The following is a 107,434-nucleotide window of genomic DNA, read 5'->3' on the forward strand; positions in this document are numbered from 1 at the left end:
TGTAAAAAGTGATTATGGCAAAGGCTTAGAATTATTCTTATTTTTTAATTATTTTCTTATTATTGTTACCTGTGTTTTCCATAATAAACGTTCCTTCTCTATTTGCCAAAGAAGTCAAAGCCATTGTCTTGAACTGCCTCAAAGTCCTGTTGCCTCCTCTCCACCGCTTCCTTGTGTGGATACCCACCTCTGTGTCCACATTCATCCTTCCCTCCAAAACTAGAGACCAAGGTAGACTTTCTTTCTGTGTCCCGACTGCCTCTGCCTGTCTTCTTACTATGCCTAATATGTAAAACTGATCTATTAACACATTATAGAGGTGTTGTCAAGAATCATACTCCTGATAAATAAAAAGAGCTCTCTGGTGGTCCAGGGGTTAAGAATTCATCTGTCAATGCAGGGAACTCGAATTTAATCCCTAGTCTGGGAGGATTCCACGTGCCGAGGAGGAGTTAAGCCTGTGCATCACAGCTACGGAGCCCACATGCCCTAGAGCTGGTGCTCCACAACGAGAAGCCACCGCGAAGAGAAGCCCGCACACCGCAATTAGAGAATAGCCCCAACTGTCCACAATTAGAGAAAAAGGCCATGCAGCAACAAAGACCCAGTGCAGCCAATAAATTAAATAAGTAAGTATGAGCCCAATGAATGATAATGATGATCATTGTTTTGACTCAGTACCTCAGTTTACCTCATCTGTAAAAGGGGGTAGAGTGCTGACCTCATAGGTTTGTTGTAAGGATTAAAAGAGTTAAATATTTGTTTAGCACTTAGAAGAGCACTTGTACATAGTAAGGGCTCTGTTAGTGTGTGCTAGTAATAGTGTTACTAGTACTAATTAGCATTATGATTATTACTGCATTCCTTCATTTCTGCCAAAACCTTGACTCATTAGTTCTCTCTCCCTGTCTCCCATATTTTAAGACTCTCTCTGTCTTCAAATTTCCTCCCTTACTTTCTTCAGAGTCAACTATGTCTCACCCCCTAAATTTACACTGCAATATTACTGACCTATCTGTATCTACCCTTCAAGTCCAGGAATCTGAAAAAAGCAGGTTTGGAGATTCACTCTTCCACATGTGCTCGTATGCAGCTCACCATTGCCCATGACACAACACAATCTTCTTCTTCCTCACCTCTCCAATGAGACTCCTTCAGCGAAGACCATAAATAGCCTTCCTCTGCCAAACTCAAAGGACACTATTCAGTTTTTATCTTTCTGGACCTTTCTTCCTTATCTGACCTCACCAAACGGGACTCTTTCCTGAAACTTTATCTTGCTGCTCCTGCTTGCCTCCTCCTCCGGACTCGGACTCCTTGCCTGGGTTCTTCCTCTGCCCTCCTACCTTAAACGCTGATATTCCCCAGGGCAGGTCTGTAGCCACCCACCTCCCTGGAAAAGCTCATCACAGACTCGATACTCATATCCTTCTCCTGAGACAACCACGTCTACACTCCTAGCTCTGGCATTTCCCCTAAGCTCCAGACCACATGTCCTAGTACACACTGGAGACTTACACTTGGAGGGCTCACATCATTGTCTGAAATTAAACTCAGTGTCTCAGTGGTAAAGAATCCGCCTGCCAACGCAGGGGACATGGTTCAATCCCTGATCTGGGAAGATCCCATATGCCGAGGAGCAACTAAGCCCATGAGCCCCAACTACTGGGCTGTGCTCAAGAGCCCAGGAGCCACAGTGACTGAAGCCTTTGCACCCTGGAGCCCGCGCTCCACAACAAGAGAAACCACCACAATGAGAAACCCACACACCACAACCCAAGAGTAGCCCCTGCTCATCACAGTCAGAGAAAGCCCACGCAGCAACAAAGATTCAGCACAGTCAAAAATAAATAGATACATAAATAAGTTATAAATAAATAATTTTTAAAAGAACATATAACATTAAAAAAATTAAACTCACTGTCTTCTTCGACCTACATGCCCTTCAGTGTTCTTACCTAAAGAGATAAAATGTCAGGTGGCAACGCCACCATCACCATCGCCCAGTGAGAGGCTCAGCGAACCTCCTAGGCGTCTCCTCCCTCTAATCACACCTCTGCCAACAGAGCTCACCTCTCTAGCTTTGCTCAAGCCCATCTACTCTCTCCACAGTCCCTGTCAGAGGCAGACACTGAAAGCCTGTCTCAGTCTCTCCTTCCTCCTCATAACCTTGCTCCTTTCACATTCCCCTCTTTTTCTACTTAATCATTCAGTCAGTCAGTCAACCAACAAGGATGGGTTGAACACTCTGCCAAACTCTAGCAATGTGGCAAGCAAAAAGACCATGCTGCTGAGGGAGCTCAGGATTTACTGGGAAAGGCCACCATCAACCCCAGTGTCATGAAATATGGACACACAGGGATCTCAGGAGTCCTGTCTGAACTAACAGTTGTGTAGATGTGGGTTATAATGATTTTGACTACAACATTTCAAACAAACAAGCAAAGATGCTCACTACCTTACATCTAAATACACAACACCCTGCTCTGGGGATTCTGGTATTTATCTTTTCCCTGTCTGTTTACACTGTATCCTACATACATATATATATGTAACTATATATAATACTCATGTTTTCAAATTTCATGTAAAATGTATCACACTCTACATGTCATTTCACAAAGTGATTTTTTTCTCAACATTATGCTTTTGAGATTTATCCATGTTTATATGTATGCACATTTTCACTGCTTTGTAGTATTCTATTTATTTATTCATTCTCTTGTTGGTGAATATGTGGATGGTTTCCAGTTTTCCCCTATTTTAAGCAATGTTATATTGGACTCTTTTTTTTATGATTGTCACAGGACTTTATTCATTGCTTAATTTTCTGGTAGCAGGACTGCTTTCAAGTGGAATCTGATGACGTGTACCATCTCCTAGTGCTCCTGCAAGGATTTCTCCAGAAGTCAATTGCAGAGTTGAAGGACATGCACATCTGAGGTTTATCAGACCTTGCCAGATTGCTCTTCAAAGTGATTGTACCAATTTATTTTCCCACCAGCTGCCTATGAAAGTTTCTGTTTGTCTACTCTACATCCTTATAAATACTTGGCAGTAGCCCTTTTTAATTATTTCACCAATATGATGGATGTGAAATGGTATCTCATGTAGTCTACATTTTTTTCCTTGATTATTAAAGTAGTTGCTCTTTCAGATTTCTTTTTGTCTTAATCACCCTTTCATATTTTTCTATTGCATTATTTATCTTTCCTATTTCACTTGTAGAATTTTTTTTTTTTACAAATTGTGATATTAATCTTTCGTCAGTTCTCTAAGTAGCAAATACCTTCTCCTAGTCTGAGTTTCATCTTCAGGTTTCTTTAAGATGTCTTTTTTGAACAGAAGCTTTTCATTTAAAACAAGTACGATGTCATTCATTCCTTTTATGATCTATTTTTGTGTTCTGTTTAAGAAATCATTACTTGCCCAAAAGTCTTCTCTGTATATTTATTCTTAAAGCTTTAAAGATTAGCTTTTTAGTTCTTTATTTTGGAGTATGGAACTAGCAGCCTAATTTGATATTCTTCCATGTGGATAACCAATTTTTCAAGCATCATTTATTTTTAAAAGTAATTTGTTTCCCTTACTGATTTGAAATATCAGCTGTTGTGTATCTTTTCCATATGTGCGTGGGTCTCTTCCTGGGCTCTCTGTTCTGTATCACTACCCTACTCTCTAATTACTATTCCTTTGCAACACCACTAAGTCTTCTTATCTTGTAGGTTAAGTCTTCATTCCATCCTACCTCCTTGTGTTCTTTTCCAAAATTGTCTAGCTCTTGCTCTTCCCTATGAATTTTTAAATCATTTTGCCAAATTCCATCAAAAAAACTTCATTGGAATTTTCATTGAAGTTTAATTAAATTTATAGATTATTTGGGAGAAATTGGCATGAACATTGAGTCTTTTGATCCATGAACATATGTCTCTTCATTCATTTTCAAATACTTTTTTGTGTTCTTCTCATAATGCTTTGTCATCTTCTCCATTAAAATTTTTCCTATCTTCTGTTAGATTAATCACTGGGCACTTCACACTTTATCTTGCCATTATGAATGAGATCTTTATTTTTCCTATTACAGTTCCTAACTGGTCATGATTGATGAGTAGGAAGACTAGTAATTTTTTCTGTGTTGACCTTGTGTCCTAAAATATAGCTGAATTGAATTAAATGCTTTAATAGTTTATCTGTAAATTCTTTTTTTGTTTTTGTTTGGTTTGTTTGTTTTTTAATAAATCAGGCTTTTATTGTTCACAAGATTATTTGGGAGTTGCAAAATTTTTTCCCTATATTCCCCCATTCAATCTGGGCTGCCACAATCAGACAGACTGAAAACACAAGGACACATTTTTCTTGCATCTGTAGTGGAAACCTTAGCAGACAGCAAGAGCTCCAGGCCTGTCAGATAGATGCATTTTATGTATAAATTCTTTCGAATACCTATATAACAAGTATAATATGCAAGAAGAACACCTGCATTTCTTCCTTTCCAATTCTCATAACCCTTATTTTCCCTGGTGTTGTTGCATTGGCAAGGTTCTCCAGTGGGGAAAATAAGTCATGATAGCAGGCATTCTTGTCTTACTCCTAAGTTTAAAAGAAATGCTGCTGAAATTGGGCTATGTGAGTATGCTTGCTGTGGATTATTGATGGATAACCTTCGTCATGTTCGAAAAGTTTCCTTCCAACCCCAAACTGGTAAGGTTTATCATGAATGAATTTAAAATTTCATCAAATGCTTTCTCTGAATCTGTTAAATGAACATACATTTTCTCCTTTGATCTTTTGACATGGTGAATCACATTAATAAATTTTTCTAAGCTAAACATTTTTGCACTCTGGGGCAAACTCTAATTATACACCACTTTTTTCATTTTGCTAATATTTTTGTTTATAACTTTTGCGTCTAGAAGCTCAAGTGTGTGTATCAGTTCTCTACTGCAATAATAACAATTGTCCTAAACTTATTGATTAAAACAATAGGACTTCCCTGTGGCTCAGTGGTAAAGAATTCACCTGCCAATGCAAGAGACACGGGTTTGATGCCTGATCCAGGAAGATTCCACATGCCGTGGAACAAATAAGCCTGTGTGCCACAACTATTGAGCCTGTGCTCTAGAGCCTGGGAAGTGCAAATACTGAGCCCACGTGCTGCACATACTGAAGCCACACCCTGGAGCTTGTGATCTGCAACAAGAGGAGCCTCCCGAATGAGAAGCCCTTGGATCACAACTAGAGAGTAGCCCTCACTCTCCACCAACTAGAGAAAAGCCCACATAGCATCAAAGACCCAGCATAGCCAAAAATAAATAAGTAAATAAAAACAGCAAAAAGCATCTGTTCTATCTTAGTTTCTGTGGGTCAGGAATATGTGAGGAACGCAGCTGGGTGGTTTTGTCTTAGGGTCTCTCATTAGATGGCCAATAGAACAGCCAACCAAAGGGTCAACTATGACTGGAGGAAACACATCTAAGGTGACCCACTCATATGACTGGCAAACTAGTGCTCCCTATTGGCAGAAGGCTCAGTTCCTCATCACATGAGTCTCTCTACAGGGATGCTTGAGTGCATTTAAAACATAGCAACTCAACTCCAGAAAAATAAATGACCCAATCAAAAAATGGGCCAAAGAACTAAACAGACATTTCTCCAAGGAAGACATACAGATGGCACAAAAACACATGAAAAGATGCTCAACATCACTCATTATCAGAGAAATGCAAATCAAAACCACAATGAGGTACCATTACACGCCAGTCAGGATGGCTGCTATCCAAAAGTCTACAAGCAATAAATGCTGGAGAGGGTGTGGAGAAAAGGGAACCCTCTTACACTGTTGGTGGGAAAGCATATTAGTACAGCCACTATGGAAAACAGTGTGGAGATTTCTTAAACAGCTGGAAATAGAACTGCCATATGACCCAGCAATCCCACTTCTGGGCATACACACCGAGGAAACCAGATCTGAAAGAGACACGTGCACCCCAATGTTCATCGCAGCACTGTTTATAATAGCCAGGACATGGAAGCAACCTAGATGCCCATCAGCAGACGAATGGATGAGGAAGCTGTGATACATATACACCATGGAATATTACTCAGCCATTAAAAAGAATTCATTTGAATCAGTTCTAATGAGATGGATGAAACTGGAGCCCATTATACAGAGTGAAGTAAGCCAGAAAGATAAAGACCATTACAGTATACTAACACATATATATGGGATTTAGAAAGATGGTAATGATAACCCTATATGCAAAACAGAAAAAGAGACTCAGATGTATAGAACAGACTTGTGGACTCTGGGAGAAGGTGAGGGTGGGATGTTTCAAGAGAACAGCATCGAAACATGTATATTATCTAGGGTGAAACAGATCACCAGCCCAGGCTGGGTGCATGAGACAAGTGCTCGGGCCTGGTGCACTGGGAAGACCCAGAGGGATCGGGTGGAGAGGGAGGTGGGAGGGGGGACCGGGATGGGGAATACATATAAATCCATGGTTAATTCATTTCAATGTATGACAAAAACCACTGCAATGATGTAAAGTAATTAGCCTCCAACTAATAAAAATAAATGGAAAAAAAAGAAAAAAAAGAAAAATTAAAAATTAAAAAATAAAATAGCAACTGGCTTCCTCTAGAGAGAGCTGTCCATAGGGTAAGGCAGAAAAGCTGTAGTGGCTTTTATGGATTAGCCTCCACAGATGTATGCTGTTACTTCTGCAGCACTCTAGTGAACACACAGACAAGCCACAATTCACTGTGTGAATATACATAAGGATGTGAATATCAGGAGATGAGGGTCACTAGGGGCCATCTTAGAGGATGGCTACCAGTGAGATTGGTTTATAATTTTCTTTTCTTGAGCCAATCTTGTTTGGCTTGTATCAAGAATATACCAACCTCAAAAATTAAGTTACCTGGTTCAATTCTATGAAGTAGTTCTTTGAAGGTTCAATAAAGCCTTCCTCTTAAAACTCACATATTTTGAAGAGAGATATTTGATTCATTGTACAATTATTAACAACTAATCAAAAATTTCTATACTTTCTTGGTTCATCTGATTATTCATATTTTTAGAAAAATATTTTCTGTTTTTAATTTCACTGACTATAAATTGCTCTATCATTTTCTTACTATATTGTTTTAAATTTCTACTTTTTTTCTAGTTATGTCTATTTTTTGCTTCTAATATTACTTATTCAAGACTTTTTTTTTCTTGATGAATCTTGCTGAAAGTTTGTGTGTTATGGACTTCCCTGGTGGTCCAGTGGTTAAGAATCCACTTGCCAATGCAGGAGACACAGGTTCAAACCCTGACCTGGATTCCACATGCCTTGAGGCAACTAAGCCCCTGTGCCATAACTACTGGAGCCCATGAGCTGCAGCTACTGAAGTCTGAGTACCCTTGAGCCTGTGTTCCACAAGAGATGCCACCTCAATGAGAAGCCCACACACCACAACTAGAGAATAGCCCCCACTTGCCACAGCTAGATAAAGGCCATGCACAATAACAAAGAATCAGCACAACTGTAAATAAATAAATAATTTTTTTAAATAAATAAAAAATAAAAGCTTGTGTGTTGTGTTTTTTCACTAAACTGCTTTTGTATTTTGTTTCTTTGTGTCCTACTTTGCTAACCTCACTATATTTACTAATCTCCTCCCCTACTTACTTTATATGCAGAGTACATCATGCAAAATGCCAGGCTGGATGAATCACAAGCTGTAGTCAAGATTGTTGGGAGAAATATCAACAACCTCAGATATGCAGATGATACCACCCTAACGGCTGAAAGCAAAGTGGAGCTAAATAACATCTAGATGAAAAGGCTGGCTTAAAATTCAGCATTCGAAAAACTAAGATCATGGCATCCTGTCCCATCACTACATGACAAACAGAGGGGAAAAGTGGAAGCAGTGACAGATTTTCTTTCCTTGGGCTCCAAAATCACTGCAAATGATGAGTGCAGCCATGAAATTAAAAGACACTTGCTCCTTGGAAGAAAAGCTATGACAAACCTAGACAGTATATTAAAAAGCAGAGACCTCACTTTGCCAGCTTCCCTTGTGGATCAGCTGGTAAAGAATCCACCCGCAATGAGGGAGACCTGGGTTCAATCCCTGGGTTGGGAAGATCCTCTGGAGAAGGGGAAGTCTACCCATTCCAGTATTCTGGCCTGGAGAATTCCATGGACTCTATAGTTCATGGGGTTGCAAGCAGTTGGACATGACTGGGTGACTTTCACTTTCATTTTGCCATCAAAGTTCTGTATAGTCAAAGCTATGGTTTTTCCAGTAGTCATGTACAGATGTGAGAGTTGGACCATAAAGAAGACTGAGTGTCAAAGAATTGATGCTTTCGAACTGTGGTGCTAGAGAAGACTCTTCAGAGTCCCTTGAACAGCAAGGAGATCAAAACAGTCAGTCCTAAAGGAAATCAACCCTGAATATTCATTGGAAGGACTGATGTTGAAACTGAAGCTCCAATAATTTGGGGTATCTGATGCAAAGGGTTTACTTATTGGAAAAGACCCTTATGCTGGGAAAGATTAAAGGCAAAAGGAGAAGGGAATGGTGGAGGATGAGATGGTTAGATAGCATACCGACACAATGGACATGAATTTGAGCAAACTCTGGGAGATAGTGAAGGACAGGGAAGGCTGGCATGGTGCAGTCCATGGCGCCATAAAGAGCTGGACATAACTTAGCAGCTGAACAGTAACAACAACACTTTACTTGGGTTTACTCTGTTATACTTTTTCTAGTTCTTTGTATTGATTGCTTAATTAATTTTAATCCTATCTTGTTTGTAATCAGTTCAGTTGAGTTCAGTCACTCAGTCGTGTCCGACTCTTTGCGACCCCATGAATTGCAGCATGCCAGGCCTCCCTGTCCATCACCAACTCCCGGAGTTTACTCAAACTCAAGTCCATTGAGTCAGTGATGCCATCCAACCATCTCATCCTCTGTCGTCCTCTTCTCCTCCTGCCCCCAATCCCTCCCAGCATCAGAGTCTTTTCCAATGAGTCAACCCTTCGCATGAGGTGGCCAAAGTACTGGAGCTTCAGCTTCAGCATCAGTCCTTCCAATGAACACCCAGGACAGATCTCCTTCAGGATGGACTGGTTGGATCTCTTTGTAGTCCAAGGGACTCTCAAGAGTCTTCTCCAACACCATAGTTCAAAAGTATCAATTCTTCTGCGCTCAGCTTTCTTCACAGTCCAACTCTCACATTCATACATGACCACTGGAAAAACCATAGCCTTGACTAGACGGACCTTTGCTGGCAAAGGAATGTCTCTGCTTTTTAGTATGCTATCTAGGTTGGTCATAACTATCCTTCCAAGGAGTAAGCATCTTTTAATTTCATGGCTGCAATCACCATCTGCAGTGATTTTGGAGCCCAAAAAAATAGTCTGACACTGTTTCCACTGTCTCCCCATCTATTTCCCATGAAGTGATGGGACCAGATGCCATGATCTTAGTTTTCTGAATGTTGAGTTTTAAGCCAACTTTTTCACTCTCCTCTTTCACTTTCATCAAGGGGTTTTTTAGGTCCTCTTCACTTTCTGCCATAAGGGTGGTGTCATCTGCATATCTGAGGTTATTGATATTTCTCCTGGCAATCTTGATTCCAGCTTGTTTGTAATAAATGCCAAAAAAATCAGATTTGTTTTGGCTTCATCCTACAAGTTGTGATATATGGTATTTTTGTTATCATTCAGTTCTAAATAGTTGGTAATTTCCACTGTGATATCTTTTGTAGCTTGTTTATTTAGGAGTGACTCCTTACAATTCTAAACATGTGGAAGATTTAGTGTGATTTTTATTGTTAATTTTCAATTTATGTGTTTGTGGTCAGAGAATACAATTTGCATGGTGTTGACTGACATCCTTTTTCATCTAATATGCAATTAATATTTCATAACTGTTCCCTGTGTTTATATTCTTTTGTTCATTCTAAGTCTCAGAAATCCTATTTCTGAACCCATGAGAAAATGGTCATCTAGACAGTTCAATAGTGAAATCTACCTTGGACAAACTCCACTGATGTACACAGAGCTGACAGACAGCTTTTTATATTTTATCCTAAATATTAAAAAACAAACATCATCAATCACTTGAATTTCCTGTGTGGAGAAACAAAAATAAACAAGTAAATAAGAAGGAATTTTTAGGAAGTAAAGACAATTTGAGAACAGGAAAAAAAAAATTGGTTTAAAAATTTGTAATTAGTATCCTCAGAGAGATAAGTAGAAATATGTGGATAATAAAAATATGAGTAGAGAAAGTGGAATTTTAGAATAAGGTTTAGAAATAAAACCAAGGAATCTGAACGTGAGAGAGATTAAAAATATCAGAGAGAAGTAAGACCTTTAAGTGATCAACCCAGAAAGACCAACATTCAAATAGTAAAAAAAACCTACAAAGAGAAAACAGAGCGAGAAAAGTATCAAAAAATAATTTAAGAAAGACTTCTAATAAAGGACATGAGTTTCGTAGAGTAAGAGAATCTCCACATTCTCAGGACAATAATTTTAAAAAGATCCCAGCAAAACATACAATCATTAAATATCAGAACAATAAAGATAAAAGATGCTAAGATTTTTCCAGGAGAAGAAAGAATGCTTATATAGGATCTGAATTCAAAACATCAATGCACTTCTGAAGAGTAACACTGGAAGCTAAACTATAAGAGAGTGGTGTCTTCAAATTCTGAGGGAAAATTATTTCTCACTCAGAATTACATGTACAGCCTAACCATCATTCAAATGTGATGGTAGAATATACATTTTCAAAAAAAAAGAATATACATTTTCAGGGGTGAAAACGCCAAAAAAAAAAATGAACCTAGGTCTTACACACCCTTGCATAGGAAGCTGCTGGAGAGTATACTCCATCGAATGAAGGAATAAATCAAGAAAGAGGAAGATATAAGACACAGGCTATAGGCAAGGGGAATCCCCAGGGTGATAGAAAAAGAATGTCCCAGGAAGACAGCTGAACAGCAGGCCTAGATGCAGCCACCCTGTTCAGAAAGAGAAGTACTAAGGGTTCTAGGAAGCAATGTTCCCAAGAAAAATATGAAATTAATAGATTACCTAACACACTCAGACATATCGAGAGTGAGTCACTCCTAGGAATGGAAATCTAATCAAACAAAAAAAGATAGACTATTTTTATCACCAAAGAAAACAGAAAGTGATAGAAGAAAGGAAATGTAGTCATCTCACAATTCAAAGTTTGCTGTGAATAGTACCGATGTGATAATACTGATATTAGCATTGAATAACTAGAAAATATGATATAATTACTTTGAAAGGGAAGTGCTGGAGAATTTGGGAAGGAGAAAAATAGCATCATCTTCCAAAATAGGAAATCAATATATAATACTTAATGAAAAATAAGAAAAATATAAACAAGGCATGTAAAACAAGAACATACTAGCTAAAAGGAGTTGAAAGTATTTGCTTTTAGTGGATGGGAACTGGGATGGAGTAAGAGGGAACAAGGGGCTGCAAATTTTCATTTAAATTATATAGGTGTACCTTGGAGATAGTGCAGGTTTGGTTCCAGACTACCTCAGTAGTACAAATATTGCAATAAAGCAAGTCACATGAATTTCTGGTTTCCTAGTTCACATAAAAGTTATGCTTACACTATACTGTAGTCTATTAAGCATGCAATAGCACTGTATATTTTAAAATGTACATAATTTAAAATATTTGATCACAAAAAATATCACCATCTGAAACTTCAAGGAGTTGTAATTTTTTGCAATAGTAACACCAAAGATCACTGATCACAGATCACCATGACAAATACCTTAATGATGAAAAAAATTTAAAATATTGCTAGAATAACCAAAATGTGACAGAGAGACACAAAATGCTGCTGGGAAAATGGCGCTGATAGACTTTTCAATGCAGGATTGCCACAAACCTTTGATTTGTAAAAAACAAAAACAAAAAAACACAGTATCCGTGAAGCACAATAAAGCAAAATGCAATCAAATGAGGTATACCTGTATTAACTATCTATTGTATAACAAATCACCCAAAACTAACCAATTTAAAATAGCAATAAATGTTTGTTGCTTCATTTAGTATCCGTGAGTCAGAAATTTAGGAGTTTAGCTAGGTGGAGCTGAGAGAATTTCTCTTGAGATCATGGTCAAGAGCCCAGCCAGAGCCATAGTCATCTGAAGGCTTGACTAAGACTGAAGGACCCCTTTCCAAAGTAATCTACTGGCATATCTGGCAATCAGTGCTGATCATTAGCACAAAGCCTCAGTTCCTTGCCACACAGACCTTTCCTTGGGTCCACTTGAGTGTCTTCACCACATGGCAGTTTCCTTCCCCCAGAAGAAGGAAACCTAGAGAAAACCAGGTGGAAGCTGGAATGACTTTCATCATGTAACCCCAAATGTCATACACCATTACGTTCTGCAACATCCTACTGGTCGCACAAGTCAGCTCTATTCAGTTGGGGGGGGGGGGGGTACAACACAAGTGTATGACTAAAAGGCAAGGATCTTTGGGGACCAACTTTAGAACCTTTGAGAATTAAGTGACTTTTAAAAATATGTATATGTGTACTTTTAACAAAAATAAGGATTCTTAAATTTTGTTTATAGTCAATGCTCATTTAGATTTATCAACGTATCTTTATCACTTTCTGTGGTTAACATTGTTTCTTGTATCCTTCCGTTTCTTTCTGGGTTCATCTTTTCTTCTCAAAGTACATCCTATAATAATTCTTTCAGTGAGAGTATATATGGAAATGCCTCTTTTTCTTTTCATTTTAACTGCAAGTTAACTTGGTATAAAAAGTCCAGTTGGACTTTGAAGCTTCTACTCCACCATCTCTGGTCTTGGCTTCTGCTGAGGCCAGAAGTTTCTTTGTAAATAAGAAACTTCTTTGTATCTCTTTTTGGGTGTATTATAAGGTCTTTTTCTCTTTGCATCTGATGGTCTGCAATTTCTCCCCAAATATTCTCTGCTACTACTCCCTCATTTGTTACTTCACTGTGGCTCCATTCACTTTTTTCTTCCAAAACTCCTATTGGACATACATTGTCCTTCATACAATCTATCCTTCATATCTCATAACTGCTCTCACAGTTTTTAATCTTTGTCACTATGTACTATATTAGTATTAATTCATAAGTAATGTCTTCTAATTCACCAATTCTCTGTTTGTATCTAGTCTACATTTATTCTGTCTACTACATTTTTTAATGATCAAAGGTTTTTGATTCCAAGAGCTCTAATTAATTCTTTTTGTATCTCCCTGTTCGCATTTTATTTCTATCTGCCTCCAATCATTTCTTGTTAATGTTAAACTTTCATTTGCCTCTTTAGGCATTCAAAACACTATTTTTAATTCTTTACAAGATTTTCACAAAATTATATTAATCTGGAATAAATTCAAATTCCAAGTATTGATTCTGTTACTGTTTTTCTTACCATTAAGTATTTTTCTTGTATTTTGATTTGAATCTCAGTGAGTTGGGGAATTTTTAAAATTTTGTTTTAATATCTATTTTTCACTTTGTCTCTGTCCTGAGCTGGGACCCCAGACCCAGTTGAAAACCAGGTTCTAGAATAGCACTTTAGGGCTCCGACTCGGCTGCGGTATGAGGATATCACAGACCCAGGCTTGTAGCCAGAGGGTGGCTTGGCTCAGCTCCTAGTCAAGAGTCTGTCTTCATCTTTCCACATTTTAAGCCCCAGGCTGTACATGGACAATTGGCTTTATATTTTTTCCTTGACTCTGTTCACAAGCAGAGGGAGCCTCACCCCACCCCTGGCTTCAAGGAGCCTGGCTGTTGTCCCCTGTCCTACACAGATCTTGTAACCAGGAGCTAAGCCTCTGGCAGCTACTGCTGCTTTTAGACCCCGAGGCCACCAGGCCCTCAGCTCCACTCATCACATTGCATTTCTGGTACACAAAGATATCTATCTTGGTTTAAGGCCCAACTATGTCCTTTTGTTTATGATTTTCTCTATTTTATTTATTATTGCTCTCTATTTGGAACAGAGGGCGTAGGCCACAGCATGAACTCACTATGCCATCTCAGCTAGAAGTTGGGAACAGAATCGTGTGGTTGCCATACCTATAGAGAAGACCCAGGTTTCCTTTTATTAAATGTAAAAGGGGATCATTTTCTAAAAATTCAGCAGGCTTTTATACATGGGTTTTGCTAGGAATATTGTGAGCTGTTCTTTGAAAGGGGAGGCCAGAGAGTGCAGAAAAGGCCTTAGTAGCACCTAATCCTCTCTCAGAATAGAACAAGCCCTGAGCCTAACAACAGGGAGGGCCTCTGGGACCCTAGTGGCCACAAGAGGAAGCTGCAGCACCCACAGACAAGGAAATGCCCACCAGAGTTAAGGTTTTGTCGCAGAATTGGACACAACTGAGCGATTTTCATTTTCACTTTCATGCACATCCAATCCTGGCTGACCGAGGGCCTGTGGAGATGGCACAGGCAGCCTGAAGTTCTCACCAGGCCTCAGGATGGAGTCCTCTCTGCTGTCTCTTCTGCTTTGCCAGACCTAGTCCACCCTACCTGTACCAGTTCTGCAAAGGCAATAACTTCCTGCCTGGTACTTCTGAGCATCAGAACCTTGATTCTAGGGACTTCTTGGTCTAGAGAGCTATTTGAATGGGTTCCTTAATTCAAATGTCCAGAGGACCCCCACCTTCATTGAGACCACACAAAGGACTGTGGGAAGACAGCCTATGCAGGCGTCCAGAACATGGGTTTGGAGATTAGACAGCCATGAGTCTGAATCCCACCTCTGTCACTCACTAGTTGTGTGTCTCTGGGTAGGTTACTAAACCTCTGTGCCACTGCTTCTTCATCTACAAATAATGGTAAAACTTTCTTACTTTAATGAGTTGCTATGATAATAGATTCTTTACCACTAGTCCCACCTTGTTCAAAATTGGGAAAGGAGTACGAGAAGGCTGAACATTGTCACCCTGCTAAATAAGCAGAGTACATCATGTGAAATGCCAAGCTGGGTGAATTATAGGCTGGAATCAAGATTGGTGGGAGAAATATCAACAATCTCAGATATGCAGTTGATACCACTCTAAAGACAGAAAGTGAAGAGAAACTAAAAAGCCTCTTGATGAGGGTAAAAGAGAGTGGAAAAAGCTTAAAACTCAACATTCAAAAAATGAAGATCAAGCATCTGGTCCCATCACTTCATGGCAAATAGATGGGGAAAAAGTGGAAACAATGACAGATTTTCTTCTCTTGGGCTCCAAAATCACAGCAGACAGTGACTGCAGCCATGAAATTAAAAGACACTTGCTCCTTGGAAGAAAACTTATGACCAACCCAGGCAATGTACTAAAAAGCAGAGACATCACTTTGCCAACAGTGACCCATATAATCAAAGTATGGATGTGAGAGCTGGACCAAAAAAAGGCTGAAGCCAAATAATTGATGCTTTCACACTGTGGTGCTGGAGAAAGCTTTTGAAAGTCCCTTGAACTTCAAGGAGATCAAGCCAGTCAATCCTAAAGGAAATCAACCCTGAATATTCATTGAAAGGACTGATGCTGAAGCTGAAGTTCCAATACTTTGGCCACTTGATGCGAAGAGCCAGCTCATTAGAAAAGACTCTGATGCTGGGAAAGATGGAAGGCAAAAGGAGAAAGGGGCAGCAGAGGATGAGATAGTTAGATAACATCACCAGCTCAATGGACATGAGTTTGAGCAAACTCCAGGAGATAGTGAAGGACAGGGAAGCCTGGAGTGCCGTAGTTCTTGGTGTCTCAGAGTCAGACATGACTTAGAAACTGAACAACAACAAACGAGAATAGAACCAGATAATCATAATTCCATCTCCCGTGTACATGATCCCTGTTTTAGACGTGACTAGGCTCTTAAAGCTACTTCCTATCCTGTTCCTGGGACCTATAGGCTTCAGTCGGCCTCTTCTGGGCCTTGGGTAGCCTAGATGGGAGGATTTTTTTGAGAAAGAACCAGACCCAGCAGATGTAGTTGGGTCATGTAACCAGATGGAGTTACAGCAGAGACCCCACATGAGGGCCGAAGTCTTTCAGTCTAAAGCTGTTCTGGAGAATCACAAATTCACAAACACACCCTCTGGCTGCTGGTGCCCAGGTGGCTCCTATTTAACTATTTCCCATCCAATGTCAGAACACACACTGCCAGAGTGTGCAACTCACGCCTTCAATGCAAGTGCAGTCAACCTGGGCTTTCAGCTGGTCAGTCAGTGACTCATGAGGCACCTGCTCTGTGCCTGCACTGAGGTCCTAAGGGAAAGGCAACCCCTGCCCTCAAGGAGTTCACAGCAGGGTGGGAAGCCTGACAGCAGACCCTCTTGGCTGGACTCAGATGACTGATATAAGGAGAGGTGCAGTGCACAGGAGAGGCTCAGATGAGGGCCAGCCTGGGACCACCAGGTACACTTTCCAGAACAGAGGCTCCTTGAACGTGGAGTAAGAATGCGCCAAGGACAAACTTCATCCATTTGTTCAACAAATATTTTTTCATCGTCTGCCACCCTCTCCTCCACCATCTCCTGTATGCTGGGGATTCCATAATGCTAAAGAGAATAGCAATTACAGCCGTCCAGGTCTTGGTCCAGCATTCACAGCTGGACTCTGGCACTCTCCTGCGGAATATAAACAATTCCACAGAACATCAACCTCAGACAAGGCCACTCTGTGACCAAGATGGATCTAGATAGAAACGAGCCCCAACCCTGGAAGGCCTTTCTGATGCCCCCTCCCAATACTGAGATCTGGCAGCTCCCCATGGCGTGTGTTCTCCTCTACTGCAATGAGCAATAAACCTAACTGACTCCACTGCAGGTGGGTTCTTGGTGGTCTTTGGGTGGAGGGTGTTACAGTGATGACCAAGAGGTAGGATTTTAGTGGAGACAATGAAATGATGGGCAAGCCACATGGAGAAATGCAGGAGGAACAATCCAGGCAAATAGAATAGCCAGTGCCAAGGTTCTGAGGTGAGATGACAGGAGTGTTAGAAAGCAACAAGTAGGCCAACCTAGCAGGAATAGAAAAAAATCAGAGTAGGTATTCCAGACAGAGGGGAAAAGACTGAACAAGACCTCATGTAAAATAAAGTAGAACCTGATGAACTAACCTATTTGCAGGGCAGTAATAGAGATGCAGAGAACAGACTTGTAGACACAGCAGGGAAGGAGAGGTTAGGACAAATTGAGAGAGTAAGATTGACAAAAATACACCACATGTGTAAAATAGCTGGTGGGAAGATGCTGTATAGCACAGGGAACTCAACTCAGTGCTCTGTGATGACCTAGAGGTAAGAGATGAGGGGTGGGCGGTGGGAGCGAGGCTCAAGTGGGAGGGGATTTATGTATACATACAGCTGATTAATGTTGTACAGCAGAAACCAATATTGTAAGCAATTATACTCTAGTTTTTAAAACTAATAACTAAGTAATGAAAAAGAAAGTAGGCCCTTGCCTGGCAAGCATGGATAGTTCTATGTGGTTGAACAGGAAAGTCAATGTGTCTTTGTTGGGCTGCACTGCCAGGCCTATGAGCTCTGTGCTTGTCCAGTTTCAAGACCAAAGAAAGAGCCTGGAGTCAGAGACAGAAACATCAATGGTCTAGTGGATGGGGAGCTTACTTGTTTAAAGAAAGGTCTGGAGCGACACCCCGCCGTGTGCAGCTGATGGAAGGCTTGATATGGTGGCTTCACTCCCAAGGGCAGGCAAAGGTTACCAGTTATGGAGAAACTTATCATCAGGTTGACACATCAGTTACCAGGGAAACCAGGAGAAGGGCACACCTCTCACCACTCCTTTGATAAGCTGGTGGAGATGTTTTGATCATTCACTGGGGCAGGGGCAAGTATGCAGGATGCTCTGTGGTGTGAGTAAGGTGTTGGTGAAACAGGCCCTGATAAAGCAGAGATATACAGAGAGCAAGAGAATAGCCATCTTGGTTGGCCTGATCATGCAGCCTTGTATTGAGGAAGAGGGAGGAGAGTCTTTATTGCAGTCTTTATTGCCTTTTTATAGGGATGTTTACCAAAGTCACCATGAGGTCCTATACTCTCTTGAAGCCACATTTATGATGGTATTTTTCTTTGATAAGGTAATAGGTAAATAAATTGATACTGTCTTTGAGCACCAGCTTCCAAAGGGAGACTGCCATCTTTTAGATGATCCTGCCAACTCACCTGTGGAGTTATAACTCTCAAGCCATCTAGGGGAAAGTCTGGCCCTTTGGTGTAGGTCTAATAGGATAAGGTAGGCTCAGCATTTGTGTGGTCTGATGTGATTTAAGAGTGAGGTGGATTGAACAAATGTTATCACCAGCTGCAATTTATGCCCTGGAAAGAATACAAAAAAAAAGTTTGCCTTCTCATTGCTGGCAACATAAACCGGAAATTCCCCGCACCAACTCAGGGCTGCAGGCCGCAGGTGTGAACACACACACACACCACACCACACTCTACCATCACTGATCCCCAAGCCCAGTCAGCTCAGGACTCAGTACCACTCAGCAATTAAAGTCTCCCTGAGAAAAAGTTATGCAAGTAACAGCCAAGTGCTGTTTTAGCATTGGCATTGAACAGAGAACCAAAAGTGAACTTTTAACTCTTTCTTTCTCTATGTATCCTAAAATTTCTGTTTTATTAAAATTAATAGAATCAAGTACAGTTTGGTCCACGAAAGGAGTAAACCCTAACTTGGGGCAGAGCCTTAAAAACACCATGTACTCAATCTCTATTTCTTACCCTGCTGCCAATCAGGAGCCATGGAAGTGTTTTTGAACAGAAGGGAGATATCATCACATTTAGATGTTAGAAGAATCACTCTGGTAGCTTAATGGCAGTGGAGTGGGCCCACGCATTCATCTCCACTGCTTTCTGAAATTTTTTTTTAATGTTTTTAATATTAAAATCCATAAGGAAAGAGAGAACAGGAGACATGTCAAAAGCAACATTTTGGAATCTGGAAAGCAATTAGACAAATGGTAACCGATGAAGCAGAACCAAGCAAGTTCAGTCCTGAGCTGTGGGGCAGTAAAGAAAAAATCCTTTTTATACCCCAGAGCTGCCCAACGGGGACACCAGGTCCGTGTGAAAGTGGAGAGAGGGGAAGAATGCCAGTGAAGGTGGAGTTAAGAACAGGAGAACTGAAGATTGCTTCCTGCCGCCACCCCACCTCCTACTTCCCCCTATTCTAACAGACACCGGAGGCATTTTTTTTCTGAAAGTAAAATTGAGTGTCCCTGGACTGGCATGCCAGCAGAGTGAGAGCAGGGCTCCACACTGAAAATGGGTTCAAATGCAGGGTTACATACAGAATACTGAGCCATGACCCATCCACAGCCTCCTCATCTATCTGCTCCCCCAAAACTGGCAGCCAGGGTTCTCACACCCAGCCATGACACTGGAAGAGCCACCTGAAGGAGTCCAAGCGGCCCAAGAAGAAAACTCCAAAGATCCTGAGAGCCACAGTCCCTGTGAAGCAGCCCCACTCTGCCCAGCCCATCCTACCCCACAGCTTGGCAAACTGGCCGGACTCGGTGACCCCCACGGAGGGTGAGAGAGGGAGACATTCAGAGGTCTGGCTTCTGTTCATCTGGTCCCAAAAGAGACAGACCCATGTGCCTTCTGTCACGATCTTCCTCCTGCTGGTCTGTGACCTTCTCCTCCTCTGCTCCAGGTCTCTTATGCCATCATCACACATCTCTTGTCTCCTGGGTCCACCCAGTGCATAGGGCCAGGCAAGCTCTCAGGCTGGTGTGCAGGCCTTGGTCCCAAGAGAGGGGAGTGACCATTCCCTCAAGACCAGGAAGGATGGTGCTGTCCACAGGGGTGAGGGGTTGGGGCCTGAAATCTCTCGAGTGCTGCCCACGGCAGGGTCTCCCCTCAGAAATGCAGACCTCGGGCATATATTTTTGGTGGAGCCCCATCAACATCAACCATTTGATTTGATAATGTACTGCCAAAATTTATGGGCCCACAGGAGCCACACCGATGGATTGAGGAAATACTTCACTATTTCTTTATTGTCCAGTCAGAGCACTGAAGACTCTCCGTAATATACAGGGACCATCTCTTCACACCATTTATGGCCAAGGTTGTCATTCTTAGCTACCTTCATAAATTTCACAGGGAGGAAAGCATAGCAAGGCTGTTTTCACTCAGAATGCTGTGGCTTTTCAGAACCTGTTTATATTGAAACAATAGAGACTGCCCTGCCTCTCTGGTTCTCTAATATTATTTATTTAATGTCAGCTCCATCACTGCATCATCTGCTGTGCGGTCCTGAGTGCTGGCTTCCGGTGACTCTCTCAAAGGTTGTAAGGTGCTTCCTTGATAATGATCGCAAATGCAAGTCTTACTCAAAGTATTGAGGGGGAGGCGGGAAAGCAATTATTTATTTTCCTATTATGCTAAATTTGCCACTGGGGACTTTACAGTGTGAACACAGAACAGCTCATCTTCCAACCATGACCCCTCTAGAACGCTTTAGGCCATAATCATGGTATTTTTCGAATGTGACCTCTTTCCCTTTTGGCTACAGCCCTGCCTTCCACACTCCATGGAAGGAAAGGTGAGGATGCCCACGGCCAGAGCAAAAGGAACAGTCTCGTTTATGTCCCCCATCACCTCACGGCAAGTGTGGACCCCCCAGGGGAAAGGTCCCTTGTGGCTAAGCAGGTCTGAAAGCCCTGGGAGGAGATGGGTGGGCCGACACAGAGAATGCCCCACAGGTGTGTAGAGGCCCCCAGCAGGCTGGGGAGGGGGCACAGGGAACGCTTGCTGCCACCCCCGCCTGTCTTGGGCACTGTGGCCCCAGGGCAGCCCGTGGTTAGAGCCCCACCAGGCCAGAGCCGCACTGTGGACACACACAGGCAGGCCCCAGGGCTGGCAGCAGCCCAGCGCCTTGAGTCTGTCCTGAGTCCCGGGCGACTCAAACTCATGTGATCCCACACAAACACACAGTGCCGGCCAGCAGGAGCAATCCACTCACAGGCTGCCCTCCGCGAAGTGGGGTCTCAGCACAAGCCCCAGGACGGCAACGTTGGTAGGCGTTCCAGAACTCCTCAGGGAACCTGGTTCACCCGATGCCCAGAGCGGAGAGTCAGAGACACCGGAGGGGAGGGACAGGGCCCGGGGCCCGCGTGGGTCCTGGAACTGCCTACGGGCTCTGCCAGGAGGGTAGCCCGGCTCTCAGTTCATCCAAGTGGGACTTGGAAAATTTTGAGGAACAGCCTTCTAGAGATCATAACCCTCACAGGACCAGTTTAGGCTCTGGGCACCAGGCTCAGCTGGTGCTGCCAGTGCAGCCCAGTCTATCCCGGACATCCAAGTGGGTTTTCCGAATACTCACATGCAGGCGGTCGAAAGCACTGGGACCTCTGAGGCCCCGCCTGGGGCAGAGACCTGCTCGCCCACATCTAAGGACTATACTGGCCCAGGGATACAGTTTACCTCCAAGCCGTCCTCTCAACCCTGAACTTTGGGGGCCCTTGGCTGTTCAGTACAGATACATATGATATCCAAGACCTTCTCCAGGCTCTGTCCAACCTCATCCCCCCACACCTCATATTCCTTCTCCCATTCCACTGAACCCACACTCTCCCCTTGAAATCCCCCACCCTAGGACCTGGGGTCTTCCCTCCTAGGGCATCGTGTACATCTTAGGGATCCTCCACAGCCGGGTTCAAATGCCACCTCCTCTGTGAGGTCCACTCTGTCACCCCAGCTGGGAGCATGTCTGTCCCCAGGTCTCTGCTGGACTCAGGCATCGTTCTCATCACTCCCGGCTCAGAGTCACTGGAGATCATGCACGTCAGGTCTCCATACCAGACGGTGACCTGAAGGGCAAGGTCTCCACCAGGCAGGGCATTGATTAATTAGAGCAGAGGATGGGGAGGAGGAGCCAGGAGAGAAACTCGAGGGTCCAGAGGAGGAGACAGATGGGAGGAGCCCACAGTCAAAGGCGAGTCCTTGCGTTTGCAGCGCAACAGAAACCAAGTTCTCAGTAGCGCCAGTACCACTGCTGCCCACAAAAGAATGGATCATCACACAAGCATACTTTGGCCTCTAGGAAATGCCTCAGGGTGCCTGCCTGGCTCACAATGGTTCTGTCTGTCTGGGAATTCCTCAGTCCACCTACCTACCCACACCCCCACACGGGTGGGACCCAGGCAGTCACAGTTCTCCTGTGTGACTCCATTCTCTGGCCAAATTCCCTCTCCAAGGATGTGGGGCTCGATCACAGCCAGGGAATCTCTGAGCACAGCTGAGACTGAGGATATGTAATCCAAACCCCCAGCCCCAACAGTACAGGCCACTTTGTACTTGGAAAGGCAGCAAAGACCAGTGTCCAAAACAGGGAACTGCAGTGGCTGAGCCACGATCAGAGATACTGGTCAGTCTCATTCGGAAACGAGTGACAGAATCCCAGATCAAAGCAGCTTGAGCAAAGAGGGACGGCTCTGATCAACAGCTGCCAAGTGCAAGAGTGTCGCGTCCATGTGACAGAGCTTTGTCCTTCTCTGCACTTCTTGACTCAACTCGGATCTACTTCTTTCCTATCCTAGGTACAAAGACCTTTAGAAATGCTGGGAAAGAAATGAACGCAACATTAAAAATCAGCTATCCTTCGTTAAAAAAAATTTTTTTTAATGCCAGGGAAATAAGAATTTCTCCTCTCATGTTCACAGCTCTGCCCACAGAAGACTAACTGATCTTGAACCACACATCAGCCTTGAGGGAAGAAATGGCCTACAAAGGTGATGGACACTCTCCCTGAATGTCTGCATGCACCAGGGGTGAGGGCTGGGGGAGGAGGCCCCCAGAGCAAGCATGGTGAGCCATCCAGAAGTCCACTGACCACAGAGCTATTCAGAACAGAGAGCAGTGCCCGGCTCCAGCCTCAAAAGGCCATGCACCTCCAAACACATTTCTCCCTTTGTGGTTAGTCTTACTGAGGATGATTTCTGTTACATGTGACCAGAAGAGCAGAAGATGACCCCGATCATGTGTATCCATAAGCACAGGAAAAAGTCTCGGTGGTTGTACCAAAATCTTAATAGTAGGTATTTCTCGGTATTAAGGTAACAGATTATTTTAGTTTTGCTTTTTTATATGCTTTAAAATTTTTTTCCCATACTATATTAATTTTACTTTTATTATATAAGTACTAAATACCTGTTGGAGCAGAAATTGTAAAGAAAAATAAGTTTTTTTCAGTAAGAATCTTGACACTCAGGGATTGTCGTTATTGACCTTAGACACACACACACACATATTTTGGCCTGTCGAGTTGAATGACACCACCCTGCAGGTACACTTATGCCACTGAAGCTGTCACAAAACATTTGGAGACATTAAAGTAGTGTTTTGCACCGATGGAAAATAACTTGAACTCTAATCATGTTTAAGGTTCACACATGTACAGACAGAAGTAAAACCAGTTGGGTGGATGGTGAGAAAGTCCAAAGGAGGCTCATAACATGAGCGGCACCTGAAACCCAGAAAAGTAATAACCCTGAAAGAGGAAGTGGGCCAGACTCAACAAACACCATGGTGTGAGGGTCAGAGGCAGTAGTGAGATCAAGGTGCCTGGGAGGCAGCTCCTGAATACTCCAAAATCACCTCCTCCTAGAATGAAAAGATCTGAAGTTAAAGGGGCGGGAGAGTGGACACTTTCCAGGGATGCTGTGAAGGAGTGCTGCAGCTGCTGACCATTACATCCTAACCCCACTCCTTTCCTATGAAATGTAGCTCTAAGAACTCTAGCCCTAGTAAACCAGTTGCCTGGCTTGTTCCTTTTCAGAGTATTTTTTATTTATTTTTAATTGGATGATAAAGCTTTAAAATATTGTGCTGGTTTCTGCCATACAACATGAATCAGTCATAAGTATACATATGTCCCCTCCCTCTTGCACCTCTCTCCCATCTCCACTCCATCCCACCCCTCTAGGTTGTCACAGAGGACCAGGTTGAGATCCCTGTGTTATGTGGAACTTCCCACTAGTTATCTGTTTTACCTGAGTGCTCAGTCGCTCAGTGGTGTCCAACTCTTTGCAACCCCATGGACTGTAACCCACCAGGCTTCTTTGTATATGGGATTCTCCAGGCAAGAATACTGGAGTTGGTTGCCATTTCCTCCTCCAGGGGATCTTCCCAACCTAGGGATCAAACCCACATCTCTTACATCTCTTGCATTGGTAGTGCAGGTTCTTTACCACTAGTCCACTCCAGTATTCTTGCCTGGAGAATTCCATGGACAGAGGAGACACAGGGTCACAAAGAGTTGGACTCGACTGAAGCGACTTGGCACATGGCACAAAATCATCTCCATCATCTCTGTCTCACATATGGTAAAATATATGTCTCAATGCTACTCTCTCAAATCATCCCACCCTTCTCCTTCCCCTGTATGTCCAAAAGTCTGTTCTCTATGTCTGCATCTCTATTCCTGCCCTGCAAATTGGTTCATCAGTACCATTTTTCTAGATTCCATATATATCCTTTCAGATACACTATTTGTCAGAGTATATTTCTATTGAAGACATAGAATATGTGCCTCCTGATATGATCAAATGGGAAATATAAAGCACCTCTATGAAATGTTCCTATGGAAAATAAACCAGAATCTAATCAAGACTCTATATTTAACTTTCAGTTTACAGGAAATACAGGGATGGAGGAGCAAAATAACAGCACTGCAAAGACAGAATACATAAATCTAAAGTGTGAATCATTCTCTAAAGACAAGAAATCCAGTTGCTCCAACAACAACAACAACAACAAAAAAAGTCATGAAATAAAGAAGGGGAGGGGCTATAACAGAAAGAGAGGATTTGAGAAACAAAATAAGAACAAAGAGGCACTTAAAGTGGCATTCCAAAGTTAAATATTAGAATCATCATATAACCACCAAATCTGGCAATTCCATTTCTAGATAAATGCCCAAAGAATTGAAAGCAGGAACTCAGCCAGATACCTGTACACCAATGTTGATAGCAGCACAATCCACAATAGCCAAAAAGTAGAAACAACCCAAATATCCATCATCAGGTAAATGAATAAACAAAATGTAGACTATAACAATGCATACAATGGAAGATTAATCTTAAAAAGGAATTAAATTCTGATTCATGCTGCTACATGGATGAACCTTGAAAACATTATGCTAAGTGAAATAAGACTGACACAGAGGCAAATATTGTATGATTCCACGTCTATAATGTACCTAGAATAGACAAATTCATAGAGACAGAAAGCAAAATAAAGGCTACCAGGGGCTGGGGGGAGTCAGGAGTTTTTGTTTAATGGGAGTAGAGTTTCTGTTTGGGATCATGAAAAAGTTCTGTGATGATGGTTGCACAACACTGTGCATGTCCTTAATGCCATTGAATTGTATACCTAAAAATGGCTAAAATGGTAAAATTTATGTGATATGTGCATGCGTGCTAAGTCGCTTCAGTCACATCCGACTCTTTGAGACCCTATGGACTGTAGCCTGCCAGGCTCCTCTGGGATTTCCCAGGCAAGAATACTGGAATGGGTTGCCATTTCCTTCTCCAGGGAATCTTCCCAATCTAGGGATGATCCTGCATCCCCTGCATTGGCAGGTACATTCTTTACCACTAGCACCACCTGGGAAGTCCATGTTATATATATTTTACCACAAAAGAAGAATTCCATCTTTATTCCTATCTTGAAAAATATTAAAGGAAACCCATAAACAGCCCACAGCAACGTGTTAGAATCTCTTCACTCTGGTGACCACTTCCCTCTCACCCCACATACATTTCTGCACAATCTTCCATGCTCACCTTTATGCCTGCCCCGACTCTCTCACCACTTGATTAGGTAGATGGGCTTAGCCTCACTCCCACCAAGAAAGAATGCTTCCTCGGGGCTGGGAAAGAAAAGGGAGGATGAGGTTGGCTGTGAAGGACTCTGACAGCGGGAGGGCTGTGGTCACGTCCACAGTCATCATTTTCATCCCGTCACACAGTGGAGACGTGAGTGTTCAGTTTCCTCTACCAGAGCATAACCTCATCCTTTCACAGGCATGCCTAGCATTTTCCACCCCCTTAAAGACTCTCACACCCATCAGATCCAATTACAGTGAAGTCATTGAGTGCCAGCTCTGTGCCAAGCACCTTACAGACCTTTTCTATAGTCCTTATAACAATCATGCAGCTAACCATTATTTCACCATTTTGCAGGAAACTTAGGCTCAGATGTGTCAAGTGACTTGCCCAGGATCACATCATCAAAAAGCATCAGGCCTTGGATTCACACCACTACACTAAGCTGCTGCTAGTTCAATGCAGCTATACTGTGAAGTTTCCCAAAGCAAGTTGGTGATGGGGGTCAAGCGACCAGAAGGGTTACTAGCAAAGCAGGCTGTTCTGGCTCCCCACGTCCCTCCTTCCGCATCCCACCCCGCCCTCTCAACTGCCACTTTTCCTCACAAAATGTCACCTACTAAGCCCGAATCCACTCAGCTGAGTCTTCTTGGCAACCAAAATGCATACAAACGTTGCAAACTATTAAGGTGACCACAGTTATGCGGGGAGAGCTCAGTCAGTCCAACTTTGGAGCCGCCTTTGACTGACCCCGGGGAGCGGCCCCGTCCCGCCCGCCAGTGGCGCATCCCTGCCTCCCTCTCGCTCCCCTTTCCAGCGCCCTCGTGGCTCCTGCTGTCCCCGACTGTGCTCCAACTGTAAGCGTCCAAATGCATTCCTTCCTCATCCGAGGCGCCAAGTACCTGCCCGACCCGTTTTCTAGCTAAAGCCAGACCAGAGGACCGACTTTACCCCAAGGAGAAAGCATTCATATGAAAATCTTCGGGATTTTCATCTCGTCCCTTGGCCCCAGTCTCTGGCTGTACCCAGATATGGCAAAAACAGGCACTGGCTCTCTTCAAGCTCCCGACCATCCACGGCAAAAGCTCAGGAGATGTGTGACAACGGGGCCAAGTAAAGAAAAATGGGATATAATACTATAAACACAGGGTAAACTCAACAAAACCCACAGAAGGAAGCAAATACTTCAAAAAACTTTGTTTTCTCTGCAAAGAATTTATCCTGGGTTTTTTCTCTAACCAAATTTTCTACTTCAAGCAAATATTATTTTTGTAATTAAAAAAAAAAGATCATTCACTAGAAATACCATCTGAAGTGTTCAAGGAAATCATGGTCTATTCATGTGCAGGAAAAAAAAATTAAGGGAAAAAATCAAAGATAAATGAGGATTTTTTCTGAGTTGACATTTTTATTTTATTAAGTAATTATCATTGAATTTCCTTCATTTTATACTGTCCTGTTTGCCAAAATAGAATGTTACATTTTGAAGAATGTAGTATCCCTCTTGAAGAATCATTACATCTATGATCAGACAAAAATAAAACCCTACTTCTTTCTGTTCCTGTCAGAAAGTCCTCTCATTCCTCTCTGCTTGAAAGAGAGGAGGGAGAATTTAAAAGCTACTTCTGAAGGTCTTCCCTGGTGCCATTTTCAGTGGTACCTCCATTGGAACCTATGAGAAAAAGTTCCTTCATAATGACATCAACCTTGCTTTAAAAAAAAAAAAAAAAAGAAAACCCTAAAACTTATGAAAAACACAGTTGATGTGAATCATATGTCTGAGTGGCCAAGTTCCCACTAAGCTGGGAGAACACACAGATGTGCAGGACAGAATTCCTCTCTACACAACGACAAATAGCCCAGCCCTTGTCAACGTCTCTGCCTGCATGGTGGGCCGCGAAAATCCCTATTTCCTTACCTCCTCCCTTTCAGTCTACCTTTTTTCTAACCCTTTCCTGTCAGAAAGTAACAGGATATGACGCTAACCATTTACATTTGTTGACTGGTAGTTCTACTTTAGCAGGTGACCTAATATCTCAACCAGTCATTTGCATTTTAAAACTCCCGTCTTCCAGTTGTGGAAGGGAAAACATCTGCTAAAGGAATTTCAGGCATCAGCCAGCAGGTGCAGTTATGTTTGTCTTGGGGGAGGGGGTGAGCCCTGGAAATAAATGGGATTTAGACCTCCTGGGACCTAGTGGGGTGGTCAGAAGGAGAGGTGCCAGGCCTCCTCGCGCCCCCCACCCCCCGCCCAAGGCAGGCTCCCCACTCCTCTGGAAGACAAGCTGAAGCTGGTCTGATTCCAGCTGCATGGGAAGAATGAGGCATCTTTGGTCCTCCAGTCTCTGGAACCCACCCTTCCGGGATGAGTCGACCAGGTACTACCCCCACTATCCTCCCTCTGCTCCCTCCTCTTCTTTCTCTTTAACTCCTTTCCTCGGAGTTCTCTTGCATGGTGCTTCTTTAGGTGGCATTCGGTGAGATTTCAAATGACAGCCTTCCTTGGCTGCCAACCTGAAAACTTCTTCGTTTCATGTGGCATTTTTGGCCTCTAGTGTTTCCAACCACAAAGTATGTACTTAAACTGCAACCTCTTCCTGGTAGAGATTTTGCCGTAAGGTTCCTTCACTGTTGTGAGTTAGAACTTCTTTCCTTCTTCATTTTTCAGACTCAGAAATGCCTACATGGGTCGTATCTTGTAAGCAAACCTTACAGACAGAACTGACACAGTAAGGCATATGACCTAATTGTACTGAGTGATAGATATTTCTTTAACTCTTTCTCTAGTCATCCTTCGTCTTTATGTAGTATATAATTCAACTGTTAGAAGACGAGATTTCATACAATTGAATCAAGACCTCATCTTCTGTTCTTATGGAGATCCACTTCTCTTCCTAATATACCAACGGGCTCTTTTTCTCAGAATCTGCTCTCTTGAGTTTACTTATCTACTGACATATTGATTTCACATGTATCTCAGATTATGGCAGTTCTCTTCCCTTCTCTCCTGATAAGGAACTTAAGCCCACTCACAATTTTTGTAAATCATTATCTATGGCACTCCCACCCCTTCTTCAAGTCTTTATTCAAATGTCTCCTCACCAGAGCATTCTATGGTCATCCTCATTAAAACTACACTCAGATCCTCCTCCCCGAGAACCCACAGGTCCCTGTTTCTGCTCTATTTTTTCCATAGCTCCATCTTTTTCTGGCACACTATATACTCATTGTGTTTATTGTCTGTCCTCCTCCACTAGATTATAAACTCTACACAGACAGGACTTTCAGTCAGCTTAATTCACTGCTGAGTCCCCATAACCAAGAACGGTGCCTGGCACCCCAAAAAATGCTCAGTAAATATTAGTTGAGTGAATAAACTTAGAGTGGCATGGCACATTTGCTGAAAATGTGGCATGAGTGCGACTCACCCTGTGTTTCTGGGCCCACAGCATCACTTCACCAAGGAGCCTGTCAGCAGTGCAGACTCTCAGGCCGACCCTAGACCTTCTGAATCAGAGTCCACAGTTAAACAAGTCTCCCAGATAAGACATATGCAGATCAAAGTTTGAAAAGCACTGATCTATATAGCCGTGCAAACAACTTAAACTTGGACAACCCTGTTCTTAAAAGATTTTCTTATATGTAAGAAATAGGTAATAGAGGGTCTCTGGAGAGGGGACCTGGTTGGCCAAAGGGATAGAGATGGAAGAAAGAAACTATTCCCTAGGAATTATCTTGTCTTTTTTTTTTTTTTAATCTTGTGTCTTTTGCATGCAATTAATAGCTATCCTTGGTGGCTCAGAAGGTAAAAAAAATCTGCCTGTAATGCAGGAGACTGGGGTTCAATCCCTGGGTTGGGAAGATCCTCTGGAGAAGAGAATGGTTACCCACTCCAGTATTCTAGCCTGGAGAATTTCATGGACAGAGGAGCCTAATGGGCTCCAGTGCATGGGGTCACAAAGAGTCAGACACAATTGATTGACTAACACTTTCACTTTCACTGCTAGTGATAAAATTGATTACTTGTGAGATAAATAGTACGTAGTAAAAGGTCCTCTGCTGTGTCTCCATGGAATGTTTCTCTGGCCTTCTTCCTCTGTAGCCTCTTGTCTTGCTGCTTTTATCTGCCACCCCAAGTCTCCCTGCCAACCAGTATAAAGAATATGACTCCACTGCTACCCACTTAGATGGCAGAAAGGACTACAGAAGATTTGAGTTTTAAAAAACAATGTTCAGGACTTCCCTAGTATAGTGGTACAGTGGATAAGAATCCACCTGCCAATGCAGGGGACATGGGTTTGCTCCCTGGTCTGGGAAGATTCTACATGCCACAGAGCAACTAAGCCCATGCGCTTCAACAACTGAAGCCTGCACTCCCTGGGGCCCATGAGCCACAGCTGCTGAGCCTGAGCGCTGCAACTACTGAAGCTCGTGAGTCTACAGCCTGTGCTCCGCAACCAGAGAGGCCACCATGATGAGAAGCCTGCACACCACACCTGGAGAGTAACCCAGGCTCTTCACAACTGGAGAAAGCCCGAGTGCAGCAACAAAGACCCAGCTCTGCCAAAAAGAAAATTAAATAAATAAATCATTAAAGAATAAAGAGCAAGTTCATTGACTTTGTTTTTTAGATTCGTGTAAGGGAGAATGAGACAGAAATAAAGGAAACTGAAAACTTCACATTCTAACAAACTTGGATGTAAATAACAGATGCAGTGTGGATACTCCACTCTCTCTCACAGAACACACTTCAGAAGTGTGTGTGTGTGTGTGTGTGTGTGTGTGTGCAATACACAAACGCCAATGCTCCCAAAAATCACCTTAAGAAGACACAAGCTTGCCTCTGCTTTGCTTTCCTCTCGTCTTCCCTCATCTCCCTTCAGACTGGGGGCTGGTCAGGATCCCAGCACTCCATGTTAAGCACCAGGGCCACCAGGAGAGTGGCAGCAACAACAGGCAGGTCCATGAAGCCCACCAGCTCCATGGCAGAGCTGTCGCCCCAGTACCCAGTCAGCAGCCTCACTGCCCACTGCGTGAAGAACTCAGTGGGATCCTAGTCGCAACTCTCCTCTACTGGCCCCTACTACCTCCACCTGTCTGCACTCCTGTCCCCCCGCACAAATGGAGGGTAATGGAGAGTAAGGAGTCTCTGTCCCCACAGTAGGATCGGGGGCTCCGCTAGGCACGACAGACTACAGAAGATGAGGAAAACACCTGGCCTCTCACAAGGAGTCTGCATCTCAGCCCAGAATCCAGCGCAGTCGAGACAGGTGGACAAGAAGAGAGGTGAGTGACTCCTCCCAGGGGCAGCTTGGGTACTGGAGACAGCCCCACCAGCCGTCTGCTGTCCCCAAAGGATGGGACAGCTCAAGGCCTGTCCAACACCCATAAGTTGAGGAGCTGGAACCCCACTTGTGGGCTCCAGTCATCCCCTGGAAATCGAATCACTGAATGTCAACCGCCAAGTGCCCTGATTTGGTGAGGATTTTTTCACCATTTTTTCAAAATGTCTGGGATTTTTTGTCTCCTCTGCCACTTTAAATGCAGAGGATCAGATTTCCCTGAAATGCAGTCTCCTGCCTTGCTTATTTGTGCAGATTTATATGTGCTCCAGCCTCTGAGCTGATCATACAAATACCCTCAGCTGGGTCAAGGAAAGCATTTCAGCCACTCCACAAGTGGGAACAAAAGTACTACGGGGCAGGACCCCAAGTGGGGCTCTGGCCAGGCAAACAGAAACCTAGAAAAATACTCAGTGATTTCTTAATAGAGGTTATCTAGGGGTTGGGATTCTTTCTAACAGGTAAATTTTTATTTCTTTCTCATACATTTGTATATTACCACAATCATTCACAATGATTTGCCTTTATGATGAGGAGAAGTCATTCTGGCAGCCCCCTTTGTTCTTGAGATCATATCTCAAAGCCAAGCAATGTTATAAGGGGCAGCTCCATTCTCAGGGCACCATAATCATTTCAGGATCCCTGAGAGTCTTTCCCCTTTTGTCCTCTACAACAGTATATCTCCAGTATTCCAGATTGTGCTCTGTGTTTCTTTCCTTCACTCATCCTTCTTTGACTTCCTAAAATCTGGTGAGCTAAAATGTGCCCACTCCAGCATGCCTGGCAAACTCTCTCCTTATCCCAACTATGTCACTTCATGAAGCCACTTTTGTTGGGTCAGAAGTGTCACACTTTGTTTATTTCATAAAAGACTAAGGGTGAAATGCAACAAAATAATCCAGAAACTTTTTTGAAAGCAGCCAACTCTTGTTTAGAATGCAGGCTATCCTACAAGTTGAGCATCAGAGTGGTGGAACCCAGACTCCACACCCCCAGTAAGTGCCTGGGCTGCCTCTCCGGCTCTCACTTCTCCCTCTGTCCTGAGGAGGCGCCTTCTGAAGTCATACATTATTCAAATACCTGCACGACATTCAGTTCAGTTCAGCCACTCAGTCATGTCTAACGCTTTGCGACCCCATAGACTGTAGCACGCCAAGCTTCCCTGGTCATCACCAACTCCTGGAGCTTGCTCAAACCCATGTCCATTGAGTCGGTGATGCCATGCAACCATCTCATCTTCTGTTATCCCCTTCTCCTCCCACCTTCAATCGTTCCCAGCATCAGGGTCAATGAGTCAGTTCTCACATCAGGTGGCCAAAGTATTGGAGTTTCAGCTTCAGCATCAGTCCTTCCAATGAACACCCAGGACTGATCTCCTTTAGGATGGACTGGTTGGATTTCCTTGCAGTCCAAGGGACTCTCAAGAGTCTTCTCCAACACCACAGTTCAGAAGCAGTAATTCTTCGGCACTCAGCTTTCTTTATGGTCCAATTCTCACATCCATACATGACCACTGGAAAAACCATAGCTTTGACTAGATGGACATTTGTTGGCAAAGTAATGTCTCTGCTTTTTAATATGCTGTCTAGATTGGCCATAGCTTTTCTTCCAAGGAGCAAGCGTCTTTTAATTTCATGGCTTCAGTCACCATCTGCAGTGATTTTGAAGCCCAAAAAGATAAAGTCTCTTACTGTTTCCACTGTTTCCCCATCTATTTGCCATGAAGTGATGGGATTGAATGCCATGATCTTAGTTTTCTGAATGTTGAGTTTTAAGCCAACTTTTTCACTCTCATCTTTCACTTTCATCAACAGGCTCTTTAGTTCTTCTTCACTTTCTGCCATAAGGGTGGTATCATCTGCATATCTGAGATTATTGATATTTCTCCCAGAAATCTTGATTCCAGTTTGTGCTTCATCCAGCCAGGCATTTTGCATGATGTACTCTTCATATAAGTTAAATAAGCAGGGTAACAATATACAGCCTTGACATACTTCTTTTCTGATTTGGAACCAGTCTGCTGTTCCATGTCTGGTTCTAACTGTTGCTTCTTGACCTGCATACAGATTTCTCAGGAGGTGGTCTGGTATTCCCATCTCTTTAAGAATTTTCCACAGACACTGACTTGGCCCAAAGTGAACTGTTGGCTGCCAGCAGCGCCATCAAGTGATGGCTCTGAGTGGCTGTCCTTCCTCTGACAGATCCAAAATCTGATGTGGTATAAAAGATAGCCCAGGGGAGTCACTAGAAAATGTGGAAAGGTGATTCTCAAAGAGGAGGATTGTATGTGAAAGAGGTTTCTCTTCAAAAACCAGGTGTATCAGAACCACCCCAGTTTCTCCTCAGGTTAGGGTCCCTGTGTATTACCTTCTGTCTTTTTCTGCTGGAGAAGCTCAGAGGTTCAGTCAAACTTACTGCAAAGTAGAAGGCCTGACTGACCCCAGGGTAACAAATCAAATTGTAAATCCTGCCAGCACCTATTTTGAGACACTATGCGTGCGTCCATGCTAAGTTGCTTCAGTCGTATCTGACTGTTTGTGAACCCCTGGACTATGGCTGCCAGACTCTTCTGTCCATGGGATGCTCCAAGCAAAATACTGGAGTGGGTTGCCATGTCCTCCTCCAGGGTTGAGACACTATAATACTCAGCAAAAATGCCAGCCTGGGCAGGTCAGTGGAAACTAGCGTCCAAATACTGCTCTCAGTGGCCTGAGTTCTTAAAACTCTATTCCATCTCAAAGACGGCCCAGGCCCCTCTGCGGGATCTAGTCCTACCACCAGCTATTGTGTCATCTTGCCCCCTTCCCCGGGTCTTTTCCTGCTCCCCAAAGGTAGAGCAAAGCCCCTGGAGCCAGTGCCCCTCTCTCTCCCTACCGACCCTCAGACCCTTCTCCACTGGGGCCCACTTAGGCCCCTGGTCACAAAGAAACAACCATTAGCCCAAAGACTGGAAAAAAAAAAGTTTTAATAAATACAAAAATCTCCAATAATGACTCTGCTCAGCTCAGGGGCAGCAGGAGTGAAGTGGGGGGGACCCTTGGTGCTGAGTGAGGATAAATTAAAAATCCCAACAAGCCAGTGACAGTATGTACAGAAGGAAAGGGGTTGGGCTTCCAAGGCAGGAACCAGAGGGTGACAAGGCCAGAGCTGGAATGGACACGGCCTAGGTCTGCCCTGGCTGCCCCTCCCCCGTGTGGAGTTGTGGTTCCCAGAGGTAGTGGGGGAGGGAGAAGAGGCAGAAGAGAGGGGCCAAAGGCACTGGGTTTCCCGCAGGAGAACGCGGGGTCCTCGGTGCCCCTCCTTCCCTCGGCCCAGGCCCCATCCTCTTGGTCGTGCGGCCTTCTGGCTGCTCCCTAGGAGCCTTCATCTTCTTTCCCAAGCTCTGGGACTGTCCTGGTCTCTGGGGCTGCTGGAGACAGAAGGGAGTGAAGTTTGGAGGAGGAGCAAGGGGGTGGGAGGGACCCAGAGGACACAGTGGAGCTTCCCTGTTCTGATCTCAGAAAGGTCAGAATTCTTGAAGCAAGTCAGCACACACCAGCTGTGTGACTTTAGCCTAGTTGCCTGATCCCTTCAAGGGTCATCAAGTTCCTTGGTGAAGAAAAAGCAATGGAGACCAAGCCTACAAGGTTGCTGTGGGAGGGGACAGGACCACACTTGTGCAGCAGAGGGCGCTGCGCCCCACCCCCACCGCAGCACGTGGCAGGTGCTCCCTCCCCTCCCCAGGCATCCCAAAGCTGCTGCCCCAGACCCCTCACTTACACCGCCTCCGGGGTGTGCAGTGGGAGCAGCAGCGGCTCTCCTTCCCTGGGCCGCAGGACAGTGGCGGTGAACAGTCATCACGCTCACAGTGGGGCACCCCTGCCTGCTGCAGGACAGACCAGATCCTGAAGGTCCCCAGAGGCACAGGGGCAGTGGCCTTCAGCCTCCTAGGGGAAGCCCGCCCCCCAGGAGCCTGCCCTCCCTAGGAAGTTCCCCTCCCCCAGGCCAAGTCCCCAGTGCCTACCTCACACAAGCCCCCACTCACCCCACATCTGCAGGTAATACAGCTCATCTCCCCAAAGGGGGGCACCGAAGGGTGCCAGCTCTGGCTCTCTGGGAACCACTGCCCTGCGAAACGGCAGCCTCGGGGCCCATCAGCCTGCATGGGGTCCCCCAGTTGGGGGTGCGCCCCTGACCCCACTGTTGGCAGGGAGAGGAGGGAAGGAGAAATAGACCAGTAGATGTGAGCTCTGTGAGGGCCATCTAGGCCATATTTGTCACCTAGAAGTTTCTGGCACTTAGTAAGTGATAAATTTGGATGGATGGGTAGGTGAATGGATGGGTGGGACAGGAACTGGATCCTGTCACAGCCCACTAACACATGCACATTCTTGTGCTGCATGTAGATCCCTGGCTTCAGGCTAGGCACAGAGCAGTGCTGGCTAAATGCTGAATTAGCTAAGACATCCCTTCCATCCACCTTCAAAAGACATCCCTTTACCACACATCCCTCCCACCCAGGACAAGGCACTGAAGAGCCTCATCTGCCCCCCTAGAGGCCTCAGTGCCCATGTCCCCCTTACCTGGACACTGCTTGCAGCAGTCAGTGGGGTTGGCACGGACAGGCTGGGCACAGGCCAGCCGGGGACACTGCACCTTCTCACAGTGCACCTCTCCGGTGTCCCCCTGTAGGGATCCATCGAGTGAAGAGTGTCAGGAAAAAGGCAGAACACATAAGCCTTCTGCCTCCTCCTTTTCCTTTCCCATACCTCAGATGTATGACCTTTTTCACTCAGAGGTCTTGTAGTGAAAGTCACTCGGCTGTGTCCAACTCTTTGTGAGCCCATGGACTGTATAGTCCATGGAATTCTCCTGACCAGAATACTGGAATGGGTAGCCTTTCCCTTCTCCAGGGGATCTTTCCAACCCAGGGATCGAACCCAGGTCTCCCTCATTGTAGGTGGATTCTTTACCAGCTGAGCCACAGGGAGGCCCAAGAATACTGGAGTGGGTAGCCTGTCCCTTCTCCAGGGAATCTTCCCAACCCAGGAATCGAACCAGCATCTCCTGCATTGCAGGCAGATTCTTTACCAGCTGAGCTACCAGGGAAGCCCAGAGGGCTTGGACTGCAGCTTTATATGCATGCCAATTCGCTTCAGTCATGTCTGACTCTTTGCAACCCTATGGACTGCAGCCCTCCAGGTTCCTCTGTCCATGGGATTTTCCAGGCAAGAACACTGAAATAGGTTGCCATTTCCTGCTCCAAGGGATCTTCCCCACCCAGAGATCAAATCTGCATCTCTTGCATCTCCTGCACTGGCAGGCGGGTTCTTTACTACTAGCGCCATCTGGGAAGCCTGGGGCTTTGTATACCTGAACTCAAATCTTCATTGTAGCCCTGCAAGGTAGGTGCTACCATATCCGCTTCTGGGCAAGCAAAGTGAGACTCGGACATACAGAAAGTACCCGGGGTTACATGGAGCTAGTGAGCTGGGAGAGCCAGAATTCACCCAAATAAGCCCTTGCCCTTTTCCTACAGGAAGCCAACTCTCAAAGCCCAGAGACTGAGAGTTCCCTGTGGCCTAGTGGTTAAGGCTCTGCACTTTGCTGCCATGGGTCCAGGTTCGGCCTGGGGTCCTGCAAGTCACATGGTGTGTGTGCTGTCTATGCTTAGTTGCTCAGTCGTGTCCAACTCTTTGCGACCCCATGGACTGTAGCCTGCCAGGATCCTCTGTCCATGGGATTCTCCAGGCAAGAATACTGGAGTGAGCTACCATTCCCTCCTCCAGGGGATCTTCCTGACCCAGAGGTCGAACTCAGGTCTCCTGCATTGCAGGCGGATTCTTTACCATCTGAGCCACCAGGGAAGCCCAAGTCCCATGGTGTGGTCACCCCCCAGAATGACTGTCCAAAGGACTTCTCCTATTATTTTGATCACCAAGACTGGGCTTTCCTCTCCCAGAAGCCCCCTCTCCCACTCTGCAGATCTGAGGGGTTCCAGCATCAGAGAAAGCTGGGTTGCCATACCTTGCAGGTGCAGACGGCACACTTAATTAAGCCAAATGGGGGCACGACAGGGTGCCACCGGGTGCCTGCTGCCCGCCAGCTCCGGTCACCATCAAAATAGCAGCCTGGGGGGAGACAGTGTCCAGCGCCATTAGTGCTGAGTTCATTAGCTAGGCCCACAATGCAGGCTTGAGCCTCAGGCCAACCCCACAGTGGTCTAACCCCAGGGCCCACTTGTGGGGCAAGGATTCTAACGAAGCCTCTCAGGTGTCAGTTGTAACCTGTGCCCCTCAACCACCTCCATCCCAGTAAATACACTTCCCCTCCTACTCCCCCCCAGTCCTACCCAACAACTCCGCTGGACTCCCCATCCCTGCATTCACACACTTCCAGCTCACCCTCGCCAGGGTCCCTGTTCCTTGGCAGCCCAGGGAGGTCTTTGACATCTTGTTTCTCTGTGGATCCAAAGAAATAGTGAAGGCAGAGGATGGCCCCCTTCTTCCTTCCCTCCCCAGAGGCCTCACCGTTCTCCATGGTGGACCCTCCAAGAGCCTCTCCACTCCTGCAGGGCACTCACCCGGGCACACAGGGCAGCACTGGTCCGGTGCCTGCACCGGGCTTGGACAGCTGGGTGGCGGGCACACCACGGGATCACAAATCACCGTGCGTCTCTGCAGGGAGAGACTGAGGGTTGGTTCTGGGGCTCCAGAACCCAGGCCCCAGTGCGTCCCTCCAGGGCCTCCTACCTGGCAGGTGCAGAGCGAGCAGAGAGGGTCATAGTTAGGAGCCCAGCGAGCCCCATGGGGGCGCTGCTGCCCCTCGAAGAAGCAGGTGTTGGGGTCTCGAAGCCGACCGGGGCCACCTGGTTTGGCTGGCGCTGGGGTGTCTGGGCCCGGCACAGCGGGCAGTGGGGCCACCATGGCCGCCACTGCCTCCAGAGCCCCAGGCACCTGCACTTCTTTGTCCCCTGCTGCCGCCAGGCGCAGGCCACCCACCTCGCATTGGTTGGCAATGTGCACCTGAGAGGAGAGACAGGTTGAGGCAGCACCCAGGCTCCCTCTTGCATCTCCACCAGTGGCAGCCAAGACACCCAGAGCACCCACTGTGCCCCAGAAGGGTGCTCTTAGCCACAGCACTCATCCCAGCTGCCAAGGACAGGTGGTCAGCTTCTCGCCTCATTAAGTACCTAGTCTGGCTTCACCCTCTCAACGAGCCAGGGAGTGTGTGCAATTCTACCGCCCCCAGGTTTCAGAGAGGGCAAGTGGCTAACAAAGAGCACCGCAATGCTCACCCAACTCTGACCCATCCCAACCAGCCCGCACTGCCTCCCTACCTGCCCTCGCAGCTCCCCTTGAGGGCTCCCCTTGGTGGTGATCAGCAGGAAGGCAGAGCCCTGAGCCAGGTGCCGCAACAGCTCGGGCTCCAGGTCCTTCACCACACCCTGGGCCTGGCAGCAGACAGAAGAGGGGACAGAACAAGGCCCTCTCGGACTAAGCCTACCATTCCCAGTTCCTCAGGTAAGGAAACTAAGGCCCAGGGCAGTTAAGTAAGGTCTCCAGCGAAGTAAGCCCATCAGCAATGGTGTAGAGCTCAGAAGCCCCAGGTCCATGGCAACCCAGCCCATGTCAGGGGCTTGGTCCATCCCACCCACCCCTTGGAGGTCCAGGACATTACATACTATCCACGTGATCCCAGCAGAGTAGGATGCAGGTGTGTAAAAAGATACTAAAAGGCTCAATCAGATTCATACCCAGGTCTGTTTGACTCCCGAGGCTTGCCTGCTCTCTGTTTCCCCTGCCCAGGCCCACAGAGCCTTTCATGCTAAAAAGCAGGTATTTTCCAAACTGCCTCCCACCAACACCTCCTCACCTCCGGGCCATAGAATCCCTTCAGCAGCCGCCGGGGCCCCGGCATTCCAGGAGGCCCGAGGAGGTGGGCAGTGATGGTGCCCTGTTCTGAGCCACCAAGCCCTGCCAGCAGCACTTCATAGTGCAGGTGACAGTGGGTGTCCAGAGAGAGCCAGGCGTGCCCTGCTGCCTGGCTCTGCACTGGGGGCAACACCAGGGCTCCTGCCAGGGGCACAGGTAATGCTGGATCCAGACAGAGGAGAGATGACTGATGAGAAGGTGGCCGAGAGCAGCGACTTAACCCTAGCATTTCCCATCTCACAGAGTCTGGACTCACATCTCCCGGACTCACAGAGTCCACAAGCTAGCAGGCACCGTCCACAGGCCCAGGGCTGGGGAAGCAGCAAGGGAGAGGCCTGCATTGTGGTGAGAGGGACCATCTCCCGGCAGGGCCACCCTGAACATCCTCACCTTCTCCACATGCCAACCAGAGCTCAGGTGCAGAGAAAGAAGTGCCAGGCTCTGACCCTCTGGCACCATCCCTCACATGCTTGAGTCAGAGGACACCAAAGGTGGGGGCAGACCCCTGGAGCACTCACTGTCATGGCGGGTGCTGTGCCCACTGTAGGGCAGGGCAGCCACGTGGCCCCGCAGCTCTCCATCTGGGAAGTCCTTGGTGCCCACGTTCAGGAACAGCTCATTCTGCAGCAGCATATGAGCCCCCCGGGCACCCAGCCCAGGGCAGATACCCACGGCCTGAGGGGGCAGGGAAGAGTGAGCCCTAACTGCAGCCTGCCAGGCCCCGGATGAACCCTCCTCAGCTTTCACACAAGCCCAAGATTCTGAACCTTTTCCATGTTGCTGTGCATCCCCACTAAACCCACACACACTGCCATGCACCAGTAACACTGGCTAAGAACTGGGCAGGCCCAGGTTCAAGTCCCTTCCCTGCCACTTCCTACCTATGCAACCCATCTTGAGGAATTATTTAAGGTCTCTGATCCTTCTCTTCATCATCTATTAGATGTGAGGGCCAAAAATAATGTAAGCAAGGCAACCAAAATAATGTAAGCAAGGCAGCTAGTGCAGTTTGTGGCATATAGAAAGGCTCAATAAATGGCAGTCATTGCTATCATGTTTATTATTATATGATCTGCTGCACTGGCCTCCCTATGTAACTCCTTCCACTGGATACAAGCTTCCAAAAGACAGGGACCACATCTGATTTTCTTTGTACTGCAGTCCTTAGCCCAAGGCTCACTAAAAAATGAGTCCGGTGAATCAAGGAAGGCATCAGTGAGAGAGACTGCAAGTGAGTGAATGATACCAAACATCCCTGCTCATCCAACATGGCTTCCCACGGCCCCTCAACACTGTCAACTCTGTTGCCTGGGCCCTGTGGCCCTGGTCTTCCTAAAGTACTCACCCTGTGTCCTCCCGGCTGGAGTCCAACCATGTGGCATAGGACAGTGTGCTGGTTCCTCCGCTGAGGCTTGGTCTCCAGCGTCATGGCCACCACCTCACTGCCTGTACCTACCACCTGTACCTGGAGGGCAGGAGTGGGGAGGGCACACAAAGGGCTGGGCCCTGAACCTTTGTAGTCTAGAGGCCTGCCCTGCCCTGCTTCCTTTTCACCTCCCACACTGCCCCTGCCCCACCCCTGACTCTTACTTGGTAGATCAGGGAGCCGTTTCCTAGCAGTGTAAGGCTGGCTGAACCCGCAGCACCCGTCTGAACTGGGATCAGGGCATCCGCCCCGCAAAGGACACTTTGCAGGACTGCAAAGGGGGAGGGACAGGTGGACGCTGGCTTGCCCCATGGCCATTCACACCCCAGCCCCCAGGATCCCTCCTGTACCCACCCTGGCCCCTCTGGCACTTTGCTGTGCCTCTCATTGTGTGTGCCCGGGGTGCCCGGCTTCACCCTGCCTCACCATCGCAGCTCTGCCTGGCAGCAATATGTCCACTGATGCGTAGCCCTGGCCCACTTGCCCTCTCCAGGGCCATCTGCAGCTCCCCCAGCACCAGCCAGTCCATCTCCTGGGCTGTCAGGTTGGGCAGCACTTCAGCAAAGCCTGGTTCCTGGGGGCAGAGGGGGGTGCAGTAGGCACAGCAAGAGGCTAGAGCAGGCAGCAGTAAGAGCCAGACCCTCACTCACCTGGGCTGAGGCATTGGCTTGGAGCTCTCGCAGTAACTTCCCCTGGTGTAGAATCCGGAGACGCAGGGGAACCTGGGCTGGTCCTGCAACAGCCGCACACATGGAACCTCTGAAAGATGGGTGCTCTCCCTACCCTCCTTACGTGTCTGCCCCCATCCCGCTTACCCCCACTCCTAGACTCCAGGAGTCCACGGAAGAGCAGCAGGAAGTGCAAGGAGTCCTCTGTGTCACTGAGAGTGAGTAGGGCGATGCCTCCTATGCCAGGCTGTGGGGGGCCTTCCAGGGTCAGGATGGCACTGAAGGTCTCTGGAGAAGAAAGGACCATGAGAGCCCATCAGAAAGTGCCCCTCTCAGCCCACTCCATTTCTGGGGGCCAAGAAGACTCTGAACTTCATGTCCAGGAGCTGTTGGCTCCCCTCACCTGCAGCCAGGGCCCGGTGCCGAATGAGAGGTCCCCAGACCTCCCCTGAAGGGTGAGTGGGTGTCACAAGTGCCACATACAGCTGCTCTGCCCTAAGGAGTCGCAGGGACAACCGAGGCACTGCCCGCCACACCCCGCAGACCTGGAGCAGAGAGACAAGAAGGCCCTCTCAGTATACAGGACATGCCTGCTGAGAGGCCCACATCTGGTGAGGAAGGAATATGGGAAGCTGCCCCCAGGCTCTCCTAGGACGTGTAAGAAACGGCCCTGGAACCAGATTCCAGGGTCCAAATCCCAGATCCTCCACTAACGAGCTGTATGACCTTGAACAAATCACTTTCTGCTACTGAGCCTCAGTTCCCTCATCTGTAAAATGGGCATCATAATGTCAGTGGCTCCGTCCCACTGGGCTGCTGTGAGGACCCAAGGAGGCAATGTAGAGCATGCTCTCAGCATAGTGCCCAGATGGGAAAAGCACTCATAAATGGCATTGTCTCACCAGGCCGTCTTGGGTGGGGGCTGCAGGGTGTTCAAACAGGATGCTGCCAGTGGAATCAGAGAAGCGGATTCGGGTAGGACGGTCCAGCCTGGTAATGAGCATCCGTTGAACACCGGCTCTGAGCCTGGGCCAGAAGCGCTGCTCCAGCCTCTTCAAATTCTCCCTCCCTGGCCCCCGGCTGACCCCTCCTCCTTCCTTCCTCTTTCTCACCGCCGGTAGGAGATGGAGAACCGCAGACTGGAGCGCTGCAGCGACACTCGAGCCCGCGCCACCGCTTGCGACCTTGGCCCTGTCAGCAGCGCCACGAAGTCTGCGAGGGGAGGAAGATGTCCCTAGTGCCGACACCCGCTGCTGCGGCCCGGCGCCCGTCACAACCCCACCTCCTACCCAGCCCCTGCCTACCCGTGTGGCCGTCTCCACGCCCCCGATCCTCAGCTCCTGGCTCCCCGCGGTCGCTGTAGCTTCGGTGCTCTGGGTCGCGTGGATACTCGAAGGCCAGGCCCGTCGGCTGCTTTTCCGGACTGCTGTGCTCTGCACCGAGGGTGGGGGACACGGGTTTCAGGTGGACAAGGAGAGTGCCAGCTGACAGTTCCATTCCAGCCCAGCCACGCGACCCAGGACCAAGCATCTCGGCCCTGCCGTCCTCCCCTCTCCGCGGAGCCAGCCTTACCCTGGGGGCAGGTCTGGCAGCAGTGTCCAGGCAGCTGGCGCGGCTGCCCACAGGCCAGGGTTGGGCACTCGGGTTTGATGTTCTTGCAGCTGACCCTACCTGCACCCCTTGCGCGGCGACCCCATTGAGGCTGCTCACAGAGAAGACGGAAAACCGGGTGAGGGCAAGACATCAATTGTTGAGACTCAAAGGCAAGCTGGGAAGAGGCATCGGACAAGGGCAAGGTCGGCCCCCGGAGTCAAGAGTGCTTTGCTACCTACAAGCTGCGTGACTCTAGACGAGTTACTTAACCTCTCTGGGCGTGTGCGGTCCCTATCTGAAAAACGGGAGTAATGATAGCCTCTGTCTAACGCGGTTGTACTAGGAGTTAAGTGAGAGATGAAATGGAGCTGGCTAAGAGCCTGACACATAGTGGACGATCAATAATAGGCAACACCTGAGACTTGAAGGGGGCGCTTCCTCTCCTCTATCCTCCCTCGTGCCTCCTCCGTCAAAAAAATTATTCAAAATATCTGCAGATTGGCTTCTTTCTCTTCAGCAGCTCCGGGTCCATCCGACGTCCCAAGAGCTCAGGGCTCCCCGACCCACAGGGCCCCCGGCCACAGCCACTGGGTCCACTCACCGCCTCGCAGGCGCACAGCACGCAGCGCATCACCCCGAAGGGCTCCCCCAGGTCCGGGTGCCACGTCTCGTCCAAGGCATAGACCTTCCCGCCGAAGGAGCAGCCTGCGGGGACGGGCTTGGCTGGCGGCCGCTGTCCCGCTCCTGCCGTGTGCCCGCCCCGGGTGCTGCGGGCCGGGCCCCAGGTCCCTGGGCACCCCTCCGGGCCGCCCGCCGCGCCGAACCACCTGCGCCCTGCGCCCCCTCCGGGCGGGCGCAGACTTGCCCCGAGCCGGACTCCCCGCCCGCGCCTCCCCCGGGGCGCCCACCTACCTGCTGCTCCCCGAATGGGCAGCGGCTCCTTCTCGGGCCGGATAGGCAGCGCGGGGTGCTCGGGGCCGGCGCCGTGGGCCGGCCGGGAGCCGAGCAGCAGCAGCCCGAGGAGCAGCAGCGGGGCCGGCGGGGCCGGGAGGCTCGGCATGACGCGAACGGGACAGCTGGGGAGGCGGGAGGGAGGAGGGAGCAGCAGAGGGAGGAGGGAGACGCGAGGAGGGCCGGGCCGGGGGCGGTGCGGCGGGAGGGGGCCGGGGCCAGGGCCCGAGCAGTGCGGCGAGGGGCTCGTCGGGCGGCCGCGGAGTCGGCGCCGGGCCGGGCGGGGCGGGAGGAGCGGCCGGGAGGAGCGCGGGCGGGCGGGCGCTGACCCGGGCCGTACGCGGCTCTAGTGCCCCGGGCGCCGGCTCTGGCCCGTTTTATGCCCCTCGCCCGGCGCCCCGGCCGGGGGCCTCCTCCTCAGCAAACGGGGCGGCGGCGGCGGCTCGGCGAGGGGCCGGGCTGAGCCCGGGGGGTCCGGCCCAGCAGCAGCGGCCCGGATCGCGAGTGGGGGAGGGGAGGGAGGGGCTGGAACCGGGCAGGGGAGGAGGGAGGGGCTGTAGGGGAAGGGGGAGCGGAGGGGATAGGGGGAGGGGAGGGACCAGGGGGCGCAAAGCGGGGAGGAGAGGCGGATCTGGAGCCCCCACCCGCTGCCGGCGTCCACAGGGCAGCTGGACCAGGAGGTGCGTGTCCGGCCCGGGATGGGAGCCCCAGGCCACGGAGGGGCAGAGACAGCCTGAGGCCTGGGCCGGCCACTGCGCTCGGACTGGGTTCCTGCCGGAAGGATGAAGAATTGTCTTTAAGGATGACAACGGGCAGGACGGGCCCATCAACTCATCTTCGCCTGTCTCTGGGCCCACAGCACCTCTCAAACGCCACACCACTCTCATTGCCCAGCCTATGTCCCTACTTCCCTCTGAGATCTCTCCTCTTTCCTCTGCCCCTGGGATAGGAACTTAGCCAGAAACAGACTGCATCCCCTTTCTGTCTGCTGACAGCGTTTCTCTCCCTACTATTACCTGTGCTCAGGCCCATCCAACCATCTCCTCCCCAGCCTGACACACTTCCCCACCCTCTTCCTTCACCTGGGGGACCCTCTGCCTCTCCACCCTACCCACAACCTCTTTTGTCTTGCTTTCCTAGTCATGACAGCCTCCCTGCCACCTCCCACCCCCACACTCCCACCATCCTTCCAACCATCCCAGCACCCTCCTTCTTAATCTTGGTAGGCATCTGGTCTGGCTGAACTGGAGAATTCCGGGATCTAGGCCATACTCCTTAGCAGACAGCCCCATCCTTGGGAGGAGGAGCAGGAGAGAGCCTGAGGACGAAGTTGGGGTGGGAGGGGAGGAGGTGGGAATAAGGTCAAACCAGGAGGCCCCTGAAGACAGACCGTGGGGAGAGTGGGACTGAGGAGAAAGCAGAGGAACTAGAGCCAAGGCCAGTGGAAGAGGGGGGCCAGCAGGAGGTATTTGCGGGGGAGGTTCAGCAGCTGTCTTTCCTAAGACAGGGACACATGGGCCTGGTTATTCCTCTTGTCACATGTGGAGTCGTAGGAGATGGGAGAGGGAGAAAGACAGGGCAGGCAAAGAGGGCCCTGGCACAGAGATAAGTGGGCTTAGCCATCAGAGCCATGGGGCCCCAGCAGAGGGGCACCTGAACCCAGCTTAGTCCAGCACACGCATTCCCTCACCTTGAAGTCCTCTCAAACTGTCCAGACTGCTTCCTGGCAATGCTGACCCCTGGCAGGGTCTTCTCTTAGTACAGGCAGCACCCACATTCCCACTGGCGAAGGAGGAACAAGACATGCCCCCAGTGTGTTATTGGTGAGGAAAGCAGGAAAGCAAGAGCCTGAACAGATTTTAGCAGCAGGTGTGTTGTCCAGGGAAAAGAAATTTGGACAGCCAGGAACCAAGAGACCCACCAGTCTAAAACCAGACTTCTGTACCTCTTCCTGAGGGGTAAAAACGTCCTGCCAGATTCCTCCTAGAAAAAAAAGCTGTTTCCCTCCTGTCTTCTCCCCCAGCCAGTTCCCAGATTTCCCAGCTCCTAGGAAGAGACAGATCCCCCTATTCAAATCCTCCGTGCCGTATGCATGAGTGGGAGAGCTGGGCTCCATTAGTGAACCATGGTCCAGGCAGGGGCTCCAGGTCCTACGCAGGTGGGAGGAGAAAGCGTCACTTCCGGGGGTCATTGCCTGTGTCTAGTGGTTCCCTGCTCTCTGATTGGGCAGAATTGGCCTGGGCAGGCGTGTGACCCCAGTGCCCCAGAGGGGCTGTGCCCCAACAGCCACCTGTCTTCCTACCCATCTGCTCCCCAGAGTGCTGCCTGCTCTGGACCTGAGTCCTGGAGCCCTTCTCTACCCGGTGAGTGGCAAGCCAGGTTTGGAGTTAAGTGAGGGTAGGAAGGGCAGGAAAGAGGAATTGGGCTCTCTGCTGGGGGAGGGGTAAGCAAACTGGAACCTCCAGGCACTGACCTTTGTCAAGAAGAGTGTGGCCTTCCCAGAATGGGAGGAGCAGGACAGAGCAGGGGTAGGGGGTGGGGTGCTGGGTTCTGAGGGACAGAAAACAGACTTGGTGGAATACAGCACAGTCCTGGCTGGCCTTCAAGAAAGGGGACATGAGCCCAGGGAGAAAACAAGAAAGAAGGTGCTTTTTGGACTTAGGGAACATGGCACCGAGGTGGACACAGACTCAGCCCCCATTCATACCCAGTCATTCCTAATGAGCTTAAGAGGTTCTGAATCCTGGGGCTGGGGAAGCTAGGCCAGGCAAGCCAGGGCACAAGGAGAGGGTAATAGGAGGAGGGCTCATGAATGTTGACAGACCTACAGGAAATCCCAATATTGAATCAGGTGCAGGCCTCTTTGCACAACTTGTGAAAGAAGAAGGAAGCCATGTGGGGGGTCCTGCAAAGGAACCGGAAGGGGTCTGCAGAGGGGGCAGGGAGGAAGGTGAGGGCTATGGGAAGATATGGTGGGTGTCTAAGGTGAGGTAAGCCCTGTAAGGCAGGCATCAGCTCACCCAGCACGTGCTCATTTCTGGGCAACTTGCTTCAGGAAGGAAGTTCCAGAACTGTTAGCCCATCTCTTCTCCTTGAATAACCAAAGAAAAACCCCAAGAGGCTTTATGTGTTGGAGTAGATAGAAAAAGAATGAGAGGTTAATTTCTCCCACATCATCTTCTCAATCTTTTAATAACTAACTTTTATAGTTCAGTTTTATTTTGGTCCAATTCCCCTCCTCAACCCCACTCCCCAAGCTACCCCTGAGCACATTGTACATGTTTGCTAGCTCCTGGTCCTGGCCCTATGGCCATTTCCAATCTTTTCTCCAGGCTTGTGCCCCAGTGCTTCCATTCTCTATCCCCATTCCAGGTTTTCTCCAACCAAACGAGCAGAGTTACTCAGATTTTGAGGCAGTTAGATATGTGTGTACATATTCTGTCCTGCTGCTCTTGGCAGGGGGCTGGGGCACCAGAGCCACCTCAGAGGTACTGAGGAACTCTGACAAAGATGAGACACTGTATGGTACAATCACAAGATGACTGGAGCAGTTGGGGCTTTAGCAGTTCTAGGCTGGTCAGCATCTCACACCATCCCAACGTCTGTTCCCCCAGCCAGGCAGAGTTTCTTTTCCTTGAAACTCCATTAATTGTTCATCATTCCTGTCACTTGCAGGATAGGTTCTAGATCCTCCTCCTCCTTGGCCCACCTGTGCCCCACCTGTACCCCACCCCACTCTGCCCAGAAGTGCAAGAGCCCAAGCCGCCTCCATGGCCCCAGGACGGATTCAGGGGAGAGGCCCCATTCAGGGAGCCACTCCAAGCAGACAGCCTGGCCAGAATGGAGCTGACTGGTAAGAAAACTCTTGGAAGAATTAGGGCCAAATCAGAACCTGGTAGAGGGAAAAGAGAAAGGAAACGTGCTGTGGTGGTGGGTTGGGCGGGAGGCAGCCAGTCTCCCAGGAATAAGGCCTCTGAGCAGCAGATTCCCTGGATTTCAGGTCTGGGTCCTAAATAGGAATTTCTGGACCGCCAACCAACAATGATTTCTTCTTTATCCACCCCTTTCAACTTCACCTCTCCTCATCTAAGAATTGCTCCTCGTGGTCATCCTTCTCCTAACTGCAAGACTAACTCTGTCCAGCCCGGCTCCTCCTGCCTGTGACCCTCGACTCCTAAATAAACTGCTTCGTGACTCCCATGTCCTTCACAGCAGACTGGTGAGAATCCCCAAGCACTCTCCCTTCTGCCCACTTAACTGGAAAGATACCCTCACTCCCGCCACTCCCTCTCACTCCCCAATCCAATCACTACCCTTCCAATATTGTCTTAGTAAGACCACCACCACCACCCCCTGACCTGATTACTACCCCCTTACAAAGATTATGGTTTATAATCAAATGTTCTCTTAAAAGCTCTAGTCTGGTTATATTCCTCATGGAAGCCTATTCTGGTAATTGGACTACCATAACCCCCTCTATTTCGGTGCCCTCTCCACCACCCCACCAATCTTTTTCAACAGAGCCAGTGTCCAGACATTAACCCTTTGTCCACACCTGTCCTTCTGCCTGCTGTGGACTTCAGCTTGGGAGAATGGAAAACCCAGACGGTAAGAAAGCCATCCTTTCCCTTGGTTTCCCTAATCCTGTTTTCATCTGTTGCCTACTGATTCCCATGGATTTTTCAAAATTTCTGAGCTCTCTTCTAAAAAAGAGCTCCCCTTCAACTTGGCCACCCTAACCCAATATACATTCCACTATGGGGATATCTTCTGGACAAGATGATGGCTTGTGGCCCAGTATGTTAAATAGAGTCAAGGCTGACCATGAAAAGCTGGATAGAGGTCTCTCATGGCCATGCCTTTGACCTATTTCCATTCAACCGTTTTTCTTTTTTTAAGGCAAGAAACAGTAGTCAATTTATTTTGTAGCATACTATTAGCCTCATTGACCTTTAAATTCAGATTTTTCCATTTTTTCAGCTTTATTGAGATATCATGGGCGTATAACATTGTGTGAGTTTAAGGCAGTACACAATGTGTTGATGTACATATATTATGAAATGATTAACATTAGCTAATACCTGCATCACATCCTGTAATTAATATTTATTATTTATTTATTATTTTGGCTGCACTGGGTCATCTTTGCTGCCTGGGTTTTCTCTAGTTACAGAGAGCAGGGCCTGCTCTCTAGTTGCGGTACACAGACTTCTCATTGTGGTGACCTTTCTTGTTTTGGAACATAAGCTCTAGGGCATGCAGGCTTAGGTAGCTGCATCTCGAGGGCTCTAGAGCAGGAGCTCAGTAGTTGTGGCTCATGGGCTTCGTTGCCCCACAGCATGTAGGATCTGCCTGGACCAGGGATCGAACCCATGTCCCCTGCATTGGCAGATGGATTCTTAACCACTGGACTACCAGGGAAGCCCTAATATTTCTTTTTTGTGGTGAGAAAATTTTAAATCTATTCTCTTAGCACATTTCAAGTGTACACAATTCAGTATTATGAACTATAATCACTGTATATTAGACCCCCAAAATTTACTCATCTTAATCTGTTCAACCTTAAGTTGGTGTGAAGAAGCAAGACCGATCTATCATCCTCTGATGACACAAAACTGGGAGGCGCACACACACACAAAAAAAACCAACCTGGGAGGCACAGCTAAAACAAAAGACAGAATGAAGGTTCAAATTGCTAAAAGACTAGGTCAAAAACAAAGATGTATATAACAGATGTATATAAAACTCTGGATGTATGAAGTAACTGAATAAAATCCGCTTCTGTCTTTCAGGCCACAGTGCCCCTGCTTCCCTCACATAAATTTATAGCCCTAGTACTTACGATGAAAAAGACCTGGGAGGGTTGGAGTGCCTCAAACTTAGCATTGTAATATTACTGAAGCAGCAGCTATTTAAAAAGTTAGAGATCCTAGGTGGCTTTAGATGTTTAACATCCACTTTGTAGAAATATTTCTAAAAAGCTCTATTCTGAGTGGACTGCACATTTCACGAAATTTTTATTGGAGTATAGTTGCTTTACAGGGTTGTGTTAATTTCTGTTGTACAGCAAAGTTAATCAGCTATACGTATACATACCCCTGCTTTTTGGACTTCCTTCCCATTTAGGTCACCACAGATCATGGAATAGATCTCTGTGCTATACCGTAGGTTCTCAGTAGTTATCTATTTTACACATGGTATCAATCGTGTATATGTGTTAATCCCAATCTCTGAGTTCACCCCACCCATTTCCCCTTGGTATCCATAGGTTTGTTCTCTGTGTCTGTGGACTACACTTAAACTACTGCACTGAACACTAGCCATCCTCTTTTAGACGCATGCTAATTTACTCAGGGGACCATATTAAACTAGAATGTCTCCAAAAGGAGGAAGCAACCTGAACAGTGAGAGGTTAGAAAATATGTTATGTGAAGAATGGTTTAAAGAAATAATTAAGCTCATGTGATTGGGATGGAGAAGAGTGGCCATCTTATGGTAGAGCACAAAGTGCTTTAGTCTGAGACTGAAGAAACCTACTAGAAGGGAGTACTGCTGAGCAGGTAAGCTCCTCTGCCCTCAAGACACCTAGAATTCTCTTGTTTCCCTCAGGTCTTCTGGGGAACAGGCCAGGGAGGAAGGGCGATTGTTAGTGATCCCTTGTAGAGCCTGTTCTGCCATTTATCAGTAAGCCTCTTCCCTTCATCTTTATAATTTTTACTATGGTCCCATATCTACGTTAAGGTTTTAAAAATCGTATGATCCTAACATTCTGTAGAAGGAAGACTGGATTTGCAGCACTAGAACCAAGAGGTAAAAGCTATAATAAGGCAGATTACAGAATAATGTAAGAACGGGAAAAAAAAATAAAAATAAAAAGAGCTTTTCTTACTGAAATTACGTGTTAAGAGCCAGCTGGGTTACCGGACACTGGAGTTATTCAAGCAGAGGCTGATGACCAATTGTCGGGAGACTGAAGGAATTCCTGTGCTGGGTGGGACCTAGGTCCTGTCCAATTCTCAGCTCCTATGATTCATTCTGCTGGCTGCTCTTACAGACTCCCCACCCGCTATTCGAATACCCTTTGAAGCTGTCCGCTTCTCTCTTCCATCTCTTTCCCAGGAGCAGACCAAGGCACAGGACGTTCTGGGAACCACGACCCTTCTGCTGGAGGCAGTGATGGCAGCGCGGGGACAGCTGGGCCCCACTTGCCTCTCATCCCTCCTGGTGCAGCTTTCTGGGCAGGTCCGCCTCCTCCTTGGGGCCCTGCAGGGCCTCCTAGGAACCCAGGTAAGTCCCCAGTCAAGGGAATTAGAGAATATTCCTTTTCTGACTCAGTCCCCTTAGAAAATTCTGGAAATCCTGAGGGTGGAAGAGCTGACCTGCTAAGGAGTGCATCCTCCCAGTCACAAAGCCTGGGTTCTGGCACCTTATCTTCCCCATGTAGACAGGCAGGCATGATATCTGGCCCAGGTATCTGGCCTCAGGCCCACCCTCTGCCCTCAGCTTCCTCCACAGGGCAGGACCACAGCTCACAAGGATCCCAGTGCCATCTTCCTGAGCTTCCAACAGCTGCTCCGAGGAAAGGTGCGCTTCCTGCTGCTTGTAGTGGGGCCCACCCTCTGTGCCAAGTGGACCCCACCCGCCACAGCTGTCCCAGGCAGCATCTCTCCATTGCTCACACTGAACAAGCTCCCAAACAGGACTTCTGGATTGTTGGAGACCAACTCCAGTGTCTCAGCCAGAACTACTGGCTTTGGACTTCCGAACAGGCTGCAAGGATTCAGAGCCAAGATTCCTGGTCTGCTGAACCAAACCTCCAGGTCCTTAGACCAAATCCCTGGACACCTGAATGGGACACAAGGACCCTTAAGTGGAATTCACGGACTCTTTCCTGGGCCCTCACCCAGGACCTTAGGAACCCCGGATATTCCTCTGGGAACTTCAGACATGGGCTCCCTGCCACCCTACCTCCAGCCTGGAGATTCTCCTTCCCCAGCCCATCCTCCCCCTGGACAATACACACTCTTCTCTCCTTCGCCCACCTCACCCATCCCCATGGTTCAGCTCCAATCCCTGCTTCCTGACCCCTCAGCCATCACGCCCAACTCTTCTAGTTCTCTTCTAGTTGCAGCCCGCTCTCACTTCCAGAATCTGTCTCAGGAAGAGTAAGGTACTCAGGACTGCCAACATCAGCCTTCTTGTACAGTCCTCTTACTTGTAGGAGAGGCCCTGGGAGACAACTGCAGCTATACAGGCATACCTCATTTTATTGCTCTTTGTAGATACTGTATTTTTTACAGATTGGTTTGTGGCAACCCTGTGTTGTCAGATGATGGTTAGCATTTTTTAGAAATAAAGTATTTTTTAATGAAGGTATGTGCATTGCTTTTTTAGACTTGATGCTATTATACACTTAATAGACCACAGTATCATGGAAACATGACTTTTATATGCAGTAAGAAACCAAAAACAAATTGTGTGATTTGCCTCCTTGTGATATTCACTTTATCATAATGGTCTAGAACTGAATCCACAATATCCACAAGGTATGCCTTTATCAGATTTCCTGCTTTCACCTGAAACCCAAAGTCCTGGTGAAGGGGGACATGCAGGACAGAAAAAGTATAATTTTTTACTATATGCCAAAAAACTTCAAAAGCTATTTTTGAAAACCATCAATAATATTCACCAGAGCAGTTAGTTATCTCTGGTCTATTTTCTGCACAAATTTACAACTTACTAATTCTCTACATATTTTTCATGTGATAATTCTGCAAAGGCCTGACCTGGCCTGGCTTCTCAACAGAGGTAGAACTTATCTCAGAGGAAAAAAGCCTGTGTTTTCTGCTCAGAACTAAGGTTAGTCTCTCTACTCTCTTTACTATCATTTTTAATGGAGCTCTGATCCCCTTTTCTTAGGAGACCCTTACTCTTGAGAAATGAATGCGAGGTCTCTCAGAAAAGTTCCTCCATAACAGACAAAACTGAGAGGGATTAAGTAATGAAGAAACGAGCGGACCCAAAGCTACCTGAAAAGTGAAGGGAAGATGTTCTTCTTGTGGTCAACATATCCCTCCCTCCCCCCCACCCTGAGAGAAGCTAACAGGAAGCTCTGGAGAGCCTTACACCCCAGGTAAGGTTGTACAGATGCGGTCAGTCAAGACAAGATGAGACTTGGATGTGACAGCTGAGCAAACAGCCAGCGCTTCAGCAGCTCAGCAGGAAGCTTCGCCAGGCGCGGGTTCCTGCCTCCCTCCTGTGGAGGTCAGGGGGAAATGCAGGAAGTGGCTTGAGTTAGTCTCCTAGGGCTCACACAGCAGGAGGGGCAAGTACAAGTCAAGTGCAAGTTGAAGGCTTATTTCCCAATTCCCAGAAGTATATAGTATCTGAAAAGCAAACCTGTGTGACCACCATAAACTCTGCCTGGGGATGTCTAGAAAAGAAGGTAAGCTTATGGGGCTTTTTGAATAAATGTCACCTTAGTACTTAGGAAGAAGAGGTTTATATTGCCCCAAACACTCCATTGCAAAGGTCAACACTACCTCCAGAGGCTCCTGTAGGAAAGCTATTGGAAGCTTTTCCTCTCCCATTTCAACTCCCCAAAAGACAGCAAAAGCTACCATTAGGTAGAGGAGCAAGAAATCTAGGGTTCCAAACACCATCAAAACCCCAGGGTCATTAAAGGCATTCCAAAACAACAGAGTGAAAGCCATCATGTCAGGAACTTAATGCACATTACCTTTAACACTCACACATCCCTATAAGGTAGGTTATTAACATCTCTGCTTTACAGATGAGGAGCAAGTTCCCAGTGGTTTCATAGCCTGTTAACAGGAAAAGAAACACCCTACACTTAGTCTGGAGCCCAAATGCTCCCCAGTGTGGTGCACTGTCCAATGTATCAGTGTCTCTATTTATCAGAAGAAATTTCCAAGTCCCTAGAGAGTACACATCAACAGTTAAATGAGTTCTGAGTAGAAAACCAAAGCTCTTGGTGGGGTGACCAATTTAGGCATCCCCAGGTGTTCCCCCCGCCCCCCCACATCATGGACAGAATAGTTGCCATGGAGAAAAAAAATCAACAAACACACAAAGCTCAAAAGTGCTGTCCAAATCTCAGATGGTGACAATTTCTGCATAGAAGAGAATCAGTTTATCCACACTACAAATTCCAATGTGGAGTCAAGGGAATGGTAAGCGGAAATTTTGATTTACTGAAATATTAAAGGAGGTTAAATCTAACGATCAAATGAAACACTTTATGGTACATGAAAGCCAGCACCCAGTACGTGACACTCGAAAGGGACCGAAGACAAAGAAAAGTTTTCAGCACGGTCAGCTGAGAGACAAAAGATGGCAAGACTACAAAAAGTACACAGCCGGAAAGCTCCAGGCATCCAGGGCTGGCATCTGACTTACCCTGGGGCAAATGCAAACAACTCATGTGCTGCTCCAGTGTAAACTAACTTGCCTCTATTGAACATCTAACCCGTCATTCTATCTGGCTGATTCTGTCCCTTCCTCCTTTTACAGAAATGACAAAAAATTGTTACAACGAGGACACTCTTTATCTCTATTCAACTGTATACCAGCTCTCTCTCTTCTGCCACGCAGGGCAACTAGGACAGTCTGCTACCCAACAAACCATTATTGGTAATTAGGTTCCCTTTGTCACCTAAATCCATCCTGCTCCAATCCCTACAAAAACAAATTTGACTGCACAGAAAAGGTTCTAGGATTCCATAAAGATTCACCCCAACTCAAGTGAAGTCCTATTTCCCGCTCCCCTCACTCTCCCCCACCCCAGTAAAGCAAAAGAAACATCTTTTCTCCACCACCACCACCCTGCCCATCCCCCACCCCCCTTCGGAGGCCATACATTTTCAACCCATTTCTCTAAGTACTATTCCTAACACCTTCAGTAAAGACCTGAAAATGATGGGGAAGGAAATACCCCAGGCATCCCAGCGGGACGACCAGCTCCCATGGCAAAACTGGGCAATCAAAAGAGACAACAGCTTAATACACACAATCTTTCTGAATTGTTACCCTGAACTTCCCAGGGGAAATCAGGGTCCCAAGTACTTTCTGAACCACAAATGCCAGGCTGAAGACTGAGCTCGGATGCTGGAGTCCTTGCAAGCGTCACCACTGCCTCAACTTTGCTCTCCCCACTACTGTTAAATTAGTGACTGTAGTCAGGCTACTGTATTGTCCAGGGCACTGGCACTGAACTGCCAACCTAATTGGTATTGCTGCCCTGTCCATTTCACTGGTCTGTGTGGCAGCTTTCTGTCCAGTGTCACTGGTGAAAACTACTGCCCTTACCCTCCCTCCAGGTCACTGTTAGAATGTAGAGCATAGCTAGCTTATCGGCCTGCTTCCACACCCACCAGATCATTCCTCCTCCCCTCTTCAGAGTCCCCACGTTTGTGTCCAAAAGCCTCATCTCAAAGCTTCCATAAAAATGATGAATGCTTCCAGGCTATGCAGGCAACACAGTCAAGTCAACGTGATCTGACTTCCTGAGAGACTGAAAGTGTTGGAAGAACACAAGCAAGGCTCCTTGCCTATTCAAAGTTCTATGCCAAATGGGTGGTGCCCTCAGGAGCCAAAAGCACAACACTTTCTCTCCCATATAGAAAATCACCTTGGAGGGGAAATGTTGGGGATAATCCTGAACCCAGATACTGAAAGGTTGGGATAGATCCTATATTGACACGTGATCATCTGGCTGTGGGCTATAAACATAATGCAGCACAAGCAAGTTGAAAAAATATGATTTAAAAATGGGAAAACCTTTTTTAAAAAGGAAGGAAAAAGAGTCTGAAAAAGTAAAGTTTAATTTAAAAAATCATGTACATAAAACAGCTATTGATTCATCTTAAGCTCTCCCAATGGGTCTTTCACAGGCAAGTCAGTTTCCCAGAGTCCAGACCTCTTAAAGATGCACCCACAGTGGACAGAGAGCCAGCCCCGTGTGAACAAGTGAACAACAGCAACTGCTATTCGGGCTTGAACTAACATCCAAGACCTGAGTGACTAAGCAGCAAGGCTAGCTTCCTGGGTGATTCAGAAGGCCAGTTTCTTCATGAGCAGATACACTCTGGAGTCCACTTCAAATCCATGCAGGTTGTTGGCATCACCCTGCAGCCTCATGAGCAGGCCCCCATAGGACACGTAGGCAGAGCTGAAACAGAAGACCCAGTCCCGTGAGTCTGACTGCCAGAGCTAAAACTGCTACTCAGCTGCTCTCCATGCCAGCCTAAGAAAAAAAGGCACCCTTCTAGGGTTCTGTCATTAGGAACCAAATTGCACAGATATGTACAAGGCAGTGTTTTTTATATCAGAAAGGTGGAAAATACTCCATGCCCAGAATAAGGGGAATGGTCAAATCAATTAAGATACATCCATTTACTGGAATGTTACACAGCTATAAAAATGTTCAGGAATTAAAAAAAAAAAATGTTTAGGAAAAGCTTTAAACTGACATGAAGAAACATGTTTTACATAACATTAAGTAAATGAAACAGAACAAAACATTGTAATAAACAACATGATCTCAAAGAAAAAAGTACATAGGAAAAAAAAACCTAGAATATTCAAGAATGTTTATGTAGAAGATTCCCTCTGGTTATAGAATTATAGGTGACTTTTTTCCTTCTTCATATTACTTTTCTGCTTTTCAAATTTCTTGCAAAGGGCACATATTGTTTTAATAAGGTTTTAAAGAAAAGGAAAAAATAGTTGGGCAGAGAAACCAAAGAAGTAGGGATTGGATTGCAGAGTAGCAAAATACACACACACACAAACAAAAAAGCCTAGCAGTTTAATCACTTAGGCTGCATTTAGTTCTTGGAGAAGTAACTTTCCTTGGCATTTCACTCAGCAAAATTAACAGTTTCTCATTTAGATCACAGGCCTTAAGATCCTGACAGAGGGCAAACTGAGCAGCCTACATTTGAGACCAAAACTGTTCCCAAAACAGTTCCTTTCTGGGTCCCGCTTGGTCTGAGGTGCTTGAAGAAAGAAATCCAGGGAGGCTGAGGATGGTCCAGATTTTCAAAGCATAGCCCAAATCCTCACAAAATGAGGAGGGAAAGAGCTCTCACGAGACCACGGAACTTACAGGCGTGTTGCTGCTTCAGTAGAAGTTTCGTCTCCCTCAATCCTGTACACCTTCCCATACATGACATACTCAAATTGGTCAGCCCTGTGGAACAATAGGGGCAGTTATCCTTAAATACAGTTAACAAAAGTAATTGGCCCTTTAAAAAAATGGTGACTGGTAACTACCTGCCAGCATCATAACCCCACGCACTTTCTAAACGTGATGTCATTCAATCCTCACAGCAACCCTGTGAGCTAGGTATGACCATCAATATGTTACTGATGAGAAAAAACTAAGGTTGAAGGAGGTTAAGGTTACTCAACAAATAAGTGGTAGAGCTGAGATGTGAACTGAGTGGGCATCCAAAGCCTTTCCATCACACTAAACTCCCTCCCAAGACACAAGGCCTGCAGAGCCTAGGTCATTCAGTGCTCATTTCCTCCACTATCAAAAAAACGACAACTCACACTATAATCACTACTTTGGAAAAACACCTGGATGTCTGGATTCTTAAGTGCTGCAGTTTCCTTAAGCTAACACAGAGTCTGCTGATGATCATTTATTTCATGAATTAAGTAAGGGTCTTTCTATACACCTATCTACTTAGTCCTCAGGCACATTTCAGGTGCTCCCTTTTCCACCACCTCACCTGGAAGGCCTATCATCTGTGGGGTTGTATTCACCATCATCCAGAGTACCATCTTCATATAAGGTACTGGCTATGACCAACCGGAACTTGTCACCTGAAAATAACAGCGATATCAGAGGCTGAAGAACAGCTGAGATGACAAAAAGCCTCCTGCTGTTTGTGTTCAATACTTACCCAGGTCTACAGGGTAAATCTGAATGTTTACATCAAGGATGAGGTCCATCTTGAAAGATTCACTCTCACAATGCAGCCGAGACACTGGAGGGGAAGAGTGGCAGAAGTTAATTGCCTGTGGCCCAGGGCAGACCCTACAGGGCAGGGCAGACAGGTACTTCAGGGCACTGGATGCAATACAACACTCAGTCTAATGCAGTCTGTATCCACTGGCCTCTCGTCTGTTCTCACAGAAGTGCAGGCTCGATCAGAATCACACATGCAAGAAGGAAAGGGGAGACAACCTGTGGCCAGTGGACAGAATCCACAGAAAAGAATCAAAGATCCTCTGGCAATAAATAATATTCAGGTTCTAGGCCAACCTAGGTGATTAAGAAACAACCTGATTTGGGGCAAGGTATTCATTCATCCTAAGGTTTCCTCTTCCTGTGTCAGGGGCTGTGCTAAGGGGATTGATTATCAAGATGTGTAAAAACTGGTGTTTGTCCCAAAGAACATATCAGTGTCCAGGCAAAGGAAGAGACACCCAGGAGAATTACTGATAAACGACAGAATAAAGAGGTGTATACCAAGCAGTCAACTCTTAAACTCCCAGAGGATTTTACAAAGAGCTAAAGCCTCTGAGGAATGGGATGTGAAGTCAGATAATTCACTGTACAACCTTGGGTGGGCTGCTTAGCCTCTCAGAGCAAAACGGGTAAGACACCACCTACTCTTGGAATAGAAGAAGTGAGACAAAGTATGTATAAAGTTTACAGTACAGAGCCTAGTCCAGAGTGGGGAGCGATTAGAAAAGATGCCTGGAGTCCACCAGCACCAGGAGAAAAGGCCACCCAGGCACCGAGCACAGCTTGTGTGAAACCAGGGAGGGCTCGGGAAGCTCCGTTTTCTTACCTATACAATTATCTCTCGAGAGAGGTCCCCACACCAGGACCCGCCGGTAGGGAAAGGCCACGCGAAAGTGGGTGGACAAGCGGCCTGGGGGCGTGTACCCGAGGTGATTAGCCCCTTCCCCCAAACCGCCCCTCCAAACCTTGCTTACCTCGGTCAAACTTTTTGCCTTCCGGGTCAATGTCTTTTACATCAAAAATATCCTCAAACAGGATGCCCGCCATGGTGAGGGGGCAACGAGAGTAGCAGAGGGACTGAGCGCGCGACCACGACAACTAGGGGTAGCGCACCCCCTCGCGTGAAGGAAAAGAGGCGCTAAGAAGACGCAGCGCTGGGACCGCCGCAGCAAAGGAATAGAATAACGCATGCGCACAGAGGAGCTGTAAGGCGGCCACTTCCGCTGCCTAGCTCTCGGGGCTTCTTAACTTCCGCCCCGAACGTTGGGGAATTGAGGTTTCAGAATTGAGGGCTGATTTCGGGTCTAGAAAACCCCGCCCGGGGCGGCGACACGATAGGTCCCACCTCCGACCGAGGTGGCGTCGCGTCCGGCTCTCTCCCGAGGCTCTACTGCGCCCTCTTCAGAAGCCGGGTCTGGAAGACTGGAATGCTCAAGGGGCCTGCCCCAGCCAGGGACCTTGATCCTTGGCCCAGAGAAGCCTGGCCCGAGCCCTACCCTGCCCGTCCGCGAGCCCGCCGAGGGCACAGTCCGCACGGAGGGCGAGGGGAGCAGCACCCCGCCCCCAGGGCGCTGACCCGGCTGGGCGCAAAACCCAGCCCTTCCAGCTGGCACCCAGGCCGGCCCGGGCCGGTTCGTCCCAGCTGGATGTCACCTGAGCCGGGTCCCTCCAGTTTGGGAATTTGCCATGATGTCACCATGGGGAAGAAGGAAGCCTGCAACGTCCCCTTCCCTGCTCTCTTCCCTCACACCGCCCCTTCAGCAGGGCATTAACCCCAAACCCACTGCCCTCTTCGAGCCCTGCCCCTTAAGCTCTGTTCTCCCCTTTCCCCTACCACGGTCCTCTCCTTCTAGACAAGCTCTCCTGCGTGCCTCTTCATCCCGGCACTGCCCTGTCCTACAGATACCACGTCTTTCTTTACATTGCCCCTTCCTTTAGGGTTCCGGCTCTCACACCGGCACCTCCTGGGCACTGCTCCCTCACCCGGGAGCCCCCTGCGACCTCCCGCGCGCCCCTTCACCCCGGCGCTGCCTCCTCCTGCACACTGCCTGTTTTCTGGGCACTGGCCTCTCCTGACCCTCTCCCTGAGGCTGCTCATACACCAGTGCTCACCCTCTCTGCTCTGTCCTCCGGACCCTCATAGAGAACGCAGAGCCCCAAGCAGGCCGTGTTCCCCCATGGCGGCTGGACGTCAGCACCGACTCCGGTTTCTCTTTGGGCCCTGACAGGGAGAAGCGACCTCTGTCCCCCCCACACCCGCCTCCCAGGCACCTAGACCTCCCTTCCCTCTGACCTCACCCATTCCCGTTCCCTCCCCACCCCCGCACTAGCCGAAGGCCAGGTGGCTCCAAGTGCACCTCCCTGGGGGTGCTCCTGGGGGACCCGCAAAAAAAGGAAGGACAAAGGAGGGGGATGACAGAGAACGAGGGTCCTAGTTCCAAGCAACCCCCGCTTCTGGGCCTTGCGACCCCCTCCGAGTTCCCGCCGGCTTTGTTTTTCATCCGCCAGCAGAGCACAGGGACCTTGCCGGGCCAGTCAGCCGTTGGCCCCTCCGGAGAAGCAAGAGAGGGGACCGCCCCTGAGGGATTCGGCCCGAAATCTGATTTAGACGGCTCGGCCGCCCCCTTCCCTAGGCCCTACCGAGCCCTGGCGTGTCCAGCCCCTCCCGACCCGGCGCGCAGAGCCGCAGCCGCGGTCCGGCCCCTCCACGTGCCAGCGGACCCGCCCCCGCCCTGGCCCGGAACGCCCCTCTCAGCCACCGGCCTCCACCGAGTGGGGTCGCGGGCTCGCGCGTTGCCCGCGCCCCCTGCCCCCTCTTCCGAGCCCGGGAGGCGGCCCCTACGCGGACCCCGGCCGGGCAGGGCCGGCTCCCTCGGAGGGGCCGGCGGGCGGAGCAGCGCCGAGGGCACCGCCCTCGGCCCGCCCGCCTAGGAGGGGACGCGAGCGGGAGGCTGTGCCAGCGGCGCCCGCCCGGGGCCCGCCGCACTCTGCACTCGGCCGCCCCGGCTGCGGGGACGGGACGGCTGTGGGCGCGGGCTCCGCGGGCCGGGAATCGAGCCGGGCCGGAGCCCGAGCCGCGGCGGGAGGCCAGAGGGCTGTGAGCGGAGATGGCGGCGGCTGCGGCGGAGGCGGCGGCGGAGGAAGGGATGGAGCCGCGGGCGCTGCAGTACGAGCAGACCCTGGTAAGTGAAGCCAGCAGAGCCGTGGGGAATGTGCTCCCGGACCGCTGCTCCCAGTTACCTGCGGAAGCTACGAGGTCCGGAGGGGCTAACCTAACCTCATCCAGCCCTCTGACCTGGGGAAGCTGAGAGCCTGAAGGGCTAAAGGTGGAAAGCTGCACGCAGGTCTCTGGCTGAGGCTGGGGGCCTGCACAGGACAAGGACTTCAGGTGCTTGTCCCAGTTGTCCTTCTCTCTACGCCCCCCAGCAACGTTTTCCTTGCTCCTCCCCACTACCACCTGGGGCCAGGGCTCAGCACCCCACTACCCCTTCCCAGCACTACTCACATCCTTGAACATTCTCTCTCTCCACTATATCTCCACCATCCAAAGACGTTCCTTCTGTCTCTACTTTGTGCATGGCACGTGCTAGAAAGATGATCAGACCCAAACCCAGCCCTGGCCCTTACCGCTGGAGTGGCTGGCAACCCAGCATGGGTAGGAATCCTTCAGTTGATTCTTTGGGGGAAAAAAAGGTTACCTGCTACCCTGGGGGACAGGAGCTTTACAGGAGGATGGGTCAAGCAGGAATGGGTGTGGGAACTGGGACCTTTGTCCAGACTGACTCTGGGCGTGCAGCCCCTACCCAACCCAGGGCCGGCCCTCAACATCATTAGAAGCAGGGGTCCTGGGGATCTGAGCTGACTCACAGCCACCACTGTAACTTCAGTGTTTGAGAAACTTTTTGCCTCTGCTTGTGTCACTGGGGTGGGGGACCCAAACTCTAGGGAAGGGAGTGGGCCCTGTAGCTCCTTTTTATCAGTGTGGGCTGGAATTTGCCCAGGAAGGAGGCAGGGAAGGAACTTCTCCAGGAGGGGGCCTGTGCTGTATCTAAGGCAGGGAGGTGCCCAGTTATAAGAAAGAGTGACTGGATGAAACGGGATGACAGGGAGAGGTGGCAGGGTAGGGGTGGAGCATGGGAAGAGGGGTAATTCTTTGCACAGCCTGGGACGTGTTTGCCAGTCTGCATGGGCCAAGAATGGGGCATTGGTCAGGGTAGCCGGGCACCAGCCACTTCTCCTTCTCCTGGTCTCTATCTCATCTCTGGAACAGAGTTCTCAGGGTCAGACTCTCTCCTGGGCACTCCCTGCTCCAGCCTCCTTCCGATCCCTTTGTCTTTCTCTCACATACTCACCTCCCCCTCCTATGCTGTCTGCCTCTTATACTCAACTCTCTCTCCTCCTCCCTTCTTCCCCTCTAGTCTACTTCTTTCTCTTCTGTGCCGCTTCCCAGCCTTCCCCCCCCCCCCCCCACTCTTTCTCCTCTCTGGTTCCCTCTCCTCCCTTTCCTGCTCTCTATCACTCTCTCTCTCTGTGTATCTCTATCTTTCCCTCCCTTCACTCCCCCCCACCAAGTCCAACAGGAGCCCTTTGTGTCCCCAAGCTCTGCGGGTGGCAGCCGGAATCTACTCCTCCCCACCCCCCAACACACGCCCAGCTTGGCAGGTCTAGCCACTGCTCGGCCACTCTCCCATCCCATCACCCCAGCATCCACAGTCAGAGCCAAGCCATCAGCTTCTGCTGTCCCCTAACCCACCACGGGTCTCAGGGCAGCTCCAGAGTGGGGCTAAGGTCATCAAGTACTCTCTACCCACCCAGAGAGACTTTCCACTCCCAGCTGGGCTGGCAGGCTGGGGTGGGAGTGGAGAATGGGGACAAGGGGATTAGGGTGGGAGGGAGGGGTGCAGCTGAGTCGGTCACAGGCCAGAGGCCCAGCAGGAACGTGATAAGGATTGGGGCCCCGCCTGTTTCTAGGCCCAGCTCAGCTGCCCCCAGTTCCATGAGGCCCTTATTGTTACCCATGTGCCCTTGACCATCCCTTATTCTCTGACCTTCCCTCCTCCCACTTGCACACTGCTTTAGGTTTTTCCATCTTTTCCTTCTCTGGGGCTTTCCCTCCCACTCCTCCTCTTTTGCTCCCCGCCTCCCCAGGCTTGTGAGAAGAGGACCGATTATTCCGCCACCCCCAGAGCTGTGTCCTTGTACCTTGGCTGTCCCCATCACTCCAGCCAGAACAGCCCCCACAATCTGTACTGTGCATTGTTCCCACACCCCAAGCCAAAGTGGGAAACATGGGTTTAAAAAGGGGTACATAATGTGGGGGCTGGGAGAAGGGGAGTTGAGGCCCCAGGAGCCCTCCCTGCCTCCCCACTCTGCCCATATCTAACCCCCATCTCCCCTATTGCTCAGATGTACGGGCGTTATACTCAGGACCTTGGGGCCTTTGCCAAAGAGGAAGCTGCTCGGATCCGCCTGGGAGGGCCCGAACCCTGGCGGGGTCCACCTTCTCCTCGGGCTCCCCCAGAACTCCTGGAATATGGACAGAGCCGTTGCGCCCGATGCCGCAGTGAGACCTGGGTTGGGGCAGGGGACTTGGCTGAGCTGTGCTGAGGGGGACAGAGGCTGCTCCAGCTGCCCAGGAGGGGAGGGGCAGGGGCGGACAGGGGTAGGTATGCTTTGGTGCCAGCGTCCCTTTCTTCCCTCGCCTGCTCCCAGTCTGTACCGTACACTGCCATAAGTTCCTAGTGTCCAGGATTGGTGAAGACTGGATCTTCCTAGTCTTGCTGGGACTCCTCATGGCCTTGGTCAGCTGGGCCGTGGACTACACCATCGCTGCCTGTCTGCAGGGTGAGGACAAGGGCTGGTGGGGAAGGGCGGGGGAGAACAAGCCTGCTTCCTCCATGCCGCATTTGCCCACTGACCACTTCCCCTGCCCGGCCTGACCGCCCTGTCTTCAGGCGTAATCACTGCCACTCCCATAGGCCACAACTTCTTGCCGCCCTGTTCAGCTGACCCTATCACCTACAGTGATCTTTGTCTCAGTGAATGCTCTCTAACCCCTGCCCTACCCCTTGTTACCCTGGCTCTGTGCAGTACTCCCTGGGACAGCTGGTCACACAACTGTGTCCAGCAGCCAGGCGGGGACTGGGTGTGCGCACCGGAGTGTCAGTGATGTGTCCTCTCTCCACAGCTCAGCAGTGGATGTCCCAGGGCTTGAACACTAACCTGTTACTCCAGTATCTGGCCTGGGTCACCTACCCCGTCGTCCTCATCACTTTCTCTGCCGGATTCACACAGATCCTGGCTCCTCAGGCTGTTGGTACAATAGGAAAAAGAGGGTGGAGATGGGCCTACTGAAACAGGCACATCCGGTGACTCTCCTTGGATTGTGCACCCCCTGCCCCAGGGTCCGGCATCCCCGAGATGAAGACAATCTTGCGGGGAGTGGTGCTGAAGGAATACCTCACCCTCAAGACCTTCGTAGCTAAGGTCATCGGGCTGACTTGTGCCCTCGGCAGTGGGATGCCCCTTGGCAAAGAGGTCAGTGCAGATTGGGGAATGAAGGAGTCCCTCCCAGGGGAGGATGAAGCTGGGCCAACATCAGGGTGTGCCCCAGCCCCACTCACCACCTGCCTCTACCTCCCAGGGCCCTTTTGTGCATATCGCAAGCATGTGTGCCGCCCTTCTCAGCAAGTTCCTCTCGCTGTTTGGGGGCATCTACGAGGTAAGGGGGACACTGGGGGAAGGTATAGGGGTGGGGTGGACTGCTGAGCCCACGCTAATGCCGACTCCCCTTCCCACCACTCTTCGCCAGAATGAATCCCGGAACACAGAGATGCTGGCCGCCGCCTGTGCTGTGGGGGTGGGCTGCTGCTTTGCGGCTCCCATTGGAGGTGGGCAGAGAGAGTCAGCCCCAGCCCAGCCCTTGGGTCAGAGACCATGGGACCCAGGCCTCAAGGGGCACTCTCCCTGCCCCCACCCCCCGCAGGTGTGCTATTCAGCATCGAGGTCACCTCCACCTTCTTTGCCGTGCGCAACTACTGGCGGGGCTTCTTTGCTGCCACCTTCAGTGCCTTCATCTTCCGGGTCTTGGCCGTCTGGAACCGTGATGAAGGTGGGGGAACCTGGCTCAGGAGGCGTGCCCTGAAATGGTGCAGATGAGGTGGAGCCCTCCAAAGGCTACACCCACCTCCCTCTGCTGCTCTGCTTCCCTTCAGAGACCATCACGGCTCTGTTCAAAACCCGGTTCCGGCTTGACTTCCCCTTCGATCTCCAGGAGCTGCCAGCCTTTGCTGTTATTGGGTGAGGAGCTGAGGGAGCTGAGGTATGGGAGAGGAGGAGGTGAGAGAAGGGAGACCTCCTTTTATGCGGGTGCTTCTTCTCTCCAGTATCGCCAGTGGTTTTGGGGGAGCACTTTTTGTCTACCTGAACCGGAAGATTGTCCAGGTGATGCGAAAGCAGAAGACCATCAACCGTTTCCTCATGAAGAAGTGAGTTGATTCTTCTTTGGGTTGTATGAAGGTCATTCCCTTGGTGGTGAGGAGGGGAGGCGTGGTAACAAGTGAGATGGCAAATAGTGGCCCAGTCAAAAATGGGCAGTCCCTGGAGGAAATTGTCCAATGGTGTTTTCCAGACTGAACATTTTGACTTTTATTTGAATTACCTGAAAATTGCCACTTTTGAATTTTTAGTCAGTTGCAGAGGGCATTTTGGATCAAAGACTACGGCTTCCTGTAGGCCCTTGAGTTGGCCCAGATAGCAGTGCCCCCTGAAGAATGTTTGAGTCTTAGTTCTTCCTCCTGCTCTCACAGTTGAGACCCCAAGGACTGGGAGCTGGGAGGCTTGAGACGTGATTTCTCTTGGGACTGATATGCTTCAGGGAAAGGGCAACCTGCTCCATGAGTAACCCTAGCTTTCCCCAACAACACCTTCACTCTTAAGTCACCACAGAGAGACAGAAGCAGAAGCTTGAGGGTAAGGGGAGGAGTCACAGCTTTAGAGGTGCCCACAGAGGGCTGGGGGGATGGATTCTCCACTGCTGCTACCTACTTAAGGAGTGAGGACCCGAAAGAAAGACATCAGATGGCCTGGATCGCCATCACCTCAGGGCCATCATTTCATGAGCGGCAAAGGGGGCTTTTTCTCAGAACTGTGTGCTTTCATGTAAGATCCAAGGCTCTGCTGTGACCTTAGCTGTAAGGTATGTGAGGGCACCCAAGCCTATCACCAGCCTGAGGTTGGTATTTGATGCTGTGAAACCTACATCTCTTAGACGCCTGCTCTTCCCGGCTCTGGTGACTCTACTCATCTCTACTCTGACCTTCCCCCCTGGCTTTGGACAGTTCATGGCCGGACAGGTAACCCCAGGCAGAACAGGAATATGTATCTTTTCTTGGGATATATCCCTTAGAAAGCCAATAGCCCTTGCTTGCCTATGGGCCCCTTCCCTTTCCATTCTATCTGTCCCCCCAGACTGAGGCACCCTGTTCACCTACAGCTGTCACAGAAAGAGACATTGGTCACCCTGTTTGACAACCGGACGTGGGTCCGCCAGGGTCTGATGGAGGAACTAGAGTCACCTGGAACCTCACAGGCCTGGAACCCGCCACGGGCCAACGTCTTCCTCACCCTGGTCATTTTCATTCTCATGAAGGTGGGGCTCCTTACATATGTATAGCCAACACAGGCTTACTAGGTCTCAGGCACTGCTCTCAGCACTTTCCATATATTAACCCCTTTAAGCCTCACAGCAATGCTATGAGAAAGGTAATAATAGTACCCTTGTGTTAAAGGTGGAAAGTCAAGGCACAAAGAGGTTAAAAGTAAGTGGCCCAAAGTCACACAGCTAGATAGCAAAGTGAGGAGCTGAACCCAAGCCAACTGGTTCCAAAGTCCTTTTCCTCACCTTTGGGGGATTCTGAGATAACTGGGACATTTGTGCCTGACTGATAAGCAAGGTAGGCTTCTGGGGTGGAGCTGGGGGCTGCCTGGGGCCAGGTGGTGCCTCTACCTGTTTGAACGACTTCCTGCCTGCAGTTCTGGATGTCTGCACTGGCTACCACCATCCCAGTGCCCTGTGGGGCCTTCATGCCGGTGTTTGTCATTGGTGAGTCCTCAGCTGCCTGTTTCAGCCTGCATCCTCTGGCCACCCCTTGGTCATCCCGTCTCTGCCTGGGAGCGGGTTTTGGTCCAGCCCCAGCCCCAACCCCCACCCCTGCAGGGTAGTCCCCTGCACTGAATGACCCACCGGCCCCTTCCCCCACCCTCTGACCCTCTCTCTTCCTAGTGTCCCTGCCCTCCCCCTCCACTACCTGTTTCTCTTCCCACCCCCCTCCCTGAAGGAGCAGCATTTGGGCGTCTGGTGGGCGAAAGCATGGCTGCTTGGTTCCCTGACGGGATTCACACAGACAGCAGCACTTACAGGATTGTGCCTGGAGGCTATGCAGTCGTAGGTGAGTACTCCAGGTCTGTATTCATCTTGGAAAACCCCTATGATTGGGCCATAGGGCCTGAGGCTCTGGTGCCCCCTGCTGGCAGAAACCCTCAGATGCACAGGCCCAGTCCCCAGGATTGCACAGGACAGCCCTGAGGGTCCTGCCCAGAGTTGGGGGGGGGGGGGGGGGGGGGCAGTCATCTGGGGCCTGGGCACCCTGAGGAGACTGAAGGTGGCTGTCCCCAGGGGCGGCTGCGCTGGCAGGAGCAGTGACGCACACTGTGTCCACGGCCGTGATCGTGTTCGAGCTCACAGGCCAGATCGCCCACATCCTGCCTGTTATGATCGCCGTCATTCTGGCCAATGCCGTTGCCCAGAGCCTACAGCCCTCACTCTATGACAGCATCATCCGAATCAAGAAGCTGCCCTACCTGCCTGAGCTGGGCTGGGGCCGCCACCAGTACGGAGGGCTGGGTGACAAGGAGGGTGGGGGTGAGGGGCAGAAGGTATCCTAGGACTCCGTCACACACACCTCCAGCAAGTAAGGCTGGGAGACCAGTCACCCTGCTGCCTCCTGGCCAAAACTGCCCTTGTCCACTCCATGGGGAACTATGGCTGACCCACCTGATCAGAACGAGGGCAGAGGGTGCTCCTGGGTCCTCCACCCTTGTCCCCATAAGCCCTGGGGCCTTCCCCGTAGCCCTGGGATGGTAGTACTCCTGGCTGCCCTCCCCATACTGACCACAAAGAGAGTGCCTCTCTCGGCCCTCAGGCAGTACCGGGTGCGAGTGGAGGACATCATGGTGCGGGACGTTCCCCACGTGGCACTCAGCTGCACCTTCCGGGACCTGCGGCTGGCACTGCACAGGACCAAGGGCCGCATGCTGGCCCTAGTAGAGTCCCCTGGTGAGCCAGGAGGGGGGACCAGGAATGGAGGTTATTTCCCAGCTCAGGAAGGGGGAGGGGTGGGAGCTCAGGACCAGCCTCCTTGGTTCCAAAGGCAGTAAGCCAGCAAACCCGGCCAGGATTTCCCTTGGGTATGTGGCCTGTATCCAAGGTCCCCCACTGGGTGCAAGAGAAGGCCAGTTGGTAGGAGGGCCTCTCCCCGGCTCCTGAGTCCTCCAACCTGTCCTCTCCAGAGTCCATGATCCTCCTGGGGTCCATCGAGCGTTCACAAGTGGTGGCATTGCTGGGGGCACAGCTGAGCCCAGCCCGCCGGCGGCGGTACATGCAAGAGCGTCGAGCTGCCCAGACCTCTTCACCCTCCGATCAGGAGAGTCCCCCCAGCCCTGATACCTCCGTCCGCTTTCAGGTAAGGGGGAAGGCATCATGGCAGGGCCACCCAGACTTTGTAAATGCCATCATGTAGACTATATGAGAGGGTGGTGACACAGAGGTGGTCAGGAACCACAGGCTCCCCAACCCCTTCCCGCCTATGCAGGTGAACACAGAGGACCAGGGCTTCCCTGCAGCCCGGGGCGAGACTCACAAGCCCCTGAAACCTGCTCTCAAGAGGAGCCCCAGCAACACTGTGAATGTCAAGGAGAGCCCCACAGGTGAGCCCACCGGCTAGCAGGACAGAGCCAGAGACCGACCCCGGAGACCCACGAGGTCCCTGCCTAGACGCACCAGGAATAGCAGCAGGACGCCTCTCCCCTGCCCTCACCTCTCCTGGTCCTCTCCAGCAAAGATGGCACTGCCCTCAGGGCCTTGTGTTTGGGAACACAGGGAACATGGAGCAGGCTGGCATCGCCCTCAGAAGCCTCTTCTGTGGCAGTCCACCCCCCGAGCCCACCTCAGAGGTAAGTGGTCAGAGCCTCTCCATCTGGCGCTCTCTCTCCATCTCTCTCTGACCCTGAGACCACCTCTCCGTTAGCCTGCAGTGCCTACCTCCATCCTCCTGGCCCCTCTGACCTCCTGGATGTCAGCAGTCCCTGCGGTGTGCCCTTCCTCCCATCCCCACCACTTTCCCTCACCTCCCTCCTCCCTGTAACATCAACTCCTCTTCTTTCTGGTTTGGCTCTAACAAAGTTGGAGAAATCGGGGAAATGTGACAAGCGCAAGCCAAAGCGGGTCCGAATTTCCTTGGCGGTAAGTGCTCCCCTTCCTCCTGTGGCTCCTCCGGAGCAGGAGACAGGGAGGGCCAGGCTGTAGGTGGGGCAAGCTTCCCTATGCTGGGGAGGGACACTCCCTTCCCCCAGCCCCCAAGCTGTCAACCTTCCTTCGTCTCTCCTAGAGCGACTCAGACCTGGAAGGCGAAATGACCCCTGAGGAGGTAAGGTGTGACTGGACTCTGGACTCTGTTTCTTCCTGGGTGTATTCAGTCATCATCTTGGCTGCTGTCCCCGTGGGAGGGACTGTGGGGTAGGAAAAGAGGCAGGCTACTTTCAGGGAGGTGAGAGCAGCTGTCGGCACCTCCCTAACCTTCTAGTCTTGTCCCCTCAGATTCTGGAGTGGGAAGAGCAGCAACTAGATGAACCTGTCAACTTCAGTGACTGCAAAATTGACCCTGCACCCTTCCAGCTGGTGGAGCGGACCTCTTTGCACAAGGTAGGGCCAGAGGCCTGGGGCTACCTGGGCCTCAGGAGCACAAGGTGGGGATCTAAGTCCTCCTACAAACTTGGACTTAAGCCAGCGAGGGAAAAAGAGACAGCAGAGAGTGGGGTGGGCTCTGTGCTGACATGTTTTTCAAACACGTCGCTTCAGATGATGGGAGGCCAAGAGCCAGGGCCTCTTATCCCCTTCCTGTCTACGGTAGAGCCAGGCATCATTTTTACTGTGCTCAGCCTTGCCCGCGGGAACTCTGCACCAAAACAGCAACAAAGACAGGGCTGGTGCTGGGTAGAAGCCAGGAGGCCTCTGACCCTCTAGGGTCAGAGTGAGGCAGGAGGCTGCCAGCGCCTGAGGACGCTGATACACTCACAAAGGGAAAAAAATGGGTGAGAAACAGGCAGGAGACGAGAATCTAATAAACAAGTGAACAAACATCCAAGTAGGACTGGGGACACTGCAGAGAAGAGATAAACAAAGATGAGAAGTGCCTAGCAGGGGGCTTGGAATGTCAGACCCCAGAAAGTCTGACTTAATGTAGGCCAAAGGAAAACTGGCAGGGACACAGGAAGATAGCTAAGCAGAAGGGCAGAACAGCCTGCAGAAAACCAGAGTGCAGACAGGTTGTAGATGGGTGAGGCTGATGCTTGTGGAGGGCAGGGGTTCTCTTTGCAGGACTGCCTCAGGCTCCCCAGGGCAAAGTGGCCAGCATCACTGGGCATCTTCCAGCCTCTCAGGGAAGGCAGGGAGCACAGGTATACCCAGCAGGCTGCTCAGGCAGACACCAGGAGAGTTTAGCTAAATTGTTGACAGATTTAACGTGCAAGCCTCTGAGGCACAAGGGATGAGAAGGAACACTCCCAAGGTCTGCAGCTTGGGCAGCTAGCTTAGACACCAGCTTTTCCCAAGAGCTAGCCTAGCCAGCCAGCCAGACAAGGAGGGCAGGAAGAACAGGGGACAAAAACAAAAAAGCAAAAGGTAATAAAGGAAGTTATAAGCCTTTGGGTAAAGACCCCAGATCAAAATTGCCATGCAATTGCAAGAAAAAAAGAAGATAGGCCTGTGAATAATACATCTGGCTTTTATTAAAGCCTTTCTTCCTAAGACCTCTAAAGCTTTTCCATTATCTTACTTAATCCTTAAACATCGCACGATGATAATGAAAATGCTGACATTTTTTAGTGCCAGCTACGTGCCAGGCAGTGGGCTAAGTTCTTCACATGTTTAATTTTAATCTTCACAACCACCCTGTAAGATGGATATTGTGATATTCTAGTTTTTATGAGGACATTGAAATTCAGACAGGTTAAGCAGTTTGTTACACAACTAGTGGAGAAAGGAATGGCAGCCCACTCCAGTATTCTTGCCTGGAGAATCCCAGGGACAGAGGAGCCTGGTGGGCTGCCGTCTGTGGGGTCGCACAGAGTTGGACACGACTGACGTGACTTAGCAGCAGCAGCAGCGGCACATACCTAGTAAGTAGCAGAACTAGGCCTGGAATCCAAAAGCCTATGGATTTAACCATATTTATACATGGGGAAACTGAGGCAGTGAGGAGGTCACTTGCCCAAGTCAGTATAGCAGTCAGGCCCAAGGGCCAGATTTTCCAGCCCTACTCCCAGGATTCTTTCAGAAGGCCACATTGTCCCTCTCCCTGTCAATTCACTGTTCCTAAGCCTAAGACGTACAGGCCTTCTAGTGAGCTCCCTGTTGTCTAATTAAATTAAAATGAAAAGGAACAAGTAGATGTTTGTTACAAACTTAAAAATCCGAGGAAGAAAAGAAGCCTTTGAGGAACCAACCAACAAAAGTACAAAGAACTAAAAGCAATAAGAACATAAAAATGAGAATTCAAACTGTCCTTGTAGGCCTGAGGAGTCAGTAAATAGTCCAGTGAAGTGCAGGAAGAGAATATTCAGAAGGGAGAGGAATACATGGGAGACTAGTTAGGAACCTGTGCAAATGGACATCTCATACCAGCAGAGTACCTCATTCATTCAGGGCCATCTGCAGAGCACCAGTGGGTAGAGAGGAGGAGCTCGAGTGTCAACAGGAGGCCAGCAGGCTGAACCTGAATCCTGCCATGTGGCAGCAGCTTTTTAACCCTGTCACATTTCTTAGCCTGTCTGTGCTTCACTTTCCTTATCTATAAAATGGGATCATTGTACCTACATCATAGGGTTTTCTGAGGATTAAAGTTAATAACATGTAAAGCACTTAGATCAGTGCCCAGCACATAGTAAGTATTCAATATCCCTTAGGAATTACTACTGCTGCTTACACTGAGAGGCAACCAACAGGAGACTTTAAAAGATGGTGTCGTGAGGGAAGGGTTGAGTGTGACAGAAATGGATGTTCTCAGAAAAGGATGAGTGATCATGTGAGGATGGGATGCCTGATGGCATCTGAGGCTGGAAAGACAGGCTGAGGCGGGTTTGGGAAGGGTCTTATGAGCTATTCTGGGGAGCCTGGGGTCTAACTCAAGTTTGGGAAGGCTCTTAGGATGGCAGAGCCAACTTGGGGGGGAAAGGAGGCAGAAAGCAGAACCCATTACAATGTGGCAGCCCTATCCTGGTGAGAATGCTAAGGGAGTTTGGGAGAACCACCAGGATGTTCAGAAAGTTAGTCAGTAAGGCTTAGTGGGACAAGTGTTTTGCAAATCTAAAAAAGCATATAGTCTGCCAGAAGCTCACTCTGATTAGAATTGTGGAGAACTGAAAATCAAGGGGAACTATTTAATAGGATCCTTGGGAGATGAAAGGGATTATTAAACCATAAGAAGGCAAGACTAAAGGATTACTGAAACAGGAAATCTTATAACAATGTTTCCCTCCAAAGTCAGATGATGAAATTAAAGATAACTTGTAGCACACAGGATTCAAGTTAGATAGGAGGAGTAACTTGCTAACTAACCACAGGACAGTTATGACAAAGGCATGGAAGGAGCACAGGAAAGCGTATTCTAAAACTGAACTTCTAGCTCCCTTTATGATTACTGTCATGCCTCAGATGGAGAAAGTTAGGAAAGTCCTGGAATTCCTTTCCTAAAGAATTTAGCAACTGTATAATAAAACATTTTTAAATTGTTAAGATGATTACAATGAGTTCTGAGTAACTGGTACTCTAGAATCTGGGTTATTAGTGCCCATTTTGATTCAGATATTAAGCCAAAAGGCTTACAAGTAAACTCAGAACAGTGCGATAAATGATAGGCCAAAAATTCCAGGAACTGCTGAGTCAGTAGAGTGTTTTTCAAGACATCTGGCCTGAGAAAATCCACTTAGAGCATGAGGGGAACTGCCTGACAATTTCTGAACCCTTGTTGATTACATTAGAAGGCCTGGGGGGAGGGCCCAAAGCAAAAAAAACATGGGGAGGATGGGTATGACTGTTGTCCCCCTGGACTGCAAACTACATTTCAAAAGGAGCCGGGATGCTAGCTGGGGTCCAGAAAAGGCAAACTGTATGAGAGATGTAGAGTGCTGCAGGCCAAAATTAGAGGGGTATTAAAGCTGGCCAGCTCCCCAAGAGCCCATGGGAAGCATGTCAGCCACAGAGGTGAGTTAGAGATAGAGGATTCAGGGCCAGTGCCCCTAGGGGGAGTGGGGTGTGTGTGGAACTTGGGTCCATGACTAATTGGACAGCTGCACAGGACAACAGGGGCTGTGCTTCCTCCTGCATAGTATGACGAGAAGTTGCCTGGGGCTGCAAGGCTACTTCTAACTGATGACCTTGAGCAAGTCACTTCAGCTCTGAGCCTCATGCTCCTCTCCTATAGAATGAGTATCATACTTACTTCTCAGGACACTACTGAAATTAAATGCCCATATAGGAAAAACCTAGCCCAGTGCCCAGCCAGTCATCTGATGTTGTATTTCAACAGTTGTTCTCTGTCCTCCTTTCTAACATGGAATAAAGAAGCCTTCCCCTGTCCCTTCCCCCATCAACGTAAGCAATATAAACATTCCCACTATCAAGTTTCTGAGGCTTGGTTACAGAAACGTTCTCATTATTGTTGTTTTTCCTCTGGTGGTCCTATGCCCTTCACCTCACCATCCATGACACCCCTTCTACTGCCCACCGCCACCTTGTTCTGGGCCCCTCTGGCCTGTAATGTACAGCTGTCCCCTCACGCATCAAGTCCATTGTGTTTTCTCCCCACCCTGCAGACTCACACCATCTTCTCACTGCTGGGAGTGGACCATGCGTATGTCACCAGTATTGGCAGACTCATTGGAATTGTCACCCTGAAGGAGGTGAGATGATGATGGCCATCAGGGCCACTTCCACAAAGGCTCAGAGTCTTCTCTCTAGCCCACCTGGGGAAGCACTGGGGAGGTATCTGAGTAGGGAGCCCCGAGTCCACACGTCTGACCCTCTTATCCTTCCAGCTCCGGAAGGCTATCGAGGGCTCTGTCACAGCACAGGGCGTGAAAGTCCGGCCGCCCCTCGCCAGCTTCCGTGACAGTGCCACCAGCAGCAGTGACACAGAGACGACTGAGGTGCATGCACTCTGGGGGCCTCGCTCCCGCTACGGCCTCCCCCGGGAGGGCAGCCCTTCTGACAGCGACGACAAGTGCCAGTGATCCCCTCAGGTGTGACCTGGGATGGCAGTGGCCATGGCTATCGGCCCAGATCCTGCGGCTCTCCTGTTCTTTCCACCATGGGAACACAGGAGCTCCAGCCTCGCCTCCAGACCTGGGGTGCTAGCTTCTCCCAGCTCATCCTACCTGAAATCTGAGCCGGTTCCCACCTGCAGCAAGTGTTCCCAGAGCAGGAAGGTCAGCACTGGCCTGTCCAGAAGGGGATGGGTTCGCTTCACCCCTGCTCCCCCTTTAAGAGGGAAGGGGTAGAACTAAGATGGGTTTATACTGGAACCTCCAATGACCAGATGTATATAGAGATTTACAAAGATTTTTATATTAATTTAATAAAACAAATTCTTAAATAGAACAAAATAAACACCTAATGAGCCACTTATATATAGAATGCCTGTGCCCTTCAGCTCTGTTCTTACCTTGGGCCCTCTCACCTGCCAAAGTCTACAAAGCTCCAAATTGAGTGGCCACCCACAGCCCCCAGAGCTGTAAACTCCAGAGCCCACTGTCCGTGGAATGCCAGGTCTGCAGAGGCCACCGCTGCTTGCTCATCCAGACCCCGGCTGAGGCTCAGGCCCCAGGAAGATAGCTTTGCCCTTTTGTTCAGCCAAGAAAGACACAACCCTCTTTCCTCCCCAAGGAGAGACGCTCCCTCATGACTGTCTTTTGTTGGCACAATTCCGACAGACAACTGCCTGGCCACTCATGTGGCCCCCTTGTGGTCTTCTCTGGAAGAACATCCAGATCACTGCTCCGTGGCAACCAGGGCCATCCCTCCTTCCAACTCCACCCTAAATAGAACTCCTGAGTGAATGGGGCAGCCTTTGGGCTTTGAGCCACCAGGACCCTGCCCACACATCCTTCAAGTAGCTGGGGAAAGGCCTAGACCCCATCACAGGGGCCAGGAAGAGGGCCAAGGGTACAGGCTGTCGTCATTCCATGGCCTCCCAGAGAAGATCCGACTGAAAGAATAGACCGAGACCCCTCTTTAAGAAAAAGAAGATTTAGAGACGATGGAGAGGTGAAGCACAGCACAAGCCCAGCTGGGCGAGGGGCCCTTGGGGGGACAGCTCGATCCAGAGGCTCCAGGAAGCTTGGAGCCGGCCCCCGGGGCAGGGGCAGTTCTGTCAAGCACTGCACGTGGACTCGGAGGTGAGAAGAAAAGCAGAGGAGAGGCAGGGGAAGAGGGCGGGAGAGGCGGGGCTCCCTCCTGCTCTACAGCCCAGTTACAGCCACCCCCTTAGGGGTTCACATCACCCGAGGAGGAAATGTGTATGTGGTGTTTTTGATTTAAGAACATGAACATCACTGTCTGCCACAGCTGTAGCCATGCCCCAGGGGCCCCGGGCATCCCCCGGCAAACCCCAGGAGTGGGGGCAGGACATGCGCCCCCAGCCTGGCCCCTCCCTCCTCTGAACACTTTCATGCAAACACACAATGGAGGAGTGAGTGCTCCCAGGAGCCCTCCAGGCTTTGGAGCTCTGCTGGAAGCCTCGCCCACGCTGGGGCACGGAGGCTCTGTCCCCAGAAGCAGCCAGGGGACACATGCCACCACCAGGCATGATTTGGGTCACTGTTCCTCTGGCTCCACCTCATCCTCATCTAAGGACACCACCCCAGAAGAAGCTACGTCAGAGGCTTGCCGCTGCCGTTCCCAGCTGCTCGCTGGTGGCAGGCAGAGCGGCTGGCAGTCCTTGCAGGGGGCTGGCTCCTCCTCAGCAGGAGAAAGGCAGGACTCTGTGAGGGGCGAGTTGTAGAGTGAGTCCTGGGCCTCCAGTGGGCCCAGGCTGCGGAAGGCACTTTCCCGGCTGGGGGGCAGTTTGGCGAGGAGCAGCTCATCACCCAGCAGCTGGGAAGCCAGGCGGGCTGGGGAACCCAGCAACCCGTCCTCCAGGCTGCAGAGACTAGAGCACAGGGTCTCTGGGGACACGGTCTGCGAGCAGTCGCTCTCAGGTTCCACGGAGCCCTGGCGCACAGGCCGGGAGAATCTGTGGCCGGTGAAGAGGTCCTGGAGGTGGGGCCCCAGGGGCAGCTGCCCAGCCAGGTCTGCAGGGGGAGAGAAAGAAGACAGCCCTGCCAGCCCCATTTCAATTGGCCCACCTAGAAGCCACATCCTCCCAGCTCCCAGCCTCACAGGAACTGAGTAACTTGGAGCAAGTTGCTTAACCTCTCAGTGCCTCAGTTTCCTTAATGGTGAACTGGAGATTATAACTTTATGGGATTTTTGAGAGAACAACAGACTCTGGAACATGGTGAAAATCAATAAATACAGGGGTACTGTACATGGCGCAGGTGGTTCACTGCACAAGGGGTGCCTGTCCAAGGCTGAATTCAGCCCACAGTCCTCACCAAGCAACATGCCCTAGCACAGGGCTATCCCCATCAGAAAAAGGCATCCCTTTTCCTAACTTCCACAGATTCCACAGGGGCTAGTAGTGGCCTTGGATAAATGTTGGTCATTATCATTATACCAGGGGTCAAAACAGGCCTGGAACTCAAACAAAAACACTCGTGGTTCAGGCATCCTAATCAGTCCCCTTAAGACCACAGTAGCAGTCCCCAGTCTGCTCCAATGTACTGCCCACCCTGGAGAGCTTGTTAATTAGCAAGAGGGGATGGGCCGGGTAGAGGCAATCTTCAAAGGCAAAGAGGTGGGGGGATGGTGGCCTATGAGGTTTGAGCCTAGAAGCTACAGAGAAAGTCAGCCATGTGGTTTAGAGACTGGAAGATGAAAGGAGGGCCTTTGCACAGCTGCACAACCCCTGCAGGGTCCCTTCTGCAAGCCCTGGCCCAGGGAAAGATCCACAGGCAGGCCTCAGCTGGAGGGCAAGGATCCCGAGCTGGAGCCAGAGGCACTGTGGGCGGTCCAGGCCCAGCAAGCCTTCCTGTTTGCCTGGGGCCCCAGCCCTGCAGGGGGCTGTGCTGCTCCACTGCAGCTCCTCTGAGCTGCTCCAGCCAGCCAGAAGGCTGCCTTGAGAGGGCAAGGCAGGACACAGCAGACCCTCAGAGATCAGCTGCACAGAAAGCATCGGTGAGGTCTCTGGGCTTTTTGTTTGTTTGTTTGAAGGGCTTCCCCGGTGGCTCTGCTGGTAAAGAATCTACCTGCAATGCGGGAGACCTGGGTTCAATCCCTGGATTGGGAAGATCCCCTGGAGAAGGGAAAGGCTACCCACTCTAGTATTCTGGGCTGGAGAATTCCATGGACTGTATAGTCCATGGGGTCGCAAAGAGTCAGACACAACTGAGTGACTTTCACTTGAAGGATTGCAAAGCCCAACTGCAAAGAAGGCTCAGCACCTATGGAAAAGGAAACACTGCCATTTCCAACTGCTGACTGCCCACTCACTAGCGTGGTGAGTCCTGCCCTTGGAATGTCAAGGACTGTCTGGACAGTCTGTCCTTCTCCTCTCCCCTTCTCCAGGCTGAGGACATTTTGGGTCTCCCTTTCCAAAACAAAGGCTGAGCTCTGAACCACAAGGCCTGTCAGGAGGTTCCACCTCTGCTGGCAGCACTGGCATGGGATATCTCCCTCACCTGAGTCAGTTCCCCCAGCAAAGTCTTCATCATAGGATTCATCAGTGGAGTCCTCGCCGTCCACCGAAGACCATGCCCGGAGCTTGGCTTCTGCAATGGCGAATTGCTCAGCCACTCCTGACAGGAAAGACACAGAGTTTGTTTAGCAGAGGTGAGCTAAGATGAGGGCTCAGGTTAGACACAGGAGAGGGAAGACACAGCAGTACAGGAAGACTCCAACCCCCACATCAGGCCCAAGGAGATGAACAGGAGCATCCCTATGATAAACCCTTTCAGTACCCACCTGCTGCAAAGCGAGCCTCCTGTTCACCCTCACTGAGGTCCGAATAGGAGGAAAAGGCTGATTCCAGGGCAGCAGGCGAGTCGTTTGGCTTGCTCCAACCCTTCCACTCAATGAGGTGAGCCACTCGGCCCTGGGCCATGGCAGTGGGCTTGGTCACGTGGTCCTTCACCACCTGGGAAATACCTGGAAGGGGGTGCAGAATGAGGAAAGCTGGTATGAACACAGACCAGGGAGCATCTGGGAAGAGAGGGGAGGGGTGATGGTAGTTAAGAGTCCACGTGTGTCTTTGGCTGGGAGGAGGGAGCTGGCATTCATTTGAGAAAGAGAGGAAAGAGGGATCCCAGCAAAAGCTCACAGGATACAGTCCCCAAGGGCATGTGCAAAAGGGCAAAGGGGGTGCATACCATGCAGCGAGGATCTGGCCAGCGCAGCAATCTCCTGGATAGTTAGGGCTCTCCGGGACTTGGGCAGCATTGCGATTGTGTCTCCAACATTCACCTTGGGTGACAGCATCAGAGGGTGAGTGCCCCTCTGACAGCAGTGTTCCCCACAGGCCCATACTCCACCCAAGGCATCAAGGGGATGTGGGAGCTGGGAAAAGATGCCAGAGCATTGCTGATGTCCCAGTGGCTGCTGGGATATGTCGGAAAGTAAGAGGCCAGGATCTGCAAACTGTGTCCACCCAGGAAACAACACAGACATGAGCAGGTCCAAAGGAATAGAACTGCAGCTAACCCGCCACATCCTGGCTTGCAGGGAGGGAAGCAGGTTGACAAGTAAATGGAGTGGGGCCTTTGAGAATAGCAAAGAGGGGAGGCCAAATGCATGGCAAATGGGACTTCCTCCAGGTCCTCTCCCCCTTGCCCATCTCAGTCTTCAGATCCCCCATCCTAGCTGTTTCTAGAGCCTACGAGGGCCACAAACTCAGTATGGTCAAAACCAAGCCCAACACCTTCTCCTCATATCTGGCCCTGCTATAAGACTTCCTGATTTCACTCCACCCCACCATTCTCCCATTCCACCTGGCTCCAAACTTCAGCATTACCATCGGCTCTCCCCTAAGCCTGCTTACCCAGATCTGTTATTAACACCTAATGACTCCATCTCCAAACTGCCTTCTATACTACTGTCATCCTTTCTACTCCTGCTACAGCCCTTTTTCAAGGGTAAGCCCTCAGTGCCCCCAGCTCAGATTAGCACAACTGGTGGTCCCCCAAGTTCCAATTCCACACTGTTTTCTCAGCCCAGAATGTTGTGTATGTAAGTGTTCCCCACCCCACTTCCCATGACTGGTTCTTCCTCATCTTTAGGGTCTTGGCTGAAATATCACTCTCTCAGAGAGCCTTCCTGGCCACCCTAGTCCAGGCTCCCTCTGTAGTCTATAGCAAGTTGCCATCCTCTATCAACAGACCCTGTGTGTGTCACTATGGTCTGGTTCCTGTGTTTCCTTACTTCTCATTGGTTTTTAGCTCTAGGAGGAATTTGGTCTCTCTTGGTCACTGCTGCACCCACCCTCTGTTTAACACAGTGCCTGGTACAGAGGAGCTCTGAAAATACATAGGCTGAATGAATTAGGCAAAGTATAAAAATAAACAAGTAATTTTCCTGGAGTGCAACTGGTCACAACATGTCCCTACTTAAAATCTTTCCTGGGTTCCTCCAATGCCCAATGAAGTGGAAGCTGCACTTCAGTCAGGCACTGAAGGAATCCATTCCGTGAGGCCCTAGGCTCTTTCCAGGCCTGCTTGGAATCCACCAGTGATTTCCTCTGCCCAGTGAAAGCCCACCTTTCCACCTTCCCTCCAGGCAAAGGAACGCAGCTTTCCCCTGGGCTAAGAATGCCATCCTTGCCTGACAAAATGCCCCCTATCATTTAAGGCCTGATTCTCAAGTGCCACCACCTTCTAATTATGTTTTCAGTCCACAGTTTCTCTGTCTTCTTGTATGCCTGCATCCCCAGCTCAGCAATGTCCTTGCATCTTTCCTGAGGGATTTTGGGGTGGCAAAGCCTCAGTCTGATTCACCTGGGTTCCCACCTCCACCCTACACCTGGCTCAGGGCTCCTTGGCAGCCCTGGGAAAGTCTCCCTCAATGAATGAATGAAGTCGGAGGCACACGCCCCATCCCCGGCACTGCTGACCGCTCCTCCAACACGTTCCCACCCCTCAGAAGAGGGACTCCACCTGCCCCTTTGACCTCAGGCCCACCCCGTCCCTTCAATACCTGGCTGACAGGGCCCCCAGGGTGGTGCCGGCAGCTTCAGGCCCAGCCTGGGGGGGGAGCACCTGGTGGGTGTTCCCTGGTTCGCTCTCCCGCCCTCCCATCACTCCCCCCAGCCATCACCATCCTTGCCTGCGCTCGCGCAGCTGCGGCCCAGGCCCAGAGAAAAAGGTGTATGTCTCCCTGGCAACCCATCACCATGCAACAGGGTCTCCCGGGATACGGCCCGGGATGCGCTGACGTCAGGGCCCAAGGCGCAAGCAAGCCCGCCCGCTGGCACGGAGCCGAGCAAAGCAGACCGGCGCGCGGGGGCGGCCTTGTGGCCCTGGCGGCCGGATAGCGCCTCCGCTTGCAGGAAAAGAGAGCCAGAAGCAAGGCTGGCTGGCAAAGCGGGGGTGGGGCACCCAGATCCCCTTCACGTGGATGCAGGGGGCCCCCTTCCCCCTACCAACACCAGGGGCCCAGCACCTCTGGCAAGTCCTGGCTGTCCACTGAGGAAGGGCGGGAGGACCGGCTCCAGCCTCGGAGAGTCCGAGCAGATCCCAAGGAAGACAGGGAGAGGCCTCGAGGAAGTTCAATCCACTCCACAGCCCACGCGGGGTCCGAGGCCACTGAGGGGTGGGGGAAAGGCTTTCAGCTGGGCTCCTACTTCTGCCAAGAACCCCATTTTCATCCGGTGTTGCCCTTATCATTTCTCCATACCCCATCCCCCAGTCCCAAGAACCTAAGCATCCACCTGGTGCTCTCCACAAGCCTGAAAGCCCCTATCCTCACAGCCTTGACCTTCAGGCCTCCGGGGCCATTTTGTGGCAGACACTCCCCACCATCTTCCTCAAGATATATTCTGCCATCAAAACCCTAGGTATGAAACCTAAACTTTGATAAATTCCGAACCTTCTCAGGTTTCTCAGCCTACCCATTCCTCTTGGAAAGCACACCACATTCTTCCACCAACATCACCCCCTCTCCCCACCACCAGCTCAGACCCTCTACAAGCTGGCTATGGTTCTTTCCTCTGGCTAGCCCCAGCTTATGTGCAGCTCTTCACTCTTCTTTTCTGACAAACCTATGATTTTCTTCTGACTTTCGTCCCCCTAAGGCTTTTTCCTGATGCCCTGTCTGGCCCCAGCCTGTCTGTTCCTATCTCAGCCTGGTTCCCAACATCTAACCAGAGTAATTTTCCTCTTGCCGCCTGAGCATCCTACTCCTCAGCTTCCCATCACCTCCCAAATCACATCTATGTCCCTGGCCTCACCTCTTCGACTTGTCTGACAAGTCCATCGTCCTCCAGGCCCTTCACGCTGCCACAGAAACATTTTGCCCAGCACAGAAATCATAGGCATGCTGGCTGTGTTGATGCGGAGAACCAAAAGCCCAGAACCGCTCCAGGCTCAGCTCCCAGTTCTATTCCTATTTTGGCTCCGGATGCTGAGCCAGTCCCCTCCCCACTTGGAACCTGTGCCTAGTCACAGAAGGAGAACACTTCTGCCTCATGGCTTTGAGGAGGTGGGAGTGCCTGGGCCCAGCTGAGCTCTCTGGAGCTCAGGAGCTGAGGCCCATCCCCTAGACAGTGCCAACAGGCAATTGTACATCACAACTGACCTTTAGCTGGAGCAGCCGTCTCTGTCCCTGAGCCTCAGCCAGCTGGTGGTCCCTAGAAACACTACCAACCGGAAGGAAGACACAAGGTTACAGGCCATCCCTGGCCCCCAGCTGGTGCCTAATCAGGGCTCTCGAGGCCAGTCAGGAGGTCAGCCAAACTCTCCTGACTACAGGAGGGAATGACTTCCTGAACTCCCAAGCTTTAGCAGGGCCAGAGGGATCAGAGCAGCCTGCTGCTTCTCAGCTTCAAAAGTCATGAGATTAATTTAAGACTACAAATCCTAGAATTCCTCATGGGAACCCCAGTCAAATACATATCTCAGCTAGAATCTTAGCCCCAAAGAACCTCAAGTAACACCCACACTAAGGCCTCTGTGCCTGACCGCCTGCCCTAAAAGCCCAGGACTCATTCCAAACCCAGCCCTACACACGTCACAAGTTCCTGCCTGGCTTTAGGCCTGGGGAAATCCATGACACGGGAGTAAAGTAGGCTGGCCTACCTCAGACACTAAACTAAGGCCAGGCCCCAGTGTGCACCACAATCTATGGGAACCAAGGCTCAGGCAGTGGTCAGCAGTTGTGGAAAGGATGCCCCAACAGCCTCCCTCTGGGCTCCTGTTTCCCTCCACAGGGCAGAGTGAGTTCTGTTTTTGTTGGGAGTGGGGCCAGGGGACTAAAACAGTTTTTTACAGATGAGAGGTGATCAGGTGCTCACAGGTGCCCCCAAATGGGGCTGCAGTCCCCTTCATCAACCTGCGGACTCTTAAGGGGGTAATAAGTTTGGTCGAAAACTCCATGGTAGGATGCTTGGCCAGCGTCTGCAGGCTACCTCCTGAAGGGGGTTGGGACACAGCTAGAAGACAGGTTCCCAGCATAGAGCCACTCCCAGGACAGTGAAAGGAGAGGTGTAGGCAGAGGGGGAGGTGACTGAGTGGGCATGCAAGGTCAGTCGCCACGGGCTGGAGGGGGTTGAGCAGCCCTTCTCTAGGCTGTGCGCCTCCTGCCACCCTCAGCGGTGGGGATGCAAGCGGAAAGCCCACGAGTCCACCCTGCAGAGCCCAGAGGCAGTAGCAGGCCTTAAGGAGCGAGCCTGAGTCGGTTTACCCCCCTTCCGGCTGGGCCCGCTCCCTCCTCTTGCCGGGCCCGCCTCCCCAGTGCAGGCTCCTCCCTCTTCCAACACCGGCCCCCTCCTCAAGGCCCCCACCCCCCCCGCGGCGGCCCGCGCACCGGGTAGCCTCAGCCCGATTCCCCAACCCTGGCCCGGTCTCCGCCTCTTACCCTGACTCGCCGGGCTCCGGGAGCCGATACAGCCCATGACCGGGCACCCAGCCACGCTAGCCCACACTCGGGGTCCGGGCCATCGCCCTGCAGAGGGTCGGGCCGCGGCCGCCACCGGGGAGGGGAGAGCCCGTTGAGAAGGGAGGGGGGTGGGCGCCGCGCGTCCGCCAACGCTCCCGGGAGAGGGAACCGGGCTGGTGACGTAAGCTCGGGGGCGTGGCCACGCGTCACCACCCAAGGCGGGGCGACGCCTACGTCACAGCCACGCAGAGGTGGCCTGGGGCCGAGTCAGAAAAGGTTCGTCCTGTGCTCCCAGACCCAAGACACCAAGGGTGGGGAGCGGCGAGACGGGTCACACTCACTCACTGGGCCCGGGCTGCTGGTCATACTGCATAGGGGCAGACGTTCTTTTTATCCTGGGCTCTCATGTCACAGATGAGACCTCAAAGCTGTAGCAAGTTCCAACTTATATAGCCTGAAACCCTGGGTCTTCACATATAGGGGTCTTGCAGCACATTGTCATAGATCAAGACCAGCAAGTATGTCCTATTAAGTACCCCGTAGCTATGTCCCCTTTCTCCCCTCCTAATCTACAGGGAGCCCCACCATGTCCATTTTTGAGGGCCAACCATCCAGCAGACTCCCTAACCCTCCAGATCACAGGGGAAGAGGAAAGAGGGGTGCCCAGTTACACGGAAGTGTGCTACAGTGCCAGCTCTGGAAAGGAGGCTGCCCACCTATCCAGACCCCTTCTCCAGAGGGAGCAGGCCATAAAGCACAGAGGCAGTGAGCGTAATTGAATTCATGTTTAATAATTACAGGCACCGTGCCCCCCCTTCCCCCTGCTCAGGCAGCAGGGGTGGTGCAGGGGCTGGGGCATATGCCCCCAGCAGCGAGGACGGCAGTCCCAAGAGTGATTTTCAGAAAATAAAAAAGGACCCAAGGGGCAGGCGGTGGTGCCCCCCCCAAGACACACCAAATTTCAAGACTTTATATATAATATATCTCTGTGCCCCAGGGGGAGGAGAGGGACAGCTGGCAGCATCTGGAGGGGGGGCCCCAGGCAGCCCCAAGCCATCCTGCCTCTTCAGCCACTTTATTAGCTCAGACAATATCGCACTACAGGCACCCACTGCCACCGCCGCCGCTGCTGCCGCCCCCCACCCCTGCAGTCCAGGCGGCTGGCTTGGCCATCCGAGTGTCCATGGGGCTCTAAGTCCCCGGCCCCACCCGCCCTCAGTTGTGGTCAGACTCCTCCTCCTCCGCCTCACGAAGCCACTTGAAAAAAGTCGTGACAGATTTTAGGGCCACGCCCTTGCCCTGCTGCTCAGCAGGGTCCTTGCTACTCTCCCAGCTATAGAAGGCGTCCTCCTTCACCACGTCCTCGTCATACAGAGCGTCGAAGAACATCCCAAGCAGGTCTGCAAGCAGGCAGAACAGCAGTTAGAGGTGTGCTGTCCACAAGCACCCCATCCCACCGCCCAGGAATCCCACCCCTACACTCCACCGCTGAAACAAGGCCCTGACCCAGCATGCTGACATTTGTCTGGCCACTCCAGAGTGACTAGGTCTCTGACACCACGCTAATCTCATGATCTATGACACTGGTTTGCGAGAATGAGTCACTTGGCCAAAATGTACAAACCTGCCCAGCCTCACCTCAGCAGCTTCAAACTTCACTCATGATATATTTATTTAATGGGGAAAAGTGCAGAATTGGTACTCCTGAATTTGAGGAATCACAAATTCAGGAGACGTATCTCCCATAAAATTCAAGGGTATAACCTGGAACATTCACTGAGCCCGCCCCTGGCCCCATTTTACAGATTCTGACAAATTTGACCCCAATTTTCTCTTTTCACACATCTCCTAAACATATATCCACCCCTTCTCTGGCCTTGACACTTCTATGTGTGATGTATCTTTTGCCAGGAACATTGCTTCTCGTCACCTTTTATCACCTTCCTAGTGAATTCCTTTAGGCTCAACTCAAGCACCCTCTCTGCTCTGCTTCTCCCTCACCCCCAGCTTTCCATCATTCTTCCAAAGCACGTGTACAACCCTGAACATAATTTATTCCATTCACCACATGCCCTGCCAGTCTTTCCAAAGAAAACAGTACATTCTTAAAAGCAAAAGGAGGTTGAGAAGTTGATTACATTTCTTTTGAATACAGCATAGAATCTAGAGTCCAGGCCTCAGTGAAACACTGACTGAGCCATCTAAGAGAAACTGCAAGCCAGGATGTTCCTCAGGCACACACCCTCAAATCCACAACTGAGGCTATGGACAGCCTCCAACCCCTATCCCTCAGCAATGGCAGCAACAGGTTACTTATCCCAAACTTGTTTTCCAAACCCCATGCATACCTATCCCAGTGACTCTACACAATCAATTATCCACCACTCTGCCCCATAAGCCCAAGCTTCTCCCACCTGAACACTAAAAGCCTCCTTTTAACTACTACTATCTCTTCAAAGCCAGACAAAAGATTTGTCTTTTGACAAGAAATTAGTTGAATTCAAACATTTCTTCTAGGGACTTCCCTGGTGGTCCAAAGGTTAAGACTGCCATGCTCCCAATGCAGTCGGCCTGGGTTCAATCCTTGGCCAGGGAACTAGATCCCACAAGCTACAACTAAGACTTGGCTCAGCCAAATCAAATAATAGTAGTTGTTTTTTTTTTTTTTTTTTTTTAAATTTTGTCTGCACTTGCTGTTTTCTTCCTGATTCAGGGGAGTATTACCCTGTCCTTTTCAATCCAGCTCCTGTCCCCTGCTTTACCAAATACTGTTTCTGCCAGGGTAGCCTCCATGTTTTCACATACCAGAGGCCCTAATTTTCAGATCTGTTCAAGCAGCATCTAACATTATAGACCATTCCCCTCTCCTAATATGTCCTGTGCCTCAAGAAATGGGCCTTCAGTCCTGACCTCTTCCTCTCCAAATCAGACACCCAGCTAGCTGCCTACCTACCTGACTGACATCTCTGATCATCCCCACCAGGACCACAAACTCAGTATGACCAAACTCAATTTGATCCAGTGGTCCCTGCTGCTGCTGCTAAGTTGCTTCATTCGTGTCCAACTCTGTGCGACCCCATAGACGGCAGCCCACCAGGCTCCCCAGCCCCTGGGATTCTCCAGGTAAGAACATTGGAGTGGGTTGCCATTTCCTCCTCCAAAGCATGAAAGTGAAAAGTGAAAGTGAAGTCGCTCAGTCATCCGACTCTCAAGAGACCCCATGGACTGCAGCCCACCAGGCTCCTCCATCCTTGGGATTTTCCAGGCAAGAGTACTGGAGTGGGGTGCCATTGCCTTCTCCGCCAGTGGTCCCTACTGCCCAGTAAATGACATCCCCACTATCATTTCACCTGCTAAAACCATCCTAGGAGTCATATATGACTTCCAATCTCACCACCCTATCCCCAGGCCAGTGAGTCTTCAATCTACCCACCCTCTCCAATCCTCATTTCCACCAGAGAGGCTGAGCCACTACCAACATGCCCCGATCGGCCGATCTAGCCACATTCACCCCACTCCAAATCACTCTTCTCACTAATGGCCAGGATGATCTAAACACTAAAAAAGAATTTTTAAAATCCCTGCTTGAAATTCCACAAAGGCCAATTTTCCTGTCCTTTGGCCAAAGCCCAAAACTCATCCCATGGTTTAGAGAGTCCTGCATGACCTGGCCACATCCATCTATCCACCCCACTTGCCTCACATACAACTGGCTGCTGCACTCTTCCACACTGGCCTTCCTTTAAGTTTTTACCTTGTATGTTTTCACCCTCAGGGCCTCCCTTTACAGATTCAGTTCATATAAGTCTCCCCTTCCCCTTTGTCATTGAAGTCCCCATGTGTCAATTCCCACTCATTCCCTCTTGACTAGGTAAATTCTCCCAGAGTATCCTGCAGGACCCATCTTCCAACACTTACCCAACTCCATGCTCATGTGGGAACTATGTTTGACTTAATCACTGTTAATATCCCAACCCCAATGCCCTGGCACGCAGTGTGTGGTAGGAGTACATGCTTAGTCACTCAGTCGTGTCTCTTTGTGACACCACATACTGTAGCCCGCCAGACTCCTCTGGCCATGGGATTATCCCAGCAAGAATACCGGAATGGGTTGCCATTTCCTCCTCCAGGAGATCTTCCCCACCCAGGGATCAAACCCATGTCTCCTGCAATGCTAGGCAAATTCTTTAGCCAGTGAGCCACTGGGGAAGCACAAAACAGGCAGTCGGTTAACCTTCAAGGCCAAGTGTAACGCCTTCCACTTGGTAAGGAAACAGTGTTGGAGAGAAAAGGACTCAACCATGAAAATATTTTGCTCTCCAGGGACCACCCACTTTTCTTGGGTTGAGACCCTCTCCACCACTGTCCCCCTACAATCTGGTAGTTCCTCCAGCCCACCCACCCCCACCATCCCCATGGCCTGGCTCTTACTAGGGGGCTGGTCTAAGGTCACTACAAGGGCCTGGAGGGCATAGAGCGCCTGCAGTTCCTTCTGCTCGTCACACAGGTACTTCTGTAGCAGTTTCGCTCGTGCTTTCAGCACTGCAACATCCACTCGGAGAGAAGACTCAACTACAGGGAGAAAGACAGCGGTAAGTAGAATAACGCACCCTCAGCCTGGTTCAGAACTAGAGGTAAAGACCAAAACCTCCCTCCCTCCATATCTGCTGGGCCCACCCTTGCCCCACCAACTCCCTGGCTCCTCTTACAGATAATTGCAGAATAGCACACAGTCGTCATGAGGGCTCGAACTAATGTGTTGGATGTCACCTGCTGCTCATTCAGGTTGGCCTGTGCAAGAGAAAGAGAAACAAATGGCTCAAAAGTTCTAAATTATGCCTGGAAGGCTCCATTCTTGTTGCCCCCATCAAGCACCACCTTCTCTCTCTCTCTCTCTCTCTCTCCACACCAGTCTCAAGGAGAAACATACCTCTATCCAGTCAAACACCCGCTGGTTACTGCTGCCTTCCTGCAGCAGCTTCTCCAGCTGCCTGCGCAGCTCCTCAAAGGAGAACAACCTCTGGCCCGGGGTTTCTGACTCCTCTCCCAGGGTATACTCCACCTTCTGCAAGCAGAAAGGCCCACAGTCGGGAGGTAAACGCATCACATGAGCTAATACAAGAGGAGAGGACTGGCCGGCCCCAAGTGCTAGAGTCCACCCAAGTCCAGTCACAAACCTGCGCAGTGACAAAGGCACTGACATCCTGGCCTTCAGGTAGAAATTCCTTCCAGGTGAGTCCAGCCTCTCGCCACAGCGTCCCCACCTTTTTAGGACCCTGGAAAACATTAGACCAACCCAGAAACTCTCGTTCTCTCCAAGAATCTAACAACTTCACAAATATCATCTAACAAATGCATATTGTAATCTCACCAGACACCTGCAAGCAGCTCAGGATGCTAAGATACTGAATGGGAACAGTGTGTCCATGGCTACAGTCTAGTACCGAGCACAGACATCAGTCAAATAACCATCCAAAGTCATGAGAAGTTACCTACCACAGTGCTATGTGGCTCAGGAAATGGCCTGAGAACCTCTAGGGAAATGTCAACTAGCTGTCACAGGACTCTCAAAGAATTACTGGACCACAAAAGGTAAACAACCAAATCGAAATACCTCACCCAAGCCTTCTACACTCATCTACATGTCTCTTTCTAAAATAGCTTAGTTTTCATTATTGCAAGTAACAAATGCTTATGGGAGAGAACAACTTCTAACAAGTATTTAGCTCCCAAGTCCAGAAAAATTTAGAAGCAGATATAACCCCAACACAAATCAGTAAACGGCAGTCTGAGTTCATTTTCTCTAAGGGGCAAGAGATTCTGAAGCCATCGCAGTTTTACAACAATATATTCAGGATGATGTCATCAACCCTTGACAAAAGTACTTCATGGACTTTAAAAATGTCCATCTTAACACCATTAAAATCGAGCTGTCTCACAGCTGACATACCACAGTTTTAAAATAAGTCCGTAAGTTTTTTCTTTCTTAGCAGTGCATAAATGTCACAAAATCCATGGCACCTTGGAGTCAATGAAATACTACTAGATCAATGTTTTTTTCTTTGAATTATTATTTTATACTTCTTAGAAACTATCTGGTACACATTTTTACCTAAAAAAATATGAAAGGACAATTTCTCTCTGATTCAAAGTCTCACTCCTCCATGTTCCAGAGCTGAACTCTCTTAAAACTGTACTTCCCAACATCTTACCACCACGAAGTACCACACAACTTGCCCGTCCAGTCATTTCACTTTTGTATTTGCTAGTCAAAGTTAACTTTAATAAAGCAGTTTCTGTCGTGAACATTACCAAACAGACATCCCTTTGCAATTTCACAGTAATTTGCCCAGTATGTGGTCAATGTTCTAAAAGATGCTAGCTGAATGAATCAACTAATCAATCAAAGGCCTAGGACCTTGTGCTCAGTTGCTCAGTCCTGTCCAACTCTTTGCCACCCCATACTGTAGCTGCCAGGCTCCTCTGTCCATGGGATTTTCCAGTTAAGAATACTGGAGTGGATGGCCATTTCCTTTTCCAGAGGGCCTTAGATTCTCATTCTCCTCCAGCCTTGGCCAGAACCTACTATAGGAACTGGTCTGAGAAAGAGTGCCAGCCTCAACATTTTCCCTCCCAGGTACCAACCCAGCACCACCATCCCACCAAAGGACTACGAGGCTTCAGGGTCACCACCAGCACCCAAAACCACATGGTGGAAGAGACGTCCTAAACAAACCACCTCCAAGAGGCTCACTCACCATGCTTTTGCACAGGAGGCCCAGGATCTCTAGCAACAGGGAAGCAGCCTTGCCCAGGGGTCTCAGAGGTTTTGTTATTTCCCTGTAAGATAAACATTCAGTTGTTAAATTAGCCTCCCCCACACTCTCAACATACTAGCCCATCGGTTCCTAAATCCAGGGCTCTGACCCACCACACCTCCTTTCTCTCTCCTTCCTATCTTTACCTCCCCTGAATTCCACCAGAGGGGGCTTACCTGAACAGCTCCCCCATGGGCACCCCACCTTCCTGCAGAATGGGCGTTATCAATTCTGCTAGGTAGAGCCACACATGAGGAATGTCAATTTCCATGTCTTCAGCCAACTCTAGAATTTCATATAGCCTGCATAGGGAATTCAAAGTCAGGACCTTCTAAGACAAGCCTGCACTCCTTTGTTGCCCTCCTTCTGAGGCAACAAAGGCATGGCTAAAGGGATGAACTGCAGGGCCCTCCTCAAGAACATTTCCTAAACACGGGGCAATTATCTCACACTAAGTGAAAGCTGCTCAGGTGTGTCCGACTCTTTGCAACCCCATGGCCTGTACAGTCCATGGAATTCTCCAGGCCAGAATACTGGAGTGGGTAGCCTTTCCCTTCTCCAGGGGATCATCCCAACTCAGGGATTGAACCCAGGTCTCCTGCCTTGCAGGCAGATTCTTAACCAGTTGAGCCATAAGGTAAACCCAAGAATACTGTTGTGGGTAGCCTATCCCTTTCTCCAACAGATCTTCCCAACCCAGGAATCGAACTGAGGTCTCCTGTACTGCAGGTGGATTCTTTACCAACTGAACTATCAGGGAAGCCCTATCTCACATTAAGGCCACCTTCGGCTCTTAGACAGCTCACCCCCAACCATGCCAAAAATTATGTTGACCAGAATGGCTGAGGGGCCTAAACTCTCATTCAAGATTCCACAGGTCCTACAAAGGAGAGAAAGGCACAGGAAGGTAAGAATGGGAGGCCTACAGAAGTCAGTCATACCCTTGGTAGTACTGAGCAGTGGAGAGGTGCCCGGCACAGAGCAGCTGGTGCAGCAGCCGCCCCATGTGCTCCCGCGCAATGGCGCTGCGCTCCAGTGTGGACTCGATGCCGTGCCGCACAAAGATGAAGAGCAGTGAGGGCGAGGCCAGCTCCTGCACGCACTGCACTGCCTCCTGCAGGGACGCAGAGCAGAGAAGGGAGACCAGTCACTGTGTGGCTCAGACCCTCCACCCTTGCCTGTCGGCACAGGCCCCTTCCCACCCACCCTGCCATCCCTCACTCAGACCACTCCTATGGCTTGCCTTCATGTCATTGAGATGGAGGTACTCCTCAATGATGGCCCTAGATTTCTTCTCCAGCTCCTCTTCAGACAGCGCAGCCTTCGGGGGACTCACCGGAGGGAGGGCAGCTTCTCGCTTCACTGAGCGGAGAAAAACATAGCACAGATTCATCAGTTCCAGTCTTCCTAGCAAACAGGGCCTGGAGCCCTGAAGACATTGTCTGGGGACTGGCCCACAGTCTTCTCTTCCCTTCCCCCGGCCCCTTACCAGCTTCCCGCCCGCGGTCCCGATCCTCCGTGAGGCTAGCTGCCTTGCGCAGTCCATCAGGCTGAGAGGGCCGCTCTCTACTCCGTTCCTCCACTTCCTTGCTGAAGCTCCGCTTGGTGGCGGGTGTTCGCGCGCGATCAAGCCGGTCACCACGGTCACCTCCCCGTTCACTCCGCTCTAGGCGGTCTCCCCGGTCCCCAGCTTTCTCACCTCGTTCCCGGCTCAAGCTACTCCTAGAAGACAGACAGGCAGATCATCTCTCACCTGTACTGCCCAAGTGCACTCCTGTTTGAACTATCAAACACGCTGAGCAACTGTCTGGCCTTGTTCTTGGCAGCAGGAATACACCCCAACTCAGTCAGGAGCTCTGAGCATTACACATGTTAAGAATCCCTGTGTTAGCAGCCAAAACCCAGTAAGAACTCAGTGTGATGAACAGAGACATCGAGGAAACCTCACCTCTGCACCACTCGTCTGTTATCTGTGCTTTCTGTTGGTACTGCTTGTTGAAGGGCTGAGAAGCGATTCAAGGTACTAGTGGCTGGACGAGCAGCTTCTGATGCTGGGGAAGCAGAAAACTCAGATTAAAGACACCTGGTCCTAGTTCTGGCACTAAGGTAGAGTTCAGTCCCTAGTCCCAAGTACACACCACCTGTATGACCTAACCACTCTGCAGTGAAAGCCTCCCGTACAGACAAGGCTCTGCCCTCAAGAGAGCTGAAAAACCACCCAGCTCTTGACAGCAACAGTGGCCTCCATACCTGCATCGGAGGGCTTGGCTCCGGAGCCTCCACTGCTACCCTTGCCCCAGCTCAATCGACCTCCAGGTGCAAACAGCTGGTTATTAGAATCGATGGAGCCAGGCTGAGGAAGCAAAGGGAGTGGAGAGTCATGGGTCTGATCCAGCCAAAGCCCCCAGCCAGCCCCCACCACACAGAGCCACAAGCAGCCTAGACCAGTAAATATTTCAGGCTTTACAGACCATACAGTTTCAACTAGTCGACTGCCACTGTAGCACAGGAGCAGTCACAGACAGCCCTTACAAGGCAGGACTGTGGTTCTGTGCCAAAACCTTACAAACACTGAAGTTTACATTTTATAAAATTTCTTGTCACAAAGTATCATTTTTTCTCTCCAACCATTAAAAAAATGTAGAAAACTCTCATTTGTAGCTTGTGGGTATACAGCAGCACAGAATGGCTGGATTTGGTATGCATGTCAGGGTGCTATCACTGGTTCAGATCAATGTGAATTCACTCCCTAGAGATGGCAGTTCTGCCCAGAAATCTAACTAGTTGGTCTAAGGGTGAAAATTCAAGCTGTCACCTTCCCAACTTCAGAAAGCAAGGGGACTAAGATCCAACCCTATGCTTAAGGCCTGTCTGACCAATCTTTTATTCTCCCATCACTGACCATCACCCCTTCCAACACATACACCCTACCTTCGTGATCTTAGTGAGTCGAGAAGTGTCAATAGGGCGGCTGCCCTTGCTGATGGGTACTGTGTTCCAGCCACCATCATCCACAAGTGGAAGGCCACGGCCTGGGACAAGGAAAGCACACTGGAGTGATGAGCAAGTCCCAGCAACCCTGCTCCGGGGAGCTGCCACCAGCCTCCCTTCCTCAGATCCTCAGTTCCATCACGGGGTCTCAGTGGCCCAGACACGTGGCGCTAAGAAGAAGTCATCAGTGGAAAGCACAACCCCTCACAACATCCCTCCTCAGTCCCAGCCTCCAACTCACTGATGGGTGGGCCTGGAGGGCCACCCCGACGCTTGTCGCTGCCCTTGGCCATTAGCTGCTGCACTTTTATGTGCTCCCGATGCTCCTCCATCTCAGCTTCCTTGTGGATTTGGTCAATTGTCTTGGGACCCTGGTCCCCTCGGCGTGGCACCCAGTTGCTCTGTGGGATAGGCCAGCACAGGGGTAATTACATCAGAGAGGACCAGACCAGCGTCAGGAAGTGGGGGCTGTGGGGTCAGAGGCAGCAGGCTAACAGAGGGAAAGAGGGAACACACACCTTTCGCAGATCCAGCACATCCTGCAGCATAAAGCGGATCCGGGATGAAGTCTTCTTTTCCTTAATGATTTTTTCCATCTGGTTGAAATACTGATCCATCCGGGGCTAGCAAGAAGCAAAGGGATCAAGGTCACCTGCAGCTTCAGACTCTGCCCCTCCGGGGCACACAGTGCCACACCAATACAACAGCCGGGAAGGGTTGTCAGTGTACATCAGTTGGTCAGCGTACGGCAGACCCTATGTGCTTTAGCCCGGCCTTTCCCATACCCCAGGACCCCTACCTTGGCCTTTTCAAAGTCCAGGTCTTTGCCAATGGTGGTGAGCAGACGGCAAAGGCATTCAAGGGACTCTTCATCATGGTTCTTAAGTAGTTTAACCACACAGTCATGCATGATTGCCTCTGTTAACATCTTCAGTTTGAACAGCTCCCCGATAAACTTGATATTCCCTAACGAGCGCCGCCGGGCTATGTCTCGAGCCTCTTCCAGCTCCTCTTTCAGGCGTCCCCGTTCCTCTGCCTGCCGGTCACAGGACAGGGGTCACATAAAAACGACACCAACCACTCAGTTAAAACCTTCCCTCCACTACCTGGCACCTAGCACCAAGCACTCACATTCTAAGGCAGAGATCCGCCCCCAAACACCACTATCCCCACTCCCACTTGTGCAGCTGAGGAGCAACCGGGTGCAGTGGTGGAATCAGGAGTGGAGTTTCTCTCACCGTAGCAGCTTCATCCATCTCTTTTTGTTTCTTCTCAAAAACCTCATCATCATCTTTGTCTTTTTCAAACTCCTTCTGACATCGATTTAACAACAGTTTTCGGAAGTTCACAGTCACTGTTGGCTTTTCTGTAGTGGGCACTTTCAGCTGTATGTCAAAGAGAACATCACATTCAGACCAGTCGAGGGCAGGGCAAGGAAAACCCTCCAAAAGTCTTCCACTACATGACCCTGAGGACCTCTGACCCAGCTCTGCCTCATTCTGGCTGCCACCACCAGCACAGGATGGAGAAGAACCAAGAGGCTGGACTCAGAGGCTTAGGACGAGAAGTGAGAACTAGACCACAAAGCTTAGAGAATGGTGGAAACTAACCGCCATGAGGCAGCGGCACATGTTGGCATAGGCCACGGAGAAGTTGGGTTCTGAAATGGCCTTCTCGAAGATGAGGTCAATGACCCCTTTGAGACGTTCCTCGGTATCAATGGCTAGCTGTGTCACCTGCTTCATCAGCTGCTGGAACATCTGGGGCGTCAGTTTATTCAAGATGGAGCGCACCCTGCGGAACAGGTCCTGGAGGAGAGAGGGAACAGAGAAGGCATAGAATCCAGTGACATGTTCAGGGGCTGCTGGGAGGGGTGGAGAGGGCCGTGGGGACTCGGATAGATGCTAGTGATGAGAATGGCCAGGAACAAAGAGGTCAAGCCTGGCTCAGAGGGTAGACCTTCAAGAGAAGGATTGGAGACCAAAGCACAACTTTCAGGTACCTGGGTTTTACTGCCATCAGCATCCTCTTCCCCTCGGTCCTTATCAGCCGCCGTCCGCTTGCTACTGGGTTTCCAGGCCTTTTCTGCTTTATTCAGTTTTATATCCTCGGTCATTGACACTGTGGCAATGATCTTCCGTGGTTCCTTTCGGGGGCCCTGCTGAGATCGCCGGGGTCCCAGGCCAGCCTGCTAAGCAAGGAGCGGGGACAAAAGACAGGGAACCAGTCAGCACAACGACCACCATCGCTCACATCTCCAGGGCAGACTTCTCCCCACCCCTCAATGAGATACAGGGGCAAACCTGTGCCCCAGCACACCCCTTGTCAGTCCCACTCACCGGCCCTCGGGGCAGCTCCCCACCTGGCCCACCCCTTGGGGGCCCACGGTTGCTAAGGGCTGGTCGGCCAAGGTTGGCAAAGGACGGAGTGAAGTCTGGGCCACAATTTATGCCCTGAAGTCTAGAGGGGTCCAGCGGTCGCAATGGTGTTTTATTGGCCTGTGAAAAAGACAGAGAAGGTATCAGAAACAGGACAGGGCTAGCTACTGACCACTCTTTCAGGACCTCTGGCTCCTCTAGCCATCCAACCAGCATAAACTTACTCTCTCCCTCAGGCCTACCAACCTTATCCAACACGACGTCACTGATGTGGGGCAATCCCTCAGGCTTCTGCATACTGGCAAAGATGAACTGAAAGCCAAGCAGGAACTCTCGGTCGTAACGCTTTTTCTCCTCAAGGTTTAGAGGCTTCCACTGATCTGCATGGAAGACAGGACGAAGCAATCACACTGCTCTCTCCTGGATCCTGACAAGCATACTTTCTCACCCGTTCTTTCCACATACCTGACTTATATTCATACTTCTGTTCCCCTGGCTGGATGTTCTCTGCATTTTGAATCTTGTCTTCCTTTGAGTCCCAGGTCTCCTCTCCTTCCTCAGACCGCAGGGGCACACTGCTGCCCTCAGGCTCTGGGCTGGGATTGTTGCCTACAGGAGGCTGATTTTCCACCTCTGGTACCCCTGGGTTCGCCTGGAACCATCGGACATTTCATTTTGGCTGCACTGTCACCACTGTTGCACACCCAAACTCTGCCCTTCTCCCTCCGCGTTCTCCTCTCCCTCTGCTCCCTTACCTCCTTGAAGGCATCTAGAAGGTCTCCTACAGCCTCCTTCTTATTGAGCTCCTTAATTTTCCGTCTCCGCTTTGGCACAGACACTGCCACTATTTGGGGGGGGAGGAGTGAGAATAACTTAAGGAGTACCCCAACCTCTGGGAAAAATAAAAAGAAGCCACTGTACAATATTCCCTTTTTTCATCACATCCTCTCTCAACTTATAATTCCTCAATCTAGCCCTTGAGAGTTCCATTACAGGGCTTCTATGACCCAGACACAAGGGCCCAAGAGGTCATCCATCAACAAAGGAAAAAACCACACCCAGCCTGTCCCACCTCCACCATCCAGCAGCACCTTACCTTGGGTGGCTACTGCCACCTCCAAATTCTGAGGCAGGTGGGCTGGGACAGAGGTGCTCTCTGGGGGGAGAGGTTCCTCTCCTCCCTTCTCACCCTCAGCTTCTCCTTCCTCTTCCTCTTCTTCCTCCTCCTCCATGTCCTCCTCCTGAGCAGGGGAAGCCACTGGAGGAGCCAGAGCTGGGGTAGCAGAGAGGACAGTGAGGGGAGTCACCGACACTGTAGCCTCCTTGGCCTGTTCCTCTAGTTCACTGACTGTGTTTAAGTCCACAGCTGGTGGTGAAGGGGCTCCGTTGAGTAGTTCCTCAGGTTGGGCAGTTGGAGCAACAGGCATGGGGGATTCAGAGGGACAAGCCGGAGGAGGGAGAGGGGCAAGCTCTGGGCTTGACTCCACCTCTGGTTCCAAATTCTCAGATGGGACCGCGCCATTAGGCTCAGGAAGAATTTCCACCTTGTGAGATGCCAGAGGGCTGGGAACCTGGAGAGGACTGGAAGAGAACTCAGACTCTGGAACTGGTTTGCTCAGCGTCACTTCTACTTCCAATATGGGTTCAGCGAGGGGAGTGGGTTCTGGAGAGAGGCAATATGGCTCCCCAGTTTCCGGGGGCGTGGGGGTTGATTCTTCTACAGACGTCTGTATCATCCCCGTTGTCATCGTGTCCCCAGTAACAGACAGGACTGTGAGATTAGGCTCAGATCCCGGTTCCAAGACTGGGGGTGGTGATGGGGTTGGAGAAGGTGATGAAGGCTGGGATTCTGAAGGGCTGTGCTCTGGGCCAGGTAATCCTGGCCGCTCCCCAATGATTGCTCCCTGCGACCGGTCATCTACACCATAGGAAGAACAGGTAATTAGAAGCAAGTCCTTCCCTGTGATTGTTGTTCCTCCTCCCAGCCAAGCATTCCCAACCTAATAGCCCCTCCTACACACACACCAGTCTTCTCCCACCCAGGTCTTTTTCATTCTCACTCAAAATCCAATCTGCCTTTAAATTCTACTATTTGAAACCTAAGTCATTCTTCTCTGACACCCAGTTCAAGTCACTCTACTTTCTTGGCATTTTAAACGGCCATACTCCTTTTCTCTGTAAGATCTATGCACCACCTGCTTACTTACCTGGCCGGACGACGACAGCAACCTGGGGTGTCTCCCCATTAGCCTGAGGCTCCAGACCGCCTCCCGTCTGCAGGACACAAAGGGTTACCAAGTTTGCCCTGAAGAGTCCCACAACCCTGCTACAGCCATTTCTACTTTAGCTGCCTAGAAATCCAGGAAAGCAGGGAAATAAGTCCCTTAGTTGAAGAAAAAGACCAAGGGACCTAGGAATCCAGGGAAGAACAGCCATCCCAGTCAGGGCATCACTCAAAGGACAGACAGTACCTGGGGAGGGGTGGGTGTGGAGGCAGTTCGGGCCCCAGACATGATCTCCTCTGTGATATCCTTCCCTCCTTGGTTTGGGTCTCGAATTCGGATCTGGGGAAAAAAAGCTATGGGATTAAGTGGGAAACAGGAGCAGCCCACCTCTTCACCCTGCCCCACTCCTAAGACTCTAGGCCAATCCCCCACCCCCGACTGGGAAGCAGGTGGGTGGGTGCCAGAAACCCCATAAGTTCTACTGTCAACCCATCCAGCTGCTCTTGTAGTCTGTGCCTTGGCCCCCACCCCAAAGACACTCTTGACCTCACAGAGCAGACACGTACATCACAATGCCCCTCCCTCCCTTATCCTTGCCCCACCAGTCCCCAAGAAGTGGCTGCACGCCCAGGGGCCCAGGACCCCCATCGAGCACCCAACCGGCTCACTTGTGGCTAGTCTGCCTGATCTCTGGGGGCAGGGCCCAGATCCAGTGGGTGGAGCCAGGGTGACTCAGCGGCTTCCCCAGCCCTGGCACCCTATTCTGGGCACCACGCCCAGGGCTTGAGGACTGAGCAGAGGCGGAGGCCTCAAGAGCTTCCAGGACTGGGGGGTGGGGACACAGAAAACAAACCATTTCCAAGGCAAGCCACCAGAAACCCAAAACCAAACTTAGATGTTATGGACAGAAAACCCAGGTCTCTCAAGAATTTCCCTCCCAGATACTTCAATCTTCTAGTGAGCTTCTTCTATACTGAAATCTTAGTACCTTACGAAAAACCTGAGCATTTCACACATCCCCATTCTCTGCCTACTCTCAGGTGAAGATCTCCCTCAACTTCCTGCTCCCTGACCCACAATGTGCCTGACCCTGATCCTTGCTTTCCCAGATGTCCTACAACCCCTTGCTGCTACTCACCGTCTTCCGCTCCCTCTTGGGAGCAATCTGGGGTGGCTGGTTCATCAAAACAGGTGGGGGAGCCACACCAGTGGGAAACTGCTGCACACCCTGGGCTGGGTAGTAAGCGCCAGCTTGGGGGAGGCGGGGGGGACAAGGAAAGGAAGAATAGTGGCAGGGTCAGGGCCCAACCACATACAATTGCCTGCTTGAGCACAAATGCCTCCCAGCCCCTGGAGAACCTCTCATCACCCATAGCCGGCCCCTTACCCTGCCCCACCCTCCTCCCCAAGGGAATTAGGTGTCTGTCAAAGCTGGGGAACCAGTCTGAACTGCGTTTACAAGAATTCCTAACACTGACACACACACCCCTTGTAGGCAGGCACTCCTTCCCCACCACACACCAGCTACTATGTCTGTTCCTCTTCTACCCCATAAGGTAACATGGATGCATCCCACCCCCAGCAAAACACACACATGTACTCTGAGAGAGCAGCAACTACTTAACCTGAAACAGAATCAGGTCTTTGGCTGCAAATGATAAAAACAGATTTGCCAACCCTGTTCCATTCAACCTGAGTCCAATTCCAGTCTCCAGCCCTCTGGTAAGGGGCAAGGAAACAAAAAGTAACATTATGAACCAGGCCCAGGATGAGGAAAATTCCTTAAAGCAATGGTCTCCAAAATGGGATACATTCTTTAATATCATCCCATAACCTCCACTTGTTTTTGACAAGCAACATTAACTGTTATTTGTTTAAATTATGCATACGTATAACAAACAAAAACATACATGTATTAGAAGTACATACTCAAAATTTTTCCTGATGGCCAAAAAATTTTGGAAACCACTGCCATAAAGAACAGACTAATCCTTTCCTAGAATATAAATGAAAAACAGCTACAGAAACCTCCCAGATCCATGTTACATGGGCTCCCCCCAACCATGGAACAAGTGTCAGGGAATATTTACTGACAGGTCCTCAAACTAGCAACTGAACTATATCCCTTGACATAGGGAGGACTCTACAACTCTCAACAATAGTGTAAAATCCTCTCCCCACCACCCCCCAACGCCAGTTACAAATTAAGCACCAATCCCGACTACTGCTTATCATTTTTAGAGCAAGAGACAGGCCTGGGAAGGGTCCTAGAAATTAGGCAAGTTTAAATGCTCCCTGGGACTCACTCTCCCTGACTCCAGACCCCGCTTACCGTAGGTCCCAAACTCTGTAGGGCTTGCACCTGGGTAGAAGCTTGGGGCTCCCGGCTGCACAGAATACTGCTGTGTCGGGACAACATATGTGGAACGGCCCTGGTGGAGGGGAAGGGGGATAAGGAAGGGAGAGGAGTTGAGGGAGCTACGAATACCGCATCAGACTACAGAGAGAATGCAGGGCAAGACAGGACAAGCCAACTCTGGGCAATGACCAGAAGAAAGTCCCAACTCTAGAGCAGAGATGGGACTGGAGGATCAGGGTAGGGGAGGTGGGGGAGCGCGGGGACAAGGTTGTGTGGCTTCAGCACCCAAGCCTCCAGCCTCACCTGTCCAGGGATGTAGTAGGCCCCCTGGGAGGCTGGGTAGGAGATCTGGGAAGGGATCATCATTACTTGGGATCCAGCAGGGTAGACATGGGCAGCTGGGCCAGGGCGGGCAGGGGCTGCACTCTGCACTCGGGAGGCTGCACTGCTCGGGGGCTGGGCCCGGCTAGGGTAGAAGTGCTGTCAGGAGGGAGGAAGGCAGTTGGCACTGGGCAGGGGAGGAAATGGACAGCAAAATGGCCATTCCACTATGTCTCTAGTCTGGAGAGAAGTACTGGGGGCTTTGGAGCATGGGACCAACACTGCCAAGACTCACTTGACCAATTGATGGTAAAGTGGCCTCTTGTATTCATGTGTGCCCTCCAAACTCAGGTACACACTTTGCACTCGGTGTATTTACTCCCTCCCTGCCATGCATACTCATGTCACCTCCTCCACGCTATCCTTCGGCAGAGGCTTCCTAATACCCAGATGCATCATGCCTAAGTAAAGCCTTTTTCAGCAGCATACTCCCCAGCATGCACTGCACCATCCTAAGGTACTGAGGAGCTAACCGCTAACATGCAAGTTTCCCAGGTCCCAGATACGCGCTATGCAAGATTTAGCCCCTAACATGCACTGGTCAGCCTCAGACTGAGGACCTGGACAGACAATAAGTCCCACCCTGAGGAACCCCAATCCCTGTGTCTAGCCCCTGACTAGGGAGGAGGGTAAGGGTGAGGCCAAGAGAGAGTCCAGGATTAGCAAAGGGGTATTACCTGCAGAGACCTGAATCCTCCCTGAGAGCACATGGGGACAGGAAAGAAGAGAATTATCCCCAAGGTGATGAGGGGGAGAAAAATGAAGGAGGCAGGACAAGAATCCGCTCCCATTTAGTGAGGAAGAATTTAGGGAATAGAGAAAGGTAAGAACCAGCTGGAATGTTTCTCTTCCCACAGTCCAAAGAGAAAGAAGGGATGAGGAATGGAGCAATGGTGACCTCCCAGTAAAAGGAGGAAATAGGAAAGGAGTTGGCAGCAAGGCCCAAAGCACTGCCCCCAGTTCTCAAGGCACCAGAACCCCTAGTAATGCCATCCCCACCAACAACATACTCCCCGAGGGGCCAGCCACCGTGAGTAATCAACAGTGCAAAGTGCAGAACCGCATGAAAGAACACATAGCAACTGTCAGGAAACTGGGGCAGGTACAGGGCCTCCAGAGTTTCCATCCTAGGCCCAAAGTGGCCTAAGCTTTACATGGCTCCCACCCAGGCCCCCTACTCCCCTCCCCACAGCCCCTCACCTGGCGGGGCTGAGAAGGCGTGTTCATTTGTGTCGCTTGAGGCGTACTGAACACCACCGGTGCTGTCTGCCCCGGGGGAAACGCTGGCTGAAGGGGGGAGACCAGATTTCAGCAAGAGGGGAAACCCAGGTGGTGCAGAAACTCAAGCTGGTGAAGGGGAGCAGATTTGTGGCAAGAGCCTCAACAGTCCACAAATACCCTCCCAATGACAGCCCCTGGGAACAGCCTGGGGGCCCTGTCTCAATTTGGCAGCAAAAGGCTGCACTTTGCCCTGACAGAGAAGGGGGTGGGAAAATCCAGAGGTTGGAACCTGTTCCTGACCCGGCTGCCTGGTCTCCCCAACCCCCACCCCAGTCCCTGTTAATTCCTCCCTAATTACCTGTGGGAGTCCAGGGGATGGGGCAGGTGGGGGGCCTGTGGGCTGTGGAGCTTTGTTCATTTCATTTGGTGCCACATCAGGGTCCCCCCAGCACCTGTTGGGAAAGAGTGGCACTCAGAAAAGGAAATGGACACAAACTTAAGGCAAATGGAGTGGGGGAGGGGTTCAAGCAAGGGCTGGGTCCCACAATAAGCCCCGGAGGCGCCAAGGGGGTAAAGGAACATTAAAGATCCAGCTTATGTCCCCACCAACACCCTGTCAAACCCTCACCACCTCCAACCACCCCCCCGATCTGCTGAAACAGCCCTTCACTCACCCCCTCGGTTAAGAATAAATCCACGGTGCGGCCTACAGGTTCTGGGCATCCGAGGGCCTGGGGTTGGGAGGTGAGGGGTATCAACCTGGCTCCGCGGGGCCCAAGACCAACCAGACCGGAAATTCCAGGTCTCGCTGGCACCAGGCTCCCGGATCACAAACGGAGCTAGCAGCTTCGGCCGCGGTGTCCCCACCCCCCACCCGGGGACACCGGGTTCGGGGCCTGGCCCAGGGGCACACGAGGCATGCCTGCCGTGGGTGGTAGCAGAGGCACCCACGCGGGACCAGAGGCGAGGCCTGCCGCCGCCCGGGAGTGGAGACCAGGAAGGGCGGCAGTCGGGCCGTAAAAGGCCAGGCGGGCGGCGGCCGAAGAAGAGCCGGCTTGAAGCAAGTGAGGGTCGGCCTGGAAGGCGGGCGGGGCCGGGGGCTCCTCCCTGCCCGCCGCCGCCGCCTCCCTCCCCTGCGCCCTCCCTGCGCAGCGCCGGCCAGTGCCAAAGAACAACGTGTCACTTCCCGGCGGCCGGGCCGCAAAGGGGGGAGGGGGCGGCGGGCCGGGAGCCGCGGTGCCTGCGCCCGCGGGGCCTCCTCGGGTCGGGCCGAGGTGGCACTTAGCGGCCGGGGAACCCGGCGCCTCCCGGCCTGCGGGAACCGCATATTCCGGCCCCGTGCTCCCCCACCCCCACCCGGCAGCCAGGCCGAGCCAGGCCGGGCACACGTGGGCCGGGGATCGGGCCCTGGCGGGCCGGGGCCCGGGCTTGGACCGCGGGGCCAGGGCGCTGGGGCGGCGGCGCAGGGTAGCCGGTCCCGGCCCGGATGGCGGCGGATGCGGGGGGAGGGGGTGGGGGGGCCGGGTCGGGCCCGGACATGGCGGCTTTACCTTCAGTCTCCTTCAGTCCGCGCGGCCGAGCCCCACGCAGCCGCACAGACGTAGTCCACAACCATTTCCGGCTCCCCGCACGGATCCCGCTCGGCGGCCACCGCTTCTCCGCAGGCGCAGCCGGCGCCCCCACGTGACCGGCGCAGAGGGCGGAGCAGCGCCCGGCGCCGCGGAGCACATGGGATTTGCCCCGCCTTATCATGTGACAGCCACTGCCCGCCTCCTGTCCCCTCCCGAACTTTGGAACTCCCAGACCGACCCGGCTCCGCGTCTGAGTTCCGCGATTCTTTGGTTCATTCATACTTTGAGCTAGCATTTATTGAGTGCATATTGAGTGCGAGGCGAAGTGCTGGCTGAGGGTTGAGAGTACTGACATTAAAGATTCAGTCCCGCCGAAGTAAACCATGGACAAAAACGGAAAAAAATACAAGTTAGGCAGCCTTTGAAAATAATGTAAATTAGATAAAGAACTATTAAACTGGGTGTTACACTAAAAGAATTGAAATATTCTAAGTAGGGAGTTAGATTTGTCTTTTATAAAGATCAGCCACTCCCAGGGAGGGACTAAAATCAGTCTTGGAAAGTTCAAATAGTGATGGGATAAGTAAACCCGAGACCTCTCCTTGGCAGCCAAGAAATTCTGAACCGCCTGAAGGGACATACTAAAGCCACAGCTACTTAGAGTCAGCCTGGATTTTAATCCAAATTTCTCTACTTACTCTCCTAGTGATGTACCTACTACTTACCTACTTAATACTTGTTGTAAGATGGATATATTTGAAACAATGCAGTCTGGCTCAGTTCTGAGCTTTTACCCACCCTGCTATTGGATTCTGAAGTTTGATAGTTCTTGTGAAAGTACTTAAAACTGTGCCTAGGTACCTAGCTAAAGCTATTTTCTCTCTCTCCTTCCCACCCCCTTCTTTGTATTCAAACATACATAATCTCAGAAAACAGTTTCACCAATGATGACCTTTGTGATTTCACTTAATCTTCACAATATCCTACAAAATGTATTACTGTGCATTGTATTATTATCCCCATTGTATCAGAGTAACTTAAGGTCCAAAGAGAGAAGAGCAAAAATAGACACACAGGAAGAACCATAAGGAGAATGAAAATGTACATGTAACGTGTTCTCTGTTACATTCTTGGAGTTCTGTAGTTTATGGTGTATGGCTGCCTCCCTTCTCTGCTCTTCTCATTTCTCTTTCTATGCAAACTAATAAATAAAAATCAATTACTGCATACATGGCAATTCCTTCTTAGCTCAGAAATCACTCTGAAACCCCAGTCAGGGACTTCCCTGGTGGTCCAGTGGTTAAGACTTCACCTTCCAGTGCAAGGGGTGTGGGTTGGATCCTGGTTGGGGAGCTAAGATTCCCTCCTACCTCACAGCCAAAAAAACTACACATACTTTTTGGTAGAAACCAACACAATACTGTAAAGCAATTATCCTTAAGTTAAAAACAAATTTAATTTAAAAAGTATTTTAAAAGTAAAAAATAATAGATCCCTTCTCAATATTCTTCATACAAACATCCAAAAAACAGTATTTTCCAAAAATTAAAAAAAAAACCCTAAACATAAAACAGAAGCAATATTGTAACAAGTTCAATAAACTTTTAAGTTTTTTTTTTCTTTAAATCTTAAACTCCCATCAGAACAAGGTACTACCTAAAACACTGCTGTGTGCTTACTCACTCAGCTGTGTCTGACTCTCTGAGACCCCCATGGACTGTATGTAGCCTGCCTAATCACCCTACAGGCATCTTAAATCATGTATGCCTAGATAGAAATGTGACATCTCTCCCTACTTGAATAGTGTCCGCCTTTTGCCCCTAAATGTATCTTGCTCATGTATTCTTTTTCAGTGATTAGTGCCCATGCAGGAAATTTGGATTTCATCCTACATTCCCTTCCTGTCCACGTTACATCTCATCAGACATCAGGTCCTATTGGTGTTTGAATCAGAATCAAGTCCTGCTGATTTTGTGTTTAAAAATTCTCCTGGAAAAAAAAAAAAAAATTCTTCTGCCCTCTCCATTTCTACTGCCCTAATTCAGTTTATTTCGCTTGCCTGGTCTCCAGGCCTCCATGATGAGCTTTCTCACTGAGATAGTTAGCTGAGAATGTCCCTTTCCTGCTCTCATTCTTTGGTGCCCATTGAGAGACACTGTCAATTTCTTAACAAAGCTCTTCTAAACCTGATCTAAGCCTGTGTCTCTAGCTCCTAGCACAGTTTCCCCTAACTGTATATAACACTTAGCCAAACCAAACTATCCATGGTTTCTGAAAGCAAGTAGTTGTCTGCCTTCTTGCTTTTGCTACTCCTTTGGCTGGATCCTGCCCTTTTCCTCTGGATAAACTTATCTTTCTTTAAGAATGTTTTCTCTAAAATCTCCCCTGGGGATTTCCCTGGCAGTCCAGTGGTTAAGACTTTGCCTTCCACTGCAGGGTGCGGGGGTGGGTTCAATCCCTGGTCAGTGAACTAAGATCCCACATCTTGAAGCCAAAAAACCCAAACACAAAAACAGGAACAATATTGTAACTCAGTAAAGACTTAAAAGGACTCACCTGGTGGCCCAGTGGTTAAGAATCTGTCTGCCAATGCAGGGTTCAATCCCTGGTCTGGGAAGATTCCACACACCTCGAGGCAACTAAGCATGTGCACCACATCGACTGAGCCTGTGCTCTAAAGCCACACTGAGAACCACAACTGAGAGCCACAACTATTGAAGCCCGAACACTCCAGAGCCCCACTAGGCAATAAGAGAGGCCACGCACCACAAGGAAGAGTGACCCCCACTCTCTGCAAAGAGAAAGCCCGGACACAACAAAGAAGACCCAGCTCAACCCCCTAGCAAAACAATGAAAAACTTTAAAAATGGTCCACATCAAAAAGATAAAAATCTTCCCTCACCTATACAGGCACTTAGGCCCTATTTCAGTGATCCCAGAGTATTTGCTCAGGCTCCAGTATAGAATTGATCACAACATAACACAATTGTTTTCTTCTTGTTGTAAGCTTTGTGAGGATAGGATTTGTTTTTCTCTATTTTATATACCCACAAACTATAAAGTCTAAAGCAGAATGTCTCCATTTATTTATTGCTGAATGACATTAAATGTGAACGGTTAAGAGCCATTATGAAAATTAATTTCTTAAAGTATAATCACTGACTTGAAAAGAGAATTTTTTATGTTTTCATTTTACAAGCACTTTCTAATTTTTTTTCATGTTTGAAATCTTTAAAGTATGTTACAAACTGCAAATATTTTAAATATACAAGGAATTAATTCCCTGGTAGTATAGTGGTTAGGACTCTGTGCTGTCACTGCTGAGGGCCTGGGTTCAATCCCTGGTCAGGGAACTAAGATCCCACAAGCTGGTGGCCAAAAAAATAAAGAAGTACAATTTGATTAATTTTGACAGATATAGGATCACCACCACTACCACAATCATGGTACTGACCAATTCCATCCCTCTCAAAAGTCTTCTTCCTTCAGAATCATCTTTCTCTCCACTCCCATCTATGGATAACCATTGATCTGCTGTCACTAGAATTATATATAAATAAACTGATAAGAGTATGTACTCTTTTTGTTGTTTTACTAGGTCATTGTTGATAACCTATTAAGAGGGTCACTATTCACAGGGTAAAACCACAGTTTAAGTGTTGGATAAATGCTAGCAATTATCTGACAGGGCCATATGTTCTCCTCCACTGCATCCATAGGGGTCCAGGCCCCTACCGGCATTGTAGCTATACTCATACCAGCCCCACCAGGAAGGAGCACTACAGATGGAGTGATTACATTCCAGGAAGAAGGCCATTTCTTTCCCATTGCTCTACTAAAGAGGTAGGTCAGGGTCAAGCTTTCTTGCACCATTTTTGCAAGAACAGCCTAGAGGTAAATGTTAACATGATTAAATCCCTCAACTAGCAGGCTCCCCAAAATGACAAGAGGATTATAGGAAGCAAAGATGTCCATTTTGTTCAGAAGGACAGAAGTTAAGTTAGGAAGAGTGGAACTAACTTTGCTGCCTAGTAAGAGCAGAGATCCTTAGTCCAAAGCCAGGAAATGATAGGCTTGAGGTGGGTGCACATTAGCAGGTGAGAATAGGGGGGATGCTTGGGATCTACAAGCCCCTTGGAAAGTTATTTTTAAGAGTTTGTGTAAAAATCTGTATACATCTCTCTCC

At 50.1% G+C, this 107,434-nt stretch overlaps 6 protein-coding genes and 2 non-coding genes across 26 annotated transcripts; 2 read left to right on the forward strand and 6 right to left on the reverse strand.

Moving 5' to 3' along the window:
* Positions 1 to 4,287: 4,287 nt before the first annotated feature.
* Positions 4,288 to 4,418, reverse strand: LOC139034926 (small nucleolar RNA SNORA31). Its single transcript, XR_011487495.1, has one exon. It is a non-coding gene; the product is annotated as a small nucleolar RNA SNORA31 (small nucleolar RNA).
* A 29,762-nt stretch (positions 4,419 to 34,180) lies between these two features.
* Positions 34,181 to 43,986, reverse strand: CHRD (chordin). 7 transcript variants are annotated; one of them, XM_020879977.2, is made up of 23 exons: positions 43,748 to 43,986; positions 43,437 to 43,540; positions 42,815 to 42,944; positions 42,547 to 42,675; positions 42,355 to 42,454; positions 42,145 to 42,232; positions 41,646 to 41,787; positions 41,390 to 41,530; positions 41,225 to 41,307; positions 41,001 to 41,148; positions 40,739 to 40,845; positions 40,494 to 40,613; positions 39,667 to 39,823; positions 39,090 to 39,310; positions 38,554 to 38,667; positions 37,967 to 38,239; positions 37,798 to 37,891; positions 37,619 to 37,675; positions 37,242 to 37,345; positions 35,798 to 35,900; positions 35,260 to 35,414; positions 34,995 to 35,097; positions 34,181 to 34,641 (listed from the first exon to the last, which is right to left on the reverse strand). In XM_020879977.2, exons 1-23 carry the CDS (start codon positions 43,893 to 43,895, stop codon positions 34,589 to 34,591), a joined length of 2,874 nt encoding a protein of 957 aa, XP_020735636.2. In that variant the 5' UTR covers positions 43,896 to 43,986; the 3' UTR covers positions 34,181 to 34,588. The 7 variants fall into 7 exon arrangements, with proteins under 7 accessions (XP_020735636.2, XP_020735635.2, XP_070322394.1 ...); XM_020879976.2 differs by having other exon boundaries at positions 34,181 to 34,644; XM_070466293.1 differs by having other exon boundaries at positions 34,181 to 34,644; positions 34,995 to 35,100.
* A 2,073-nt stretch (positions 43,987 to 46,059) lies between these two features.
* On the forward strand, positions 46,060 to 52,158 carry THPO (thrombopoietin). Of its 3 annotated transcripts, none has more exons than XM_020879978.2 (6): positions 46,060 to 46,149; positions 47,462 to 47,639; positions 47,878 to 48,005; positions 48,308 to 48,394; positions 50,906 to 51,073; positions 51,290 to 52,158. In XM_020879978.2, exons 2-6 carry the CDS (start codon positions 47,627 to 47,629, stop codon positions 51,953 to 51,955), a joined length of 1,062 nt encoding a protein of 353 aa, XP_020735637.2. In that variant the 5' UTR covers positions 46,060 to 46,149; positions 47,462 to 47,626; the 3' UTR covers positions 51,956 to 52,158. The 3 variants fall into 3 exon arrangements, with proteins under 3 accessions (XP_020735637.2, XP_020735638.2, XP_070322396.1); XM_020879979.2 differs by having other exon boundaries at positions 51,302 to 52,158; XM_070466295.1 differs by having other exon boundaries at positions 51,307 to 51,953.
* Positions 52,159 to 55,613: 3,455 nt separating this feature from the next.
* Positions 55,614 to 59,993, reverse strand: POLR2H (RNA polymerase II, I and III subunit H). 2 transcript variants are annotated; one of them, XM_020879952.2, is made up of 5 exons: positions 59,901 to 59,993; positions 57,721 to 57,804; positions 57,547 to 57,640; positions 56,916 to 56,999; positions 55,614 to 55,976 (listed from the first exon to the last, which is right to left on the reverse strand). In XM_020879952.2, exons 2-5 carry the CDS (start codon positions 57,767 to 57,769, stop codon positions 55,859 to 55,861), a joined length of 345 nt encoding a protein of 114 aa, XP_020735611.1. In that variant the 5' UTR covers positions 57,770 to 57,804; positions 59,901 to 59,993; the 3' UTR covers positions 55,614 to 55,858. The 2 variants fall into 2 exon arrangements, with proteins under 2 accessions (XP_020735611.1, XP_020735610.1); XM_020879951.2 differs by lacking the exon at positions 59,901 to 59,993 and adding an exon at positions 58,763 to 59,395.
* Positions 59,994 to 60,109: 116 nt separating this feature from the next.
* CLCN2 (chloride voltage-gated channel 2) lies at positions 60,110 to 75,349 on the forward strand. The gene is made up of 24 exons (XM_020879930.2): positions 60,110 to 60,970; positions 63,195 to 63,351; positions 63,501 to 63,632; positions 63,976 to 64,104; positions 64,192 to 64,325; positions 64,432 to 64,509; positions 64,600 to 64,678; positions 64,774 to 64,899; positions 65,003 to 65,087; positions 65,174 to 65,275; positions 66,058 to 66,142; positions 66,283 to 66,438; positions 66,822 to 66,891; positions 67,127 to 67,237; positions 67,465 to 67,678; positions 67,991 to 68,124; positions 68,358 to 68,530; positions 68,660 to 68,774; positions 68,947 to 69,020; positions 69,250 to 69,309; positions 69,455 to 69,493; positions 69,664 to 69,768; positions 73,938 to 74,024; positions 74,160 to 75,349. Exons 1-24 carry the CDS (start codon positions 60,896 to 60,898, stop codon positions 74,352 to 74,354), a joined length of 2,715 nt encoding a protein of 904 aa, XP_020735589.1. The 5' UTR covers positions 60,110 to 60,895; the 3' UTR covers positions 74,355 to 75,349.
* Positions 74,669 to 83,481, reverse strand: FAM131A (family with sequence similarity 131 member A). 3 transcript variants are annotated; one of them, XM_020879932.2, is made up of 6 exons: positions 83,284 to 83,480; positions 80,872 to 81,014; positions 78,588 to 78,681; positions 78,184 to 78,366; positions 77,901 to 78,017; positions 74,669 to 76,412 (listed from the first exon to the last, which is right to left on the reverse strand). In XM_020879932.2, the coding sequence occupies exons 1-6, from the start codon at positions 83,318 to 83,320 to the stop codon at positions 75,937 to 75,939; spliced, it is 1,050 nt and encodes a 349-aa protein (XP_020735591.1). In that variant the 5' UTR covers positions 83,321 to 83,480; the 3' UTR covers positions 74,669 to 75,936. The 3 variants fall into 3 exon arrangements, with proteins under 3 accessions (XP_020735591.1, XP_070322398.1, XP_070322399.1); XM_070466297.1 differs by lacking the exon at positions 83,284 to 83,480 and adding an exon at positions 81,659 to 81,869; XM_070466298.1 differs by lacking the exon at positions 80,872 to 81,014 and having other exon boundaries at positions 83,284 to 83,481.
* An 882-nt stretch (positions 83,482 to 84,363) lies between these two features.
* Positions 84,364 to 103,344, reverse strand: EIF4G1 (eukaryotic translation initiation factor 4 gamma 1). Of its 8 annotated transcripts, none has more exons than XM_020879885.2 (34): positions 103,228 to 103,344; positions 102,352 to 102,408; positions 102,036 to 102,129; positions 101,657 to 101,743; positions 101,134 to 101,154; positions 100,379 to 100,555; positions 100,049 to 100,148; positions 98,855 to 98,967; positions 97,963 to 98,055; positions 97,699 to 97,765; positions 96,588 to 97,409; positions 96,247 to 96,335; positions 95,957 to 96,143; positions 95,738 to 95,871; positions 95,453 to 95,611; positions 95,116 to 95,301; positions 94,724 to 94,921; positions 94,352 to 94,498; positions 93,913 to 94,149; positions 93,632 to 93,736; positions 93,355 to 93,514; positions 93,054 to 93,154; positions 92,373 to 92,475; positions 92,071 to 92,173; positions 91,612 to 91,844; positions 91,366 to 91,484; positions 91,064 to 91,236; positions 90,299 to 90,424; positions 90,063 to 90,144; positions 88,482 to 88,580; positions 88,235 to 88,369; positions 88,014 to 88,095; positions 87,736 to 87,876; positions 84,364 to 84,704 (listed from the first exon to the last, which is right to left on the reverse strand). In XM_020879885.2, exons 3-34 carry the CDS (start codon positions 102,093 to 102,095, stop codon positions 84,520 to 84,522), a joined length of 4,824 nt encoding a protein of 1,607 aa, XP_020735544.2. In that variant the 5' UTR covers positions 102,096 to 102,129; positions 102,352 to 102,408; positions 103,228 to 103,344; the 3' UTR covers positions 84,364 to 84,519. The 8 variants fall into 8 exon arrangements, with proteins under 8 accessions (XP_020735544.2, XP_020735543.2, XP_020735546.2 ...); XM_020879884.2 differs by having other exon boundaries at positions 95,116 to 95,304; XM_020879887.2 differs by lacking the exon at positions 101,134 to 101,154.
* On the reverse strand, positions 93,231 to 93,306 carry LOC139034936 (small nucleolar RNA SNORD66). The gene has a single exon (XR_011487505.1). It is a non-coding gene; the product is annotated as a small nucleolar RNA SNORD66 (small nucleolar RNA).
* Positions 103,345 to 107,434: the final 4,090 nt, after the last annotated feature.

The sequence above is a fragment of the Odocoileus virginianus genome, chromosome 4, assembly GCF_023699985.2.
Source record: "Odocoileus virginianus isolate 20LAN1187 ecotype Illinois chromosome 4, Ovbor_1.2, whole genome shotgun sequence".
Lineage (NCBI taxonomy): Eukaryota > Metazoa > Chordata > Mammalia > Artiodactyla > Cervidae > Odocoileus > Odocoileus virginianus.

Bases quoted from the DNA above. Each gene is read 5' to 3' on its own strand.
- CHRD (XM_070466290.1), bottom strand. From the start codon at position 43,895: ATGCCGAGCCTCCCGGCCCCGCCGGCCCCGCTGCTGCTCCTCGGGCTG. The intron at 37,346-37,618 runs GTGAGCTGGAAG...GTCTCCCCCCAG, and splicing joins GAACAGGGACCCTGGCGAGG to GCTGCTATTTTGATGGTGAC. The intron at 35,415-35,797 runs GTAAGGGGGACA...CCCTGCCAACAG, and splicing joins CTGCTGCAAGCAGTGTCCAG to TGGGGTCAGGGGCGCACCCC.
- THPO (XM_020879978.2), top strand. The intron at 48,006-48,307 runs GTGAGAATCCCC...CTTTTTCAACAG, and splicing joins ATGTCCTTCACAGCAGACTG to AGCCAGTGTCCAGACATTAA. The intron at 51,074-51,289 runs GTAAGTCCCCAG...CTCTGCCCTCAG, and splicing joins AGGGCCTCCTAGGAACCCAG to CTTCCTCCACAGGGCAGGAC.
- POLR2H (XM_020879951.2), bottom strand. From the start codon at position 58,835: ATGGCGGGCATCCTGTTTGAGGATATTTTTGATGTAAAAGACATTGAC. The intron at 57,000-57,546 runs GTGAGGTGGTGG...ATTGTTCCACAG, and splicing joins ACAGATGATAGGCCTTCCAG to GGCTGACCAATTTGAGTATG. The intron at 55,977-56,915 runs GTAAGTTCCGTG...CTTCTGTTTCAG, and splicing joins ACTGAAGCAGCAACACGCCT to CTCTGCCTACGTGTCCTATG.
- CLCN2 (XM_020879930.2), top strand. From the start codon at position 60,896: ATGGCGGCGGCTGCGGCGGAGGCGGCGGCGGAGGAAGGGATGGAGCCG. The intron at 63,352-63,500 runs GTGAGACCTGGG...GCCTGCTCCCAG, and splicing joins CCGTTGCGCCCGATGCCGCA to TCTGTACCGTACACTGCCAT. The intron at 65,088-65,173 runs GTGAGGAGCTGA...TCTTCTCTCCAG, and splicing joins CCAGCCTTTGCTGTTATTGG to TATCGCCAGTGGTTTTGGGG.
- FAM131A (XM_070466297.1), bottom strand. From the start codon at position 81,746: ATGCCTATGATTTCTGTGCTGGGCAAAATGTTTCTGTGGCAGCGTGAA. The intron at 78,367-78,587 runs GTATGCACCCCC...ACCCCCTTCCAG, and splicing joins GGCCAGATCCTCGCTGCATG to GTATTTCCCAGGTGGTGAAG. The intron at 78,018-78,183 runs GTGGGTACTGAA...CTTTCCTGTCAG, and splicing joins GGAGGCTCGCTTTGCAGCAG to GAGTGGCTGAGCAATTCGCC.
- EIF4G1 (XM_020879884.2), bottom strand. From the start codon at position 102,095: ATGAACAAAGCTCCACAGCCCACAGGCCCCCCACCTGCCCCATCCCCT. The intron at 101,155-101,656 runs GTGAGGGGCTGT...ATGTGCTCTCAG, and splicing joins CGCCTTCTCAGCCCCGCCAG to GGAGGATTCAGGTCTCTGCA. The intron at 84,705-87,735 runs GTAAGAGCCAGG...GCCTGCTTGCAG, and splicing joins GACCTTAGACCAGCCCCCTA to ACCTGCTTGGGATGTTCTTC.